Source organism: Oryza sativa, chromosome 8 (assembly GCF_034140825.1).
Source record: "Oryza sativa Japonica Group chromosome 8, ASM3414082v1".
Lineage (NCBI taxonomy): Eukaryota > Viridiplantae > Streptophyta > Magnoliopsida > Poales > Poaceae > Oryza > Oryza sativa.
In genome coordinates, this window is record NC_089042.1 from 2368673 (window position 1) to 2507571 (window position 138899).

The 138899-nt window shown below is 42.1% G+C and overlaps 8 protein-coding genes and 1 long non-coding RNA gene across 9 annotated transcripts; 4 read left to right on the forward strand and 5 right to left on the reverse strand.

The window, feature by feature from the left end:
- Window positions 1–9140: 9140 nt before the first annotated feature.
- LOC4344643 (uncharacterized) lies at window positions 9141–9848 on the reverse strand. Its single transcript, XM_015794098.3, has one exon. The coding sequence runs from the start codon at window positions 9802–9804 to the stop codon at window positions 9232–9234; it is 573 nt and encodes a 190-aa protein (XP_015649584.1). The 5' UTR covers window positions 9805–9848; the 3' UTR covers window positions 9141–9231.
- A 7563-nt stretch (window positions 9849–17411) lies between these two features.
- On the reverse strand, window positions 17412–18277 carry LOC107276952 (uncharacterized). Its single transcript, XM_015794114.3, has one exon. The coding sequence runs from the start codon at window positions 18184–18186 to the stop codon at window positions 17551–17553; it is 636 nt and encodes a 211-aa protein (XP_015649600.1). The 5' UTR covers window positions 18187–18277; the 3' UTR covers window positions 17412–17550.
- A 7530-nt stretch (window positions 18278–25807) lies between these two features.
- LOC9269113 (4-coumarate--CoA ligase-like 3) lies at window positions 25808–29154 on the forward strand. Its single transcript, XM_015794712.3, has 6 exons — window positions 25808–27033; window positions 27457–27646; window positions 27880–28019; window positions 28199–28266; window positions 28387–28489; window positions 28766–29154. Exons 1-6 carry the CDS (start codon window positions 25909–25911, stop codon window positions 28913–28915), a joined length of 1776 nt encoding a protein of 591 aa, XP_015650198.1. The 5' UTR covers window positions 25808–25908; the 3' UTR covers window positions 28916–29154.
- Window positions 29155–29159: 5 nt separating this feature from the next.
- Window positions 29160–33034, reverse strand: LOC4344644 (lysine-specific histone demethylase 1 homolog 2-like). Its single transcript, NM_001422907.1, has 2 exons — window positions 31444–33034; window positions 29160–30422 (listed from the first exon to the last, which is right to left on the reverse strand). The coding sequence occupies exons 1-2, from the start codon at window positions 32978–32980 to the stop codon at window positions 29668–29670; spliced, it is 2292 nt and encodes a 763-aa protein (NP_001409836.1). The 5' UTR covers window positions 32981–33034; the 3' UTR covers window positions 29160–29667.
- A 448-nt stretch (window positions 33035–33482) lies between these two features.
- On the forward strand, window positions 33483–36733 carry LOC4344645 (beta-glucuronosyltransferase GlcAT14B). Its single transcript, NM_001422908.1, has 4 exons — window positions 33483–34318; window positions 34852–34927; window positions 35040–35155; window positions 36055–36733. Exons 1-4 carry the CDS (start codon window positions 33676–33678, stop codon window positions 36618–36620), a joined length of 1401 nt encoding a protein of 466 aa, NP_001409837.1. The 5' UTR covers window positions 33483–33675; the 3' UTR covers window positions 36621–36733.
- Window positions 36734–49769: 13036 nt separating this feature from the next.
- Window positions 49770–51508, forward strand: LOC4344646 (phospholipase A1-Ibeta2, chloroplastic). The gene has a single exon (XM_015793555.3). It carries the CDS (start codon window positions 49829–49831, stop codon window positions 51272–51274), a length of 1446 nt encoding a protein of 481 aa, XP_015649041.1. The 5' UTR covers window positions 49770–49828; the 3' UTR covers window positions 51275–51508.
- Window positions 51509–56060: 4552 nt separating this feature from the next.
- Window positions 56061–62426, reverse strand: LOC4344647 (lipid droplet phospholipase 1). Its single transcript, XM_015792962.3, has 10 exons — window positions 62125–62426; window positions 60650–60717; window positions 60503–60573; window positions 60125–60340; window positions 59341–59504; window positions 59146–59201; window positions 58988–59040; window positions 58750–58867; window positions 56542–56639; window positions 56061–56420 (listed from the first exon to the last, which is right to left on the reverse strand). Exons 1-10 carry the CDS (start codon window positions 62262–62264, stop codon window positions 56352–56354), a joined length of 1053 nt encoding a protein of 350 aa, XP_015648448.1. The 5' UTR covers window positions 62265–62426; the 3' UTR covers window positions 56061–56351.
- Window positions 62427–71238: 8812 nt separating this feature from the next.
- On the reverse strand, window positions 71239–74913 carry LOC9271022 (uncharacterized). The gene is made up of 5 exons (XR_010734652.1): window positions 74740–74913; window positions 74523–74680; window positions 73358–73425; window positions 72154–72330; window positions 71239–71555 (listed from the first exon to the last, which is right to left on the reverse strand). It is a non-coding gene; the product is annotated as an uncharacterized lncRNA (long non-coding RNA).
- Window positions 74914–77540: 2627 nt separating this feature from the next.
- Window positions 77541–80498, forward strand: LOC4344650 (transcription factor MYBS3-like). Its single transcript, XM_015795549.3, has 3 exons — window positions 77541–77925; window positions 79164–79372; window positions 79610–80498. Exons 1-3 carry the CDS (start codon window positions 77622–77624, stop codon window positions 80246–80248), a joined length of 1152 nt encoding a protein of 383 aa, XP_015651035.1. The 5' UTR covers window positions 77541–77621; the 3' UTR covers window positions 80249–80498.
- Window positions 80499–138899: the final 58401 nt, after the last annotated feature.

Consider the following 138899-nt stretch of genomic DNA (forward strand, 5'->3'; position numbering starts at 1 on the left):
CCGTACTTCTCGAATGGGTATAGACCTAGCGGATTAGATAGCCGAGCGGAGGCAGTATCCCTGCATAGATGGTTCACCCCTGAGTGAGGCAGGTGCGCTACGATGGGACAGCCGTTGAGGTAGGGCCGAGAGGCGTGCCCTACATCGGTGTCGCCATTGGTAGGACTGCCATGAGTGTGTGAGAGAGAGAACTTAACTTGAACCATAATTTAATATGTGTGTGAGACTTCTCTTTCCCGGGAGCGCCAGAACTCCTCTCACTGCTAGAAACATGGACGCCTAGAGTGCATGAGGATTTAAGTTCATGGAGCGGGTACTGCCAATGCGAGGTTATCGAAAAGCTTTGCCGTGACGCGTCTCATGTGTTGGGATGAGGCTCATGTGTTGGGCAGTCGCGGAGTGCGGGTAAAGTGTACATCCACTGCAGTGTGAGTAAACCAAATCTATTCGAATAGCCGTGCTCGCGGTTATTGAGCACCGGGACATGTATTACACTTGGCTAGACTCTAAATCCTTTAACTTGTGTGGGATGGGATATTGCATGATGAATTTTATGCTGTTGGAGCCACTTCCTGAGAGGCGGGAAGGTGGACGTCCTCAGAAAACCATGACGAATCAATGGCGGGAAGCTATCCTTGGGATCACAATGGATGGTGGACAGAACCGTCGTTGTTTAAATACAAACTCTGGTACTAAAATTTGATCAGTCAATGCTAGGACTTAGGCTTGTGAAAAGAATTACAAAACTTGCTTTGCGCAAAAGAACTATGGCCATCCTTTGAACTCCCCCTGTCATATGCATTGTTGCTGTGGTGGCTTGCTGAGTACGGTTGTTACTCATCCTTGCAAATATAAAATTTATCAGAAGCGGGAGATGAAGCCTCGGAGGATCCCTATGCCTACTATCAGGAGGGAGATGAAGACGATGGCGTCCAGTAGGTCTTAGTACGGTCGTTGCCTGTGGCAATGGCATGCCGCTGCCTGGATTCCGCTGCCTTACCTATTTCTGCTTTTGGATGTATTCCGGACCTCTCGGTCCGATGATTTAAGACTATGCCTGCGGGCCTATGATGTAATAATTTGTATTAGACACTCGTGTATGTGCACTTGATATTCCAGCTATGAATTCGTGTGTACCAAACTACTTGATCCAGGGAAATGGTACTGTTTACACGATTGATTCCTGTTATAAAAACGGGGGTCCACATACAGCTTCAACCTTGCTGGGATCTACTTCGACACCGTTGGAGGAGATCACGTGTCCAAGAAATGCTACTCGGTCTAACCAGAATTCGCATTTCGAGAATTTAGCGAATAGTTGATGATCTCTGAGCTTTTCCATTATCAGCCTTAGGTGTTCAGCATGTTCTTCCTCGTTCTTAGAGTATATCAGGATGTCATCGATGAACACCACGACAAACTGGTCCAGGTATTCCATGAAGATTTTATTCATTAAGTTCATGAAGAATGCTGGAGCATTGGTGAGTCCGAAGGACATAACTGTGAACTCATATAGACCATAACGCGTTGAGAAAGCGGTCTTCGGGATATCTTCAGATCTGATTTTCAGTTGGTGGTAACCTGACCTCAAGTCAATTTTTGAGAAAACTCTTGCTCCTTTAAGTTGATCGAATAAATCGTCAATCCGGGGCAACGGGTACTTGTTCTTTATAGTTACTTCATTTAGGGCTCTATAGTCGATTACCATTCTCTCAGAGCCATCCTTTTTCTTAACCAGAAGCACTGGGGCTCCCCAAGGGGATGAGCTAGGTCGCACATAACCTTTACTTTCCAGTTCTTCGATTTGTCTTTTAACTTCTGCTAACTCATTAGCTGCCATTCGGTAGGGTCTTTTTGCAATTGGAGCTGTGCCTGGTGCCAGTTCTATGGCGAACTCGATCTCTCGGTCTGGTGGCATTCTTGTTAATTCTTCCGGAAATACGTCGGGATATTCACAGACTATGGGCACCGACTCCAAGGAGGTGACTTGTAAACAGGTTAGGATAGACCGACTTGCGGTAGGGGTGTTAGGGGTAAAGCGGACTTGTTTTCCTCCAGGTCCTTGCAAGGTGATGGACTTTTCGGCACAATCTATCTGTCCTTTGTGCTTAGCCAACCAATCCATCCCTAGAATGATGTCCAAGCTTTGCGAGTCTAGGACTATCGGTTTGGCTAGGAAGTCAACTTCCTCAATTCTAAGGTTAACTTCCGGGCATATTTGAGTTGCCCTTATATTCCTTCCAGGGGAATGTACTATCATCGGTACATGCAAATTTTGGGTTTTCCAACCATTTCTTTTCACAAAAGCTTGCGATATGAAAGAATGAGAAGCTCCTGAATCAAACAGAACTATTGCGGGTATGGAGTTGACAGAGAACATACCCATCACAACGTCTGGAGCATCCTGAGCGGTTTCAGCTTGAATGTGATTCACACGTCCTCGACCAAAGTGGTTGGACGCACGAGAACCTTGTCCACTTGCCTGAGAGCTAGGACGAGACTGAGCTGCCGCTGGAGCAGGAGTTCTGGCAGTGCTGCCATTAGCATACCCTGAGTTGGTGTTGGTAGGATTCTGAGGACACTGTCTGGCATAGTGTCCCATCTAGTTGCACCGGAAACACTGAACTGCTGACGGTCCCTGTGGTGACTTGAAAGAGGTAACACTGTTTGGCGCGGTATTGCCACTAGGGGCACGCTGCTGTGGCTGAGGTGCCGGACGGTTCATCTGAGGACGAGGGGCGTAGCCTGGCTGGTGGTTAGCCTGAGTTACCGACTGGTGATATTGCATGGGTTGACCATAGCGTGGGCGAGGTGCGCCTCGGGAAGAATTTCCCTGATGGTTAGACTTGTGTTTCTTGTATTCTTCGGTAGCCTCTTTTCTGGCATCCTCAAGTAGAAGAGCCTTGTTGATCATATGTTGAAAAGTGGGGAAGTCATGAGCAAGCAACTGGAGTCTCATTCCAACTGCAATCCCTTTCAAGAATTTCCTGATCTTCTTCTTATCTGTGTCCACTTCTTCAGGGGCGTACCGAGCTAACTTGTTGAACTGACTTAGGTACTCATTGACACTGCTGTTGCCTTGCTTAAGTCTGTTGAATTCTTCTTTCTTCATGTCAATAGTGCTTTCAGGCACATGAGCTGCACGGAAAGCCGTAGCAAACTCATCCCAAGCAATGTTAGTGGGTTCAGGGTGTGCATTGCAGTAATTCTCCCACCAATCTGCGGCAGGTCCTCTTAGCTGGTGAGAGGCGTAGAGCGTCTTCTCAACAGGAGTACACTGCACTAAGTTGAGTTTTCTATCAACATCTTTCAACCAATCGTCAGCCTCGACGGGCTCGACGGTCTGAGAGAACTCTGGTGGACGTGACCTCAGGAAGTCTGTCAGCTTGGATCTATTGTTGCCCACGTGAGGGTGGCCATTTCCATGCGCGTTATGCTGAAAGTTGGCTATGGCTGTGGTTAGACCTTGCAAGATTTGTGTCTGAACTGCCATTATGTGTTGCATGTTGTTTTCCACATGAGGTGGGGAAGGGAGGCGTTCTTCTCTAGAATTGTGACTGGCAGTGCGGTGAGGGCGGTGAGACTGCTCCAACTCTGCTTCACGGGAAACTGTGCGATGCGAGCGGCTGCTGCGGCGAGGTTGCTCAACCTCTGCGTTGCGGGAAACAGTACGGTGCGAACGGTTGCTGTGGTGAGAATGCTCATTAGCTGGTTCGTGATTTGCTTCTGCTTCAACTCTACCATCCTCAAAACCAAAGCGGGCTGGTGCACGAGCTGCACGGCGGGGGCGGCTAGCCATCTAAACTCCCAGAAAAGGGCGGGGTAAGAGTCAGATAAGCACTTAGGAGGGCGAGGAGCAAAGCAAATAGCAACTCAGATAGCACACACTAGGCATAAACTGGATTTTTCAAATCATAAAGACACCTGATACAACGGGTGTGGACAAGTCACAGAGCTACGCCGAGCTTGACTGTGCGCACACCACCTAGGAGAACCAGACTACCAAACAACACCCACAACAAACACACGCACGCACTACCTCGCCACGACTCCAAAAGAGTTGGCGGCGGAACAAAAGGGCCTATCACACGGACGGCTGCTGAAGACTGCCTCCTCTACTCCTCGTCGGCCTGGCTGCCTCCTGTAGTCGGCTCCTCAGTCGAAGAAACGTCGATCGGCTGGCGCGAAGGGACCGGCGGGACCTGTCGAGGGCCGGCAGCAGCACGGGCCGCTGGCGGTGGGGGAGCTGGGTGGCGGAAACGGAACACGGTGGAAGAACCAACAACACGCTTCCGCGCGGTGCGGATAAAGCGTGGGCCACGGCGGGAGGAAGCGACTGGAGTGTGTCCGGGGGTGTAGGAAGGGCTAACTGGGTGTGGGTAGGGGGAGTACATTGGTGAGTACGGCGCACGCGAGCTGGGGGAGCGTGGGCCACTGGGAGTGCGGGCAGAGCCGCGGGAGCTATAGGAGGACAGGTGGCTGGCGTGGCAGAGGCAGCCTGAGTCCCAAGAGATAGTGTCAACTGAGGTGACACCCTCCTCGGCCAGACGGGCCTCCAAAGCGGCGTAGCGGCGGGCAAGGGAGCGGTAAGCCTCAAGGAGTAGGTCGTGCTGAGTGGCCTGAGCCTCCGAAAGCTCAACCATGCGAGTCAGCACTGGCTGAGACTCGCTGTACGGACAAGGGTACTTGGCGTCTGAGTGGCCAGAGGGAAGGCGTGGAAGCTGCCGGAAGGCGGAACCTCCGAGACGGTGGCTGTAGTCGTGGGCCAGGCGACGAAGTGCAGTCCAGGAGAGGTCCTGGTACGCGATCTGGAGAGTGGGCCTGGCCACAGTGAAGTGGTGGGGGCGAAGGCCAGCTCCGTGTATACCTCCACGGGGGTAAAGGTACACCGAGAGCTCACAGTGAGGGGGAACACGGTCCACGGAGTACCCCGTGTACTCGGGACACGAGAAGCCAAGGAAACGGGAGAGGTCACGAAGCTGAGCGACGTGGTGACCCTCACCAAAACCGTGGGAACTGAAGCTGGCGTTCACTGCCATCTACAATTTTGAAAGAGGGAGAAAGATCAGTAACCGTTTTAGAAACAAACTATTGAAAATAAAGTAAACAAAAGAAACCTTAGCTTTTCGCAAGTAGTTTTGAACTTAGTATCCTTAGGGTCGTCCTAAGTGTCAGGTTTCGCCCTAGGGCCAAGCCTGTGCTCTGATACCATCTCTTGTCACGCCCCGAACTAGTCCCGACCGGAACTAGCCCGTGACGCTCCAAATTAACCTGTTAATCGATACCAGTCCCAGGAAACAGTGCTGGTATCACAGGGAGACAGAGTATCACAGCAACAGAGGTCTCTTTATTATAGAGTAGAAGTACAGTCATGTTGGGCTGCGGACAGATCCCGAGCTCACAACTGCATTACAAAAGGAAAGCGGAAGCCAGGACTTGGACCAATCATCACAGGCGCGACTTGGGAACTAGGCCGAAACCCTAAAACTCATCGTAGCCGACTTGCTCCTGGAAGAACTCCTCGTCAGCAGGATCCACTTCATCTTCTTCAGCAACTCGGGGGGGATTATTTATATAGACCAAGGGTGAGTACGGGAGTACTCAGCAAGCAAGGGGAAATAAGTGTTTAATGCAGGCTTCAGGGAAAGGCTGTTGTTTCCGTAATTGATTTTGTTTGAACTCTTTTCTAAAAAGTCTAAGTGAGTGCTTCTCAAACGACACGGATGGGACAGTGCGTCTCGTCCGGTCGGAGTATGTGCAATGTATCAGTCTTTAGATCTTGAAACAGGGTTGGTACCCGGCCAACAGCTTTTCAAACGGCCACCCGGGCCAACAACTTTTCAAACGGCCACCCGGGCCTAGCTGATCCCGTCAGCTGCTGATTTTTCAAACATCGAACCCAGTTTCACAACAGCAATTTCACAAGCAGTAGTCAAACAAAACTACGCTAGGAATCACCTCGCATCCGCCCTTGACCGTGGGCACGGCTGTTCGAACAGTTCAATGACCTCTGCAGAGGGGGTACACTTTACCCACACGACATTACTAACCCGGGTCACCCAGCCCGTGGGGATCAGCCACGTCGGGAGACCTCCAAGCTTTCATGACAAGGCATTTCGAAAGCCGATACAGGTTTACCATATGCCGACGAGAGGGGTCCCAGACCAACAACAGGTTAGGTCCCAGACCATACTGTGCCAGGAAGCCCAGGGGTCCTCCCCGACACCACCCCGGCGAATCCACATGTCTCTCGGCATCAAGGCTCCCCTGATAAGCTAGTTACTCAGCCAGGGGTGTCCCATTCCACCCATGTGGTCGTACTTGTCTTATGTTTGGATGAAATTCCAAGGAATCGGTCCTTAAGTGCGAGAGCGGGAAACCGTACACCCAGTACGTTCCCCGGTCCGCGGTTTTGGAAATTCATTTAGTTCGCAAGCACCGACCCAGGTGTCGGGTTTTTCCAAGTCTTTTGTAAAACACCAGTTTTACCCAAGTTGTTACTCAGATTTTAAATTTGAAGGCGACCGTCGATACTCGCACAGAGTGCACGAATATCGAGGTGCAACTGGGTGGTTACAAGGGGACATGGTATAACAATTAACAAAGGAAGGATCAAATGCAACGAATTAGGTAGGTCTGCCAATCTGCCTTGCAGGCGGGGCAACAGATTAAGTGTGATCCTATCAATGCATAACATTTCGCAAGCAACATAATTAAATTTCAAATATAGGCTCAAGATGTTCAAAGGTGGCTTGCCTTGCTCGAGATCCGGAGCTTGATCCTCGAAATCCTCGCACTGCGGGTCTTCGGGCTCCGAAACTACACGCGAAACGGGACAACTCAACAAACGGCGAGAATAAAGCCCTATTAATGACCTCTAAGCGTGCCATTAGATAGATCTCGAGATTTGAGGAATTTTGGAAGTTGAAAGGAGTCAATCGGATTTACGGTTGGGAAGATATTGAATTTCTGAGATTATTGAATTTCTAAGATTATTTAATTAAATCCTTTTTGGAAAAGAGAAAGAAAAGGAAGGAGGGAGGAAATATAGACTTTTCTCGGACGGCTAGGGCGCGGCCCAAGAGAAATGGAGCTGTCCGGCCGAGCTAAGTGGGCCGGCCGGCCCAAACTCGCGCGCGCGCGGGAGGGAGGAGAGAGAGAGCCGGTGGACCGGGCTCACCACGCGCAGTCCCGGGTGGGACCCGCTTGTCAGCGGCTCGGCTCACCGTGCGGAGGGAGCATGCGACGCACGCGCGCGGGCGGGGTCGGGACGCGGTGCATGCGCGCGGTCCGCGGCGGACGCAGATGCGACGGGCCCACGCGCAGCCTCACGGCTTGCGGTGGAACGCGCGCACGGGGAGGGACCGACCGGGGTCGGCTCGACCCGGTCTAAGCTGAGCTGGCGCCGACGTGGCGCCTACGTGGCTGCCACGCAGGACGGCGGGAGGTAGACGACGACCCGGCCGCGATTGGACGGCGGGCGGCGGCGGCGAGCGGCGGAGCGAACCACGGAGATACGGGCAAAAGCGAGCACACCGGGCGGTTGTTCGTGACAGGGGGAGGCGAGCCAACGGCTCGGATTCGCCGGAGGTCGCTCGACGGCGGCGGATTGCGGCGGCGGCAACCGGCGGCGGAAGAAAAGGGAAACAGCGACGAGGCCACGAGGGGTCGATTCCCGGCGGTGAGAGCATCTACGCGGCTTCGGGAATTCGACGCTAGCGTCGGATTGGGCGGAACTACGCCGAGCGAGGCCGGCGACGAGCGGGTGCTACGGAGCTCGGGCGGCGACGGCGGCGAGCACATGGCGAGCGAGGGCAACGGTTGGGGCGGCGCCGGCTAGCTACGGGGGGGTCTACTCGAGCTACTACCGAAAGCTAGGGGGAGGAGACGGAGCGAGGAGGGGGAACGGAGAGAGACATCACTGAGAAGAGGAGGGGCGCTGTGACGAGAGGCCGACGGCGCGGGAGTAATCTCTCCGGCCTCGGGCCGGGGAAGGGGAAGGAGAGGGCGCGGCCGAAGTCCCCTTCCGCGTCCTCGAATGCACCGGCTCTCCCGGCGCTCGGCGAAGGACGGCGGAGGTGAGACAGAGCACGGGGCGGCGGCTATGGCGCGGAGACGAATGGAAGAGGAGGGGTAAGGGGAGGCCGGGGGTTTAAAGGGGACGGCAATGTCGGTTTGAGAACCGACTTGCGCGGTCAAGGCGCGAGCTGGTGCTCCGGCTAGCGGCCAAATTGGCGACAGGGAGGATGACGCCGGCAGGGAGGAAAAGGGGAAAAGGAAGGGGGAAAAGGGGCTTGCCCCTTTGCCGATTTGGGAAAGAGGAGGAGGGGAGCGGGGGCGACGCGGCAGAGGGAGGGGGCGCTGCCTCCGTCCCTTGGCGGCTTGCGCGCGGAGTGGCGGGGGCCGGGCGATGACGGCGGGCGGTTTGGAGCGGAGCGGCGACACTGGCGGCAGGCGCGGGCAGGCGCTGACGACGGCGGCGACCGGGCGGTCGGCCACTCGGCACGCGCGCGCGGGAAAACAACGGGAGGCGCGGTGGTTTGAACGGCGCGGCTCGGGCGACAGGCGCGGGCTGGCGGGACCGGGCGGCATCCACGCAGGCGCGCACGAGCAACTGCACGCGGGGAGCGGCAGCGAGGGATGGGGAGACGGAGAGCGAGGGGGCGCTCGGCGCGGCGGCACACGCGCTCACGCGCGCGCGGTGCGCGGGCGGGGCGGAGCGGAGCGGAGGGAGAGAGGCGCTCGGGGCGACTCTCGCACGCGCGAGCAGCGCGCGGGCGAGGCTGAGCGGGGGGGGGGGGGAAGGAGCGCGCCGGGGGGGAGAGAGAGAGAGAGAAAGAGAGCCCAGGAGAGAGAGAGATGGGCCGAGCGGAATTCGGCCCATCGAACCCCGGGGGAGGCAAACTAAACTTTGCGGAGGGAACGATTTGGAAGGATTTGGATTCGGATTTGATTTCGACGATAGATCGGGGATTGAGATCTTGAGATGGCACGGACACTAGACAACAATCAAAGAAACAAATTTCGCAGATAGGGTTTTTAAGAGATAATTTTCCCGCTAGGCGCCACGACGGAACGGGCGCTACAAGAGAGTTATTGGTCTTTTTGGTCTTGGTGCAGCCATGTAATAAGTTGATCAATTGAGAACGGAGGGAGTATTAGCTAACCATTCGGTTAACTACATGCTTATTATAATTATTTATTAGTTACCACATAGTAGTATTAATCAAGTCATATGCCCAACAATTTACCGAGGAACAACGCTAGCCCCACCTTGTTGCGGTCAACGAGAACCATGGCGTACAACGGCGACGCCGGCAGCTTGATCACGCGGTCCCTGCAGCTCTCGACGGCGAGGAGGCCGCTCATGTAGTCGTCGGCGAGGCCGCCGCCGAAGCTGCAGGCGCCGAGCTTGTTCAGGACGGCGCCCATGGCGTGCTCGGCCGCCGCGTACGCCTCCACGCACCCCTCGTACGCGCCCTTCTCCTCGCCGGAGAGCGACCCGTTGTACGTGACCCGCTCGTTGGCGGCCACCACGGTGGCGTCCGCCGACGCCATCGCGCCGCGCGCCGCGGCGAGCGCGTAGACGGTGGCGTCGTGGTCGCTCATCGGGTTCGGGACGCCGGCGAGCGCGCCCTTGCACGCGTCGTACATCGCCTGCGTGTGGCTCACGTTGCGGCACGCCGACTCCACCGTCATCGACGGCGCGCCGGGGCACGTCGTCGTCTCGTCTCCGGCACCGGCGCCGGCGACGATCAGGGAGACGGCGACGAGGAGTGGGCTGAGAAAAGGAATGGTGTTCATGGCGATCTCAGATACTACTTGGATTTTTCTCGCTCTATTTAAGGTATCCAAGGTGTCCACAACACTACACTAGAGAACAAGAATACATAAATACTACTCCATTTATGGAATCTGTGTAGAAGAGAATAAATCTTGCAATCAATTAATATCAAATCGAATCATACATAAGGTCATGTACAAGTATAACAATAATTAATAGGGGCTCTTCATATATAAAGTTGTTAGCAAGATAAGTTTGCTAACATGTATGATAAATAGGAAAGAAGAGACAAAAATCATTTGTTAAGCTTAATTAACAAGGGTTAACATGGATTAAAAGGAAAAAAAATATAATAGAAAATTATTTTGGTGCATTATTAATTGTGATACTTTGTCGTCTCAACTTAAGATAGTCTATACCGGGCTCTGTCTTTGAGCATGCTCTAATGGTTAGAAAAGAGGCCAGTTGTCGACGTTTGATGTCGCAATTCTGGTATTTGCATAGTATGGGGATCGTCGGTGCTAGAATATATGCGAGACTGAGGTAAAAGAGATGGAGACAGTGATTTTTATACAGGTTCGGGCCCCTGAATTGTCAGGTAATAACCCTACATCCTGTTGGCCGAAGCCGGTATTGCTCTTTATTCACCTGTCACACCCCAATCCGGCACCGCCGTACAACGGCACCTGATAGGAGCGTGTCATAGGAAAAACAGCGCGAGTCGCTTCTTACGAAACCGCGATCTCAGTACCAGTCCCAGGATGTAGCGCTGGTAACCACGGTGACAAATATGAATCATTGCAATCCTTAAAATAAATAGATGACTTATTTACCTTAACTTAGGTTGCAGCTCAGACAGCCCGAGAATGCAACCGACGACACGGACGAGGCAAACACCAACAACAGCGGCAGCAGCGGAACCAACGGTTTAACACCCAACACCACAGGCAGCAGCAGGGAACTAGGACGAAACCCTAATCTTTACTTCACTTCAACTTCATCTCCAGAGCTAGCAGAACTATATTTATATAGAGCAAGGGTGAGTACTTACGTACTCAGCAAGCCAGGGGAACTTAGGTGGTTAATGCAAGCTTCAAGGGAAGGCTGGTTAATTTAGCAATCAATTTTGTTTTCAAGATTTTTAACAATCTAAGTGTGTGCTTTCCACAACCAGAGCGAGACAAGTTTCAGCTCGGTCGGGGTGAGAAGTAACAAATTTATTTATCAAGATCTTTCAAATCTAGTTTTTCCCAAACCAAACCGATTTTTTCCAAACTTCCCAATAATAGTGGTCCCCAAACGACCAATCACTTCCAGGGACTCCCGGTCCTGCTGTCTACCGGACAGCTAATTGCTTCCCAAGCATTAGGTTTCCCAAACCTTAACACCTTTTCATAAAACAGGGTAAAACAAAAACTACGCTAAGGAATCACCTCACATCCGCCCATGACCGTGGGCACGGCTGTTCGAACAGTTTGTTAACCTCTGCAGAGGGGGTACACTTTACCCGCACGACATTACTAACCCGAATCACCCAGCCCGTGCAGAACGGCCACGTCTGGTGACCTAAGGGCTTTCATTACAAGGCATTTCGAGAGCAGACACAGGGTTGCCATATGCCGACGAGAGGGGTTCCAGACCAACAACAGGTTAGGTCCCAGACCATACTGTGCCAGGAAGCCCGGGGGTACTCCCCGACACCACCCCATTGAATCCACATGTCTCTCGGCATCAAGGCTCCCCCGATTAGCAATTTACTCAGCCAGGAGTGTCCCATTTCACCCGTGTGGTCGCACTATTGTATGCTCGGATGTAATTCCGAAGGAATCGGTCCTTAAATGCGACCACACAAGCATTACGCCCAGGAATGGCCTTGTGTCGCGAGTTTTATTTTTAAAACTCATTTTCTTTCACAAGGCACCGACTCAGGCGTCGGGTTTTCCAATCCTTTTGTAAACCAAGTTTTACCCAAGAAGTTACTCAAATTTTAAGTTTGAAGGCGACCGTCGATACTCGCACAGAGTGCACGAATATCGAGGCGCAACTAGATGGTTACAAGGGAACATGATATAACAATTACAATGGAAGGATCAAATGCAACAAGTTAGGTAGGCCCGCCAATCTGCCTTGCAGACGGGGCAAGCAGATTAAGTGCAATTCTATCAATGCATAATATTTTTCAAGCAATATAATTAAGTTCAAATATAGGCTCAAGATGTTCAAAGGTGGCTTGCGTTGCTCAGGGTCTTCACGGAGCTTCGCGAATCTTCGAGATATCCACGATTGACGGAAAATCCGGTAATCGCAACTATACGCAAACAATCAAAAACCTAAACAAAAGACCAAGAAAAATATCCTATTTAGACTAAATAATAGTGCCATTAAATAGATCTCAATTTTACGGAATTATTGGAAGTGGAACGGGGTCAATCGGAGTTACGGATCGGGAGATATGGATTTTGGAAGTATAATTGGAATTTCTGGGCAAAGGATATGATTTATTGGAATTTATAGAAATAATATTCTCAAGAATATTATTGACAATCACTGGTGTGCGAGACCAAGGAAAATGATTCATGGGATTTTGGAATAGAGAATTGATTTATGGAGGCAAAGGAAAAAGGATTTAATAATTTATTAACCCTTTTTGGAAAGAAAAAGATGGAGGGAGGGAAATCAGACTTTTCCCGTGCGTCTTGGCACGGCCCGAGAGGAAATGCGCGGCTCGGCCAAGTTTAATGGGCTGGCCGGCCTGGCGAGGCGGCCCAAAGGTGCGCGGGAGAGAGAGGGGGAGGGGAGCCGGGTGGACTGGGCTCACCTCGCGGGGACCTGAGCGGGCCCACATGTCGGTGGCATGGCTCACCGTGGGAGCGGTGCATGCGGCGCGTGCTAGGGTTCGGTGAGGAGGGGCGGTCCACGAGTGGCGCGTGGGTGGACGCGGTTAGCGGTGGGCCCACGCGTAGCCTCACGGCTCACAATGGACCGTGCGCGCGCGCGAGCGGGGAGCGAAGGGAGGCGGCTGACCGGCTCGGCTCGGTCAAAGCCGAGGTGGCGCCGACGTGGCGCCTTCGTGGCAGCCACGCGGGCCGGCGGGAGGAGGAAGAAGGGGAGGCCAAGATGGACGGCGGACGGCGGCCGTGTTCACCGGAGCAAGCACGACGGATTTGGTCTTCGAGGAGCACACCAGAGTGAAGAGGGCATCGAGAAGGAGCGAGCCAACGGCTCGGATTCGTCGTACGGAGTTCGACGGCGGTGGAATTCGATGGCGGCAACCGGCGGCGAGAGAAAGGGGAAATCGCCGAGGGGCGACGAGGACTCAATTAAAGGCGGCGGGAGCATCTCCGGTGTTCAAGGAACTCATTTCCGGGGTCGGATGGGGCTGAGCGGCGCCGTGGAGGTCCGGCGACGAGATGCGGCCTCCGGGGGTGGGCGGCAATGGCGGCGGGGCCATGCCGGGTGGCGGCGGTCCTTAGGGCGGCGTCTACGCGCGTTCGGCAGGGCTACCAAGCTACCACGCAATCTAGAGGGGGCGAGGGTGAGCGGGGAAGGGGAACGGGAGGGAGGCACTACCGAGCCAGGACGGCGCGGTGACGAGCAGCCAACGGCGCGGGAGCGAGCTCTCCGACGTAGGGCCGGGGAAGGGAAGAAGATGGGCGCCCAGAGTCCCGCGTCACGCGTCCACGCACGCACCGGCTCCCCCGGTGCTCGGCGACGGACGGCGACGGCGTGAGCAGGGCGGAGGCGACAATGGCGCAGTGGCGACGAGAGCGAAAACGAGAGAGATTGGGAGATAGGGCGGAGGCGACAATGGCATGGTGGCGACGAGAGCGAAAACGAGAGAGATTGGGAGATGGGGCGGCTCAGATTTTATAGAGGTGGGGGATGTCGGTTTTGGGAGGGAGGAAACCGACCTCGTGGGCGGTCAAGGAGAGGCGATCAAGGGGGAGCTGGCGGCAGGGCGTGGTCACGGGCGGCAGAGGGGGGGAGGGGTCGATGGTGCCGGTCGGGGAAAAAGCAAAAGGGGAGGGAGGAAAAGGGGGCTCTGCCCATGCCATTCTGGGAGAAAGGAGGAGGGAGAGAGGGCTCTGCCTCCGGGAGTTGGACGCACGCGGCTTGGAGCGGCCGGGCACGCGTCGCAGGGGGTGCGGGGCCGAGCGGCGCAGGCGCGGCAGGACTGACAGCGGCGGCGACTGGCCGGTCGGCCACGCGCGAGCGCGCGCGAAGGCGGTGGCGGTTCGAATTGGCGAGGAACTGGCGCGGCGAGGAGCGAGAGCGAGCGAGCGAGAGAGAGAGAGAGAGAGAGAGAGAGAAAGAACGAGATAGCGATCTCTCGGCTCGGCTCGGCGCGTGCGACGCACGTGCGAGGCTGAGGGAGGAGATAGGCAGGGGGAAATGGACCGAGAAGAAACGGCCCACAAGCCAGAGGGAGGCAAACTAGACTTTTTTAGATGGATTGAATGTGGAGACAATTTGAATTGGAGGGAATTTGAGAAGGATTTTGGAATTTAACCTTGATACTTGGACTCTAGGAACATAAGGAAGAGTCGAAGAAGGATTCAAAACGGGAATTGAATATTTTTGTAGTCGAAGCGAATATTCGGTAAGGATTCAAAGGAAGGGATCGACTTTCTGGATTTGAATTCAATTTGGATATTTGAGCTCAACAAAGTTTGGAGAAGCCAAGGAGGGGATTCAAAGAGCGAATTTGATACTTTCGAGAATGGGAAGGAATTTCGATGAGGCATGATTCTCGATGTCGATGGGAAGTTGGAGTTCAAAGCGAGAATTGATATTTTAGGGATATATTTGTATTTGGTGGCTCAAGGATTATTGGGAGGGGGGGTTTCAAAGAAATCTTGTACCTTGGGACAAATATTTGGGAAGGAGTTCAAGGATAGATAGATAGACAGAGAGAAAGGTTGATAGGTAGAGGAATGGATAGACAAATGGATAGATAAACATATAGATAGGTATAGTAGATAGATAGATGGATCGATAGATAGATAGATCGTTAGGTAGATCGATGTATAGATAGATTGATAGGTAGATAGGTTGATAGGTCGAGACTCAGAGAGAGACGGGATGGAAGAGAAGGAAGAGGTGGACCGGAAAAAGGAAGAAGGAATCCAACCTATGGGGGAGGTTAAATAGACTTTCACAGAGAGATTTAATTGGGAGGTTTTAGGGTTGGAGTCTGGATTCGAATTTCGAGGTTGATACTCGGTCTCGGGAGAATAGGAAGGAGTCAAGGAAGGGAACAATATTCGGAGACGAGTCAAAGGGAGATGGATAATTTAGAGAGAAAGAGAGTGTAACTTGGGAGCTTGAGTTTGACTACTCAACGAGATATGTGGGTAAGGATTTTGGAGAGAAGTCTAAATAGAAGGGTTCGGACTTCGAGATTATTTCGGAACGGAAATCATTTTGGGGAGAACTCAAGGCGAAAGGGATTGAATCTTGGGGTTTAGAGTTCAAGGGTGGAAGTGATCTCGATTTGCATATTCAGACTTGGGTCAGAAGTTCGAGAAATAAAACAAGGGTAGATTGACGAACCGATAAAGAGAGAAAGATAGATGAATCAAAACCTGAGAGGTTGAATTCGAATTTGAGAATCGGTTTGAAGGAACCAAGGAGAGAGTTTATGACGCGAAGGTGAATCCCTGAACGGAGTTAGGGTTCGGGCATTCGACAAAGTTTACGGATGGGGTTCCAGGAGGGGATTCCGAATAGAAGGAATCGAGCTTCGGGACTATATTGGGATGAAAATTTTGAGGAGACGATCTTTGATAACAGGGTATCGAGACAAGGGAGGGATTTTTAATTGAGATCTATGGCACAACTTAGACTCAATCACTCAAGAACGAAATTTTCGCAATTAGGATTTTTGTAAATTAGCTTTTTAACGTCTCGCGAAAAGCGGGGCGTTACATCACCATAATCACACCAGTACAATATGTGGGGTAGCCTATCTAACTGTTGTCGACATGGCGGTCTGAAGGTCTGACTCGTAGTCGACAACAGGGTAGCCTTCCTCCTCGAGCTCGCGCCCTGACGGAATCAGAGACAATGCTAGATCCCTACGGCCAGCCTCTGAAGGTACCGGATAGGGTCGATCCAAGCGTATCTCTGATGTCGATATCCGGCGGCTTGTCTTGGCGTATGTTGGCTTGTATGTTGTGGCTTCTATGTCGATTGTGTTGGGTGTTGATTGTCTCTCCCCTCTCCTCCTAGGGGGCTTGTATTTATACCCATAGGTGTCCCCTTGTTCAAGTAGAACTAGGGAAATCAATATGGATACAATCCGAGTAGTACTTGTCGTTTCCATGTAGAACTCTAGTTGTCTTTCCTTATCCGGAACTCCCTCGAGGTCAGTTCGTATAAGACATGATATGTGGTGGATCCTGTCGAGATTTAGTCAACTACTATTAGGTATGTGGTATCCATAACCTTGACACCAATACAGATTTCTAGTTTTGAAATTATTCGAATGAAGAAAATAGTAAAATAGGGATTAATTCAAGGGGGGACATGTCATGGATAACCTGGCAATTACTATTTACTAGTTTCCAGTTTGAATTATTTAGATTAACACAATATTGAAGTTGAAACAGAAACAGAAGAACAAGTTTGGTATCTGTAATTTTTTAAAAAAATTAGCTCGAGAAACCAATATGCCCAAATACAAATATTTTTACTAGTTAAGCTATTGAATTATGTAATAAAAAACTGATTTCCTCTCGTATGAAATGGTCAAGTTCCCTAGTTGTCAGAGATTTGGTCACATTAGTTGGATAAACTATCGACAATAATATGTTTGGTAGATCGGGTCAAAACTAACAAACTTAAACCGTTTATTTTTATTAAATACGAAAATGGGAATAATTACTCTTATTTACTTAGAAAACTAGCACATCATTTTGTGGACGACTACTGGCAACATCTAATATTTGGGATAATCTATACTACACTAAAAGGAGAGTTTTATCGGTTCGTCCACACTTCCTGATCGCACGTGAATTTATTCTCCCTACCCACATAAAAAATTCATTAAGAAAAGTGGAAACGTGTAAAAACTATAAAAGGCTCACGTCCCTAGGTTCCGTTGCAATATAAAAGGTCAAAAACCAAAAGGCTTGTGTTTCCCAAGATTCCGTTGCAACACACGGACACCCTATTATTAAAGTTTAAAACTATATTTTAATACATCCGTTTTCGTTGCTTCTAACAAGAAATAAATGGTGAGCGATGACAATATTCACGTACATTTCCCGCTTCGGTTTGAGTGCTTCCCTGTGTTCTATTTAACTTATTGTTTACGACACAACTATGATCTCCAAATACATATATTTGATCTACGAATTTTTTTCAACATAGGCACAAAAAAGTTTGACAATGATCAAATTCAATCCTTTTGGTTGCCTCCCATGATTTCACGGCTTTATATCGTAAACGCTAACTGATCAGTTTTCAGTTGCAATATGTAATTTGCGTGTGCGTGTTGCTAATCTTGTCACATGTGCCGCAAACATCACCATCTTTTTATCTTTTTGTTTTTGAACGCATTGCTGCCACCAATTGATCATCTACGACGAATTTTGACAAGATTCATGCGAAATTTCGACGAACATTAGCAAGCCAAAGTGCAAAACATGTATAGATCCAGTAAATTTGACCGTGCATTAGATTCGATCGATGCAAGAGCCATCGCATTTTTAGACCAAGCAAACTGTGAGCAACAATGGCGTCGTCTAGGTCTCCGGCGACGGCTACGGCGACGGCGTCGGCGGCGGCGGCGGTGTCGGCATCGGCACGAGGTTCGAGAGCAAGCCGACGAGCATGGTCTTGTTTCGGTCGGCGAGGTTCCGGCCGTACAGCGGCGACGCCGGGTAGCCGAACAGCTTCCTCCTGCACGCGTCCATGCCGGCGAGGCTGCCGTCGCAGTCGTCCCTCAGGCGCGCCGCCGCCGTCTCGCAGCTCGCCAGGTCGCCGGCGACGCGGCCCATGAAGCGCACGGCGAGGTCGTACCCGGCCATGCACCGCTCGTGCGCCGTCCTCTCCTCGGCGGGCAGCGCGGCGCTGTACTGCATCCCCCGCTTCGCCGCCGCCGTGGCGGCGTACGCGTCGAGCGCGCCGCGCGCGGCCGCGCCGACGTAGCGCGTGACGGCGTCGTCCCGACGGCGCCGGTGCTCGCCGCCGCCGCGGCGCGCGCGCGGCTGGAGCGTGCGGAGGCAGAGCTTGAGCATGTGCGCCGTGCCGCACACCGCGTCGCACGCCTGCTCGACGGTCATCGACGGGACGGGAGCGCACCACCGGGCGTCGCCGCCGGTGCAGGAGACGAGGCACAGGGCGGCGAGGAGCGGGACGACGGCGGCGATGGCGAGAGAGCCGATGGGTTTGACCATGGTGTTCTTGATTGGGTTTGCTTTGCTCACGGCGAAGGCGAAGGCGAAGCGTCGAACACCTACGAGGAGTCCGCTGCTTTAAAGCGTCTCTTTGGGAAATCTGAAAGCAAAGTAATTCCTCAAATTATATAATTTCTCAAATTTATATATAACACGTGAAGAATGTGTGTTGCAAAATGGTATTGAAGGTGTCACTTGCATGTGGGGTCTGGGCCCACATGTAAGTGACACGTTGCAGTTTAAGCTTGTTTTTTTACTACTACTAAGTGTTAAGAGACATTTTCCTTAATATACTTATTTGGTATAGGTGTTTGTGTAGGAAAGGGTATTTAATTGCACATTTAAGGGCAGTACCACAATACCTAAATTATTACTCTGGGATAACTATATACTTTGACCGTAGTTTTTTTTTTCCCTTTAGGAATTGTACTCCCGTACGAGCACCGGAAAAAAAACCAAACCGGAGATGATAAGGATCAAATGTATTCTCTCCAGTTTATTTGAAAAATTGAAAGAACTAAAGTCCAAATTTAACAACAGGAAGTAAATAACCGCTCACGAATATAAACTACTATAAAATGTATAATAACAAACATGTGTTCGAAGAGTCGATGAAGAAGATGACGGTGCAAACGGGACATTATCACATTAGACTTTAAAGCGTGACCATCAGTTTTTTTTAAAAAAAAAAATGACACCCTTCACGTTGCTCAGAGAACATTGGCATGTAAATGGCAAATGACAAGCATGGTGCGCATGCCAATTGTCAGCAGCTTAAACAATAACCAGCCTTTCAACTAACAAAAAGAAATGGTAGAGGTCCAAATTTATATCTAGTTGAATCAGGCTGGGCTTTTAAACTGGGCCAGCATAAGCTGAATTCCAGCCTCAAAAGCAGCCCATCTTCCCACTTCTCCTTCAGACCAGAGACTAGAGGTCTCATCTTTTCGCATATACTTATAATTATCAGCCAAAATTTAAATTTTCAACCTAAAATTTGAAGATGGTTTTAGGAGGTTTTTTCATCGAAGTTTATTTTTCAATCTTTACTTTTAAATCGCTAAAAACACGTATATAAAAGTTTTATTCATAAATTACTTTCTGTTTGCAAATATACGGTTTGGCTTATCCCACGAATAAGCCAAACGATGGGGCCACAGAGCTTTTTACTTACTACTGATTTTCCACATTTTTGTGCAATAACAAGTCAGCAGAGAGCTCTCAGACTGCTGTAGGGCTTTATACTACTATTGTATTTTATTTGAAAACTGTTGCATTTTAACCATATACTCCATATATTCCATGGAGAATAATTGGTCTACCCTCTATTTTATGTGCACTACTGGAGAAACACTCTTCTCTCCTGGTTTGTAACCCCCTTTACTCCCGAGTAGCGACGTGTGTTTTCTATGGTGCCACTCACAATGTATAATGATATTTATAGACTACACTTCCAGAGATATGTCGTATATGTTTCGCAGACTTTTGAACCATATCTTTTTTTTTCTCAAAAATGCAGGAGAGCTTTGTCCTCTCAACTCGAGGTTGTAGCATACATGAAATTTACATATGTTTCTAGGCCCAAATGAAAGTCAAAAGACCTCTAGCTCATAGTTTGATTAAACATGTAGGTTATATTTGTACTGGTTTCTTATGTGGAACCATAGAAGGAATAATTCAACCACATTCGCTAGTGGGAGCACTTGAGGAAGACTAAAGCTTGAAAGGGGCTTCACTTCTGGCTATACATTCCATTTCATTAAGAAAAAACAAAGGTATATACAAGAAAAAAGGAGGAAAATAAACACCTCTCACAAAGAGGAAAGGCTTGACCCACCGCTAGACCTAATTAGGCGTCTAGTGTTAACGACTTACAAAAGAACTTGTGGAGTGCACGTACGAGAGGCTGCTACAAACTACTTTCCGTGGACATTGATGTCAAAACCACTACAAGAGAGGACTTTGGAACCATAGTACCAAGCATGATTAGACATAAAAAAATTTTGTAACTCTATAATGTAATAGTCTCTATGTGTGTGAGTCATTTGTCATAATCATATCGTATATGAGATTAATTTAACGTGGGTGAAGATTGTCTTTTTTTTTCTTGCTCATGGATGTGGTAGTAACATTAATGCATACTAGCACACCATCACATGCAAAGCCGCCACGGTCTGTAAGACTGACGACAGGGTCGACCCTGACTTTCCTGAACCTCCAATGCGATTAATTATGCATGCATCTATATATGTACACGTTATTTGCTTTTATGAAGTCATCAAATTCATAGGGTAGTCTTGGAGATGGAGGAGACTAATTAAAATTGTGTATTCAGGTTTTCTCAGAGAATATATCCAAACATAATTAAAGATGGAAACCATCGATATATACCCAATTACAAAGGAGTAGCATATAGTTGTTCATTTATATGATCGACAAATAATCGTCCAAGCACAGCATATTTCAGGTGTCATATATATTTGCAAGTTTCATGCCTCAGGCCCCAAGTTCAAATTAAGTTCCAGCTTTTAATTTTTGAGGTCTAGAAATTTCCAAGTAGGTTTGGGAAATAGGGTGTGTTTAGTTCACGCTAAAATTGAAAGTCTGGTTAAAATTGGAACGAGATGTGACGGAAAAGTTGGAAGTTTTATGTGTGTAGGAAAGTTTTGATGTGATAGAAAAGTTGCAAGTTTGAAGAAAAAGTTTGGAACTAAACAAGGGCATAGTTGTACTTTTTGAATCTTTTATTATTATTTACATAAACATTAATTTTAAGAGGCGAAAGGTTGCTAGCTTCATTCCTATCTTTTTCTGATATTATACAGGGTTTGAATTTTCAATATCTGCGCAAAAAAAAAGAATTTTCAATATGCATGGTCAGCCAAGCATGTTCAGAATTAAACTCTATATCCAAGTCGTGTTTTTAATATCGGACAGAGATAGAATGCATACGTGGTAGCGTTTGAGATAAATTAAGATGTCGATGAAGTCAGCGTGTGCAAAAAAAATAATCATTAGTGTATGATTAATTGAGTTTTATTATTATAATCTTCAAAAGTAAATTTATTTGATACTTTAAAGTAAAGTTTTCACTTATATACATCGTTTAGTAATTTAAAAAACATGCTAACGAAAACCGATCTAAAATATGTAAATTGGGAAGTTTACATCATGTGATGGTTCCATATTTAAAATTTGTCTCTATCAAATGTGAAATTATTATCATGATTAATATTTGTGATGAACAATTGGCTTTACAAATGATTTAATCAATGAATTGGTTTGAGAAAGTGTGTGGATGTTGATGTGAGTGCGTGTGATTAATGTGGATCATGTTGTGATATATGTGTTAGAATTGAAACAGTTGTTTTTTCTGATTATGTGCAGGTGACTTGAGGTCAGCCTTGATCAATGGTAAGGATCGTGACTATACTCATGGAGGAGCAGAAGTCTAGTGCGATCAGGATACCATATGAGAAGTTACTAGAGTTATGATTCTTGGAGGTCACCTTCGGTCAACGGTGGGGGTGGGGATTAGACTAAAGGAGGAGTTGAAGTCCAAACGATTAAAGATAACGGGTGACGAAGTTGGATACGAGATGACACACGGTAGATAGACACCGTGTAGGAGAAATCTTCGTAACAGGCTTTACGAGGTGTGCGTGCAAGCGTCAATGTTCGCGAATGAAAACTGGAAGAAAAATGGAGCGGAGTTGCTACAATAATACTCGCGGTACTGTAACATGGCATGCATATGTCTGTACTGTGTCGTGCAGTATGCATGTGTGATGGATATATACATGCATGTGTGGCATGTGGTGACTGGTGACTTTGGCTTTGCGTGGTCAAGCAGCAGCAGCAGCAGCGATGGATGATGATCGGGAGGCATGAATGTTGACTATGCATGGTCGGACCGGCGGCGGCACTGTCGTTAGATCGGAGTTGATGGTCAGACCGACTGCGTCAATTTCTCCATCGATTTTAGATAACTTTTATTTCCATAAAAGTTTTTGGGTTTGTGGTTTTTCCGTCCATTTATCTCTCTCAGGTAGGTTTCTTTGGTTTTGTTCTATTCTACATCAAATTCACACGTCCTTTATTTGCTTGTGATTATATGTGGACATTAATTGGGTTAAATTTTAGGGATAAATAAGGATATGCCCCATTGTTTCGCATATGCTTATATTTATAAGCTAAAAATTAAAAATTAAAACATAAATTTAAAGACTTTGTGGTTTTTTCATCATAATTTATTTTACAACATCTGCTGTTGAATAGCTAAGAACATTTATATTATATAAAATTTTTATCTTTAAGTTATGTTAACGTTTTAATTATTAATTAGTACGGATAAGCCTATGTATAAGTGAAATGGGCCATTTATATATCTCAAAGGTATAAACCTCTCGGTTGACTTTCATTCAGAAGTAGTACGTGCTAGATCAACAGTGAGTGTACTATTCACGATTGATCCTTTCCTTGTTAGGATGAGATCTCCAGAGAATACTGCAAAAGTCAATAAACCTATCTCATAATTCAAAATTATGCACAGAAGATGCAAGAGAGTACATCTTGCTACTACAGTGATAGTGTGGTACTATATGGCATAGAGTAGAACATTTTTTGTGGTAATTCAGCTATCTATGTGCACAGTCAGGATCCTTATATTTGTGGACTGAGGTAGTACCATGTAGGTTGTAAATCGGAAATTAGTGATCCTCATTTATCAATTTTTTGAGTCGTGGCAAGAATGAATTAATAAATAAACAGTATTTGTTATTGATTAATGTGGTTACAGTTACTGCTAGAAATATTTGAGACAATTAAAGGTGCTAAGTAGGAATAAAAGCATCGTGGGAGAAAATTATTCGCACAACATTATACTACACATGCAGCTGATTGCGGAAAACATATTCGCTCTATTTCAATTTACTTATCGTTCTAGCAAATCTTATATTAAATTTGAAGGTAGTTGCCACTCTAATTAATTAATTACATCATAATTATTTCTTACGATGCATATACAACTTTTTTTCGAAGAAATACTATAATTACCCTTGTAATTTCTTAATTACTATAAAAAAAGAATATATCATCCCCGTTGTAAAAAAAGAATGAAGATACCATGTTGACGGTGTGTTCTACTTCTACACCTTCCGTTTGAAAATAATAATATGAGGATTTGAGGGCGACGATGTGTGAAAAATCTAATACGTGTGTATGTGCTATAGAAGCGGAGTGTTGCATGCATCAATGAACGTGCCCGTATGTGTGGGTTGTTTACTGCCGTGAAAATCGGAATTATAACTATTTTTGTGATTTTTGACGATTCACGTAATTAGTCGTATGGTTAGCACATTGCAGTTTTTATGGATGGTTTTTTTTTTGCTTTGTGACATTTAGAACTTGCAATTTTAATTTAAAAACTCATGTCAAAATTTCAAAACTTTTTAACTCAATTTTCAAAATTCAAAACTTTCCACTCAAATTAAAAAAAAAACTTTCAACTCCAAATTGAATTACTTCTCAAATTTCAAAATTTTCATATCAAAATGTAAAACATTCAACTCAAATTTAAAAACTTTCAACTTAAATTTTAAAACTTTTAACTCAAGTTTTAAAAACTTTTCAAGTCAAATCAAGATTTGAAACTTTTAACTTACATTTGAAAACTTTCAATCAAGATATATTCAATTTTGAATTTTGTAGTTGAAAGTTTTAAAATTTAAGTTTTGAGTTTTGAGTCTTGAGATGAAAATTTTGAAATTTGAGTCCAAATTCGAGTTGAAAGTTTTTAACATAATATTTTAAAATTTGAGGTGAAAAATTCAAATTCTAAATACATTAAAAATAAAAAAAATCACAAAAAAAGGCACGCAAGAAAAATAGTTGCAAAAAACACAAAAAAAACGTGAAGAAAAGCGCATGTGTGGATAGACGCGTCTGTGTCAATTAGCAACACTCGACGACATGTTCTATTTCCGCACCTTCCATTTCAAATGGTTATGTGTGGTTGCTAGTTTGCTACTGTTCTCATAGAAGAATCCACACCTTCGACTTTTCTAAAGTTTTATCATCATTAGTATATTTAAGACTATATTGGCTATAACTTTGTGAAGTTTACAGGCCTCCTTTGGGAAAAGAATTCGTGAACGAATTATGTGGGATTTTAGGGAATTTTTCTTCTAGGCCATTAGAACTAAGAATTGGAGCAATCAAAATTCTATGAAATTCCTTTATAATGTTTCAATGTATCAAGATTTCAGAGAAAAGCTAACACGATGTCCAACCTCTTATAAAGTTATATTTAAATCAAAATTTCCAATCTAACGCGGATATTTCTGATTAACATATTACAACCCTAGTATATGTATATATAGATAGATATGGAAGCAATCACGTAATAGAAAAAAAAATACTAACTAGTACGTTAGATACTAATAGTTAGTATTTATTTAATTATTCGCTAACAATATGTCACGTTTTTCATACCACAATTATAGCTCATGCCCCAACATCATGATTGAACGCTGCCTTAAAAAATTGAACCATATGCTTCTGTACTTCCTGAACGATCGTTCTGTTATATGCTTGCTTGGTGCGGCATCTCCTGGCGATGTCGACGATATCGTACCGTATTGAACAGACTTGTTCGGCTTCATAAACGATTTCGAAATCTATTATTAACTGAGATTTGGTGTACTCTTATATAGGATTTATTGATTTGGAAATCGTTTCTCAGCTATGCTACACCAAATCTCTCAGTTAATGAGGTTACTCTTATATAGGATTTATAGATTTGGAAATCGTTTCTGAACCATTAGATGACAGAGTAAATGCGATATGAACCGCTCGATGAAATTTGAGCATTGAATGCTTTTATATGATTTCTGGCCTAAGTTTATTATCCCAATTAAAATGATATAATATAGATAGAGAGATATGGATCAACATCACCTAATAGAAAAAAAATACTAATATAAGATAAATACTACAATAAATACCAATAACTATATAGAGCTGTATAGGATAGGATTACTACATATAGGATGAATATGGTAAGGAGTATATATTTACCACTATTAATTTTGTAAAAATAAAAAAAATCAGTAGTCCTTTTCAAAACTGGAACCGTTGTTGCATCATCTCACCCACCTGCGTGCTCTTGCATTGCTCCACTCACCAAGACTGAAATTCTAGTGTCCACCAATACGACGCATATGTAAGTGGATTTTTAACCGGGATATTACCAATATGCAATGAGATCAGGAATGTACCATTGGTTTCCATCTCTTAGAGCATCTATTAGAGGACACATTCGTGTGGATGTGACTGTGGTGTTGCGTATGTAGTGATGTATGTCTGCCATGTAATTGAAAAAAAGAAAAGATAAAATCTTTAGATCTTTCTTTTTTAAAATCTTATTTATAAAATAAACTAATTCATATCAAATCTCTGTAATTAATATTTGTATGTTAAAAGTTAATCTACTTTGAAATAGAGGTAGTGGGTGATATATATTTGGTAGGGAATACTAAAATATTACCATTATTAACTTTTTTTTTATGAAAAAGGAAAAAGAAAAACAAAATCCGAAGTCCTCTTTAAAAACCGTAACCGCGCGCCCTCTTCTTCCTCCCGCCGCCGCCGCCGCCGCACTCCGCTTCCCGCTCACACGCCCCCACCACCGCCCTCGCCCTCGCCTCACTCTCCTCTCCGGCAATGCAGCGCGACGCGATCGCCGCCGCCCGGAACGCCGGCTGCTCGAGCGGCCGCATCTCGCAGCCGCCGCCGCCGCCGTTCTACTCCGCCGCCACCGGAATCTACAGCAGCATCCACCCTCCCGTGGCGCTCCCCACCGACCCCTCCCTCACCCTCGTCGCCCACCTCTTCGCCCGCCTCCCCCTCGCCGACCCGGGCGCCCCCACCCTCGTCGACGCCGCCACCGCGTCCGCGGTGTCCCGCGCCGACCTCCGCCGCCTCGTCGCCTCCCTCGCCGCGGGGCTCCGCCGCCGCCATGGCGTTCGGAAGGGGTCCGTTGTGCTGCTGCTCCTCCCGAACTCCGTCGCGTTCCCCGTCTCGTTCCTCGCCGTGCTCGCCGCCGGCGCCGTCGCCACCACCATGAACCCCTCCAGCTCCCCCGCCGAGATTGCCGCCCAGGCGCGGGCCACCGGCGCATGCCTCGTCCTCGCCTCGCGCGACGGCGCCGCGAGGCTCCCGCCTCTCGCTGCCCCCGTCGTCCTCGTGCCCGAAATCCTGGACCATTCCGCCGCGGCCGACGACGGCGACGACGACCAACGCGTGTTCGCCGCGTTCCGCGCCATGCTCGACGGCGGCGGCGGCGACGGCACCGAGACGGCGGTCCCGGTGGTGGGCCAGGACGACGCGGTGGCCATCCTCTACTCGTCGGGGACGTCGGGGAGGAGCAAGGGGGTGGTGCTGACGCACCGCAACCTGATCGCCATGACGGAGCTGTTCGTCCGGTTCGAGGCGTCGCAGTACCACGCGCGAGGTGCTCGCGAAAATGTCTACATGGCGGCGCTGCCCATGTCCCACGTGTACGGCCTCTCCCTCTTCGCCGTCGGCCTCCTCTCGATCGGTGCCACGGTGGTGGTGATGAGGAGATTCGACGCCGGCGACGCCGTCGCCGCCATCGGGAGGTACAAGGTGACGCACATGCCGCTCGTGCCGCCCATCATGGCGGCCATGGTCAGGGCCGCCGCGGCCGGCGGCGTGCCGCCGTCGCAGGTGGCCTCGCTGGTGCAGGTCTCGTGCGGCGCGGCTCCGATCACCGCCGCGCTCATCCACGAATTCCTTCAGGCTTTCCCCCACGTCGACTTCATTCAGGTCATGAGCTCACTATTTCATTTTGATTTTGTTAGTTTTGCTAGTAATCAGTTCGTCTGAAATTTGTGTTCAACTATTTTTCTCTTCAGATTTTCTTGAATAATTTGATTCCAGCTATTTTCCTTTTATGCTATTTAAGTAAAATTTATTTTGTGGCTGGAATAGGTTTATGTAGAGGCCGGATTTATTTTCATTATTATTGAATATTACCCACATTCCCAAAAAGACTTCACTTTTGCCTATAAACCTAGACAGGCCTTCGTCCAGATTCATAATGTTTCTTTTTACGTAGGTGGTATGTAGGATTTATTTCGATTATTTAAAAGTAGAATTTATTTCCATTCATGATTGATAGATAAGATAGAATCAATCACCTGATGAATAGAATCAACACACTAACTAATTTTGAAATGTACACTGCAGGGTTATGGCATGACAGAATCTACTGCCGTAGGAACTCGCGGATTTAACACTAGCAAGCACAAAAAGTATACCTCGGTAGGCCTTTTGGCCCCCAACATGCACGCCAAGATTGTTCATCTTGAGAGTAGTTCATGTTTGCCTCCAGGCTTCTCAGGGGAGCTATGGCTCCATGGCCCAGGAATCATGAAAGGTAGTATTGCACTACCATTTCATGGATGCATGGCTTTCAGATTTACATAATCCTTCAGCTCTTTTTACCTGTCATTGTTAATTTGGTTGTCCTGTGGTTTAGCTTAATTTCGTTTCTTTTGACCTTGCTGTAGTGTTGTTGCTTTGTGAGTACTTCATGTTGTTAATGCCATACTTTTCTTCTATGTTCATTTGTATATATATTTGAGTCAACAAAAATTTGCTTCTTGACAGGTTACTTGAGTGATGATGATGATGCCTGCACGAGAAAGGATGGCTGGTTGCGTACCGGAGACATTGCCTACTTTGATCTGGATGGCTACCTATACATTGTAGGCCGCTTGAAGGACACAATCAAGTACAAAGGATTTCAGGTATGGCCTCCTGTTGCCACCTTTGAAATTTAGCCGACTTATTTACCGCTGGTCCGGCGAAAAAAAATGAGAAGAAAAACCCAGTTGTTGTTCTTGTTCTTTGTGTTAATTTTGAAGAAGAGAGTTCGTATATAATGTAAGAAAGTCTTGATCTGGTCGTTTTCCTTGGTTATCACCAGATAGCTCCGGGGGACTTGGAAGAAGTTTTGATCCACCACCCTGAAATTCTTGATGTTGCTGTGACATCGTAAGTGTTTTTTTTCTTTTTTTGGTTCCTTTCTGAAAGACTGAAACAGTATGGTCTATAATATTTGTCACCATGTTCTTCAGCTTGCTTCTTTTAATTCTCCTGTTTTGTTATACATAGTGCTGAGGATGAAGAAGCTGGAGAGATACCAGTAGCTTTTGTGGTGAGGAGATCTGGAAGCAACCTTTCTTGTAAGCAAGTGATGGAGTATGTGGCCAAGCAGGTATGAACAATCTACTACACATCAAAGAAGCAGTGTTTTTGTTTTCTTTCTTCCAAATGTTTTAAACCTCAACAAGTCTTTAGTTACATATACTTCTATATTGCAAACTCATTAACAATATTGAGCATTTGCGCTTCCATTATACAATTTCATTCCTCATCTGTTTGAACAATTATATTCCTCAAACCCAAGTGTCCTCAGATGTAAACCTTATGATCTTACATGTATGAAGGTTGCTAAGATGAAGTAAGTGAAATGTAACATGTTGTGATGCAGGTTGCTCCATATAAGAGAGTGAGGAAGGTGGTATTTGTGGAGGCAATTCCCAAGTCACCTGCTGGAAAAGTTTTGAGGAGGCTTCTCAGGAACTCGCATGACACTGCTGCTGCTGCTACCTCTTCTTGCAGTATCAGCTCCAAGCTCTGACCGTCACTTCACTTCAAAAAAAATTCTCAGAGGTTTATAGTCTTACACTCCCTCCATCCCAAAACGTAGCGTCCAGATTTATAGCCGGAAATAGCTACATTTTGGGACGGAGGGAGGAGTTGATAATATGAAGCTGTACTTCAAACTCCCCGGGTTGTGTTGCATATCTCTGAAAATATTTAATGTCTGTAATGCTTATTGCAAATACAGGTGCAAACATCCCAAAAAAAAAAAGAATCTCAAGTGAGAAGCAATGCGTTTATATTACGAAACGCCAACCAGCTTAACTGTGGTATCTAACAAAGGAAATAGGATGGTTCCAGGGAGAAAACAAAGAATAATGGGGGCAAAAGGCAACCAAACTCAATTTAATGAAGCCAAACAAACTGGTCCAGAAGTGAGCTTATCCACCATTTCAGCAACACATAAACTGCCAGATACCAATATAGGAACAACATCTAGAAAAAAAAGGGGGAAGATGAAAACAATAGTAGCCTCCCTAAAAGAATCCAATAGTACCTGCAACCAAACTATTCATTGAAATTTATCAGTGCATCTAAGTTCTAATCTACTGAGGGAGGCCAGATGACTGATGACTGCCATGTTACAAATGGCAGGGAGGATCTTGGTTTTCCTGCCCCACGTCTAAAGTTTGCACACTAGAGAACAATCTATGAGCCAGTTTTTGGCCCAAACCAAAAGAGAAAATATGGGGTTCTTTTCTACAAACAAGAATAAAGTAGCGGTACAGATCAAAGTCCGGTTTTCAAGCTCTTCGGTCCCTGCAACCTTTTCCTGGCTTTCTGAGCTCTCGAGATGCTAGAAATCAGATGACTACATACATCGTATGTACTGTCGTAACCCATTAGTTTAACACCAAGATCTTTGCATAGAACTGCTATCCTACTTTTATCATTGTCGCATTCCAATAGTTCAGTTGCTTGCTCTTGCGAGACGGTGGCGTATAAATAAAACACCTCTTGGTCTATCTTCTCAGCCACAGGGTCCTGATCCTTCTGATTACCCTTTACTTTGCGTTTCTTGGAAGGCAGAAGCAAAGGCTTCTCAAGTGTAATCCTAGCCAATCCCGGAGCCTGTTCCTCCTCAGGTGTAATATAGGAGAACACGAACGAGAATCTTCCACATTCTAGATCTGGCTCCATGAAAAGGTCGTCCAGTACATTATTTATAAGTCTGATGCTTTTCTGCAGGGCATACTTCTTATAATCAGAATTCAATCTACTTTCCGAAGCATGGAGAATCTTGGAAGCTTCCCTTAGTCCACTCAATAAAGCTCCATGCATTGTTGCAGGGTATGCACGATTTGTTGCTTCTCCAGCAAAGAATAACCGGTCATTGACGCTCTCAGCGAGAATATCATAGTCAGTGCCAGAAGACCCAACTCTGATGTGAGAGTATGAACCTGAGCAAAGAGGATCACTACCCCATCTTGTGCAACATGATTGAATGGGATCAGGCACTGTAACACCTTTGGGGCCATAGATACCTGGAAAAAGTCACAAAAGTGAGTTCATTGGTTATTGAAATAGAAAACCAAAAAAAAAAATTATATAATGAGATATTGGAAACTAAGCACATTTCTCCTAGTTGTTTTTTTACCCTTTCCATTACAAACCACAAATTCATATTACAAGATAATAATGGAAATAATTCACATTCTCCAAATCATGTTTCACTCTGTCTGATGTTTCATTATTTGCAAACCATTCCATATTCATCACACAGTTTATTTGCCCCCACTATGCCAATAGACTTCCAATATGCACATTGGTGCACACTGCACATCAAACTAGTATGATATAGTGCAAAAGAATAGCATATTCTTTATTTATTTAAACTCTAAAGTAAATGAAAAAATGTACTAGTCATCGCATTTGTAACAGAATCTTTAAAATATCTCATTATATAATTTCCTTCCCTTCCATTCCTTCTTTCCATCTGTATACTCTTAATCTAAAAGGAGCACTTCAGTGTTCAAACACCATCCAAGTTCCAATCCATATTAATAACTCTATAATAAAATTTACTGGTTAGTTGAGGATTGTAGATGGTAAGACAGTACACAGATAGTGTACACAATCCAGAGTTAATTTTTACAGAGCTGTTGACTTGTATTATTAGTATAAACACTTCAAGTTAAATCAACACAACATGGCACTCCAATAAATTATGGAATTGGCATGACTCTACTAGGTTCCAAATATACCCTTGATGGTTCTAATGCAACCATCCAATGCATATGGCAGGGACTACTTGAATTAATACAACAAATCCGATTGTCATAGCAAAATTTAAATCTAATCTTAAATCAACACATGACACATTGTTCTTTTTCTTTAATTTATGTGACACCTTGTTATGCCATTCCATAATTCATTCCCCCATTTTCTAATATGCAAGGAGTTCATACTTCATACTTAAAGCTTATCCATACTCCATCCTTGTTAGAAGACTTCAAAAAAATATGGTCTTATGGAGATACATTGGAATGTAAGTTCAGTGATTACCTTTAAGAATACCAAGGACCCTATGAAGTGCTACAGCAGGATCAACCTTTTCAAACTCCAAAGCAGCTTCTCCCGCAACAAGTGCGATAAGTACCGCACCACCAGAGACAGTGTGGTAGCTGTAGAAGAGAAAGAACTCGCCACGCTTGCTCCTCTCCTTATTCAAACACCCAAATGTGTCAATCTCCTCATCCCAAAATACATGGGGAAACACCATGGCGACTTTGTTCAACAACCCAAACCCCAACCTCTGGATTGCTTCAAGCTTCCTCTCTGGCAACTCCGGTTCAAAAATGATGCTCCTGCTCTTGAGCACTCCAAGTGGAGCAGTGCAGAGTGCCATGTCAGCCTTGAAAACCTGGCCTCCTTCCACGGTGATGCTCACCCCATCCTCCCCATGCTCAATCCGCTTCACCGTCTTCTCATACAACACCGGCACACCATCGCACAATGCGTGTACCAGCCTCGCATTCCCTCCGGCTAGGAAGCAATGGTCTCCCCCCATCTCATACTGGTCATCCTGGTCCCAGTGCGCGAGCGAGAGCTCCGATAGGCAGCCGGCATTGGAGAATTCCAGGTTAGCCAAATGCCAGTCCAGAACCTCCCTCTCCTCGACGCTTTTCGCCACCTTGTAAAAGCGTCTCAGCCTCTCTATACCTTCCCCTAGCGAGATCCCCTCGGCTGCCTTCTTGAGATACTCTCGCAGCCGGGTGGCGTGTTCTAGAAGCGTGTTGAACACCAGATCCATGCTCCTGTCCAGCTTCATGTCCACGGTGCGGCCGTCGTGGTGGTAGAGCGGGCAACTGTCTCGCACCTTGTGGAGTGGAATCCCGAGCTGCCTGGCGAGCACGCCGAGCGGGTTGGTGTGGATGCCGGTGATGACGCTGCCGCCGAGCTCAACGGCGGCCTGGTCCCCGCCGAGATGAGTGGTGTAGACGCGGCCGCCGGGGCGGGCGCGGCCCTCGAGGACGAGCACGCGGAGGCCGAATCGGAGCAGCTGGCGCGCGGCGGCGAGGCCGGCGAGACCGGCGCCGACGACGAGCACGGATGCGGCGAGGCGCTGCGGCGCATCGGGTGGTGGGGAGGCGGGGAACGCGGCGGAGACGCCGAAGTTGATGTGGCCCTCCCGGGCGAGGAACCCGTGCGCCACGGCGACAAGGTTGTCGTAGCTGGCGGCGACGGTCTCCTGCACGCGCGAGCGCGGGAGCGGCACCCGCGGGTCGGCGCGCCACGAGGCGAGGATGTGGTTGCGGACGACGATGTAGTCGTTGGGGGCGGCGGCGACGGGGGCCGGCAGGAGGGGCCGCTCGGCGGGGAGCAGCTCGTCAATGGGGAAGCCCAGCGAGAGCGCTATTAGCGCCTCCGTCTCCGTCTCCCGCTGCCGCTCGTCGGCGGAGAGGCGGCGCAGCCGGCTGATCCGCCGCGACCTGGCGTTCCCGAGGTAGGACTCCAGCTCGGCGTCCACCAGCGACTCGTCGTACGACGACCTCGCCGTCAACGCCGCCCTCCTCGCCGGCCGCCGCGACGACGACGACATCGCCGCCGACGAGGTTGGGGTTTCTCTCGCTTCGCGGAGGCGAGGGGAGAAGAGAAGAGGTGGGTGAGGTGGGGTTTCGACTTTAATGGGGGGGAGGCTGACTGGTGGGCCCGCAGTCGTCAGCTCTGGACTGTGGTTTGTACCCATCTCGTGGGTCCCACTTGTCAGTGTGAGGGTAAGACGAGTCGGCGGTGCTAAGCGGTGTTGACTTCTTACAAGGACGTGTTCCCATGTCTCAATGGCAGGTGGGCTCCATCAAGCGTGGGCCCACATGTCTGCCACCTGGGTGTGGATGAGATCGTCATGAGAAAAATGGCAGTCAGGTTTTCCAGCCAAGCGGCACGCGTGCGGATCCTGCCACGTAGCCATGGGGCCCACTCGTCATAGGCAGATTTTTGGGCCGTTCTTTATTGGGCCTAGTAGGCCGACTCATTTACTGGAGAGGAGTTCCACTTCTTCCTCCTCGGGAGAAGTTGAGGGAGGCATTATGGACTTCTCTCTCCTCCTAGCTTCACTCTCTCCGCTGCTGCTGCTGCGTTCGGTAGCTAAGCTTAGCTTAGCTTGCGAGCTGCGTCGCCTAGCTCCGATTGGATCTCGCTCTCGAGCTCGAGCTCGAGCTCGGATTCCATGGCGAATTGGTGACTCGGTGGCAAGGTCCCGTCTCCTGGTGTCTGGAATTGGGCGGCGGCGGCGGGATGAGGAAGAGCTGGGGGCTCGGGCGGCCGTCGGGTGACCGGCGGTGGCTGCTCCCCTTCGCCGCGAGCCTCCTCGTCTCGGCGACCCTCTTCCTCGCCGCGGCATGCGGCCTCTTCTCCCCGCCCTCTCTCGCCGACGGCGACGACGACTCCATCCTCATCGACGTCGCCACCTGGGACACCGCCTCCGCCGCAGAATCCGAGATCAAGAACCGCCTCCTCGACTCCAACTCCGACTCCGACGACGGCGACAACCCGGACGACGCGGCGGTGAACTCGGACGCCTCCTCCGCGGATCCCCCGCGGATCGCCTACCTCCTGGAGGGAACCAAGGGGGACGGGGCGCGGATGAGGCGGGCGCTGCAGGCGATCTACCACCCGCGGAACCAGTACATCCTCCACCTCGATCTGGAGGCGCCGCCGCGGGAGCGGATCGACCTGGCCATGTACGTCAAGGGGGACGCCATGTTCAGCGAGGTCGGGAACGTGAGGGTCATCGCCAAGGGCAACCTGGTCACCTACAAGGGGCCAACCATGGTGGCCTGCACGCTGCACGCCGTCTCCATCCTCCTCAAGGAGGGTCTGGAGTGGGACTGGTTCATCAACCTCAGCGCCTCCGATTACCCCCTCGTCACGCAGGATGGTCAGTGCTCTGATTACTCTGCTGAATGAATTTTAGCTTACTTTGTGTGTTGTGCTTGTTCTAGAATGTAGAGATGTTTTGTTAATTAGCTATGAAATGCCACCGAATTTGCCTCTAGGATTGTCTACTTGATGACAAAGGATGGTCAGTGTTCTTCAGGTCAGCTGAATTTCAATTACATATTGTTGTGTTTGTTCTAGGATGTGGAGATATTTTCTTAGCTATGGAGTGCCACTGAAAAGATTGGAATTTAGGATTTGCCTCTAGGATAGCATTGTTGAGGGCAGCAATTAGCATCTGTGTAACTGTAATGGTTAAATTCGTTGTGTAAGCTATAGCCTATCTGATAGCTCAACTAGATTTCTTTGCATTGGCATCAGTTATGTAGAGCTTGCTAGCTACTATTAGCAAGCTTCAGATTCAGGAAAATGAAAGTGTGCTGTAATGAAAGCTTTAATCCTCATTGAGGATATTGCAACATTCAGTGGCATTGTATAAGTATTTGCATGGCTAAACGTTATTTTTCTCTGCAGATATACTTCATGTGTTCTCTTCCTTGCCGAGAAATCTTAATTTTATAGAACACATGCAACTATCTGGTTGGAAAGTGTAAGTTTCCTTCTAGTCTTCAGTATTTTCAATTTTTTTCACGTTATCTAGTTCTCTCTACTTTTGATTATCCAGATTACTTGTTCTGATGCTTTATGTGGTTTTCTCACAGGATTTCAAGAGCAAAACCTATTGTTGTGGACCCAGGGCTCTATCTATCAAAAAAGTTCGATCTTACCATGACTACTGAGCGGCGAGAATTGCCAACATCTTTCAAGTTATATACTGGTGAGCATGTTTCTGATTTCTATATGTCTTACTTGGCATATTAGAAAGCTATTATGATTCTGCCCACAAGTTAACGATGCATTCATGCAGCGATTGGCATGGGTATGGAATCTAAATATTTATGATACTATTATTCCAAACTGACCTTTGAATAGTGCTGGTTTGTAAGTAATTACTTCATGGTAGCAGACAGTAGCGTTGAATACTTGATTGACCAATATTGATTGCAATAGACCATTTCTTATTGTTAGCATTAGTGTGTGTCCTCTTGCTTTTCACTATGTCCACATGCCCTCTTATGTTTGCGAAAATAAATAAGTAGACATTATTTGCAAAAATAAATAAGTAGAGGGAGAGAGAGAGAACAGAGGATTTTTGTTGTTGTTGTTTTGAGTTAAAACAGAGGATGTTGGATTGAAGTATCAATCTTGACATCGGAGTTATCAATAATTTTCAAAGCAAGCCCTTACAGTTTAGAATGCACCAAGATGTTTTGAAATGAGCTACTTTTCCTGTTGACCACAATATGGCTTCATTTCCTGCTTGCTTCCTTCCTGTCATCATTTTTTGTTTGACTAGATCTGGTATTCCGATGAAATGGCAGATCAAATCTTCCATTAGCACTGACAAAATAAGAAGTTTGATCTCTCTGTTCAAAACGCCTAGGAGTGATGCAGAATAAACAAATGCTCTATGTGAAGTGTAAGGGCGTTATGCAGTTTTTAGCAAACATATTTCTATTTCGGTTGTGAAATCAAAATATTGTTTTTATTAATTACCTGTTTATACGAGAGGCACATCAGCATCATTCTATCTTGTACGCGTTACATGTTTCCTGATACAAAACACACAAGACTCTTAAATGTATCTTAACATCAGAGTCGTCTTTTTATCGACAGGTTCTGCTTGGATAATGCTCACAAAAACCTTCCTCGAGTACTGCATATGGGGATGGGACAATCTCCCACGGACACTCCTTATGTACTATGTTAACTTCATCTCCTCTCCAGAAGGTTATTTCCACACCGTCATCTGCAACTCGGACGAGTTTCGGGGCACTGCGGTTGGCCATGACCTGCACTACATTGCTTGGGACTACCCTCCAAAGCAACATCCAAATATGCTCTCCATGAAGGACTTCAACAAGATGGTCAAGAGCGGCGCGCCGTTTGCACGGAAGTTTCCCAAGGATGACAAGGTCCTGGACAAAATCGACCGTGAGCTGCTGCACCGCTCCGAAGGCCAGTTCACCCCCGGAGCATGGTGCGACGGGAGCTCTGAAGGAGGAGCTGATCCATGTTCCTCAAGGGGTGAAGATTCGGTATTCGAGCCTAGTCCCGGTGCCGAGAGGTTGCGAGGCCTCATGAAGAAGGTGCTTTCATGGGATTACCGCAATGGCAGCTGCTCGTCGCTCGGTTACGATCAGACAAAACGAGATTGGTATGTTCCAAAAGGTAGAGGATAATTCATGTTGTCCTGGTACCTTTTCTTGTAAATTCAGATAGCTGAACTTGACCCCTTCCATTGAAATGAACAAAGCTGATGAATCCAACATTCTGACCAAGAAAAAAGATGTTGAAATTGCAATGTCCGTACATATCTGGAGTACCATTTAAAAAAAAACGGTCATATTACGATAACTAAAAACGATGGACTGACTTTTAATGTTCTATCTTCATCCAAACTATTTGGTGCTGAAATTCTGAGAGAGTTTGGTCAGCTTCATTCATGGACTTGACTTTGTACGGCTGTTGCTGCGTACACACAAATTTCCGTCAAATTTCTGTCGGCGACCTTAATTTGATCTGCAAAATCTGCCACTCGCTCACTTTCCCAAACAAAATCTCTCCAGTTCACCAAGACCTAACACTGACGACCTGAAAAACAAAACACAAGTAATTAAATTTGCAGCTAAATTTATTTAAAATTTTCTCATTGGCTTTGACATCATTCAGTACAGCCGCTCCTTTTCAGCTTGATCACACTTTGGCTGTAGCAGCAGTGCAGCACGAGGCCAACATGTGAAAAATGAACAAAATTGAGAGCTGCGCTGCGTACGCGGCGCGTCGATATGGACATGGATTGGTTGTTAAATTCAGACGCGAGGATCATGCGTAATAAGCTGGCTGGAGGTAGCTTTCAGAGTTTCAGAGAGTACGTGTTCTTCACAGTGGAGGTGTCAAAGGTCAGTTTTTGGGGATCTCGACAGTCACTGTTGGCTCGGCTCTTAGATTGGCCTACCTATTTGACTTGTGATTTATCAACCTCCATGCAAGCTCAAGAGGATCTCTCGATTCACCGATAGACACAGGCATACGTTTGGTTTGGGGACAACTATGACCGGCTCTATATTTTCGAGGGCCTGAAGATATAATCGTTATTATGGTTTCTCTCGGTTGAATATTGTTTTAATTTACTTTTAAAGTATACAACTCCTTCCGTCCCATAATATATCAACTTAGAACCAAATGTGATACTTTATGGTACAACGAATCTGGACAGTAAACATGTCCAGATTTGTCGTACTATGAAGTGTCTCGTCCAGTACTAGGTTACTATATTATAGAATGGAGGAAGTACTTTATAAACCATTCATTCTCCAAAATGACATAAATAAACACCACTAACATAATTAATACGTTAAGTAGGAACTCTTAAGAGTTAACTTGTAAATAATATTACACTACAGTTGAAAAACTAAAATGCAGAACATGAAAAACCAAACTACTGCTAACTAATAGATTACCATCATCCATAATATAAAATGAGTGACAACGTAATTTTTGGACAGTTGATACAAAATCAACACTTATGAACAGTTGAACACAAGCATATAGGTGGACCTCCTTCCAGCTCGGGCCTTAGGTGGTCACATCTTTCACCTAACCCTCATCCAAATATAAGATGGGATGATCCTTCTTCTTCTATTTGGATGGGGGATAAGACCATCATTGCTTATTACTAACTCCGTCCCAAAATAAGTACAGCCATGAGTTTTCGCAATCAATTTTGATCGTCCATCTTATTTGATTTTTTTTATAATTAGCATTTTTGTTGTTATAAGATGATAAAACATGAATAGTACTTTACTCGTGACTTATGTTTTTAATTTTTTTTAAAAAATTTTTAAATAAGATGAATGGTTAAAGTTGAGCGCGGAAAACCATGGTTGTACTTATTTTGAGACGGAGAGAGTAGATAGTACAAGATACATGGATGATAAAATAAGGCACCTATAAGTGGGACCCACATGTCTGTCTTGGGAATAGGAGTGACGAGTTAAGTCAATTTGTAGAGACCAACTCAATTAGAGATATTCCTATCAGAAAATAATTCCATCCCAGACGTTTCTAAACCAAAGATTCTAGAAAACAAGTTTACTCTCGACCCATCTCATAGTATCCCAAAAACCAAACACACCCTACGAGATAATTGATCATGAGTATTTTATGTATACTCATTTATAAACACATACTATATATATAATGAATATACATATACGTTAATATAACATGTACGAGCTTCTAACTTTCGCATACCTTAATTAAGACGAGCTTTGAAAGGTGGATGTTAGATGAGCTTTTTATTCCTTTAACCTTTTTTGTCGGGTACTCAGTTGTAACTTCACAAGCTGTTGTGTACATCCATGATCCGGAGGATCCATAATTCAGGCATGTAACCATCCTCTTGTCTTAAACAAAATTATCTACAAAAAATTGATGTTGGCTTTAATCCGTCTGAATAGTCCACTTACTGGCAAAGTAATTAACTTAATTTAATTTTAAGATTCTAAAACCGGTGGAGATCAAACAACAGACCGACGGCCTTGACTACAAGCTAATTCGTTTCCATTGACAAATCTACCGCACGAGCAGAGCTTGATCTGTGTCGCTTTTATTTAATTTGTCAGCAACTTTTCTGTACTTGCAACGAAAAATCAACACCTACCTCTCTAACTTTAGCGTTTTAAGCAAAAACGAAATTCAGCATTAGCAAAGTGTAATTCTTTTTGTCTGCTCATCTGTTGTAATTAAGCTTTTGAAAAGGTAAACCCTCTGCTTTTTTTCCAAGGTGATCTGACTGTCAAACTGTGGCTTAGGTACTGATAAGTGACGTGTCAAACAGAGCACTGCTTCAAGGAATTCATAGCACCGTTCGGTTGAAAATGAGTTTTTCTGAGATTTGTATCAATGATTTTCTGTTTCTTGATTCTGAATTAATTTGTTAAGATCATGGTTTGACTACAAGATTTTCTGTGAGAAAAAAACATAGTATATATATAGGAGTGAAAGAGAAAGGTAGGTGGATAATGGTTTATATTGTGGAGCAAATCTCTTTTTTTTTGCAGAAAGTAAACGATAGTAAATCCCAATGCTCAATCTTGGAGGAATTAAATCACAGTGCTCGGAAATTTCTCTTGCCCACTCAAATTCTGATTATGTTTTGCTTCACTTGAAGTTAGTACTGTTTACTTTTTATTGTGCCGTACTATACTTTCGCTAGGACTTGGGCAACTTGTATCAAATAAATATTTAAATAAAGTTTTTTAGGTGAAATTTGTATAGCCTTTTGTGGAAAAGTTTTAGAAAAACTCAGAAATATGGCATAATATAGGTGTTATATTATACACATTTTCCTATGAAAAATAAAATGTACCTAATTCAAACTGTGGTAAATTGTAGCTATTAACTCGGCAGCCATATATATATACGGCCGAAACAATATTGCACACAAATTTGTCAACTTTCACAAAATTTACAAGTAGGAGTTGCACGCAGCAAACCCAAATCCAAACATTGTGACATACGGTAGCATCAATCCAAACAGGCCAAAATTTGTCAAATTTCACATAATTTACAAGTAACAGTTGCACGTAGCAAACCCAAATCCACCTCATGTTGACCTTGGAAATTAAAAATGTGTTCCTTTTTTTGGTTTAGGTAGAAAAGAGTTCAGCTGTGTTGGCAGATCGTGTGCACGTTGCCTTTTAGGCAGCATTTCGATTTTCATTAGCCATCAAAATCTCAACTTTTTTTGTGAGTTGATCTAAACTTTCGAGTCAAAGCTCAAAACTATCTTAAAAAGATTCCATTTTCACTTTAATTTGCGGAAAGGTACAAAGATACGTGCGCATGCATCCAGTGAGACTTTCGTGTCCAGTTTGGTTCCTAACCACGGAATTTAATTGAACCATAATTCAAAGCTTGTCTTTTCTTTTTTTGCACTCAAGGAGAAAAATGGTAAATAATTTCACATTTTCAACCGGCATCCTGTTTGCCTTTGATATTTTTTAAAAACTTTTCGAAGAAAAATTCGCAGTGTTTTGCTTTTGGATTTCTCTTCTCCAAAAATTAAGGGGGAAATTTCTCTCTCTAAAGATTCTCCAAAAAATAAGGGGACATTTTTTTTCTCTCTAAAGAAAATTTTGTATAGGAAATTTCTTACAACCTTCAGTTCGAACTACCAAGTTGACTCACTAGCCGACCTGCTAAGCTTGTCCACGTCAGCACTTTATACCTTACAACTGAGCAGATTAATGCCTCTGACTTCTTTTACTACTAACTATCTCAATTAATTAAATCTCCTCTTTACCTATTTCTGTTCAACTCCGTGTCTCAATTTTGGATTCAACCATGACAGAGCACTCTGTACAGCTAACAATTGAAAACAAAGGTAGCCGGTAGTACATTTGAAATCAAAGCAAATAAAGAAAAGATGAAAAAATCAAAATTATCACCGCACTACTACGAAAACCATTTTCAGAGACGGATGAAACACATTTCCAAAGGGAGGTCGACCATCTGTCTCTAACAGGTTAAAACGACGTGGAAATGGGACCATCTACAAATGCAGGTAAAATGTTGTCTGCGAAAATCATTTCCCTTAATTTAACCACATTTTTATATTCTGCTAGCTAATTAGTACAAAACAAAACATTTCGGTTTTTTATCATTTCTGTTGATATATTGGTAATTTATTGAAGAATTAGTTTCCATTGCCTGCCATTATGTGGAGGTGCCGATCCGTTGTTGACATAATGCCGGGAAGAAATTAAGACAAAGTTTTGATAATAAGGCTCAGATTTGTTGGAGTAAGCTGCCATGCACCTTCCTTTGATATGAAAAGTTTGGAAACGTCTGTTTCTGCCTCCTATAATGTTGAAGAGTAAATATTTTTATCTCAGTGTTTAGTTAGGCATGTATAGTCTATTCTCAATTGGAACTTTCTTCCTAGTGATATACAGCAAATCGCCAAGTCATTGTGCTTTATATAAGGGAGGGATTCTGTAATAATTCCCATGTTTTTATAGTCCGATTTTGTTGTTTTTAATTGTTCTATATTCGTGTGGATCAATTTGACTTTACGGAGAGACATTGAGATGATACCATATGTTTTTGGGAAAAAAAAGAAATTAACTATTTTTTTTAGGAAATTAACTATTTAAAACAACATACAAGAATGAGAGCACATATTCTCGATGGCTTCAAATAGATAATATAGCAAACAATCCATCACCACCAACACTTGTGTTAGTGGCATAATTTGATTTGTAGTTAGTTTTATATGGTAGATCGACCAAATTATCTGAAATAGCTGCTTTTATGTCATAAAAGAGATTAAATTAAGAGACATAACCAAGTCCGACTATATATATAGCTTAAACATCATTCAATATTGATAGATTAGGTATTCCAAGGGTTTGGGTTCCCCAACTAACCCCGCAAAACCAACTAAATTAGAACCAAAGGTTGGTAGTACTACTGCTTCCTCAGTTTTAAATAATTACTTGTTGGTCCAGATTTGTTTTAAGTCAAATATTTTAGTCTTTAATCATCAATTTCTACAAACTCATATAGTTTAGCATCATAAGATTTATATTTTCTTTTTTTATACCGATTAGCACCAGACAGATGATTCATTGAATAGAGAAGGAAAAAATTATAAGGCTTGTGCCCTGGAAAGCTGTAGCCAGGAAAGAAAGAAAAAAAAATCCACCATTACGCAACGATAGCACATACAGGTAGCCAAGGAGAAGGCTTAGTACTAGATCGACCGCCACTAAGCGTGACTGGTCGCTATTAGGCCAACAAGGAAGCTACAGCTGGACCACCCAAAACCAATCCCTAACAAGATTTATATTTTCATATTCACCATAAGAAATACTTTCATAATATATAATTAACATGTTGTTAAGACTTCAAAAAAATTAATGGTCAAAAGAAATATATGTTTGATTTAGAACAACAAGAAACTTTTGAAAGTGAGTTATGCGCTGTTTAAATCCCACCCCAAAATTTTTCACCCTGTCGCATCAAACGTTTGAACACTTGCATGAAGTATTAAATATAGGCTAAAAAAAACTAATTGCACAGATTGTGACTAATTTGCGAGATGAATCTTTTAAGCCTAATTGCTCCATGATTTGATAATGTGGTGCTACAGTAAACATTTACTAATGACGGATTAATTAGGCTTAATAAATTCGTCTCGTGTTTTACAAGCGGATTCTGTAATTTGTTTTGTTATTAGACTACGTTTAATACTTCAAATGTATGTCCGTATATCCGATATGACACGCCAAAACTTTACACCCCTAGATCTAAACATCCCCCTTAGAGCAGGTACAATAACATGCTATAAGCTATCTATAAACATATTTTAAAGAGATAAACAAAGAGAAAGAAGAGCAGCGGGTTATACAGTTTAGTAGCTTCTTGGAGGTGCTTGGATTTTAAGCATGTGACATTTTCTATTTTTCTAATTTCCCCTTTAACGCATGCAAAGGACTACTCACAGACTCACAGTAGCACGCTTTCCGAGGCAATTTGGTCTGCAGGTATACAAAATTATTCTCAACTAACCAGTTTCTGATTCGCGGACAGGTGCTGTTCTCTTCCAGAAGCCCTAGCTAATACTACTACTAGCATATTTGCAAATTCCAAATGGCAGATTATACAATTAATATGCTCGAGTTTGGCAAATCTTTCCAAAACATTGTTTTCTTTAAGGGAATTGATCCCCCCAAACTTTAAGACTGTAAGACTATACATTGACTTGGGAGAGCAAGATGAGCAAAATTAATATTGACAACGCTATATGACTGTACAATGAGCAAGATGGGCGAAATTAATATTGACTAGAGCAAGATGACTGTACAATGTGTCACAAATAAATACTGACACCAGCATTATACAACTTTTAAGTTTTGAAGTAAAAGGACACAGCAACAAAATTGTCTCATTTGTTTAAGAAAAAACTCAAGATAAATTAACATTAGAGCAGGCAACATGCATATATAAATATGAGCACTCAATCTTTTGTTAGAGAATACTAAATAACTATGATTTGTCTGTACATAAATCTATCCATACAACATGAAAAGGATCTTTTGTACTAGATATTATAAATAATTTAGACATGTGTTCCATCCATAAAACGTGAATGTTTCATAAAGGGAAGATGTATAACATGAGAAGGATTGCAGAAGGACACAACTATACTACCCTCTTACATGAAAGACAAGCGCGTGCACTGCTATATCCACAAGATTTACGGAATTCCTAATATATATAAAGCATATATTGCGTGTGAAATATAATTCTTTGGGCACCAGGTTTTGAACCATGTAATTATGCACCAACATCTGCACACAACTGCACTGCACTAGTAAAAAAATTATTTTTCCAGACAGTTGGTAACCCATTTATAGAACCGCCTCAACTAAGGGCACATAGAAATTGAGGTTTTGTACACGCAGATTCAACATCCACAAATTAAAATCAACTAGGGCTTGTGACGAATGTTTAGGCTTCTAAAAGATCTCTAATGAAAAACAATTTCAACTAGAAAAGTTGTAGATCTCATCAAGAGCTATAACTTTTCATATAAAGTTTGTCATCATTTGACTTCATAAGAAGGATGTACGGTTTTTCGTATTTTAAGAGTGGTTTTACTTAATAATACCGCTCGAAAAAAAAATCAATTTTGACATACAATCACAATATTTTTATAGTCAGTTTTCTTAATTAAGAAACCTTCAATAAAAATTATGATTTTCGTGGATGGTTCCTTAGAGGATTTTTTTTCGTAAAAATAGACATAATTCCCACATGAGGTTTTCTTAAGGACCCTTCGTAAAAATAGGTTCTAGCAGGCAGTTTATGAACCTAAGATAACCTCAACCATTTTCACATACGCTTTTACTTTTGGGGCACCTATGAAAAGAAAAGGCTGATGTCTGTACAAATGATATTTTAGTAGTGCTGTTTTCAAATGTAATTCGATCAGTGTATATATAGGCTTTCAAATTTGTTAATAGACCACGCAAGACGTACACTAGCTAGAAATTAAGACTCTTGAGTCTTGACTAAGCTCGGATCCCACCGAATTGTGAAGCCAGTTACACTTAGGCTGTCAAAATTTAATCTGCTAATAGTCTGTCAAACTTGCCCACAGATAATAACAAGCCATTTACCTGTCAAACTTTGCTAATAGGCTGTCAAAATTTAATCACCGACCAACACTGACACAAAGCATCCCTAATAACGCAACAATTTACGGCATTATTTAGTAAACCTGTGGATATCCATGACAGCATGCATGACGAAAAGCCAAGGTACATACGTAACTAGGGTCTGATAAGTTTGAGATCAAACTTTTATAACTTTGACCATCAATAACTTTAAAAATATTTAGTTTAAAAAAACTAGAACAACATATATAAATTTGTCTTTCAAAACACTATAATAAAAGTAAACATGCATTTATTTATTGTATGTATTATAATAGAAAAATAAGGTCAAAGATATATATTGTAGACAGTGTCATTATGCAAAACGTCAATTAAAATGAAACTAGAGGGAGTACATGCTGGTAGAATTAATTGACCTAGAATTTTGTCTTTCTTTTTTAATTGAACAAATTTAAATTTACTTATCAAATTCGTCTCTTAAAATCATAGCCGGCATGCATGCACTTGGACATTAATTCCTAATAAATACGTATAACTCTATGATTAAACGATGGCGGCTATGTTTGGTTGATCTTGAACCGGAGATGCAAAAATGAATATGCATGGTAGGTGTTTGATTGCTGAAGACTTTATGTTTGCATAATAGTCACAATTAAGCCCTTGATTTGTTAATCACTTGACCAGGCCATTCGTTGCTTAAGTGGACTGGTTTACATACTTTATTACTAGTCAAGTTATAAGATTAGTATTTTTGTTTCGTTTTGATCGATCGGTGGGTTGACATTGACAAGATCAAGTAATATTATATCAGTTTTGTGTAGGACCAAATGACCAAATCCATATGAACAGTCCTTTAGACCAGTGTGAAACCCCACAAATTCTATAAAAAGATTATGTGAAGTTGACAAAGGCTAGCTTCTACCGACCAACATCATGATTAATTAAGGACTTAATTAAGGAGACAAGTTCTTAATTACCAAAAGTTTGTCGTAATTGGCTCGGTGATCAAAAGCTGTAATAATGCTAGCTTACGGTGAATCTGTGATACATATCCATCGAATCACGCCAATCTCTCTGCTGGTTTACACTCAATTGAAAATGACATTGCTTTCGGTGTTAATTATTAACTTTGCAATGCAAAACCAGGGAAAATTTTCTTATGTCTAAACTTTCTGCGAGGAACATATATATTAGAGGATTGAATAATTGATATAATTAAATGTTGTTTAGATATTCGTTAGAACATGTTTACTTTCGGTGATGATTCTCGTTAGAATTGAAACATTGTTGTTTAGCGAGAATATGCTGTAAATAATAATTCCAATATATAGAAACAATAAAAAATTTAAAACGTCTGTGGAGATTATATATATCAGTATTACTCTATCTGTTTCATATTTTAAGACGTTTTAACTTTTTTTTCATAGTCAAACTTTCATAACTAATTTAACCAAGTTTGAAAACACGTATAGTAGCAACATAGTTAACAAATATAGTACCAAAATATATTCAATGTAAGATTTAATAAAACTAATTTGGTGTTGTACATATTGCTATGTTTTTCTATAAATATGGTTAAACATGAAAATAGTAACTTAGAAAAAAAAATATCAGAACGTCTTACTGTATGAAACAGGGAGTAGCAATAATTTGAGTAATTAAAGCTCTCCTCTTGTACTTTGATCTAGCTAGAAAAGTAAAACCAAGCAAGATCATGCATATATGTCGTCTCAGATTAGCTGGAAAGGCAAATGTTGCCATGGACGTGTAAGCAAAAAATTCTTGGAGACAAGGACTGATGAAAAATAATAGTACTATGTGACGAAATCATGTAAGAACAGGGATACTTGCAATCCAAGTTGTTCTACACTTACCTCGGCACGATCGGTCGTTTGAAAAGTATAGGTGAATGGCACAATTTGACCACAGAATGAATCTCTGTCTCCTGTCAATAGCTCAAGTTAACATCGCATAATAAAGTAATTAGCTGTCACCAAGTAAATGTTCCTTTTTGTTCAGTAATTTAGTACTCTCTCCGTTTCAAAATGTTTGACACCGTTGACTTTTTAGTACGGGTTTGACCATTCGTCTTATTCAAAAAATTTAAGTAATTATTTATTCTTTTTATATCATTTGATTCGTTGTTAAATATACTTTCATGTGCACATATAGTTTTACATATTTCACAAATTTTTTTAAATAAGACGAACGGTCAAATATGTGCTAAAAAATCAACGGTGTCAAATATTTTGAAACGGAGGGAGTAGTCCAGAAGGAACAACTACTGCTGTTTACCGAATCTACGATTCTAACGTAAGATCAGTAAAGTTGCTGTTCAAGATTCAACATGAACAATTGTAACTTATTCGATCTCTCTTCTCACGAAAAATAGAATTTTGTGACACTTGAAGAGGTATAGAAGGCAGGGGACAGAACCAAAAATAATCATAAGCCTATGACTCAACTAATATGCTATTGGTTTTATCTAAAAATTACATGGTGGTTTAAGCATGGTTGTATAGACAAGCCTAGGACAACTTAAGGAGGTATCAAAAGGTGTCAAACATACTAAAATTTTATATATGGGTATATCAAAATTTATATGATAAATTATATGGTGCTTTTCAGTACTTAAAAACCGTACAATCACTTATATTTGTATGTTATTTGAGATTAGGTTCAACGCTAAGAAATTTGAACATCAGTATCTTTAAATACACATATTAAAACAAAAGCATGCGTAATTTTGCTTTAAATATTTTGTAATGGTAATGAGCGGTGATATTTTTAATTGGCAACGTGACAAACGTCAATGTGCAAAGCCATATATTTATCAGATATGGATTATAAAACCTATTTTATCTGTTTAGCAACAGAAAATCGGGCAGATGATCATATCCAAAAATTTAATGCATATGCACTAATCATATCCTAGCAGCCTCAGAAGTTATTGTTGAGGCCTTGTTTAGGTGGGAAAAATTTTTGAGTTTAGTTGTCACATCGGATATACGGACATACATTTGAAGTATTTAATGCCCCATGCCTTGTTTAGATCTAAAAAATTTTTGGCCAAAAACGTCACATCAAATGTTTGAACACATGTATGGGGTATTAAATATAGAAAAAAAACCAATTGTACAGTTTGCATGTAAAAGTTGCGAAACGAATCTTGTGAGCCTAATTACGCCATTATTTGACAATGTAATGCTACAGTAAACATTTGTTAATGATGGATTAATTAGGCTTAATAAATTCGTCTCGCAGTTTACAGGCGGAATCTGTAATTTGTTTTGTTATTAGTCTATATTTAATACTTCAAAGTGTGCATCCGTATACTTCAAAAATTTTACACGCAAAGAACTAAACACACCCCTAATTTAACATGAATAATTAAGACCAAATTTCAAAGTGTGAACCATCCAATCAAATCAATTAATGTAGCTGAGCTCTACGGTGGTTTGTAGTTGGAAAACTGAGTCCCAACAAAATGACCAACAATCCACGGTTAAAATCTGAAATTAATATACTAGCTCCTATGGCCGAGTGTAACCAAATATTTAGAAAAACAGCCGTATATATGTTTCAAATAATACCTTGCGACCTGGGTGGGAACCATCTCTTTTCGTTGGATAATTTGCAATTTTGCAGAAAACACCTTTCATTTGATGGTGAAGTCGTAGATAGGGTTGAAAAAAATTGCTAGTGTTCGGAATTACGTATGCACGAAACTACACTTTCACTATAAATTTAATTTTTTGAACGACTCACTATAAATTTAATGTCACAAAGTCACCTCTTGTCTTTGTCTTTGTCTTTAAGCTTATACTCCTTCCTTTCCAAATTAATCATCATACAGTGAAATTCAAAATTTCTCAAATTAATTATCATATAACTGTATGGATACGGATTTATCATAATATAATTAATGCAGCATGGAAGAATGTGTGCATACTAAGGTGTAATTGGCATGGTGTTTTAATCGATATATGCATTGTGGGAGAATCTGTGCATGGTGTTTAGATTTATGTGATTAAAATTTTTCTTAGTCTATAAACATATATGATAATAAATTTGAGAAGGAGGAAGTATTAAAGGTACTAGTTCAATGCCCATGACTTGATATGGAAGTAGAAAAGCAAACAATAACGTTTAATCTCGATCTAAAACAATAACACTGTGATAATTTTTATATCCGTCTAGGGAACCAAATTTTCATGTGTATATATGTATACGATCATAAGTAAAAAAAAACAAACACATTTTTCAATAAATAGTAAGTCGATAACCATGAAAAATAAAGCAAAGAAACAAAAATATCAATATTTTCCTTAATAAGTATTTCTCTCGTCCCAAAACAAACAAATTTAGTACTGGATGTGATACATTATAGTACTATAAAATTTGGATAGACCAATATATATTTGTCACATCCAGTACTAGATTTATTTATTTTGAAATGAAGAGCGAGTACTATCTCAGGAAATGGACAAAGTTCACATGCTTACTATTCATTCTCCTACGTATATATAACCATGGTGGTGGTTGGTGGTAGACTCACCGCCACTACCAATAGAGCCTTTTTACCATACTATAATATATATACATATAATAAATATTATAAATGTAAATCTAATTGTTATAGAGCCTTTATTTTCACACAAGCTGCGAGTTGTGAATAGCAATGTGTGCGTGTGCATTCGTGTGTGCGTCTTGTATGAACCCTAACTCTTTTTCTCTTCTTTTTGCAAAATTGAATACTCCCTCTGTTAAAAAAAAAGATAAACCCTTGGTTTCCGTGTCATGTTTGACCATTCGTCTTATTTGAAAAAATTAAAAAGATAAGTCACGTATAAAGTATTAATCATGTTTTATCATCTAATAATAATGAAAATACTAATTATAAAAAAATTTAATATAAGACGAATAGTCAAACATTGGACATAGAAACCAGGGTTTGTTTTTTTTTATAGGAGGGAGTACTTTTTCATAGTACTTGAGTCCATGACATCACCCTAGTCAACTCAACTGCCATGAAGCCCAACCGAAACTTCCCCGCGTACGATGACGCCAATACACATACATATCATACGCTCTTCCCGCCGCCTATAAAAACCCAACCCTCGCCTCCTCCTCCTCATCTTAACAACCCCAATTCCCTTCTCCCATCGGTTGCATGCCGCCGCCCACCGCCGCTGCCTTGCATGTCCGCCGCCGCCGCCGCGCCGCCGGCAACCTCACTGCTCCGCCCAGCCGCGGCGTCGCTGACCACTGCCAGCAACAGCAGCAACAGGGTCCATCTCAAGAACCTCGAGCATCTCTTCCGTAACCGCGGCGCCGCCGTCGCCGTCGAGAGCGCGACACCGGCGCAGCAGCAGCAGCCGGTGCTGAAGGCGCCGCTGCTGCGGCTGCCGTCGTTTCTTGCGCGGGGGAGAGGGGAGGTGGCGATGAAGGAGGAGGCGCACGGCGTGTCGCCGCGGCGGCTCGAGCGGGTGCTCCTCCCGGCGGCGCCCGACGGGCCGTCGCCGCGCGGGAACATCGCGGCGACGTGGAGGCGGCTCCACGGCGAGCACGACTGGAGGGGGCTGCTCGACCCGCTCCACCCGGACCTCCGCCGCGAGATCGTCCGCTACGGCGAGTTCGTCGGCGCCGCGTACGGCGCGTTCCTGTCCCGCCCCGACGCCGCGCCGGGGGACCGCGCCCGCGCCGCCCCGCCGCTCCAGGACGGCGGCGCGTACCGCGTCACGGCGCCGCTCTTCGCGACCTCCTCCGTCGGCCTCCCCGCCTGGCTCGCCTCCGCCGCGCCGTGCGCCGCCCAGCGCACCAGCCTCGTCGGCTACGTCGCCGTCTGCGACAGCCCCGCCGAGGTCCGCCGCATGGGCCGCCGCGACATCGTCATCGCGCTCCGCGGCACCTGCACCGTGCTCGAGTGGGCCGAGAACGTCCGCGCCGGCCTCGTCCCGGCCACCGACGCCGCATCCGCCGCCGACTCGCCGGACGCGCCCACCCCGAAGGTGGAATGCGGGTTCTGGAACCTCTACAAGACGGCCGCCGCCGGCGGCTCGCCGAGCTTGTCGGAGATGGTCGTCTCCGAGGTACGGAGGCTACTGACAAAGTACGAGGGGGAGGAGGTGAGCATCACGGTGACCGGGCACAGCCTGGGCGCGGCGCTGGCGGTGCTGATCGCCGACGAGCTCGCCGGCCTCGGCGCGCCGGCGCCCGTGGCCGTGTTCTCCTTCGGTGGCCCACGCGTGGGCGACCGCGCGTTCGCGTCGCGCGTCGAGGCGCGCGGCGCGCGCGTGCTCCGGGTGGTGAACGCGCACGACGTCGTGCCGCGGTTCCCGCCGCCGTCGCGCTACGCCGACGTGGGGCGGGAGCTCCGGCTGGACAGCCGCGCGTCGCCGTACCTCCGGCCGGACGCCGACGCGGCGTGCTGCCACGACCTGGAGGCGTACATCCACCTCGTCGACGGCTTCCTCGGCTCGCATTGCCCGTTCCGGGACAACGCCAAGCGGAGCATCCTCCGCCTCCTCGAGAACCAGGGCGGCAACGTCAAGCAGCTCTACATCAGCAAGGCCATGGACATGCGCGTCCGCCTCGACGCCGCCGTCGCCGACATGCCCGCCGAGGTCTTGGAGTGCGTGCACTGACGGCGACATGCGCGCCATGGAAAAGCTTGTTAATTTGTTTCCTCCTGATGGTCAAGAAATATTTGGAGTTTGACTTTGGAAGATTTTTATTTTGATTTTTTAGTGTAATTTTAATTCACCCCTCTTATACCAAGTAGTACAAAATTGAGAGGATGTGTTTGTCTGTGTAGGTTGGTAGAAATACCTAACGTGAAGAAATTTCTATCGTATATAGACGAATATTAATTATTTATTGATTCATTGGCACAAGAAAAGAAAGCTTGCTATATTGTCTGTTAAATTTTGTCATTTGATTAAAAAGTGATCGATGTGTTTATAAGATCATGGGTAAGTTCATATTACAGTCCTCAACAACCATTTGTCAAACGCACCTTTATAATTATCAAATTGGACATTTTATGATCCTTAACAAAGAAAACCAAACAAATCACCTTTAAGGATGATACTCCCTCCATCCTAAAAACTTTATATTTTACTTTTCTTTTAGAAACATTACATTTAGAGGGAAGCATTTGTCTCACAAATGCCTTATTCAAAGGTATGGGATCCACTAGCTCTCTTTATTATCCTCATTTTTTTTCTCCATTGTTTAGGGACCACTACCTCACCCCCAATTATCAGATGCAAACATCGTTAATTAGAGGTTGGCCATGGTAAAATTAAGTCTAGCCGAGCATATAAGCCAGGGAAAAGCATACATATGAGGTTGTTTGGTTCACTCCCAAAAGTTTACCAAAGGTTGCCACACCTTAGAGCAACTTCAACAGACCCTTTATTTGGCTAGTCGGAGGAGCAATTTAGCTATCCGGATGGCTAAATTGCTCCTCCGGCTGGCCAAATGTAGCCAGCCTCCTCCACTGGCCAAAGGTGGGTCCCACCACCACTCCCATCCCCATCCATCCTCTCTCTCTCTGCCGGCAACGAACCGAGGGCACGCCGGCCACGAGTGCCCCGCCAATGTCGTCGTCTGGGCCACCGTCCGCCGTGGCAGTCATCGTCGTCGCCGTCGCGCCACTGTCACGCACGAGCCGTCGCCACCGCGGGGAGCCGTCACCATCTGCATCGCCACTGCCGCGCGGGGAGCCACCGCCGCCGCCGCCTCGCGCACGCGGGGCGCCGTCGCCGCCGCCTCACCTCCACCGTTGTCGCCGCCGCCTCGCGCCTCGCGCACATGGGGAGTCGCCGCCTCCGCTGGATCAATGGGCCGATGCGGCCATGCGGGAGAAAAGAAAGGGGAAGAGAAAGAGAAAGAGGAGGAAGAAGAAGGGAATGGAGATGGGAGGATGACATGCGGGTCCCTTTGTGATTTTGGAGTTGTAAATAGAGAGACCGTTGGAGTGCACACCTAGTTTGACTACCCAAATCAGTTAGCGAGTTGGCTAAATGGGTATTTAGAGAGTCTAATTTGGAGATGTTGGAGATGCTCTTATCTTAGGTAAATTTGACCAAGTTGTCTCTTCTTTGGTCCATAGCTATACTTGTGGCAAAATTCTTTCTCATCTCTTATGGTTCCACATGCCATTACCTCAAAAAAGTGTGGCATAATTCTCTTCTATTTTGCTAGCTAAGGTGTAACTTACTTTTTGTTTGCCACAAGTGTGACACAAAAGTCTGCTAAATGATGACAACTTTCGTATACCATTCAAACAACCCCTAATCTTAATGGAAAAAGTCAAAGCAACAATTATTATAGGACGAAGGTAGTATTTGGCTTTTTCACATATGTACAACTATCAAAAATAATTATAAGATCTTTTAGTTAGGGATGGGAGGATACTACCCAACCTCAATGATGACTTTATGATCTTGACATCCAATCCAAATATTTTGTTTACTTGTATAACAGCTAGTTAGCAGATCTAAAAACTAGTTAAACACCTAGTTAGTAGATATAAAAACTAGTAGTTAACTGTGAGTAAAAGCACATATATGTAAATGTGTGTTTTATAATATTAACATTAGTAGAGTAAATTTATAATTCATATCAATCGATTCAACAAAAACTTCGTTCAATTAACTCAAGAACTTAACTCGATGAGAATTAACATTAATCCTTGTATGATTCACACTCACACTTCAATACTGTGTCCTAACTAATTTAGTGGACATGAACAGAGTTTCATGGATTCATATCAACCAGAGAAGCTTTTGTCGCTTTCATAACAGTCATTTTGCATCAAAACATAGTGTTCTACAGTGAATCCTACCCATCATGAATACGACTCCACTTTAAATACCTAAAGATGTCATAATAGTTGAGCCGTTATCAATTTCATTCTTGATTAACCTTCGACCAATTCAGAGCCCGAACTACATGTCCTCACATGGAAATGATCTCCGTATAAACGATTAAGTAAAAACTAGAGGTCCTCACGTGAGCACGATCTCTGTCGATGCGGTTAAAGTGAATTACGATAAATATAGGGAACCCTCCCCCAATCGGAGCACAAAGAATGATTCACCAAAGCAGTGAAGTGCGTTGTGAAGAGATGAAAGGTTTCCTCCCAATCGGAGAATGAAGAATGATTCTCCATATACAGGGATTGGTGACTTCTGAGAGGCCAATTGAGGCCAAGATTGCTGCAGAGGTTGACTGCAACATTAGGTTTTGCATTGATTTGATGTTTCAAAAAGATGGCATTGATTTTGGTTTTTACCGGATCAACGTACATCCCTGTAGGAGTGCGTCCGTCGCAGGGAATTTAACCTAATTAAGCGCAGTGTTGTCCACTAAAGACTGAGCTTAATTGCCGGTCAAGCTGGTCACCGACCGGCTGTGAATAGGTTAAACCTGACTACAACATGTACAAATTAAAGTCCTAGTATGATGCAGATCAATTACGCCTATTCTGAACTAGCTTAGAACATGGTGCAAAAGGACTGTGCTTTATCTCTTTCAGCCATCTTTAGGTTTGTAAATTTCACAAAAACAGTTTTATTTTTTTTGGAAAAGTAGGAAAATTAACATTATATTTTTTGCAGAGAAAAAAAAGGATATAGTGTGTTTCAAAGGAGATAAAAAAAATAGATATTGTGCGTCATGGTGTTTTTGAAGAAAAGGCATTAGTCCAGATTTACTGAAGAAAACATGATCATGAAGAGCGCTATGGTGTTTCATGTACAAATAAATGGTGCGCCCACGTTTTTTATTTATGTTTTCAATAAATTAAGTCAATTTTTTTAAAAAAAGTTGACTTAGAAAATGTATTGTAATATTATAAAATGGAGGGAGTTGTTAATTGAATTAATGTCGAGTTAGTAGACATTAGGAACGACAAATATTTATGATCGGAGCGATGAACCCTTACCATATGCCCTGCATCATGGATGGCAAGCTGTCTGTCATCAGCATGGTGACCCAGCAACAAGTGGATCGATTTCAGTACTCCTTTCGTCCACTAATATAAGGGATTTTTATATTTTAGTTACACTATTTTACCACTCATCTTATTTAAAAAATTATACAAATATAAAAAAATTGTGCTTAAAGTACTTTAAATAATAAAGTAAGTCACAAATAAAATAAATAATAATTCTATTTTTTTAATAAGATAAATGATCAAATAGTAAAACAAAATATTAAAAATTCTTATAACGGAGGGAGGGCGTACTATACACCGGTGTCGTCAACGCCGTTGAAACAGAGGCAAGGCTAGTTTTCAGGCAAACAAACTATTCGTACGGTCACCGCTTTTGCAGTTTATTATAGCTTGACTTGACCGACCCAACACATTCACGTACGCGTCAAACATGCTACTACATGCATGTAATGATGCCAAATTGCATGCCATGGCCATTGTCAACTCCCTATCATCTCACCAATTAATAAATTATTACTACTAACTTGCTCAACTAAACTTTTTTTCCAATGTAGACTTTCAGCTCAGTATTAAACTACTCCCTCTGTATAAAATAGATTAATCTAATACGTGATGTGACATCAGTATTCTGTTTTCTCTAAAAAACAATAAAAACGCGTGATGTGACGTCAGTATTCTGTTTTTCTCCCTAAGAGACAATAAAAACACGTAAAGTCGGAGGTGTTAGGAAACCCAAGAAATTAAGGAGGGCTTGATTTCTATTTGGGGTTTGTAAACATTGTGATATGCATGGTAGTTAGGCTGGATTAGTCATGGTCGTTATTGGTTGACATGTAGCCAGCCTCCCCACTCTCTGCTTCTTCTTCAGCTTGCCGACTAGAAGATTTTCGTATTTTTCGTTGAATGGCTGGGATGATTTTGTATTTTGTTTGTATTCGTCTTGTTGACGCGGAAACGTGTTACGGTCAGAGCACACTGACGTCGAGCCTTCCCGTCAGCCTATGATCCCAGCGACTTCTGGCCAAATTCAGAATTTCGTCCATAAAATCCAGTTTTTCAAATATTCGAATTCTCCATCATCGCAAAATATGTTCGGTTTGAAATACGGAATGTTCCGGTTCCAATGTGACACGAAACTTTACCCAAACTGCCAAATTTTGGTGTACAAACAGGTAGTACCAGTTTTTCAAAAAATTCAAATTCTCTCGCAAAATAATTCCCAAACCAAATGTTCGGTTTCAAAACACCGAACGTCCCAATTTAACATATCTGTACTCTGCACCAGCACAGAAGGACAATAGCAGCAGCCTTCTACACTCCGTACTGTTCCACAAAGGCTGCTAGTGCTGAACGCTGGTCATTCTGAACCAATACATTGTTCTGGTGTTTAAACAAGAGGAGCACGCGACTGCACGTTTCTTGCATGCAATGAATGCTAGCTACATTTCACATATAAAGACAGTACATTTCACACAGCAATGGTGTTACGTTTTCAAAGGGTGCCTGACGTATATCTCATGCAATGTTGTTACATTCCACATGAGAAGTTCTCTGGGGGAAATGAACATTGTCAGGTCAACAGTGGCCATTCTCTGAAAGAGTCTTATAAGATTTTTGTTTTTTTCTATGATATTCCTCTTATGTACAGCTCTGGGAGATTTTGGTGTACAACAAAGCAAATCTGGATTCTAATTTTCTGTAAGTAGAGTGGAAAACCATCTGCAGCTCTGCTCCATGTTTCCAAGAGTGAGGAACTATCAGACTTGGAAGTGGTCTATTATGTGCTGTATGACATCCGCGCCTTCGTTCATAAACTGGTACTTGACCTGGAGCAAACAGCAAATTAAGATTTTAAACCTTTTGTTAGAGGAAGAGTTTGCTCCCCATTTGAATGTCCATGAGTGAAGAAGGCGTGTTTTAGCAACAGGAAGCAGGTAGATAATAAACCTGGATTATGCTGTGTGCAGCAAATCTCTGCATGCTGGTATGGAAGCTAACATCTACTTTTTCCCATGATACTCGTCGAAGTCCTGTCACCATTTTTTCTGCATAACAGAACCACCAGAAAACAGAAACATTTTCAGTCGAGAATTTCCATGCACTTTCAGTATATGACATCAAGGACTTTCAAACAAATTAGTTGTGGGTTTCAGACATCAACTCCTTGGATATTTCCCATGCCTCATTACAAGCATGGTAGTGAGGCTGGAGTTTGCCGTATAGTTTGCTAATCTTAACATGCAATTCTTATCTTGTTACCATTTCATGTCATAGAACAGTGATGTCTCATCTATTACTAGGCCATAGCTTTCACGAAATTTATAAGCACATTGAATTAATCTATATGAAAAAATAAGCACAAAACTTCAATCCATTTCATCATAGAAGAATTTATTCCTTAGATTTTCCATATTGGAAGAATGGAATCAATGATTAGAGATGATACTGTGTCTAGTTTTCAGGTCCTAAGTATTAGGAGTACAAACCCACAAGGCCACAACAGCACTGTAGGCATGAAGAGTAGCACGATAAGAAACATAAGACAAAAGATCAAACCAATGCATCACCAGGATTGTAGTCAACTAGTCATCAGTTGATTATTGAATATCCGGAACATGGACCTCCATGTTTTAAACATATCAACAGACTCGATGACTCAAATACTCAATTAGTCAGCAAAGCAGATGAAAAAAAAAATAACGCAATGGAATACAGTGAATACCCTGTCTAAGCTATTGTTACATATATGAATCTTGAAACAAATGGTGTCTCTTCTAAATGTCCTCTATAAATGTATTCATACCCATAGTGCAGCTAGATGGAGATACAGAGAAATGGTGTCCAAACTTGAAAAAAAAAAGAGATTCCATGCACGTATAGGCAATAAAAAAGGATGGGAAATATCCAAATATTACAGGTATTTGAATATCAATATGCATACTACTTTAAAAAAATACCATGCCCCTGAATATCCCTCAGAAATGATCAAAAGTAACTCTAGGTGGTGTAGGGGCATTACATGAATGAGTCAACTCAGAACAGGTACTAAGAAAAATTTCCTTGAGGGAACAAATTCCGACTTTACCGTTCAGAAATAGTACAAAAACAATACAAAAAACTAGCTATCATATTGACCACATTTACCCATCAAAATACAAGCAATATATGTCAAGGTGGTTGTGGTTTGTAGGTGCTAACCAACAGATACCTATACGGCAACATTTTAGTCTATAAGCAATCCTCAAGATGTTTCTTGTGGAATTTACTGTGTACAATGTTCACAGATGAAAAAAGGATTCATCCCCTAATTGTCAAATTATGGTAGGTACTCCTTCAGTCTGAAACTTCAAAGATAGACCAACTGGCCCTGGAATTCTTAGCAATCACCTAGGCCTACCATAAAATGTGAATTTTGAGTATAAAATTGCACAGTTTTGTAATAAATCAGTTGAATATGCTATTGAGCACACCTTCTGGAATATCTCGGTTCAAATGACAGGGATTCGATTCAGCATTACTCAATTACATTGTCCACATAATTTTTCTACCCAAAAAGATTATTAAATAAGAGAAATTTTAAGTTTTGCCATCGACAATCGCATGATTCCAAGTTTTGCCATCAACGAACACCAATTCTAAGAAATTAGATTGTACAAGTGCTTGTCGATGGCAAACATAGAATCTCTCATAAAAATGCTTGGTTGTTAAATCAAAATAGTACATTACAAAAATCTCAGTAACATGGCATTTATTGTTTAGATAGTAAACAGGTGTAGTTGATTTTAGCAGTGTTATGTTGATTTACTCAATTTGTAAAGACTAAACAAACAATATCATCGTTTGCATATAGTTTGGTTGTTTGCTGCACTTTGCCATGTTTATATAGTCATATGCCACAGTTTCTTAGATATGTGTTTGTTTGGCTGCCGCAATTGTATCATGCCACACTTTCTTAGCCTTGGGACCCAAATGTCACACTCTTAAATGTGGAGCTAACCATGCCACATTTGTGGCCGACAATTTCTTAGCCACACTTGCGCAACCATGCCACAACTTGCCTAACCTTAGTTATGTCAAGGTTAGGCATCAACCAAACATCCCGATAATATGGATACAACATCATAAAACAATTCTGCTGCTACTATCTAAACTGACCTTCCAATATGTCTGAATCACAAACTGTTGCCGAATTTTGACATGTTTCATCACCGAGTTCTTCTGAGTATTCCTCATGTACAATGTGGGGGTACTTTTCAGATATCGATTCCTCCCACTGCACATCATGAACAGACAAGATGGACGTTTTATCAGAAGAATGTTGCTCTTGCTACACGTAAATCTTCCTCTTCTTCTTGGGCAATTGCCCAAGAACAATCAGAACCAATAAAAATACCTTAGGCAGCTCAGTCTTTCTTCTGATAGACGATGTTCTCCAGCCAACAATGTCTGAATGCCATGAATTAAAGAATTGACAAGTAGAAGGTCTAAATTAAGATGGAACATTTTTTAACATTACATCAAAAACCAAGATATTTCAAATAACAAGGATACGATCGCAGTCGGCATTTGCATAAGCCACTCGTCGTCTAAATGCATGCAAAGCAGATCTGAAAAAAGTGTTAGCTAAAGCCCAAGTTATGGCAGTTATTACAGAGACAACGTATGCCATAATAAACGAATAATTTAAAGTAGAAATATATAGCAAAGGAAAATAATCGAAAAGAAACAAAGGCATCATAACCTTACATGAAATAAAGATCACCATAATCTTCAGCCATGCGCTGCAATAATGGTGGTTCTCCCTCATCATCATCAGTGAGAAAAAGATGTTTCCCAGTTCTCCTAAATATCCAATGGACCACACGAGAAGCAAAATTTTCCATTGCAATGGACCCAAAGAGAAGGGGAACCTAATTCATAACAGTAAGGACACAGAACAGTTATAGGGGTGGATGCAACGCCAAAATGCTCGTCGAATATGGCATATAGAATGCAGAAGGGAAAAAGGACTTTGAATATCCAGAAAAATCTGAAAACTTTGCTACAAATATAAGCATGCAGCTAAGTAAAATGGCTCAACTGCACAAGTTACAAAAAACGTATCTGAAGTCTTTCGTACATGAGTTCTCAGAACTTGGAGGAGCAACGGACAAGAAGCACAAGCCCTTTTTGTGTGTTTATTATAAGAAAACAATGGACATCTAGTACTTAAAAAATTATATATGGGGCATCGAATGCTCTGTTGCCAGAAAAAAACACTGAGCAATGGCATATCTGGCACTTAAAAAAACTATGACCCCAATAGACTGTAAATCCATGATGCGTGAAAGAAGTATAATACCTGATACAAACAGAAAAATGGATAGATAAAATAAATGAGAAAATTTTGGGGCATTGATTTGAGGACATTTTATCATACATAGACATGATATATAACACCTTCCATCCCCCTGATGGTACGTAAAAATTCAGAACTCAAATGGCTGTCGAAGTGAAAAGGGAATACATAAAAACAAGTCATCAACAATACCTGATTGTTCCCTCGAGACCCAAGGTGAGGTGTTGCTACGGTTATAAAGTTCATTGCTTCCAACCCGCCGATGGTTCCTTTCGTTTCACTCTTGGATGTGTCACTTGGATGTCTATAAAGCTTTGCAATTGCATATCTTGCTGCTAATCCTCCAACAGAGTGTGCAAGAAAGGAAATCTTAGTGAGTTCTGGCTTTCGAATGATTACATCGATCACCTGAATAATGGGAGAATAGAAGTGAGACTCCAATACATATGCTTTGTGATGAGCACAGAGTATTATTCACAACATCATTTCAATGAAAAATCGCTGACAGAGCAGCTAACCTCCAGATAATAGCCTCTCAAAGTTCAAAACATATGCTGACGTGGTACTTACCTCATCTGCTAAACGTTCCCCCATAACATCTACACCTTCTAGAGTCAAGGTATTAATGTTTTTCTCACTGCCTGTAAATTGAAAAAAAAAGTCACTGAAACTAGCAACTGTAGTCAGTAATGGAAAGAATAAAATGTAGCAACTTACAGTGCACGATTACATCATCAGGAAGTTGCTTTACAAATTCGTTAGCCGCATATTGCCAGTCAGCATTACTGCTCAATGAAAAAAAAGACAATAAATTGACCATAAGAGTATTAAAAACAAGGTTATAAGTTAAGCAACACAACTGTATGGTAACTTCTTTTGATGAAAGGAAAAAAAAAACAATTGTCAACTTTACTGAAGAATGAGAGTGCATCACCAAACAGAACACAGAGTTGCATGTATGGCAACCTATACTAGTTTTGCATGCCTAGTCCAAGGGTGAAATAATTATTTCCCTAGTTTTATCCTTCTTGTAGAACCCTCATCCTCACTAGCATCGCTACAAAAAAAATGTATTTGAAACATAGAAGGGAGAAATAATAGGGAATATGTGAGCATAGAAAGAAGTTAATCTAGAATTTCACTCTCAAATCATCTATTGCCATGGAAGAATGCTCAATTATGTTGGAAGTTGGGACTTTTAAAATTAAAAAATTAAATGCAACTGGAATTACACATATAAGGTGATGCCTGTTTTCAGCTAGGTGTGCATAGCACTTCTCCAGAAAGTGCAGACATAAACCATATAGGCCACAGCCAACATCCAAATGACCCAATGCAAACAAATTACCACATTGGTCCCTAAGAGTGGCATGGTGGAGGCCTAATTTAAGGGACAGATGATGGGCGATTGTTTCAAATCAAAGGATGGGGAAAACTTGTGCAGTAACATTTTGTAAAAACATTATATCATTGTTCAAGTATTTAATTGTCCCCGCTGTTGTAATCCGTTTGCAAGCTGCAAGTTTTTGAATCCGCCATGAAGATAAGCCTAAGCTAACAACACAATCCTTAGCTTAATTAGATAAAAAAAAAGTATATAACTGGCATTGGCATATTATCAAGAATAGGCTACAGCCAGAGGTAGCATTGACACTGATCCTTCTCCTTTCACTACATCCCTAGTGCTGTCCATTCGCGTAACAAAAGCAGCAGTGGCATGCTCTTCGATCAGACGGGAGCAATGTCGCTCCGCACGAGATGAAAAAACACTAGCAAGAGGCAATCGCGCCTGGCGAAATTCACACACTAATGCAGGCAAAGAAAAAAAAATAATTCTACATTAAATCCAGAATTTGACACACACTGGGCAGCAATGTAATTATATCATTTCAACGTAATAAAGCACACCCCTATTTTAGGACCCCCAATTGGGGAAACACCAGCATCAAAGCTACTACAATCTCAAGGCAGCCACAACCGCATCCTCTACTCCTCGAAATCACACATTCTAAGACCAGGGTAGCATAAGCAGCAATGGCACGGAGAGGATTCCACTACATCCACATCCGATCTGTGAAACATTTCAGCCGCCGCTCGCCACCCCCACCTCATCAACCAACCGATCAACCAGACAGGATTCAATCCCTGAAGCAGCCATAGAGCGGAAGGGGGAGGATAGTAGGGGGGGGGACCTGCCGAGGATGCCGTGGACCATGACGAGGAGGTGGTCGGGGTCGTGGGAGGAGACGGCGTCGCTCCACACGTCGACGCCCCCCGACGCCGACTCCTCCGCCCGCAGCACCGCCGCCTCGTCGCCGCCGATGCTGCCCATGGGCTGGTTGCGGCGTAAGCTGCTGGTGCGGTGGGGTTCCTGGCTTCCTGCTCCCGGTGGCCGGTGGGATGGCAGCCGTCGCCGGCGGGGAGGGGAGGCGCGGCGGTGGCGGTGGCGGTGGCGGAGTGGAAGCCTCGCGTCGCGTCGGGTGGTTTTGCACTCGGCCCCCTCAACTTTGGCGCAATATGGTTGATGACACGGTTACTACCTCCGTCCAAAAATATAATAATTTCTAGTGACAAGAATTTTATTTAAACTGTAGTTAAAACATTCTACTAAAGTATTTTAAAACGAAGAGAGTATTATTAAAAATGCGGAATACACGGAAGGCATCATATAATACAATAAGTAGATAAAAAAGATGGTATCATGGTAATTATTAGTAAAGTAAATTTTAGTTTGGATCATATTTTGTTTTCAATGTTTTACTTTAGACCACCCTTTAGTTAATGTTTTCGTTTTAGACTAAGTAATCTTACCTTTATTTTATTTTAGACTATCACGACTCTCTTATCAAGCATATGGATGATCTTGAGTAAGTCAACTTTCATTATCAAGCATATGGATGATCTTGAGTACGTCAACTTTCACTCGACAATTTAGCTCTCTCAACTATATGTAAAACCATTTCTTTAAAATAAAATAAGTTAGAAACCATTTAAATTTGTAATAACAATACTCAATTAATTATTCTCTAATAATCATCTCTTTTACGTACCATCTAACAACCTCTCAGCCTAAGAGCCTAAGGGCCGTTCCAAATAAAGTTTGAAGATTATTGGTTAGTTACATGCAAAACAAGAAACACAATTATGATTATTTGAGAATAAATTATTAAAATTTTGAGAAAAAATAATTTCTAAATTAACTTCTATGTAAAATCTTTTTGCACAAAGCATATCATTTAACTGTTTAAAATATATGCTAACGAATATCGAGAAAAGTATCTAAACTGAACTTAAACGAATTTTAACCACTAATATGTATTTATTTTAAGACGTAGAGATAGTATGGTGCCGAATTCAAATAAGCTATGGTAGCTGAATGGACAGACTGGATAAAGTAAAGGATTATTTAGGCGGTATGTAGACAGGTTAGCATCTGGATGCTTCTTCAAAGTGGTTTTTTATAAGAAAAAGAATTCTAAAAGTGGTTGCTCACTTGCTTGGCGTGCTCATTTTTCCTTTCATAATACACACGCCGTCGCGCAGGTCGGCAGGAAGACCTGCGTTTGAGACAGCCACGTCCCACCATCTAGTGAAGTCGCAGTACTCCCTCTAACAAAAACAAATAAATATAGGACACGATATAATATATATTAAAATATATCATATCTAATATTAGCTCAGTTTTTTATGGGATGAAGTGAGTAGGTTATACAAATAGTGAAGTCATAATATAGCTTCCGGTTAATAATAATATTGGTCGGTTTCGATGAGGATACGGTTTTAAAAATCAATTTTAATCTCTATTAATTAAATATATAAGTTTATTAAAGTATAGTTTAAGACTAATCTATATATTCTCCGTATTTTTAACATAAATATTAATATTATTTTAGATATTATTTATAGTCCAAACTATTATTAATATCGAGGAAGTATTTAAGTACTTTCTCCTCCGTTTTCATATTATAAAATGTTTTAATATTTTGGTAAACTTCTTTTAAATTTGATCAAATTTATAAAAAATGTAGTAGCATTTAGAACATCAAGTTAGTTTCATTAAATATAGCATGAAATATATTATGATAGTAATTTGTCTTGCATTGCAAATGTTACTATGTTTTTTTAAACTTGGATTAAAGAACTTTAACTTACAAAAAAATTAAAGCGTAAATGTAGAGAGTAAAATTAATTATCTGTTGAAATGTATCCTATTTTGATATGTGTAGGGATGAAAACGGTCGGAAACGATCGGAAAACAGCCTCAATCATTTCCGTAACCATATTTTTCTCGGAAATGAAATCGGAAATGGTAAATTCGGAAATGAAAACGATATCGGAAATATCGGAAAACCGGAAACGGAACAATACAGACGGAAACATGTCGGTACAGATCGAAAACAGGTAACAAATACGGATACATTAAACTATAAAAACATATATTTAACTTTACATAAGTATGTTATATGTATACATAAATTCAAGCTTATACTATATAAATTATAAATTAACTTCATTTTAGCCATGTACAAAAGTTAGAGATTTGATTGAAGAGTCAGTCAATATGTAAGCTGCGGGTCAAGTATAGACATGCTCTATAAATATCGACATATTTAGAATATGGTAATTACCATATTATAAGAAACGGTAATTTCCACAAGAATACGGTAAATACGGAAACGATCGGTATAACAGTAAAACCATTTCTGTTTTCATTTCCATATTTTTTACCATTTCCATTTTTGTTTCGGTCGATTATCATTTCCATATGGCTCGGCCGGTAGAAAGTCGAAAACGAACGCCGGTCGGCCGGTAATTACCGTTACCGTTTTCACCCCTAGATATGTGCTAGGGCTATACCCGTCCTCTGCAACGAAATTGGGAGGGATACGGATGAACGATTTTACTAGGTTATGCCTAGTTCTATTTCTCAACTTCAAACTTCAATTTCCTTGTTTTCCGTTAGCACGCTTTCAAACTGTTAAATGTTGTGTTTTTTTAAAAAAAAGTTTCCATATAAAAGTTGTTTTAAAAAAGCAAATAAATCTATTTTTTAAAATTGTAATAGTTAATACTTAATTAGTTATGTGCTAATGAGATTTCTCGTTTTACGTGAAAAAAAATCCATCTCCAACACGGGAGATCAAACGGGCCTTAGTTTTGAACTTTCAATATTTCTAGCGGATTGATTTTCTCTTAAAATCATTTTTTTTTGGGATGGGTTTTAGTTGGGGAAGTTTTTTTACTTGGTGGAGACTGGATGGTGGGGGAGAAAGGTGACAACTCCACTTGTATTGTATACTAGAGGATACCCCGTGCGTTGCTGCGGGACATACTTAAAATTGAGTTGATGGGTAATATATGTGCATTCTCATGCTACAAAGAGAGAGAGAGAGAGAGAGAGAAACAGATGGATTGTTTGGATTTTTTTTTTGGTGAATAGAGAAACCCAAAAATTCCAAATTTAATTTAGGTAACAGTAATTAGCTAAATCTTCAGAAGGATGCAGCTCATGGGTTAACATACAATGTAGTGTATTGTTCACTCAAATGCTGTTACCATGTAGCTTACACTGTTGAAGGTTTCAAATTGCAATATAATATATGGAGCGAAGAACATTTTATATTATTCAGTGAACGTTAGCCAATTAAAACACATTTTTTTGTGTCAAGATTTAGGAACACCTCAAAAGTCTTGCAGTCTTTCACTGATCCAAAGTCCAAACCACCAATTCTTTGTGTTTGATGCAGACCTGAAAGCGAGGATTGCATAGAGATAAGCGACCGTTGTAAGAACAAACTAAATGATACCACTCCTAATAAATATGGATTCAGAAATTTCAGAATACTGTTACCATCAGAAAGAAGAAAAGGTGCATTTTGTGCACAGAATATTAACATGTAAAGAAAGAACCGAAGCATGGCTAGGTGGACACGAAGCAGATCATTCTGATATTTGCATCAGTTGCTGGAACGCCTGAACACAGATCGCTTATAGTCTCATGTGAAGGCATATAAATCCATCCAATGAACCGTGGAGGTGGTGATGGTGTCCAGATCCATGAACTGGGATATACATTGATCTTAACGGAGGCCTACAAAGCAAAAAGGAATTGGAGAAAAAAATCAATCGGCTGTTGCAAAATCAATTGCTGCAAACAGTGAAAACAAACTAACGACCTGAAAGAAACTTCGAAGTTATCAAACAAAAGCATCCTTCATAAAAGATAAAACTAAACTGATCGACTAATAGAGAGAGTCAGGATCGAACAAACGCAACGCTCAATGCATTAGGAGATCTAGACTCACGAATGAAGTTAGGCCACTGAGCGACGCTCCATCAGTTCCTCTCGTCGGTTTGTGTGTGCGGATGGCCACCGTCACTATTTAATATTTTATAGATCGGTGTTGCTCGAGTTAATCTGGTAGCCGACGGTTTCAGGAAAGGGAAACGTAGAGGCGGGAGAAGTGAAGAGGCAGGAAGGCTGTGATGGAGAATAGGATGCAGAACGATGGAGACATACTGGGCTGGATTGATGAGAGAATGGGCTGGGGGAGAAGAGAACATGGGCTGCGCTTGGACAGATTGATCTGGGACATCCAAGGTGTTGGCTGGATGGCTCATTGCCTCACGATTTAGATCCAACGCTCAAGAAAAATCAAGGTGACGTGGAAGCATGAGAAGGCTGGAAAATCACATTAACTACACTAAGTGGGGATAAGTGGGGATCAATTGTATAGATTATATAGATACGTTTATGGTGTGATAAACATGTCTTTTCTTAAAAAAGAAATATTGCACGTGGTCGGTCGGTACCCAAGGGCATGCTTAGAGAGCATTTTAGACCGTGGCTTATAAACCAAATGCATATACGATCAATACAATTAAAAATAATGTTAAGGTAAAACTTTTACACTATATTCTTATTAGTAATAATTATTATTAAATTTAAATCAAATTCGTCTATCCTCGCCTCCATACTGCCATGGAATTTGTTTTCATTTTTATTTTTTTAATATTTACAGAAATATTATACCGGTGAAAATATTTACAGAAATAGACCCTACAACTCTCCTGGGGGCAGTAGGGTGACGTGTGTGAGCAGACGCTGGAGGCCGCTAAGCGGGCATGTGAATTTTGCATGTGGTGAAAATTGCATTTCACCTGGCAAAGGACCTCAGCGCAAAATGCGTCCATGGCGCCGTGTGCCATGTCACCTTGCCACCCTTCACTTGAGCAGCAGAGTCTATTTCTTTAAATATTTTTACCGGTATAATATTTCTGTAAATATTATAATAAAAAAGTTAAAAATGAAAAACGCCACGTGGGCCGCATGGCTGAAACGTTTTCTTGGGCCAGCCCAAATGCAATAATGCATGGATGTGGTCCGCATCGGATTTTCTGAATTTTTTAGATGTAAGCACATGCAATCCAGTAATTACAAAAATAAGCACGCAACAACCACATTTAGATGTATAGGCAAGATGCTCACATGAAGCACGGTGCTTCCATTGAACCACTTGACCAACAGACTAATGGGCCGCTGAATTAAGAACGTTAGCGCAAGAACCCACATCACCAATTGGTTAAATGCATCATTACGGGAGCATGCATGGTTTAATTGTGTGGTTTTCATTTTACAACTCATTGTAGCATATGTATTTCTTACATTATATTTTTTAAAAAAAACATGTATTTATACATGTTTTTTTAAAAAAATATAATGTAAGAAATACATATGTTACAATGTGAGCTATGAGACCAAAACTATTGCTATTAGCTGAAGAAAAAGAAGAGGATTAATACTATTGGGCTGCTCGCAAGTTAGTGCTAGAATCAAGACCGCAAACCCCCCATATACTTCGTTAGGTCCTCTTGGTCAACCCGATATTGACAGTGGTCAAGTACTTGTGCGAAGGTTGGTTAGAATTAGAATTCCAAACAATGCGTGCTCACATATGTAATTATTGGGCTGCGTGTGTTTAGATATAAAAAAAATCGATTGGATTTTGGTTGTAGCCTATACATCTACGCTAGAAATCATATTTTCTGAGTAAGGGGCTGTTTGGTATAGCTCCAACTTCTAAATATTACTTCAGGAGTTGAGTTTGGAGTGGAGTTGTGGAGCTGCCTAAACCCAGCTTCACAACTCTAGTACATTTTGTGAGAGAGCTCCACCCAACCTCACTCCCAGTCAGGGGCAGATCTACAGTACTAGGACCGGTGTCAGGCGACACCGACGATTTTCGGCAAACATATAGCAAAACTGTTTATCCATATGTTATAACACCATGATCTAAGCATAATTACCATACTATGACACCGATAAACACGTTATGACACCAACGAATCGATTTTCTGGATCCGCCACTGCTCCCAGTTTTGGTGGAGCTGAAACTGTTTGACTGAGCTTCAGCTCCATCCTGGAGCTGGAGCTAGAGCTGGAGCTGTGCCAAACAGACCCTAAAGAAAAAGAAAATCAAAGTATCTGAAATTCTTCTTTTAAATAGAAATAATAGCGATGGAGTGTGATGTGCGTCGTGGCACATACGTCATACGTGGTCTTTTTGTACGCGTGCTTTGTTTCTAAAAGATATTTTTCTTTCAAAAAATATAATCCGCAGATGCCAAATATTACTTATGGTTTTTTTCATCTAGTTTGTCATATATTTTATGTTCTTATATATTACAACACCACTAAAGTTTACAGTGTTCAATCTATATTATCTTTGCTATCACTTTTTCAACGTGCAGGAGGGATGCACATCATATAATATAAGAAAGAAGAGTATAAGAAGACTCACACAAATCCGTAAACATAATACTCCAAGCGACCTAAATATGCTCTATGCCAAAATGTGAAATTTGTTTAATTTTATACATTTTTATGTTTTAATTTTATTAATAGTCCATTCTAAAAAATATTTTGAAATTTAAACCTTTTGGCCACGTCAGCCCGCCTGGCGTGGCAGTGCTGACCTGTCACGCCACCATGGCTGGCGTGGCCAAAAGATTCCATTCGTGAAAATATTTTTTAGAATGGTCTATTAATAAAATTAAAACATAAAAAGTCTAAAAAAATAAAAAACATTCCCCAAATGCTACTAAGGCCTCTAGCCATGTCATACATCACAATTTTGTATCCTGATGTTCTACATAAGGCTGTGTTCGATACTTTGGGTGGGGGGAGGACCATCTCCTCCGCACGGAAACGGAGCAGTCCATTAGCGCGTCATTGATTAAGTATTAGCTTTTTTTCAAAAATAAATTAATTTGATTTTTAAGCAACTTTCGAATAGAAACTTTTTGCAAAAAATACACTGTTTAACTTAAACGGTTTGAAAAGCATACGCGCGGAAAACGAGAAAGAAGGGTTGGGAAGAGGTTGAAACGAACGCAACCTAAAAGTAAAAACACATACATTTCTATGTTTCCAAAACCACTCTACAAGCTCCTCGAAAATTTTTTGAAAATATGCCGTTTATTTTTTTTCTTTCAGAAATATTCGGGTTGTAATTTTATTTGCACAAATATACCGTTGATTTTACAATCTCGCACAATAAAAACGCGAGACCGCTCGGTGTCGCGCGGCAAATTCACGAGAGCGAGCGGTCTCGCATACTCAATAAAAACGTGAGACCGCTCGGTGTCGCACGGCAAATTCACGAGAGCGAGCGGTCTCGCATACTCAACCAGCGAGAGCCAGCGGTCTCGCAGGGTCAAGTAGCGATACCGACCCTTTGCCGCTAATCAATGATTAATTAGTGATTAATTATCTTAATTTGCGATTAATTAATTATTAATTAATCGTTAATCCATATAATTAATCACTAATTATTATTAATTAATCGTTAATCATTTAATTTTCAAAACGCTCTCACACACTCACCATGCGAGACCGCTCTGTCTCGCGTCTTCCGCGCACCTCTGCCGCGCGACATTACGCGGTCTCGCATCCTCTTCGTGTTAGACCGCCCGTGTCGTCAGCCCACGTCAGTTTTGCGTAATGGTTTAGCGATATCGGTAGTATATTTGTGCAAAAAAGTTTATATCAAGACTATTTCTAAAAAAAAATATGAACGGTATATTTTCAAATTTAAGTCCCAACTCCTCTCCCTCGTTTTTAATAAAAAGTTTTTATACGAAAGTTATTTTAAAAAATTATATTAATTATTTTTTCAAACAAAAATTAGTAAATACTTAATTAATCATAAGAAAATGTGTCACACCGTTTTTCGTGTGGAGCGAATGAGTTTCCAACTCTGAAAACCCTTGCGACTTGGTTATCAATTTCTTACAATGCTTGGCAACCTGGGCGTTTGTCACTGCAGCACGACCAAAGACAAGTACATGTATTTCTTTTCCTTTCTCCTTTGTTGCAGAAATATTGTCTACATAGTTCTTTTGGGTAAAAAGGTTTTCTATATAATATGGAAGTATATACAACATTCGATAATAAGAATTCGACAATAATAAAAGGGGTAGCGCATGAAACCTAAAAGTGGATGGATGCGGAGACAAGGATTTAGACATGTTCAAACCCTCTCAGTGAGAGGTAATACCCTACTCCTGTTTAGGGATTTAAATTCGTTGTGTGTAGTATTGATCTGACGATCAGGTGTGTCATGCCCTCTAGAGGGCCTCCTGCCCACCTTATATAGGATGGGGGGCAGGATTACAAGATATAAACCTTAACCAATACGGTATCGGTTTCCTAAATCTACTTTACAATATTATCAAACCAGGACTTTAGACCGTTCCATAATATACTAGGAAACATAATACCTAAGTCATGATATGTTACATATTTCATAGATATAAGTTATCCCCTATAATCAATCGGATAACCATGCCGTGTGGGTATGGGGTACCCATAATCTCCACAAGTGTAACTACAATGTAATTATGGTGTAGTTATATTATAACTAATGATGCGGACATCACTACCTCGGGTACACACAATAATTCTCCAACGGTCATTCAAGGACTGATAACAAGAGCTCGTGCGCGACAATTTAATTTAGAGGTGAGCTCGTTCCTATGTTCTTCTTTGTATGAATTCGGGAATATATTGCTACCTAATGATTATATTGTAATTAGAAACAATGGAGAGACAAGTAGACACTTGGAGGAGGATGCGACTTCCCTGTCCCTAATTCCTATTCCCATCCCTGTTCGTTGCCAGATGTCAATCGCTTATTGGTTTCGTATTTTCTAGTGGGCCTCCACACCTTTGCGCCTCCGTCACACGCACGGCATTACGTCTCCGTTTAATAGTTAGAAACAACACCATTAATTTTACTAACAGATTTTAGGCGCCAAATAGATAGAATTGCTGGCGGGAAAAAGAATTATGGCGCCATTTGTCTCAGTTCTCCCGTTAAATCCTCCAGCATCCAAACAACTCATATCTAAACATGCATTAGCATCCTGATAAATTAATCTCTCTTATCAAGCACCGGCATCGACGCCAGATCTTGGTGCTATGCCAAACAACAGCATGATTCCTCCATCAGAGGCATCACAACTGCATGATGCAGGAGCAAGTCCCATGTTCTTGGACAATACATCTGCTACAACGACGTCATTCACAAATCTTGTTGAGCCTGATGATTCATCCGCTGGCCTGGGAATGAAGCAAATAGAAACGGTAAGATCAATATGTTCTGCTCTACATTTTGTTAAATTAGTTGAATCTGAGTTGAATTTTCTCATAAACCAATTTGATGTGAAATATTATAATAAATAAAATCAGGATCAGGGAGCAAATGAAGATTCTCAAACCAGAAAAGCTTCAGAAAAAATGACGCCAAAGGTCGGAATGAAATTTAACTCTGAACAAGAAGCTTATGACTTTTACAATGCATATGCTTCTGAGATTGGTTTCAGCATTAGAAGAAGCAGCTACCATTATATGGGAAATACAAAAATTATAAAGAATAGGACATTCTGTTGTTCTCGTGAAGGTATTTTCTTCATGTCATTTTACTGTGACATTAAATTTTTATAGTATATTAGATTTTAAATAAGTTCATTGTATAACAGGAACTAGAGGCGTTGATAAAAGAACAGAAGCTTTAGGCTATGGTAATAGTTTTAACAGACCAGAAACTCGGTGCAAGTGTCAAGCATGTATGAAGATAAGTCTTATAGATGGATTCTATCAGGTCTACCACTTTGTGCCTGAACATAGCCATATTCTTGCCACTAAAAGTCAAGCTCACCAGTTAAGATCACAAAGGAAGGTAAATGAAGCTCAGGTTGCAAGTGTTGAAGTTGCAAAATCTGTAGGCATTTCAACTAAAGCGGTTGTTGACTTGTTGGCAAAACAATCATGTGGATATGAGAATCTTGGCTTCACTCGTGTTGACATGAAGAATAAGTTATACTCAAAAAGGTCGCTGCAGACAAAACAAGGTGACACCGGAGGAGTGTTAGAATATATGGAGAAGAAATCATCAGAATATATCAAGTTTTTCTATTCTATTCAGGTCGATGAGGATGATTTAATAACAAATATTTTTTGGGCTGACTCTAAAATGATTGCTGATTATGAAGACTTTGGGGATGTTGTTTGCTTTGACACAACATACAGGAAATTGAATGATGGACGCCCTTTTGGTTTGCTTGTAGGAGTGAATAATCATAAGAAGACTACAGTTTTTGGTGCTGCACTTTTATATGATGAGAGTGCTGATAGTTTTGTTTGGTTATTTAATACTTTTCTAAATGTTATGTCAGGAAAGAAGCCAAAAACAATTTTGACAGATGAAGACGCAGCCATGGCTAAAGCAATCAAATTAGTTTTTAAAGGAACTCATCATCAGATATGTGTATGGTAGATGAATCAAAATGCCTGCAAGCACCTTGCTGGGTGTGTTAAGGATTATAAGAAATTTAATAGTGACTTTCAGAATTGCATATATGATCAAGAGGAGGAGGAAGAATTTATAAAAGCATGGCATCAATTGCTTGACAAATATGAGCTACAACAGAATAAATGGTTGCAGCGGATTTTTGACAAACGACATCAATGGGCACTAGTATATGACCGAAACACATTCTCTGCTGATATGAGTACCACCCAAAGAAATGAAAGTTTTAACAATGAATTAAAGGGTTATATTAGTGTGAAATATGATATGCTTACTTTTTTTGAGCACTTCGACAGGTTGTTGGGAGATAAAAGATATGAAGAGGTAAAGTGTGATTTTAGAGCAACACAAAGTACACCAAGGCCAAAAGCAGAGTTGAGAATATTACGAGATGTAGTAGAGGTTTATACTCCAGCAGTATATAAGATTTTTGAGGAAGAAGTAATGCAGACTTTAAATTGTGATATATTCTACTGTGGTGATGTTGATGAACAAAAGGTGTATAAAATAAAGTCTCATGGTAAGCATCATGAACATGTTGTTAAATTCTCACCATTGGAATCTAGTGTCAAATGCAGCTGCAAGAAGTTTGAATTTGCTGGTATCCTGTGCTCTCATGCCCTGAAAGTACTTGACATCAATAACATCAAATCAGTTCCTCAAATGTATATACTAAAATGATGGACAATTGATGCAAAAGTACTACATATAAGTGGCAGTGGTAACACACACGAAGATCCTAGAATAAAGTTATCAGATCGATACTTCTCATTGTGCAGAATGTTCGTTAGAATTGCTTCCCGAGCTGCAGAGTCTGAAGAAACATATTCCATATCTACTAATTGTGCTCAAAAATTGGCAGAAGACATAGAGAAATGCTTGAAAATCAGATGCAATCCAGATTTAGAGACCTCGTCATCTCCACAAGGTTCGTTTAACAGTTCTATAAAGTAATTATTAGTCCTATGATTGGATCACAGCTTTTTTTTAAATATGCATGTCGTAATTTGTCTTTGCAGGTGTGAAAGAAAATTAGAAGCCTAGGAAGCCATTAGGCATTAAGCTCAAGAAAAAGGAAATTCGTGGATCAGCAAGACCTATTGGCGGCTTAGATAAAGCTTCATCAAGGAGGAAAAGAAAGAAAATCAATGATGTCCTAGCCCAATCACCGCATCCTCAACCTGTAGAGATGCAAGCACAACCACAAGCAGTACATACTACAGTAATGGTATACTCAGCACATAATTGTTTTTCTTAAAAGAAACTGCTTGCGTTGATTATTGTCGTTGATCTTTTTCCATTACTTTTTCTTGTGCTAGGATCATCTAGAGGTTCCCAGTAACCACAATTTTTTACACGTGTCAGAGTATAGCGCTGCTCTGGATGCATACACACATACTTCAGTTCACACTCCTATGTTAATGACTCAACAAAGTCAAGGGTTGCATCAAGGGAGACCGATTCAGCAATATGACACTTATTTTCACTACATGTTCAATTAATTTATTTAATGTATTTAGTACAGAAACAATTTACACTTGCAAGTTACTAAACTATACATTCTAGGGGGTCTGAGATTGCAAAAATTATCTTCACTTCTTCAGGCTACAAAATATTTTTGAAATGTTGTTATGCTACAAAATATCATTGTCATATTGTACCAAAAGAACAGATTTAAAGCAAAACCACAAAAGAAGATTAGGATCAAAGACAAGTACCTGCGCGCTAGTTCCAAGAGCTCAGGCTAGAACTCGGAAGCAAGGCAATCGATTGGGTGGCCCGCACTTGAGATTGATGTTGTGTCGCCTAATGCACTGCGTGGTGCTCGAGCTCGCCGGTGAGGTCGCCGATCTGCTCGCGCGTCGCTTGTGCTCAGCTGCAAGGGACCAAATCAGCCGCCGCCGGCAACCCCATGAAGCTAGCTTACCTCCGTACCATAGCTGATGGCTTAGAAGCAAGGCGCTGGTGCTTGAGCTCGACGGCGAGGTTGCCGATCTGCTCGTGTCGCTTGTGCTCGGCAGCAGAGGGATTGAATCCGTCGTCGCCGCCGCCGCCGCCACCACCATCAAGAAGCTTTAGGACCATGGCTGATGGGATGAGGGAAGCATCAAAGAATTGTTTTTTTTTATTTCTAGTGTTACTCATACGGGAAAAGGAAACGGAGACGTAACGCCATGCGTGTGACGGAGGCGCAGGGGTGTGGAGGCCCACTAGAAAATACGAAACCAATAAACGATTGACATCTGGCAAGGAACAGGGATGGGAACAGGAATTAGGGACAGGGAAGCCACGTCCCTTAGAGAAGGACTTAGAGCCATGGAGGATCATTGAGGACGTCCAAGTTAAGGTGGAGGCCCAAACCAATTCGACCTCGGGTGCAATTCGGAGTCCAGGACCAGTCTGCACTAAAACGGGCGCCAGGTTACATACGTGCTCGGATTGGGGTGTTCTTTATATGGATGGAAAGCTAAGAAGATAACCTTTCCAATGGTTTTGGTCCCACATCCAAATTCTTTCCGAGTCAATAGGAATCGACCGAATAAGTTGACGTCCAGAATCTGTCCCGGTGCTGTGTCACTGTATTTGGGCCTTTGGGCCGTGTATCGTGTTGGAACCCATTAGGGTTGCGTCGAGAGGGGGTTGCACGACCCTACACTGTATATATCAGTACCGCCGCTATCTTTAGGTTTTTGGGTTTTGCTTAGATTATTCTGTCGAGAACAGTTTCACCGCTAGATCGGTTTGTAAGACCCCAACTCGTGAGCTTAATCATTCATCTACAATTTTGATTGTTTTCTATCTCGTTCTTGTTTGTGTTCTTCGATTGGCAAACAGGGATTAGTCTTCTTGGCGAGGTCATCCGTGTTTCGACACGGGTGATAACCAGAGGAGACGTGGTGCTACGATTGCGGGGCTCAAGAGCGTGTGCGTTCAAGAAGCCAGATCGATTTGTGTCGCGACTCCGCCCAAATCATTGTTTATCAGAACCTTTCGAAAGATCGGGAACCCTAATGCACATCAACTAACATGACGATGTAACTGATATGTCACTTGCCAAAATCTTCAAAACGCCTGGCGGTCCACATGGCTAGCACGGGAGGGTGTATGAGCGGGTGGTCATAGGTTCAATCCCTCCTAGCACATCTGACGGTTCAAAATCCGAAAGTTTCATGGGGAAAATTTCTTGTCAAACCTTTTTACCAATCCCAGTATAATGTTACCTCATACGAAACCCCAAGATAATATTTCCTAGAAAAATTCAATGCTCAAGCTATATGACACATATGTGCCTTTTCTGTCCGCACTTGCTATTCCACAACCAGTCCATGCTCTGCAAGCTGCTCATGATTGAACCAAAATCCCCATGGCTTTCCAGCCACATGCTCCATTCTCTTCGCCAATCCTTTTCTCCAACACTCCTCTTTCAATCTGACACGTTTGTCAATTAGTCCGTATAAATTACTTTTAGTGGTGTGCAACAGAACACCTGGCCAGGGTGTCTGGTGGATCACAATTCATCATATAGCCAAACGACAACACACAAACACAAAACTGTACAAGACAAGAAGATCCCTATCCTTTCAACACCTCCATCCATCCATCCATCCATCTGAACTTTTCCCAAAACAAAAAGGAAGAAGGAAAGGAGGAAGTAAAGGAGAGGTTGGTTTTGTGGGTGATGGTGCCATCATCCACTCATCATGTCCCCAATCATGTATGAGACTATGAGTACATTGGTTCCTCAATTAATTCCTTGCATCATGTATGTTATGGTTTGTCAAAGATATATGTGGATATGGAATCTTTTAAATGTGGACAACTGGCCACACTTTCATCCACGGAGAACCCTATTGTATCAGATTATACGAGGTCATAATTATTCTTAGGGGAATAAGTCATTATCGAATTCATTGAAACTCCTAATTAATTACACAAGAAAAGTTTTTCTACAGCCTTCGGAAAAAAACAGCAAACTATTTTTAAAAGGATAAGCCAAACTATGAAAATTTTCAACATATCAAAATCGTACATGTGGACTTTTGAATGCATGAAAATTATGTGCACATCACCCATCAGAAATACTTTCATAATACATAATTTTAATGGGTATTTTGAGAATATTACAATGAAAATCATTGGGTTTTGGCAACAAGAAATGAAAATAATTGGGTAAATTTCTGATAATCTGAACTTGTATTGAGATAAAAAAAAATTGTTTTCATGACCTAAGAGCAGTAGCAACAAGAGCAAATTCTCTCTTGGATTCTCACCCTAGAATCAACAGAATTCAAGTAGGTTTGCCGTAAGAGACTGGGATTCAAAATCGCACAGATTACAAAACAGATAATCCACCGTTTATCTTGCCCATACCTCTCAAAATATGGACCGTCCAAACTCCAAAGCGTGACCGTGATAGATAATGAAAAGATGCTCCAAATAAACAATTAATCCAGAAAATTCCTTCTTTCTTTTTTTTTTTTAAAAAAGATACTACCGTCTACGATATCCTTTTGCTTTTCTCCTACCTTGACGGCCACGGTAAATACATTTATCCCCACCAAAAAAAACACTCCATATCCCAAAATATGAAAATATCTTGGCCACTAGAAATTACGGATAAAATAATAAACTAAAAAAACAAATCCCGAAATTCCAGCTCACCTCTCGCCGTCACGTGCACTCCTACGCTTTTCGCCCACGCGAATAAATACGGAGCTCCACCACTCAAAAAAAAAGAGAAAAAATTGGATAAAAAAATATCAAAAAAAAAGGGAGAAAAAGAGGGAGAAATCGCCTAACCCTAGCGGTGGTGCGCCATGACGCGTGACGGCGCGCTGCCGGCGAGCGGCGGCGGCGGGGCGGCGGAGGGGCCGAGGCGGTGCTCGCAGTGCGGGCACCACGGGCACAACGCGCGGACGTGCACGGCGAGGGGCCCCGTGAAGCTGTTCGGCGTGCGGATCGGCGACAAGCCGCCGACCGCGGCCGCGGGCGGAGGAGGAGGGATGAGGAAGAGCGCCAGTATGGGGAGCCTCGCGCAGCTGGCGGAGGGGGGCGGCGGCGGCGGCGGGAGGGAGGAGGGGTACGGCTCCGATGGGAACGACGACAAACGGCGGAAGCGAGGTGAGGAATTCTTTCTCTTTTTTTCTTCCCTCCTTTGAATCCTGATTTTCTGTCTTGTTGATTCTTGGCTTGGTGTGGTTCCTGCGTGTCATGGTATTCATTGCAATGTAACAGAGAAGATACCTTGATGAGAAAGATGCTACTAGATTAGATTGTGATTAAATTGCCTGTTGATACGGCAAGTTTTACCTGTGTGCGGATGAACTGTTTTGATGTGGAGGTGTAATTTCGGTGTTTACTGCAAGATGGTTGAATTCAATTGCAGAAATAGCTGATTAGATGTGTGACAACTAAGGGAATTTTATGAGAATTAGCTGGAATAGTGTGACTACGTTTTAGATTGTTGTTGGATTTATGAACTGGGAAGTCTGGCGTGGTTTACTGTTGGGTGTTTAGTGGGTCGTTCCATAATACAGACATGGTCTGGTGTGGTGTTTCTGCAGTTTTTTTTTTTGACACCAGTCTGCAGAAATTTCAGTGATAAACAGCAAGGATTTATTAGCGTGAGATGTAATGATTTTTCAGAGTGCTTCGTCGGTTATAGGATTTTTGATGTAATAAAACAATGGATTATATTATCAATAAGTAAATGTAGTCTTATGAGCACAATTAAGAGATGTCATCATTGTAGCTTGGATGTTTAAGATGGTTGTGTCTCCACGGCGCTGTTTGGCTGCCCTTGCTGCAGCTGCAAGCCGGGCAACAGTGTTTCCTTGCCTGCACTGGCTGCAGCGCAGGCCAGCAACGCCAACCGAACAGGCCCATGTCTTGTTTAATGATCCATTGTTATAGACTTGTATATATACCTTTAGAGTGTAGACTGGTGAATCATTTCTTGTATTACTATATGTTCTGATTAAGTATCTAGGGTGCTAATTGGAGATTCTTAAACATTTCTATTTTCCTTCATCTCTCATTGCTATTGAGGCTTGTCATCTGTCACTCTATTTGCACTTAATTGCTCAAATTGTTGTGTTACATCCCACAATTAAATTTTTTATTATTGTCCTCTGTTTTGTCTAGTTGGACCATCATGTGCATCCATGTTTTATATGTCCATGAATTCAAAGTGCCTTTTCATAATTTTGTGGTATTGTCATCTTTGGTATCTTTCTTTGTTCAACTGTGTGATTGGTATAGCACATATTTCTGTTGTCTTTATGAAATTATGCTTGATTTAGCATTTGTTCGAGTATTTACATTTTGCATCAAACAATTTCATTTTGTTCTGCTGATAGGTGAGGCATGGTCAGAAGAGGAGCACAAAAAGTTTCTACTTGGGCTTAGTAAGTTAGGAAAAGGTGATTGGCGCGGCATATCACGCAATTATGTTGGTTCAAGGACGCCTACTCAAGTTGCTAGCCATGCTCAAAAGTACTTCATTCGCCAAACAAATGTGCACAGGAGAAAAAGAAGATCAAGCCTTTTCGATATGGTTATAGATGATGTGAGTATCTCTCCGTCTACTTCCTAGTGTGTTGCCTGCATGCACCATCTTGCAACTCCACTCACGTCAATATAACATGTTTGCTTACTCTTTCATATTTTTTTTCTTAATATTAAGCTGTGGTGTATCTGTAAATGTCACCAAATCATGACATGGCAATTTTTTTTCGAATAAAACCTTGGCAACATTTTTTGACTGAAGTATTTGCTTGTGTTCGTTTTTGTGCTTTTCAACCAGTCTGATGACCAACCACTGTCCCGTACATCTTCACAAGAAGTAGAAGTAGAAGAGAATCTAGAAGATGGACATCCTGTTACTGCACCAGTGATCCCACCTGCTCCTGTGCCTATGCTATCATCCTCTTTGGTTCCGCCACCAGTACCAGCAATGGCACCAGTTGCTCCAGGTCCTGTGTTAACATCTGCTTCGGCCACACTACCAGTGTCAGCAGTGGCACCCCAAACCGATGAAAAGGAACAAGTTGCCTCAGGTTCAAATACAACAGAGACAGGGGCTGCAATTCCAGAAGTCATGCCCCCATATGGTTATCCAATGATGCTTCCTCCATACTACCCACCGGCATTTGTTCCAATGCCCTACTATGGTTATGTGCCTGTTTTCTATGCACCACCAGGAGCAGTGCAAGCACAACATGAGGTTGTCAAGCCTGTGGCCGTGCACTCAAAACCTCCAGTGCACATCGATGAACTCTACAGCATGTCCGAACTCAGCCTGAAGGGCGAGGCTGGTGTGAAAAACGGCACTCCTAATTCTCTGTTGCCTCCAAGACCAATTGGTAGACCAGACAGGCAATCTGCTTTTCATGGAAAAGGACCTTCTGATGGCTCTTCAAATGGACTGATTCCTGCAAAGTGATTCTGCAGTAAAACATCCATTCATGTGTATCTAATGCTTAGAAGATAGTAAATCATAAACCCCATGCTGCTGAAATGGTGCTGTTGTACATGCAAAATGCTTTTACTGGTCATTTTAGTTTCATGTTTGGAGGAAGCCATGTATGTCCTGCGAGTAAATTGACTTTTAGTTTGACAAAAATGTAGCATTTCTTTGTCGTTGTTTCTCAGGCTTCCTCAAATTGATTTGAAAATCTGAAGGTTTTTCTACATTTTCCTTGTTATCTGCACAAAAGTTTAGCAGTCTTGCTACACCTACACCTTGTGAGGTAGCTTGTCATGTTACTAGCTGGTAGCTGCAGAGGTAGCTTTTCAAGTTCATCATGCTTCAATACTCTGAACACGTTATGAATTTGGTGAACTTTAAAACTTCAAAATTAACAAGAATCCAACAAAGCAAGCATGCACTTTGGAGGAGAGCAAGATCATCCCCCTGGTTCTCTTTATGCATAATGGCATTTTTTTTTCAATTTCTTTTGTTTTCTCCTGTAATTTCTGTAATGGTGAATGGCTGGAGAGATGACATGAGCACATGTCTAGATACCTGCTTCTCCAAAATCTTGGAAACCTATAAATACATCTCCCATGTCCAGATGCTTGCTTCTCCTAAGTACATCTCCAAGGGCAAAGCTCAACTATTATATTCTTCTTTTTCAGAAATCTCCTAGAAAGACTAGGAGAGACATGGATTTCGTGAAAATGTGCTTGGTATGGATTTCGTGAAAGTGTGCTTGGTTCTTTTTAAGGTTCTACCAGGAATGAGAGGTCTTAGGAATTTCAAACGGAGAAGTTGTCCACATAGAAGAAGCAACAGGTTAGTTTCATGTGGAAAAACAAAGGGTCAGGATAGCTTATGCTTGATCCTTGGCAACTGGGTATACTCTATACTATAGCTGTGTTCTTTGTCTATTGGTTGCCAGTTTGCCACGATTTACTTGTCGCATGATCGATTCGATGATCCAATGGTCATCCTAGCATCCATTACATTTCTGCTGCTATGTTGAATTTGGATGATCCAATGCTCATCCAAGCATCTAATGTGAGTCACTGAAGACTGGCTTGAGTCCACAAGTTACAGACCATTGTTTTGAACAAGTCTCAGGGTTAATTTCTGGAGTTTTGTAGAGAGGACACCGTAGGTTGTTCTATGTGATAAAAATATATAAAAAAGAATTAATTGTTTCTGTCAGGTGCTAATTTCCCATCCAAATAGCTTGAGTTTCTTTTTACTGTCAATCAATCCCACCTATTAGTTCTTAAAAAAAATCCCCCCCTATTCTTTCCACCAACCTAGCATCAATAGAATTAGAATACATTAATTTAAATTTTACTGTACTGTAGAAAATGAATATCTCAAGTCCCAACAGAACTGAAAAATTCTCGCATCCTGTACAATCCCAAGTGAATTTTTGGATGAGATCATGAAGCATCGGTGGGACAGTAGGAGCCTTAACACACAAAACAATTGAAGTAGATAGCTGACTAGAATCTGTAACATTCTCAAACACCCAACATCCTTGTATGTGGTGCACATACTGTGTTTCTACACACACGGCCAATATAAAGCTGGTGTTAAATATGCCTCTAAAGTTTTACATGGACATATGGTTGGTGAACCCCAATTATACATGCTTCTGCATGGTGTCAAGCTAGAAAGGCTTATTTTTAGAGGTCCACTATAGAAAGGCTTAAACCTTGGAAAGCAGCAGTAGCGGGGCTAGAAAGTTTTCAAAGCCCAAACAAATATAACTATAACAAGTATTTGCTATGAAAATTTTACAGCGTGTTCGCTGCGATGAGCCCAGGCCACTGCCTGGGGTCGCCGGGCGTTGGCTCTGCCACCGGAAACAGACACTGGAAAGAAGAAGATAGAGATGTGAACATGGTGTGTGAAAGTGCGATTAGCTTATTGGAAGATCCTGCTAGGAATGGGAGGCATTAGGGGTGGAAAATGGAGTGAAGGTTGATCTGTAGTGACGACCTTATACGATCCCGTTAAAGGAGGGAAAAAAAATCCAATCCTGAACATTGTTGACTGCTACTAGCAGGTCAGGTTTCACTTCAGAACTAAATAAACTTCAGGTTTCATCTCCCTCAACTTCAGTGTACTCAACTACTCACTCACAAAGGGAACATAGATATCTACTCAAGAATCAATCATTGTTACCTCAGGAATCAAGTGACTGACTTAGGAAAAAATAACTGACTGAACCACATTAGTTTGGTCACTGGGTGGAAAAAATGCTCGAACATTTCTACTCCTAGCTATCAAGCTATGCTTGCTGGAAGATCCTGTTGAGAATGGGAGGCATCAAGGATTGTATACGGAGATCTCATGAACAACAAAGTTTGCAAGTAGTGGTAACTACAGAATTTTGGTAATCTTGAGCTTCATGATTATGCCTTTTTCTGTGGATTTAGAGATTACTCCTTTGTGAGATGTGAAGTTTAATCACTTGCTTGCCGTCAGTGACAGAAACAGCTTATCCTGTTTCTCAGGATTACGAGGGATACTTGTACATTATTCTTATAATTGATAACCTTTGAAAATGGTGTTAAAAGTACAAAGGATACATGCGCATAAAAGAGAGCATAACCATGCCCTTTGTATGTGTCCGTGCTCTGTTAATTTCAGTACTGGAAGGTTTAATTACTTGGAATGTGAGGCATTAGGAATTTCAAATAGAACAGTATATCCAAAACATTGTTGCAGTTAGCAGCCAGCAGGTTTCACTTTGAATTTGTAAAATTCAGGATACATGTAGCTGTAATTGAGGATGATATATACAAGAAGTTGTGAAAGAAGACAGGAACAGAGGAATTCTCCGTAGAAGTCAAAGTCATGGATTGATAAGCTGGCACAAAAAAATGCTTCATATTCTTCAAACAATGCAATGTGCGTACAGGGTTTGATACTTCAGCCCGATATTAATCTCCGATTTACCCTTAGAAGTGTCTTTAGTGTAAAATTTTGAAATTTGTTAGAATACAACAAAATAAAAGTTGAAATTTGAAAATACATCTGAACAATCTGTTCAAAGTTCTTAGTTTCAGTCATCCAAGAGTCCGAGATACCATTACAATTATTATTTTTTAAATCTTTCTACATACAAGTTACAGTTGCACACCACTTGTTTTGCTCTTCACGAGTTTGTGGATTTTCTGTCTCTTGTATCAAATTTCGCTCATCCTTCAGTTAGGATCCCCCGTAACACCATTTCCATGATGATTTTTACTAGTAAAACTAAAGAAGCTCATGACATCTGCTGATCACACATCATCTTCCTCCACTTCAGTATACTCACCAAAGGCAACATACAAACCCACTCATTCAAAAACAAAATCATGTACTTAAAAAAATATATAAAAATACTACGTAACAGAATGAACCCATTAGTTTTTTCTAGGCTTCAGGGTGGCAAACAGCTTAAACATTGCTAGTTGCCAAGTGTGCCATGCATTACCAACTACAATCAAGTTTGTGAGGTTTGGATGGTATCATCGGTCTAGCACCATGGCCGGTGGAGGTATGGCTCTGAAGACCATCCGAACTTGGGATGACAGCCTCCAGGAACTGACCATGATTGGCATCCATTACCATATCTTAAGCTCTTGGACCTTTTGCTTGTGTTCTCTGTTTCTGCTGTTACAACATACATGAGTGAACGTGCTATGCAAGTGAGACTATGATAAGGTTACATGTCCCCTCAAGCATGTTTCTCTTTGGTTCAGTTTGGATTCCTAGTGCTTCACATTCCGAGAATTATTACTACTACTCTTGATCTGCTTATCTAGGGGTGTGTTTAGTTCCAAAGTTTTTTTTCCAGACTTCCAACTTTTCAGTCACATCGTCTCCAATTTCAACCAAATTCCAAACTTTGGTTGGAAATAAACACAGGCTAGGTATAGCTTATAGCTGGCTTGTAACTATAGTCTATAGAGTAAACTCGCTATCACTGCTCTCCTCTTTTTACCACTGCTCTCATCTTATTTTTCGGTCTTTGATTCTGACCAAACATTTTTTTATGAGCTTCGATGTATCCTGGCTTCGCAACTTAATTATAGGAAAAAACAATGGACCGATGAAGCCTGTAGCTATCAATGTTGGGATGACCGTTTAGCCAAGATTGATGAATTTGCGTTAAGGGTCTCACTACTGGTCACTACAAGGGTTTGCAAAACCTTGCCGTTATCGCGCAGTTGCCGCACTTATCATGTACGGTAAACTTTTCAGTTTTTGGAACTACAGTAATCCTCGCGGTAACCATACGGTTTTCATGGTAACCGCCTTACCGTGGGGTGGCTGTAACCCCACCCAAAACGTTTGGTGAGCCATGGTCACAACCATACCACAAGTATAGAAAATGTAGAGCATTATCCAGAACAAAGCTTAGGGTTAAGGTTTCTGTGGTTTGTAAAGAGGACACTATAGGCCATTCTTTGTGGCAAAATAATACTTAAAAAAGAGTATCTGTGAGGTGCTAATTTGCCATCCAAATAGCTCGAGTTATTTTTGACTCTCAATTGATCCTTCTCGGTTCTTTCCAACACCATAACATCACTAGAATTAGAATATATTAATTTCATTTTTTTACTGGAATTTATTTACAAAATGACTATCTTAAGTCTCACCAAAACTGAAAAATTCTCGCATCCTATAAGGGCCCAAGTGAATTATGGGACGAGATCATGAAGTATCGGTGGGATAGTAGGAATTTTAACACACTGAACAATTGAAGTAGCGTTGACGTCTTGATGAGAATTTGCAACATTCTGAAACACCCAATATCCTTATATGTGGTGCACATGCTGTGTTTCTGCACACAATGGCAATAGAATTAAAGCCGGGGTTAAATATGCCTCAAAGTTTGACATGGACAGATGGTTGGTAAACCACAATTAATTATGCATGCTTCCCTATGGCCTCCACTATAAGTACCCCATTCTCCACACGGTGGTGCAACCAAGAACAAAACTCATCTTATTTTTAGAGGTCCAGTAGAAAGGCTAAAATATTGATTGGAAGGAAGAAGGTAGTGATGTGAACAAGCATTGGAAGGAAGAAGGTAGTTTGTGAAAATAGCTTGTTAGAGACTGATGGGAATGGGAGGCATCGGGGGTGGTAAATTGAGTTAGTATTGATATAAGAGTTAATTTTACAGTTCTTGAGGAGATACAGGGAGATAGTACATTTTCTAGTATAAAATTTGGTACCTCTCGATACTATAATACCAAATTTACACTAAAATTTTGATATCTTTTGGCATCTCTCAGTCCTAATTGTAGCCTGTATCTAGGAGAAACAAACAAAAGAAGGTGAAAACGTCAAGACACTCATGCTATCGAACATCTAGACTGTGTCAGTGTCCCGACATGTGCAGACGGATTTGAATGTGGTTTGCTTCCTTTCAGCACAAAATGGCAGCAACCGGGGTTAAAGATACTTTCCCATGGGTGTACCGTGAACCATATACCTGCTTCTGTAAGACCAATTGGAATTGGAGGCACTTGGGATTTTGATCATTCAAAGAAGTACATTAATTATTGGAATTGGAGGCACTTGGGATTTTGATCATTCAAAGAAGTACATTAATTGTTGCAGCAGCAAGCAGGTTTCACTTCAGAATTCAATGTACTTCAGGTTTCATCTTCCTCCACTTCAGCCTACTAGAGGCAACACAAAAACCCACTCAAGAATGAAAGCATATTTACTTAAAAAATTAGGTGCCTAACAAATAGGGGAAACAAAATCAGGCAACTGATTTGTTATAGAATCAACCCCAAAATCATCATCAATGGCTAAACATAAAAGAAACGCTATAGAAGATAACCGATGAAGATAACGAGGCATCACATTTGATAATGGAGTTCAGCTGAAGCCAACATCTCCACGGCAGTGATTACAGGTGCTCCTTGCCGATCCACAATATTACAGTGCATCAGAGTTACAACGACCATTGGCAGAACACAGCTGGCAGCTGGTACCTCTCGTCTATGCTTAGTCGCCACGCGGTTACAGCGGTTACGACAGGTGTGCCTCTCTATTTAAGGGAGAGAGAGAGAGAGCTTATGACATAGTCCAATTCTAGCTCTATTCCTAGTACAACTCCAAGTACTAAACTGTAACCGTTTTTGTACACATATTCGACACAAATTCTAGCATGATTCAGTCAAGAATTCAGACATGTTTACTTGCTAACCGCTAGCTGTAGAAAGGACATATCCTGTGGCTTAGGATTATTCTAGTCTAGTAAATTGTAATCGATTAGAGCAAGTTTAATAGTACAACCAACTATTAGTTCCAAATCATCTATAGTCAATTTAATAGCCAATTCATACAATAGTTACCTATAAACATATACTACACTATTAATACTTGGTCCCACCTGTCATACACACATTGCATCTTATAGTTCGTGCTGCAGCTGGCTACAAATTTGTAGTCCACTGCTCTTTTCTCTTTTTTCTAATCTCCTTAAAATATGTTTAAAGCTGGTTTATAGTATGCTATTATACCTGCTCTTAAGTTTGAAAGTAGAACTGAAAAAAAACATATATGCCTAGAGAAGAAAGCCCTCCGTATGTGTTCTTGCTCAGTTTGGATCCCCGTTAACTCCAAATCCAATACTTGTAAAATTGAAGAAGATCACGGCGTCTGCTAATCACATTGTCTTCCTCCACCTCAGTATACTGAGCCAATGCAACACACAAACCCACACACTCAATGATCAAAGCATGCATGCATATGTTCCCTAAGAAAACCCACACCCAATGATAGTCTGATGCCCGAACATTTCCTGGCCGCCAAGCGTGCCATGCATGGTTCTCAGCGCAATCAAATTTGAGAGTTCTGGACGCTGATGGAAAACCATGATCGATCAGTGGCAAACACAGAACCAAAAATTTGTGGTGTGTGCCCATGGAACATAACTAGCACAAAACTATTTACAAGTTGATTATTTGTATACGAGTTTTTGGAATCATGATCTCGATCATTTCACATGGAGATTGAAATCCACCTTAACCTTTATTTATTAAATCTTTTTCTCGTCTTTTTAGTGCATAGAGATCAAGTACACCACTTAATTATATCATTAAAAATAGAGAAATTTTATAGTCTCTCAGAAAGTATCTGGAGGTATCAAATTTTACACTAGTAAATGTGATACCTTCTAAAGGATAGTAAAATTACCCTTAAATGTGGTAAGCATTGTTTCGTTCATTATTTGTAACAAATCAATGACATATGAATCATAAATATGACAGTTATCAATAGATCATTCTAACCTACTACACGCTCCAGGATGCGCTTCTCGCATCTCAGCTCAGCCATCCATTTTCAGTACCTCAACCACATGAACGACAGAATGGAGGTGGCTTCAATTTGCGCCATGGTATGAGCACGCAAAACGCCGCATCATCGGTCCAGCACCACAACCATTAGAGGTATGGCTCCGTGTCACAACAACCTTACGAACCAAGCCAATTAATCAAAGCGGGGTGAATGGTTGGAGTATCCCCAAACCTACACTTTTGCGGAATTTAAAGTTACCCTCGAACTCGATGGCAATCTATCTAACAGAAGTAGATGCGAGGATCTGACCGCCTGTTGACCTCCGCTCTGACCGGTGTAGTCGCTCTGGTCGGACAGTCACGGGTGGAGAAACCCTTTGTAGTCCCGGTTCGTAACCCCCCTTTAGTCCCGGTTTCCAAACCGGGAGTACCAATCCGGGACTAAAGATCGCTATCTTTAGTCCCGGATGAAATAACCGGGAGTAAAGATCGATCTTTAGTCCCGGTTGGTAACACCAACCGGGACTAAAGATGGCTCAGCCACGTGGCCGGCTGAGCCATCTTTAGTCCCGGTTGGTGTTACCAACCGGGACTAAAGATCGAGCTGACCTTTTTTTTTTTTTGCATGGCCCTGTTGCTATATATATATATATATATATATATATATATATATATATATATATATATATATATAAACCATGCATATATATGTTTCAATACATATATATGCATACATATATATATGTATATATATATATTATATTATATTATATGTATATACATGCATAATATATATGTATTTATACATATATATGTTATGCAAATGCATATATGTATATAGATATATATATGACCAAAATATATTTACATTATAGAAAATGTGTACACATGCATATAGAAACATATGTAGTCATGTATTAATTACAATCCATTATATGTCCTAGCTAGCTACGATTTCGATGTAGTAGTAGTCGCTGATAGCTCAGAAGCTAAGGACCGGTGAATTGTGTTTCCGTCGTAGTAGAATTCACCCTTGGGATCAAGGATTTCTTCGTTGATGAATCCCATGAGTTGTTCTTGAACCGCTGCGATAAATTCCTTGTGTGTGGTCAGGTTATCCCTCATGCGAATAAACTATATGAATGTATGAAATTGATTAGTAATTAAACAAGAAATCGTTACGTAATGAAATTTTGAATTTATTTGTACGTACATCGAGCTCTCTTGTGGTGATGATTTGGTCTGCAAGGCAGTGGCAATACTCACACACGTAGTAGCCGCACAAGTTAGTTCCCTGCTTTTGCTTTGCGCACTACAAATAAATGACAAATTAACGGCGTGAGATCTAATTAATATACAGTTGTATGTATTAATTTGAATCGGAGAAATATAAAAATAGAGCATGTGTACTCACAGGAAATTTGAACTTCCGCCTAAGTCTTTCTCTCCATTTGCCGCGGACCAAATGACGGAACCGATACCAAGCCCTACATGGAGTTTAAAGCTATGATTCGTAGTAGCAATTAACATAACAAGATTTTCTTAATTAACAGAGGAACTTATGACGGTACCTGTCTATAAGTTCGAAAACCTTGTCAAACGTAGACTCTTTTTTATCCATTGAGTCATATACGTTGACGGTGCAGGCCGACAGGTCGAAGAGTAAAAGCACCCAGTGGAATCTGCAATGTGCGTGGGATGCATTACATATGAAACACTTAGCAAGTTCGTACGGGAATGAAATTTGGTATGTAGGAAGACAGTAAAATTGAACTAACTCTGTGTTGTACGGCAACAGTATGAACGTCTTGTAATGCTGCGCCTTCAGGAGATGGACGAGATTGTCCTCTGTTTCTTGTGGATATTGGTCGAGCATTGCGACGTTTACTCTCCGAGGGTCGATGAATCCAGTATCGAAAACCTTCCGCCGTCGGGCCCTTTGAATCTCCATTCTACAACGATAAAAGGGAGTATTTTATTTTATATAGTCTACTTATATACAAGGACCTAATTAATTAAAGGAGACGTATAGTAAGAAATCTAACTGAACGATATACTTACAAAATCCAGCAACTCATAATAGAGACGTCGAGGGCGTCCAGCTGGTATAGTTCGTAAATTCCCCTGAAATTGATCCAGAGAATGTCATCTCCTTGCAAGAAGTCCGTGTCCCTGATCCTCGCTCCGATCATCTCTCTACCGGTGGCGCTCATCTCCATGTACAGCTGATGGAACTTGTACATTTGTGTGGGTAGGGACTGCAGCAGCTCAGGTTTGACAAGCGGTTTACCGAGTTCGTACATGTATTTCACTTCCGCCTTTTCGATTGGTGCGACTCCTAGCAATTGATCCGTAGTTAGACCGGTGTCAGTAATAAATTGTTCTATCGTCATTTCTTTACCGGTCACCAATAGCTCGATCTCCTGGTTTGGTTGCTCTCCAAGCTGAGGGACTGGTTTGGACTTTCCAGAAGATGCTTTCTTCAGCGTTCGCTCATAGTCCGATAGCTTGATGGCCTCCTTGACAGATGCAGACATACCCCTGAAGAAGTTCCTGACACTGGGGTCTATAGAAATCTTCTTTTCTGGACTTCGAGGCTTGAATTGTCTCTTGACTTCTGATGCAACGTAAGCGTCAAGCTCCTCTTGCATGCAATCGTACCCCGGGTCCTTGTTCTTGGCGGCGTCAACTTTCGCCTTCTTCGTTGCCCTTGTGTGGGCAGGCGATGGAGCTGGGGGGGGCCCTTGACTTTGAAGGTGCCAGAAGAGGAGCTTGCGGAGGAGTAGGTGTAGGAGCCCGAGGAGGAGTCGGTGCAGGATCCTGAGGAGGAGTCGGTGCTGGAGCCTGAGGTGGAGACGGTGCTGGCGGAGCATGAGGAGGAGACGGTGCAGGATTCTGAGGAGGAGATGGCGGAGCCGGAGGAGATGGTGCACGAGACGCCGCTTGTCGCCCAGGGAGGATGATGTACCGCCTGCGCCATAGAATAATGGCATGGCTTGTGTCTCGTAGATGCGTCTCACCGTCTCCTCCAGGGTAATCCAGCTCGAGGTCCTCGTACGCGCCTTCGACCAACTCAACTTCGACCTTCGAGTATCCTGCTGGAATCGGCCTGCAGTGGTAAGTACCTGAAGGGTCCGTTGGGATGGCCATGCCCGACGCCACCTTCATGTTGTGAGAGATTATTTATTAGTAATCAACATATATAAGCAGCAACTAGCGGAATGGCTAAATCTTACCTTTATTGATAAGTTCTTGAAAGGAATATGCAGCTCACATGGTGTCCGCTGAGTGATGTCATCAACGGGACAGGTCGATTCGTCCTGTGTTTGCATGGCGTCCATGCTTTGTGATCCTACCTGCCCCGTTGAGGCGCAGCTGCTACGGTTTCCTGACGGGCTCACCATTGCAGGAGGAATGGTCGGCTGGGGATCATGGGACCGATGTGCGGCCATGCGTTCATCAACCTTCCTTGCCACCTCCTCTTGCATGTTGAGTTCGTAGCTCGATACCCGGAACTCTAGGTCTGCAATCTTCGCCTCGGTATCTCTCTTGCTCCTCATCCGACTCCTGTACGTGTGGATGTCCTCCTTGAAACCAATCTTCCAAGGAATCACCCCTTTCCCTCGTGTTCGTCCTGGATGCTCTGGAGTCTGCAGGGCGAGTGTCAACTCGTCCCTATCTCTGTCTGGTCGGAACGTGCCCTGAGAGGAGGCTTCCACTGCATCTGTTAGTCGTCGCGCAGCCTCTCGTATCTGATCGCCGAAGACCAGTGAGCCATCAGCTGGGTTGAGCGTTCCACCGTGAGCATAGTACCAGAACTTCGATCGTTCCGGCCAATTGGCTGTTGCCGGTTCGATACCCCTCTCAATCAAGCTAGCCTCCATCTCCTCCCACTTCGGCATCGCGACGCTATAGCCTCCTGACCCCAAGTGGTGATGGTACTTCTTCTTGGCGGCATTTTCTTTGTTTCTTTCCATCATCGCCTGCCCTTGTTCACCTGTCTTATATGCAACGAACTCGTCCCAGTGATCCCTTAGCTTTGGGAATGTGTCGAAGTTCGGTGTCTGCCCCTTCAGTATATACTTCTGGTACAGATCTCCCTTGAAGCTCTGAAACTGTTCTGCCATTTTCTTCAGAGTCCACCTTTTCACTTTGTCCTCTGTACCCGCAGGAAGGGTGAATGTCTCGAGCATTGTGGTCCACAGCATCTCTTTCTCCGAATCTGGGACAAAGCTCTCATGATCTCCGCGTGCCCTTGTTCTTCGCCAGTACACCGTACTGACAGGCACGTTATCCCGCACAACCCAACCGCTGTGACGTACATAGTTCTTGGCGGCTTCGGCCGGGGCACTAGGACGTCCATCTTCTTCCACTTCCGTTATGATGTGCCGACCCTCAAGCTTCTTCGCTGCACCTCGTTGCCCGCGTGCCCTCTTCTGTCCAACGGAGGGTTGACTACCACTAGCCTCCTCCTCCTGGTTCCCCTCCACATCCTTTTCCACGTGCCCCTGCTGGTTCCCCTCCGCATCCCTCTCCACGTTCCCTTCCTCGTTCAAGTACTGGTTTGGATCCTCATTCCCCTCTTCTTTATTCCAGTACTGGCTGCTTCCCTCCGCGATTGTATCGTACAATATCTGTTCCTCATCGCGGTCAGCCATCTGTTGATACAAGAAACATCTGCTAAGTCACGAGACATTTATGTTTTAACAATCTAAGTCATGTATGCTAAGTGTAAATGTCGTACAGTAGAACCCTACACAACCTTACGTGCTAAGTCTAATTACAAATCGTGATATAAGCTAAGTCTAGGTGACGTATATTATACAACCCTAGCTAGTAAATAATTATATACTAAGTCTAATTACAAATAAAATAATCTTATATTAAAACTCAAATAATATGACATGCTAAGACTAAAATAGTCATGTATGCTAAGTGTTTCGTGCGTATGTGCTAAGTCTAATTAAGACTACAATAGTCAATTGCTACTTGTCGCACCACTTCCGTAGTCAATAATTACATACTAAGTCTAATTACAAATAAAGTAATCTTATATTAAAACTCAAATAATATTACATGCTAAGACTAAAATAGTCATGTATGCTAAGTGTTTCGTGCGTATATGCTAAGTCTAATTAAGACTACAATAGTCAATTGCTACTTGTCGCACCACTTCCGTAGTCAATAATTACATACTAAGTCTAATTACAAATAAAGTAATCTTATATTAAAACTCAAATAATATTACATGCTAAGACTAAAATAGTCATGTATGCTAAGTGTTTCGTGCGTATATGCTAAGTCTAATTAAGACTACAATAGTCAATTGCTAGGAGTCGCACCAATTCCGTAGTCAATAATGTCATACTAAGTCTAATTTGCAATAAAATAATCTTATATTAAAACTCAAATAATATTAGAACACTACACAATCTTATATGATAAGTCTAATTACAGGTCTAATAATCTTAATTAATTGCATTACAAATATAACAATCATTTATATTATTACGTCACTTGCCTGCTCCAATTCCTTCTAGGGCTAGCTCTTCCACTCAGGCTTGACGGACGACTCCGACAACACGTCTTTTCTGCAAGATACAAAAAGATGTATTAGGATAAATGCGAAGTAACATATATATATATATATATATATATATATATATATATATATATATATATATATATATATATATATATATATATATATATATATATATATATATATATATATATATATATATATTGCATTTCACGTTAACGTTCGTCCTCGTTCGTTCGCTCGTTCACGTTCCCTAGCTCGTTCACGTTCGTTCGCTCGTTCTCGTTCACGTTCGTTCGCTTGTTCTCATTCACGTTCGTTCCCTCGTTCTCGCTTGTCTTCGTTCGATCGTTCTCGTTCTCGCTCTCGTTCGTTCGATCGTTCTCGTTCTCGCGGCAACGTACGTTGACGTGTTCGTTCTCGCTCTCGTTCGTTCGATCGTTCTCGTTCTCGTTCACGTTCTCGCGGCAACGTACGTTGACGTGTTCGTTCTCGCTCTCGTTCGTTCGATCGTTCTCGTTCTCGTTCGTTAACGGCGGTGTGGCGGCATCGGGGCGGCGGTTGGCGCGGCGGCGTGGCGGCGGCGGCGGCGGCGGCGTGGCATGGCGGCGGCGGCATTGCGCGCGCGGCGGCGAAGGCGGCGGCGGCGTGGCGACGGCGGCGGCGGCGTGGCGTTGGCATGCGGCGGCGGCGTTGCGCGGCGGCGAAGGCGGCGGCGTGGCGTGCCGGCGGCGGCATTGCGCGCGCGGCGGCGAAGACGGCGGCGTGGCGTGCCGGCGGTGGCTTGGCGCGGCGTCGGTGTGGCGCGTCGTCGTCGTGGCGCGGCGTCTCGTGGCGGGCGGCGCGACGGAGAGAGATCGAGATCGGAGAGATCGAGATGAAGGGAGATCTGGCGGCGGCGGCTCTCACCCCAGAGATGCGGCGGCAGCGGAGGAGGCGGAGGCGGCGGTGAGGACGACGAGCTCGAGACGACGGCGAGATACGGCGGCGTCGGCGCGGGGATTTGCCCTAGGCAGTGGCGGCGAAGGAGAGAGGCCGAGAGAGATCGATCGGCCGAAAACGTCTAAGTGTTGGTGAAGAAGACGAGGGCGCACCGGAAATATATATACCCCTGGATCTTTACTCCCGGTTGTTCTCAACAGCCGGGACTAAAGATATCTTTAGTCCCGGTTGTTGAGAACAACCGGGAGTAAAGAAAAGATCTTTACTCCCGGTTGTTGAGAACAACCGGGACTATCTTTAGTCCCGGTTGTTCTCAACAACCGGGAGTAAATATCTTTTCCCGCTATTTCGAAATTCTTTTTAAACCCGGTTAGGGTTAAGAACCGGGACTAAAGATTATAGCACTGCATATGATTTTCGCTTACATATGTGTTTATAAAATAGAAGTTAATGCATTAACATTATTTAAAGTACAAAGATTAATGACAATTACTTCGAAAAATTATTTTTGTCTGTAATAAATTAAGTGGATAAATCGTAATAAGCAAATATATGACTTATAATTAATAAAAATTCCAATATATATATATACTTAGCATATATATGAATGATATTATTATATTGGTAAAAACTCTAATTAAGATATGTATGTACATACTGCATGATTTAAAATTAATAAAAATTGTAATCATCATATATACTTAGCGTAGGAATTATATTAAATTAAATGCTAAAAACTCTAATTAACATATGTAAATGCCACATGCATGATTTAAACCTTTTAAAAATTCGAATAGTCATATATAAGTAGCATATGAAAGATAGTAAATTAAATTGTGAAAAACTCTAATATATGAATGATAGTTTTAAAAATATATTAAATTTAATACTTTTAAAAATTCTCCAGTCAATTATAATTAGCATATGAATGATAGTAAATTAAATGTTAAAAACTCTAATTAACATATGAAATTGCCACTTGCGTGATTTAAAACTTTTAAAAATCCTCTAGTCAATTATAATTAGCATATGAATGCTAGTAAATTAAATGTTAAAAACTCTAATTAACATACATATGAAATTGCCCCCTGTGTGATTTAAAACTTTTAAAAATTGTAAGTATCACATATAACTAGCATATACATGATTTAAACTTGTTGAAACCTCTAATAATCGTGCGTAATTAACATATGCCATACATCAATTGATTTATATGGATAATCAATACATCCAAAATAGTTTACATCGTGTACACAATAATTATGGCATTACATCGGCGGTGACGGTTGACCGCACGTACTTTCTCCTCACTATTGTTCCCTCCTTGTGATCGCTGCGTGAGTAAGGGGTGTCTTCATTTCATAGGAGGATGCTAGGGTCAATCGTCACCGTGAAAGGGGGTTGCCCATCCAACTGATCGTAATCCTCGTCAGTCTTGTCCTCAACTCCGACGATTTTTCTTTTGCCTGGGAGAACCACTTGACGCTTAGGCTCATCAGGCCCTCTGCCCTTCTTTCCTTTGCTAGACATGTCCTTCACGAAAAAGACTTGCGTTACATCATTGGCAAGGACAAAAGGTTCGTCCGAGTATCCAACCTTGTTAAGGTCAACAGTTGTCATCCCACTGTCATCAATCATTACGCCTCCACCAGTCAACCTAACCCATTGGCACCGGAACAGAGGAACCTTGAGAGGACCATAGTCAAGTTCCCATATGTCCTCGATGGCACCGTAATACGTGGCAGTTGTTCCATCGTGTCCCATGGCATCGACACGAACAGCGCTGTTTTGGTTCGTGCTCTTCATGTCTTGGGCTCTCGTGTAGAATGTGTACCCATTGATCTCATATCCCTGGAATGTCGCGATCGACCCAGATGGTCCCCTCGCCAGGAAGGCAAGTTGTTGGTTGATCGACTCGTTACCCATGAGATGTTGTCGTAGCCACGCGGGGAAAGTATCAATGTGATGCCGTGTAATCCATGCATCGGACTTACCGATGTTCCTGGCGCGAACTAGAGCCAAATGCTCCTCGATGTAAGGAGCTACCAATGAAGAGTGTTGCAGAACAGTGAAATGGGCTTTACGGAATAAATTGTTGTCTACCGTCATTATTGCTTTCCTTCCGAGAGTTCCCTTTCCCCGTAGTCTCCCTTCATGGCGTGATTCAGGTACCCCGATTGGGCGAAGGTCTTCGATAAATTCTACGCAAAATTCGATGACCTCCTCTGTTCCATAACCCTTGGCGATGCTTGCCTCTGGACGAGCACGGTTACGAACATACTTCTTCAGAACGCCCATGTACCTCTCGAAAGGAAACATGTTGTGTAGGTACATAGGCCCGAGAATACGGATCTCTTTCACAAGGTGACAAAGCAGATGCGTCATTATATTGAAAAATGAAGGTGGAAATATCAACTCAAAACTGACGAGACATTGCACCACTTCATTCTGAAGGGCTTCTAATCTATCCGGATCGATGACCTTCTGCGAAATTGCGTTCATGAATGCACATAGCTTTGTTATTGTTGCCCGGACATTGTCTGGAAGGATACCCCTTATTACAACTGGTAGCAGTTGTGTCATCAACACGTGACAGTCATGAGACTTTAGGTTTGTGAACTTCTTCTCCTTCGTGCTTATTATTCGCTTGATATTCGTGGAGTATCCAGACGGTACCTTTATGCTCTCCAAGCATTCAAACATACTTTCCTTCTCTGCCTTGCTAAGAGTGTAGCTGGCTGGACTCAAGTAATGGCTTCCTTTCTCCTTTGGTTCCGGGTGAAGGTCGCCGCGTTGTTCCATATGCTTCAGATCATTACGTGCTTCCAGTGTATCTTTCGACTTTCCGTATACACCTAGGAAGCCAAGAAGGTTTACGCAAAGGTTCTTAGTGAGGTGCATCACGTCGATTACGTGGCGTACGTCCAAGAATTCCCAATATGGTAACTCCCAAAATATAGAGTTCTTTTTCCACATCGCCGCGTGACCATCTTCGCTCTCTATATGCTGGCTTCCAGGCCCCTTTCCGAACACTACTTTAAGATCTTTAACCATAGCAAACACTGTTTTCCCGCTGCGATGTTTAGGCTTCGTACGGTGGTCGGCCTTATGTTCGAAGTGCTTGCCTTTCTTCCGTACCGGGTGGTTTGCTGCAAGGAATTGACGATGACCCATGTATACAACCTTCCTACAGTGCTTAAGATACGTACTTTCTGTTTCATCCATACAGTGAGTGCAAGCCTTGTACCCCTTGTTGGACTGTCCGGATAGGTTGCTAAGTGCAGGCCAATCGTTGATGGTTACGAACAGCAGCGCTTGTAGGTTAAACTCTTCCTGTTTATCCTCGTCCCACACGGGGACACCTTCCTTCTTCCACAACTGTTTAAGATCTTCGACCAGTGGTCTTAGGTACACGTCGATGTCGTTACCAGGTTGCTTGGGGCCTTGAATAATAATCGGCATCATTATGTACTTCCTCTTCATGCATAGCCAGGGGGGGAGGTTGTAGATACACATCGTAACGGGCCAAGTGCTATGGCCGCTGCTCATCTCTCCAAAAGGATTCATGCCATCCGTACTCAAACCAAACCGTATGTTTCGTGCGTCCTTTCCAAATTCTTTAAATTTTCTGTCGATGTTTCGCCACTGCGAACCATCGGCGGGGTGTCTCAGCATCCCGTCCTGTTGACGCTCTTCAGCGTGCCATCGCAACATTCTAGCATTCCCCTTGTTCCTGAACAAACGCCTTAGCCGTGGTATTATAGGGAAATACCACATCACCTTAGCAGGAATCTCATCTTTGTTAGCTGCCCGTCAACTTCTCCTGGATCGTCCCGTCTAATCTTGTATCGTAGTGCTTTGCAAACAGGGCATGCTTCTAGGTTCTCATACTCCTCACCGCGATATAGGATACAATCATTCGGACATGCGTGAATCTTATGAACTTCCAGTCCTAACGGGCAGACTATCTTCTTAGCCTCGTACGTTGTCTCGGGCAATTTGTTTCCCCCCGGAAGAATGTTCTTGACGAGTTTCAATAAATCGCCAAATGCCTTGTTACTAACCCCATTTTTTACCTTCCATTGCAACAACTCCAGAGTGGTATCCAACTTTTTATGCCCCTGCTCGCAACCTGGGTACAACGAAGTTCTGTGGTCCTCCAACATCTTGTCCAATTTATGGGCCTCCTTTTCACTTTCGCAGTCCTCCCTGGCGTCCTGCAACATCTGACCAAGATCATCCGCAACATCGTTACCATCAGCAGCTATTTCCTCCTCGCCCGTTTGATTTCCTTCAAATCCAACATACTGAGCAAAGTCCGGAATATTGTCGTCTTCCACTTCATCTTCTTCCATTTCAACACCTTGCTCTCCGTGGGATGTCCAACAATTATAGCTTGGCATGAACCCCGACTCAAACAAGTGGAAATGAATAGTCCTGGATGCAGAATACTCCTTCTGATTCTTACACTTATTGCATAGACAACAAATAAAACCCCTTTGCCTGTTAGCTTCGGCCACTCTCAAAAAATAGTGCACGCCGTCAATAAACTCTTTGGACCGCCGGTCAGCGTACATCCATTGCCGATCCATCTACATGAGTCAAAAAAACTGTACACAAATAATTATTCTTACAATAATAACAGTCATACAATAATTATAAGATATCTTTATTCATACAAAAATCATAAAATATTACACCAAATAATTCTTAAAAACTATTTGTAAAGTTTTAAACTAATTTTAATGTGTTTTACTTCTTTTAATTTTCATTTTAGTTTGTTTTCTATTATTTAAGATTAACTTTCACTAGAGTTTTCCTTCTCAACTATTTTATAAAACCTTGTTTAGCAAATGAACTAAATTTCTATATATTCTTTCTTCCCCACACACATTTTCTCTCTCATCAACTTACAACTAAATTTTGGAGACAAAAAAAGTGTGCAAAACATAGGTGCAAATGTAGTATGACAAAAAAAAACATTGGAGGATGAAGTTGCAAACCTTTTAGGCACCTCCGATTTGTATGTAATCACCAAAATAAATTCAATAGAAATTTTGGCATGACCTCCCCTCTTTTTTGAAGAAATTTTGAAGCTTGCTCGGGCAGCTGGAGGAGGAAGAAGACATATATATAGGGGTGGGACTTTAGTCCCGGATGGTAGCACCAACCGGGGCTAAAGATCACCGGGATCTTTAGTCCCAGTTGGTATTACCAACCGGGACTAAAGTTACGACTTTAGTCCCGGTTGGTAATACCAACCGGGACTAAAGATCCCGGGGGGGCCTGACATGACCTGACAGCATTCGAACCGGGACTAAAGATGATCTTTAGTCCCGGTTGGTAACACAAACCGGGACTAAAGATCAAATACACCCGTTACCCTTTTGAACCGGGACTAAAGATCATCTTTAGCCCCGGTTTTTATTGCATCCGGGACTATTGTGGAAATCGGCCGACCGACGAAAGATGGTTTCTTCACCAGTGAGTGTGTTTGATTTTGCATGACCCTGATTGTCTTCCCTTAGCATAACTAAAGATTCTAAGCCTTTAGTCTGCTGTGCACTGGAGCTAACGTATCTAGTGTTAGTGCCTACAACGATGGCACTTTTTCCCTCAATCACTACGCTTCGAGGTTCAGTTTGGGTTCCTAGTGCTTCCCGTTCCTAGGGTTACTACTTACTACTACTCCTTATAAGTGCTTATCTATGTTTGTAGCTTTATGGCTGGCATGTATAGAGAACCACTAGGTAGTAGCACACTAGCAGTGCTATTTCCAGGGCTCTTCTTGATTCAGACCAAACATTTGCTTCAACTTTGATGAGCTTTAATTTTGATATGTCCTTGTTTCGCAGCTTAATTAATTACAACAAGAGATCGACATGGATCAATAAAGTCTTTGGCTATCCATGGAGTATCCGTGTATATAATCTACCCGTCCTAAAATATATGATGTCGTCATTGATTTTTCGTATAATGTTTGATTATCCAGCTTATTAAAAGAATGAATATCAATTATTTTGTTGTGACTTGTGTTATCATAAAAGAAAATGCAATCTTAACTTATTCTTTTACATGTTTATACTAAAATTTTGAATAATACGAATGGTCCAACGTTATAAAAAAGTCAACGACGTCATATATTTTGGGACGGAGGGAGTACATTATTATGCAGCTAACTATTAATTGGTTTGGTTGTAACATATATAATGGAAGCATGGGTAAGGTCCCCTACTCCCCTTTGGTTCTAAGAAAAGGAAATTTTTCCTGACATTGTCTACCTCATAACCAAGAATAAAATATGCATATGGTATACCTCCCCAATACCTTTCAAGAATACTTTTTAACAGAATCTCAAAAAGAGATTAAAACCAACTATTGTGGCTCAGATGTGCATACATGATACACCAATTTTGAAGCACAGGAGCACACCGCTGTAGCATTGTGTAAACCATCTAGACTTTTGGACAAATGTTTGACCAATCGTTTTATTCAAAAATTCCATGCAAACATGGAAAAAAAAGTCATCCTTAAAACACCTTCAATGATAAAATAAATCACAACAAAATAAATTATATAATGTTTTGCCAGAAATCAACGGAGTCATATTAAAAACCGAACCGGAGGGAGTAGATAACTTTAACGGCATACTATCTTATAGTGGAATTTATGTAGACCCCAATTGCAGAGAAACACATTCTATATGCATGCCATCGATCATTTTGATTTGGCAGGGCTCACACATGTTTCTGATCTCATGGTTACATCCTTTCTGTGTATCTTCTCGTGGCTATTAACACCAACGGTTGACCGATCTTCAAGTGAAGGAAATGACAAGTCCTAATAAGAGTAGGATAACTAAAAGTTATCTTTTTGTAACCAAGTATTTTGTCTCTCTGTCTTTAATTTTGGTCCCTGATACCTCCTGTTCCAATTTAATCTTCTTTTCAAACTATTTAGATCATAATAATTGCTCATCACATCATATGGGTATCCAATGATACATACTACAAGCACCACATGAAGTTGTCAAGCCTGTGGCTGTGCACTGTAAACCACTGGTACATATAGGAGAACTCTACAGTATGTCTGATCTCAGCCTGAAGGATGTTATACCAGTGTGACCGGCCAGGCAAGTGCTTGGTGGTTTTTTAAGGTTCTACCAGGAATTGGAGGCCTTAGGAATTTGAAACAGAGAAGTTAACAAGAAAATGGTGGTAAGTTTCACCTGAAAAAAAATGATCAGGATATCCTGTGCATCAAACTTGGCAGCTGGGTACATTTAATACTAGGTGAGGGGTAATAATTCAAATAAGTATATGCTTTTTGCACATAAAAACGTAACTCGTCATATTTTAGACGTATAGTTGAAAGGCTTGAAACCTTGGAAGAAGGTAGAGATATTAACACGGAAAATGCGCTTAGCTTATTGTAAGATCCTGATTAGAATGGGAGGCATCAATGTGTGCAAATAATTGGAGCTGGGAACCTGCCCCTAGGGGAGACAAGTAAAGAGGACGGTGAAAATATAGAACATACGCTCAAACAGTTGAAGCCTCATGATTTGAGGAAGTGTTGTGGTATTTAGATGTTTCTGGTTTAAGCTTCAAGCTGTGGGGACAGTTGTTGCTAGTTTTGGTACTTAATCTCAGAGTTCCAATCTTAAATCTGTGGAAGACTAGAATCTTGGGGATTGAACCTCCAGTCTTCTTTTCATTTTCCTAGTAATTAAGCTAGAAATCCCAGCAATGGTTTTCAAAGATAAAAATGATGTTTAAACATCCATTCATGTGTATCTAATGCTTTAAGGTAGTAAAACTATATAGCTGCTAAAATGGTGCTGTTGTACGTGCACCATGTTTTTACTGTTATTTTTGGTTTCATGTTTGGAGGAATTCATATATGTCCCGTGAGAAAATTTATTTTTAATTCGACAAAGATGTATCATTTTTTTCTCAGGCTTACTCAAATTGATTTTTTATAAAAAAAGGCAACCGAATGGACCTCATCAGTTTTCAATAGGTAGCTGAATGGCAAGCTGATAAACTAATATACCATTGCTATCTGCGCGAAATAACTCCAAAATTCCAATCAAAATTTGCGAGTTCCGGACATGGATCGAAAGTGGCGGCTCCAGAAAATTTTGTTGGGTCCTACTCCATGCCCCAAAATTTCAAAACGCCAAAAACTCAAATGTACATATGTAAAATTTGCTCAAATACTCCACTAAAACCAGCATTTTAGTTTAAAAATTACAAAAAAAAGATATAAATAGTCTATGAGTCATGCCTATAGAATGGATTTGGATCGAATTTGTGAAGAGGGGTCATTTTTGACCAAAATTAAGGGTGGTCCAGGAAACAACTGACCAACCCATAGAACCGCCAATGGATCGAACATCGTGTTATACTCACTCTACTCGCGCGGTAGTTATTCGTACCATAAACAACTCTCTTCATACAATTCTTCCATCCAGTGTCAGCAGAATAATCAAACTCAGCCACACGGCTGATTGGATGAAGCGAGGTGGCTTTGTGCCGCGAAAGGGCAAAGTAAAGCATACCTTTGTAGGTATAACACCACAGCCAGTGGATATATGTCTCCAATGACTAACCGGACTGCAACGGTTGCTATGGCTAACCATGATTGGCATCAACTAACTTACCTGGAGATCCTATAGACCTTTGTTCTGCATTTCCTACTACCCATGGAGCTGACATGTAGGGCCGTAGTGGCTACAATGAGCTTAGCCGCCATACACTCAATTCCCTGGATCAGTTTGAGTTCCTATTGCCTCCCAATCCGAGAATTACTGCTTATTGCTTCATTGCTTGTAATAAACAAGCAATGTTCTCATCTTGTTCTTTTCCCTCTTGACTCTGACCAAACATTTGCCTAAGTTTGATGAATGATGGGATGACTTCGCAACTTACTTATATGAGAGGAAGAGATTGACAGTGGATCTATGAAGCCTGCGGCTATCGATGGGGTATGCAATGAAGTATGTAGTTCAATATACATGGCATGCAACTGACTTTTAATTGGTTTTTTTGGTTGTGACATATACAATGGAAGTTAGGGTAGTCTCCCCTTTGGTTCTGATAAAATAATTTGGACTAGAATATGTATATTTATACATTGTGAAACGGATGAAGTACCTCCCAAATACCTTTGATTTAAAGGGTTTTATCAACAAAATCTCAAAAGTAGTTTGAGAAACAAGTGTGTGGTTCACGCGTGTGTGGCTCATGGACAAACGGTGCTTTTGTACATGAAAAATGTTTTTGGTCATTTTAGCTTTCAAGTAATTTGGAGGAAGTCATGTATATTCTGCAAGTAAATATACAATTATGTTTAGTAACCTTACTTTTGTTGTTGTTGTTTCTCATAATTCTCAATTTTCTTTTAAAAAAAATCTCACATATAGGAAATGAATCATAGTGCTTTATAAAATTCTAAGGCCCTCTTTGTTTAGGCTTAGGCTTATTGGCCTAGACTTTTAAGTCAGCTTATTGGCTTATATGATTTATAAGCCAGTGGATTTAATGTCCTAAGTTTAGTGGTGGAGTCATACATCTATCTCATATAAGCCAAAAAAGCTTCTCCAACCTAGCTTTTGGCTTAATAGTGTTAGAGTGGCTTATGGCTTCAAAAAAGCCAAATAAAAAAGCTGCTTGTTTGTTTTGGCTTAGACTTTTCGACTTATAAGTTGGCTTATAAGCCTAAACAAAGAGGGCCTAATTAATCAAATGTGCATCCAAAATAGAGCATGATATACCCCTTCGTTCGAGATGTGTATGCTCTCTTTCTTTTGTTTCCTTTTTTTTTTTACAATTTATATGTAAGAAGCACACATCTAATGACTATATCTGGGATTGGAGCTCTATTTACATGCGCCTGGTTGGTGAATCAAAATACCCCTGCTTCTTCAAGATCTTGACTATTGATTGCAGGTAAATCTAAATCTCCCTAGACTGAGGTAAATATATATCGACTGTAAAAGGCTAGGAATTGAAGAAAGCTCTGTTATTATTTTTGTAGAAATGGACTGGACAGATTGAGAGTGGATATGAGTTGTGCACAAATGTGTTTCGTATCATAAGGTTGGACATGGGAGTGGAACGCATTAGGAACCGGGAAAGGAGAATTTGATTATGTTAGGGGAATCGGCATACTAATTCATAAAGTCTGTAAGGGCTTGTTCGGCGTTAATGTCCATAAAGAAAGGATTGAAGGGGGATTGAGCGGGATTAATTTCATACCTTAATAGGTGTGTAATTAATCTCCTCCAAATCTAGTTTGATCACCATGACTAAGGGATTAACTGAACAAGCCCGAAGTGCTATTTTGGATGAATATCAACCTAGAGCTACAATCTCAGCGCATTATCTGCTTAGGGGGCATCTGCAGATTCTGAGAAGTGTCTGCTTAGAGTTTTGACTTTGTAGTTTACTGGTATAGAGGATAATCGCGAGACTATGGCTGTTTATATATATATATGTAAAAAAGCTAGCTGTGCAATGTGTGGTAAAGCTATTACTGACTCTAGAATGAATCCTTCCCCATTCTTTTCAACACCAGAGCATCATAGACCACATCATCTTTTTCAAAAAAAAAAGAGCATAACAATTTCACTGGAATTTTGAAAATATCTTTCAAATTGTACCAAAACTAAAAAAATTCCCTGCATTCCACATAAGTCGAATTGAAGTAAAGTAGAACTGATGAGAACTTGCAAATTGCAATATTCTGAAACACCTGACATATTTGTATGCCATATGTGTACATGTTATGTTTCTGCACACAATGGCAATACATAGCTTGGTTAAATATAAGGAGTACAACATATGAACCTGATTTGTGATGCATGCTTCTCTAAGACGTCCACTATAAATACAAAGCATTTACATGGTGCAGCCAAGAATAAAGCTCAGCTTCTATTTTAAAAACCTAGTGGAAATACTGGAAAATTGGAAGATGGTAGAGATGAACACTGCGTGCGAAAATGCTCTTATCTTATTGTAAGATCTTGCTGAGAATGGGAGGCATAATGGGTTGTAGATTCAAGTAAGATGGTAGAGATGAACACTCTATATAGAGTGTTGTCTTTTCTTTAAGCTTTCAACTGTCAGGTAGTGTCGTAAGTGGTTAATGTGAGACTTTGTTCCGCACAATACTGAGGTTTCATAGAAAGTCATGACTTACCATTTTTCGGCTTTCAATAAAAGCTGCAGTAACTCTGTTCCAATTAAAGAAAAAAGTGGTAGTGATAACGCGGAAACACAGCAGGTGTTAACTACTGAATTTTAGCAGTCTTGAGCATTACAGAATCATAGTAGTGTTCAATATTTTTCACCTTGCTTTTTGCACAGAAATTTGACCGTCTTGCTCATTGTGGTGATTACATATTCTGGTGCACCAGTCAACACTGTTTCAGGGTTAAATTAATCACTTGTTGACCATCAGCCTCATAAGTATAGCTGATCATGTTGCTTCTTGATTTCAGTCTTCTGGTGGAATGTCAAAAAATGTTGTGTAAAGAAGACACGGGATCAAAGGAATTCTCCGTAAAAGTCAATGTCATAGATTTACAAGTTGATATAAAAAAAATGGTTACATGTAAAATGCTTCATATTCCTCAGACAATGCAATATACATACATGGGTTGAAATTTCAGTCCGAAATTAAATTCTGATTTACCAGTGAGAGTTAGGAGCAAGATCCTAGTATGAAATTTTGGAATATGCCTAAATGCAGCAAAAAAAAATTCTAATTTTAAAAATACATTTGAAATTTCTGAATTTCGGTCCCTGGGAGGCCAAGATATCATTCAGAAATGTAAAATACTTTATACAAGCCATTACTAGATTTTATTTAGGAAAAGCCACCATTACTAGATTTGAGTTGGACAAGAAGCCATCAGAGAAATACATATTTCCGTCAATTTTTTTATGTCGGTAGACCAGCAGGGAATAGAAAAGATTACTTACTTTATTTAGTCATTGGCCAGCTTTTTTGATAATGGAAAAGATCACATTTCCGCCCTCTGCACCAGGCACATGCGCGGCCTAGCTATTGTGTATATTATCTTTCAACATTTAGTTTGGACCCTTGGGAATGGGAAGTCCAAATCCAAGATGATTTTACTAGTAAAAAGAGATGGAGTCTTCTTATCAATCATTTTCATCCACCTCAATACGTACTATCACCAAGGCAACATACAAACCCACTCAAGAATCAAGAATCCAAGATGATTTTACTAGTAAAAAAGATGAGTCAAAGGCTCAAAGCATGTCTCGAGTAATTTTATAGTCCTTGAGGAGGTTGGATCGAGGTGGCTTTGCACTACAGCGAGATGAAGCAAAGCATGGCGTCGTTGATTTTTCATCACTGGTCCATGGGCTGAGGGGATTGTGATCCGATGACCTACTGGAATTCAGAAGATGGCTTTGGCTGACCAATTGGCATCCATTACCATATCTGAAGCTCTTGGACAGTTTCCTAGACCTCTTGAAGTCCTCTCTTACAGATTACTGGAGCAAACAACTGACCAATGAATGACTACGATAACGCCAATTGTGACTTCCGTCATGTTGCTTCATGGTTCAGTTTGGGTTCCTAGATCCTCCCATTCCAAGTATTACTCCAGCTAGGTAGGTTATATATAGCTGGCATGTAGAGTAGCACACTAGCACTGTGTTTTTATCTTCTTGATTCTGACCAAACATTTTTTGCTTCAAGTTTGAGGAGCTTTGAAATATCCTGGCTTTGCAAATTTACAGGAAGAGATCAACAATGGATCGATGATGCCTGCAGCTATTGATCGAGTATGCAGTGAAGTATGTGGTTCATTTACACGTTGTGCAACTGACTTTTAATAACTGCTTTGGTTGTACCATAACTATATATTGGAAGCAGGGGTGGCCTCCCCTTTGGTTCTGTGAAAACAATTTTTTTTCCTAACCTTGTCTACCTCGTAACTAGATAAATTTTATAACCAAACCAGTTAATATTTGTCTGGCACCTCTCAATTACCATAAAATTTCTCTGTCGAAGAACTCTAGAGTTGTCTGAACTCAGCTTGAAGGTCAAGATTAGTGTAAGCAAAGCAATGGCATGGCTAATTATCCGTTGCTCCCACAATTGATAGCTCTCAAATGGACTGATTCCTGCAAATTTATTATGCAGTTAAACATCCATTCATGTGTATCTAATGCTGCTAAAAATGGTGACGCTGTACATCCAAAATGTTTTTACTGGTCATTTTAGCTTTCATGTGTGTTCTGCCTTCTGCGAGGAAATTTAATTTTGGTTTGCAAGAAATGTAGCATTCCCTTTTTTTATAATGGAAAAGATCACATTTCCGCCCTCTGCACCAGGCACATGCGGGCCGCGGCCTAGCTATTGTGTATATTGTCTCTCAACAATTAGTTTGAATCTTTGGGAATGGCAAGTCCAAATCCAAGATGATTTTACTAGTAAAAAAGTTGGAGTCAAGGCATTTCTCTTACTTCATGAATCAAGGGCCTGGCAAATAGAAAAGAAAATCAGGCAATTGATTGAACCTCGTTAGATTTCTATAGGCTGTGATGGATGGCAAACTGCTCGAACATTGCAAACGGTAAAGCGTGCGCATTTGAGTTCATAAGTTCTGGAGAGGCAGATGGACATTAAACCATGGTGTACTCGCTTTGTGTTTCTCAAGAACAACTGCTCCCGCTCAGCCTCGCCATCCATTTTAAGCAGAATGACCATCTCTGTCATGAATGATAGAATGGAGTTGGCTTTGCACCGCAGCAGGAGGAATCAAAGCACGGCATCGTTGGTCTAGCACCATGGCCGGAGTGGATGTAGCTCCTCTTTGCAAGACAGACGCTCCGACGACGTACTGGACCTCGGAGGATGGCTTTGGTTGACCATGATTGGCATCCATTACCATATCTGAAGCTGTAGCACTGTTTGCCTCCACTCTATGTATCTCCTCTTGTGGATTACTGGAGCAAACAATTATGGCATGAATGACTACAATACAGCCATCCACTCCTTCAGTCCCGATGCTTCCTGCTTCTGTAAGAGTTCCTCATGCCTCCCGTTCCGAATATGACTACTACTCTTGTTGCTTATTTGGGTAGGTTATAGCTGGCATTTAGAGTATCAGACAAGCACTATTCTTATGTTCTTGATTTTTCTGACTAAACATTTGCTTCAAGTTTTATGAGCTTTGATCGATATATCTTGGCTCAACAAGTTATTTACTGGAAAAGATCAACAATGGATCGATGAAGGTTGTGGCTATTGAGAGGGAATGCAGTGAAGTATGGTTCATGTACACATTATGCACCTGTCTTTTAACTCGTATGGTTCACTCATAAATATATATGGGTAGCCGGGGTGTCCTCCACCTTGTTTACGTGAAATAATGTTTTTCCTGACATTGTCACTAAACCAGTTAATATTTACTCGGTACTCAAGTACTGTTGGAAGAAAACCCAACAAGCATGGCAAGGGCTCTCCCTCCAAAACCTAAGCTTAGACACACGAGGGACAAGATAGTAGGAGTTTAGGAGGGGGTGAGGGCAAGGAGTCTGTTGACTATATATGCACAACGGACACACGAATCTATCCAAGTGAAAAGTAAATCTCAAAAAGCAACTATAATACGCCACGTCATGAGAAAAACATGAACCGTTAGATTAACAAAACGGCAAAATAAGGGGAAGCGACCGGAACCATCAGATCAAATGAAGAAAAAAGAACATTGGAACATTCCAGAAAATAACAGAGAGGAAGAAAGAGAAAAGGAATAAAAAAGATGGGGAAATGCTGCAGCCGGTCTGCTGCTTTCCATCCTCGCCACCAAAAACCGCCAGCATGAGTCCGCGACCACCTTCTACTTCTCCGTCGCTCCGCTATTAAGAATGCTGCTGCAGATCGGCACCACTGCTGCATTCCTCATCCCTCTCCCATGCCACTGCATCTCTTAGCTTTTTCACTAACCTCACCACTGCCGTCGCTGGTTCTATGGCAGCAAGAGTTCGCCATGAACAGCCACCAAGTCGAGTGGCCGGCCGGAGCTTCATGACAGCAGCAGTACATCTTTCCTTCCACCTCCCGCTTCCATTTTTCTCCCGGTTCTGCTGAGTTCTAGATTGGAGGAGAGGGCACAACTAGCGTCCTGAAGATCGGTTTCAAAGAAAAAAAAACAACTAGCGTCCTGAAGAGATAGGAGGAAGACGCCGCCCGCAAAAACATACTGCGGTATGCCGATGTCAGTTATCGAAGCTGCCATCAGTTATGCATTTGTGGATTCGGGTCCAGGTAATAGGACATGCCTAAGCGCCCACCCGAGATTGGACTCGAGTAGAAAGAGGAAAGGAGGAGATGGCAAGGCCACCAGCCCATGGCCCGTGACTTCTTAATTCCACATCCTGGCACCTTATCATTTTCATCCCTGCCAGTATTTCTAATGCTATGCTCCATTAATACATATATACACGAGAGTACCCCCACAATCTGCTGGTTAATTCAAGTATCTCATCTACTATTCATGTTTAAAACCTTGGAGTCTTGGGATTCAAAACTGGTCTGATGAATAGACACGTTCTTTGTTCATGTCTGCAACGAGCCATGTTCAAATTAAACTGGTTCTACAATGCCAGTGTATACAGCATGCTCGATCTCCGTTTTGGTTTGATACAGAAACAGGCATAAACATTCTGATGATGCAACACACCTTCCAAAACTTTAAAATGAATCTATAAATTGTATATTATTACACTTAAATAACTTATGCTTTTGCCACATTTGTATATAAATAACGTAAAGAACATTCGTAGATAAACTCTTAAAATTGGGATTTCATATGACATAGGTAAAAAATGCTATAATATATATGTGTGGTTAGATTCTTTTCCTAAGGTCAACATGCACATAATATAGGAAATTCGGTACGACGATATAGTAAAATTATGTAATTTTGGTTTCTATGGTAAATTTCACGAGTTTAGCATAATCATAATAAATTATTTGTTGTTATTTATTGTGATGATAATATTTATTTTTTATATATCAAGATAAATCCATTTGTGTTTTATGCATATTCAAGTATGTAAAAAAAAAATAAAACTTCTAAAACTAGGGGGTCATATAGCAACGAAGATGGTGCCAAGGCAGAGGCCTAAGCAAAAGCGAAAAGAGTGGTTATGGTTATGTATATAGGGAGGACGAAACAACGACAACGAAGATGAATATAAACCCTTATCCTAGCTGCTGAATTCATCGTCTTGTTAAGCCAATGAAATTTGCATTCCAGAATACGTACAAAGCCTATTTACAATAGGGTTACTACAAATAACACCATCAAGAAATTTATGGCAAATTATTTATTGTTACACTTAATTATAAATCAAGGTAAATCAGTAAATATTATAGCTACACTTTTTGCAAAGTATTTTCTACATGACCTTACAAATCCCTCTTTAATCTATTTATTATAAAGAGGAAGGTTATAATCGCGTGAACGCGTGACTTAAATAAGCTAGTTTTACGTAGAAAACCCTTGTGGGAAAAAAACTATGGGCGTCAACCGGCAATGATCACTACTGAGTAGTTGATTACATATGCAGGGGATATATTGGGTTGTCTCACCCTCACTGTGCGGCTTATAAGGGATATATATAGGAGAAATCTATGAGTCCTAGCGGGGAAAGACTTAAGAGTCATACTAGGAAACTAATCCTAATAGTCCAGTTCTATTAGGAACCTTATCCAAATATATTGCAGGCCAAAAATTCGGATCACATATCTAATAGGATGGAGTCCCCTCCTCCCTTGCCTCTTTTTTTTTTTAGAACTAGGGCATGAAGCCCCCATTTCTTTTACTAGAAATGAGATCAAGTCAGATTACAAGAGTACCAAACAGCAAAACGGAAAAAAACTAAAGCATCTTAGGGAGGACAACCGACCCTTATGCAAAAGGCCATAGCTAGATTATCTATTACAGAGCTATCTTTGCTCAATCCATCCACACAAAAAACTCAGTAAACATTCCCTCTCCTGAGTAATGACCCAATCCTTCTAACGCCTCCTCTCCAGCTGAGCTTCGAGTTGTAGACTTCATTTACCACTTGCTTTAGCAACCTGGCCCCCAATTGAAGATTTTTTCGACTTCCCTCCTGCTTCTGCAAAGTTGCCCACGATTCCACCAAAGAGCAAGCCATAAACATCAGATCAGTAGGATCAGCTGGGAGTTTTTTTTCAAAACAAGCTTTATTACGAAATTTCCAGATTGTCCATATTATTGCCGCAAGACCCACTACCACAAGTTTTTTTTTGTAAATTTATCAATCTTGTTCATCCAAGATCCAAACAGATCTTGTCTATTCAACACAGGATTTATATTGAGAGCACATTTCACAATATTCCATAACAGTCTAGCTAAAGGGCAATCAAAAAAGAGGTGTTGTAAAGTTTCTGTTTGATCACAGAATTGGCAATTAGCCTTCCCTTTTCTCCAGCCCCTTTTGAAAAGATTGTCCTTTGTGAGAATCTTGTTTTTTTAAATAGCCAAATAAAAATTTTGATTTTCAAAGGCACTTTGAAATCCCATAACTTTTTATGCGGGAAAATCACATGTTGCATCTTCAGAGCTTTGTAAAAGGAATTCACAGTGAATTTCCCATCTTTGGTCAAACTCCACCGGAGTGTATCTTTGGTTCCATCTTCCAGAACCAAATCACCCCAGAATTGTTTAATTTTCAGCCAATTCCTCAGTTTATTCCCCAGGACATCCCTTCTGAATTTAATAGAGTCAATCCTCCCTTTTTTCACATTTGCCACAGTAATCTTTTTTTGTCAAAGTAATATTATACAGATCAGGGAACTGTTCAGCCAAAGGTTTACCTCCTATCCAATTATCTTCCCAAAACAAAGTATTCCTTCCATTGCCAACTACTTTAGTACAAAATTTATAAAACATTTCTTTCACATCCATAATTCCTTGCCAGAAATGAGAGACTCTAGGTTTCACTTTCAAACCTGACAAAACTTTGTTGTGACAGTACTTTTTTGTGAGAATATCCTGCCACCAACCCCTCTCATTTTCCAACCTCCATATCCATTATCCCAACATAGCACAGTTCATGATCTCTAGATCCAAAATTCCCAAACCTCCCTGGTCCCTAGGTGAACAAACCAAAGGCCAATTAACCAGATGATATTTTCTTATTCCCTGATCCTCCTGCCATAAAAATCTTCTTCTGAAATAATCCAACCTTTCTTTGACTCCTTTTGGCAATTTGTAAAAAGAGATCATATACATAGGTGTATTGCTTAGGCTTGAGTTGATCAAAATCAACCTCCCTCCAATAGATTGGAGTTTGCCCTGCCAACATCCTAGTTTGTGTTCCATTTTGTTTTCTGTCCCCTTCCAATCTTTGTTCAGAAGTCTTCTCTGATCAATAGGAATTCCTAAATATTTCAGGGGTAAGTTGCCTATCTCACAAGTAAAAATACCACTATAAAGCTCCTGTTTGTCTTGGGCTTCTCCAAAACAAAAAATTTCACTTTTATTGAAATTTATCTTCAATCCAGAAAGTTGTTCAAACAAACAGAGAATGTACAACAGGAAATTACATTATTGCTCTTGTTGGGTGGCACTGCCCTAGGACGTTAATTTAGTCCTTTATTACATTAGTTAGCACAACACCCTAGGAGTAAGGTTTATAGGTATCATAAAATTTCTCTATTGAAGAACTCTATAGCTTGTCTGAACTCAGCTTGAAGGGTGGGACTAGTATGTTGAATGGCATGCCTAATTTTCAGTTGCCCCCAAAATTGATAACTCTCAAGAGGACCGATGCCTGCAAAGTTATTTTGCAGTTAAACATCCATTCTGAGCTCTCAAATGTTTATCTAACGCTTAGAAGATAGGGCTGCTAAAATGGTGCCGTTTATCACATTACCATCCGCTGCAGAGGTAGCTTATCAGCTTATCAACTTATCTTAGAAGATAGGGCTGCTAAAATGGTACCATAACGCCTTTTATTTTCCCACCCGTGTGAGCACGAATCTTTACGCAATCAAACGGTCCAAAAATCGAATGATATGTAACAAGAAAATTGTCGCAAGATTTATAGCAAAACCGTAGTACTACCTTGAAGTTTAGGTGGGGGAGAGCCTGTTCATAAGTCTTTGTGCTCTAACCATGACATCCTCATGTACCCTTACACGAAGGAATGACGAAAGTGCAAGCGGATCGGAGTATTATGCGAACATAGGCCCGCTTAACGTGAGAGCGAACTAATGCGGTTATTGGAGACAACGTGTTACAATAGATACATTTCCATACTTGAGATATAGATATGTGTGACAATTACAAAGAACTAGAGAAATATATACCTCACAACAACTAGAAAAGCTTTTATTGCCATAGTGGTAAACTTGTTTGCTAATCAGTTTAGCTGGTTGTTTTAATATTTTAAGTAGTGGGGAGTTATATATATACCTCTCCAAGAATAGGATACGCCTTAGAATTGTAATAGACAAACTGTAGAGAAACCAATTGTCTTCATCTGACATATAGGCCATATAAGATTAAATTGTTATCCTGAAGCGGTTTGATCTCTTGCGGATTATTAATTAATGTGCATTGTATGATAAGACACGCTAACAAAACAAAGAAATTTAATTACTTGGACTTTTTTTTTCTGTAAGAGCTTGAATTAGTTGTATTGATACGATTTCAAATATAAAAACAAATCCAGCATTGCTATGAACGAAGTTCTTTATGATATTGTTAAATTAATGTACAACTCTTGTCACTTGTCTTACTCTTCGAGTTCAAGTGGTTGCAGAGATCTCTTTGGTCATACTCCACTGGAAGTATATCTTGGATCGATCGTTTTGCATTGGCATTTGGTTTGGGAGGGCCTGACACGTTTCTCTTAGTGTTACACCATCTCTCTGTATCTCCTTGTGTCTATTCAACACCAATGGTCGACTGATCATTGTGTGAGTAGAGAAAATCAGGTCCTAATCAAAGTAGAATAACTAAAAGTTATCTTTTTGTGACTACGTATTTTTCCAAATTCACTTTAGTTTTGATCCCTGATGCCTCCCGTTCCAATTTTTGATTTGCTTGTCAAACTACATAGCTCGTAGTAACTGCTCATGACATCATGTACCTCTGCTTTTTTAGCACTCACAGAGGGAAAATATATACACACGGAGATCCATATCATATATATGGGGAGGAACTATTGTATTAATTTGCAGTAGTTAGGAGAAGTACGCCACAATTACTTGCGTGCATTATTTATTTATGAGTTTTTTTCTAACATCTTTGATGACCATAATATTGCAACTTTGTAATAGCTAAATTCTATTTATAGAGCATCAGATAGATACCAATCGGTGTGTTCATCAGATAGAGATGGCTTTGCCCCATGGATCTAACAGATGCAACTTGTTCAGTGATGTCTAAGCTCATCCAAGCTCATCCAATTTGTCTCCTCTACAGTATTGTACTCCTCCAGTTTTTGATTCCCAGTGCCTCACATTCTTAGTAATATATCTTACTTAGCAAAATCTGCTTGAAGTTTGTGTCACGTAGTACTTACAGCACTACTCTGATGTTCTTCCTTGACTTTCGAGGAAAAACAACCAAAGTTATCTGTAGATATATGGTAAGAGATCACCATATCTGAAGCTGTAGCACTGTTTGCCTCCACTCTTTGAATCTCCTCGATCTTTTGGATTACAGGAGCAAACAATTATGGCATGAATGACTACAGTAGAGCCATCGACTCCTTCAATCCTGGTACTTCATGCTTCAGTAAGGGTTCCTCATGCCTCCCGTTCCGAATATTACTATAACTCTTGTTGTTTATCTAGGTAGGTTATAGCCGGCATCAACGTAGAGTACCTAGCACTGCTCTTATGTTCTTGTATCTTACCACTTATTTGCTTCAAGTTTGATGAGCTTTTATATATCCTGCCCTGGTGACTTATTTACAGGAAGAGATCAACAATGGATCGATGAAGGCTGCAGCTATTGATGGGGTATGTACTGAAGTATATGGTTTGTGTACACATTATTCGACCGACTTTTAACTGGTATGGTTGGATCATAAATATATATGGGTAGCAGGGGTGGCCTCCCCTTTGTTTCTGTGAAATAATATTTTTCCTCACATTGTCTACCTCATAAGTCATAACTAAATAGATTTTAATCCAAACCAGTTAATATTTCCTCGGTACCTCTCCAGTACCATAAATTTTTTATATTGAAGAACTCTATAGCATGTCTGAACTCAGCTTGAAGGATGGGACTAGTCTGACGAATGGCGTGCCTAATTTTTAGTTGCCCCCAAAATTGATAACTCTCAACTGGACTGATTCCTGAAAAGTTATTTTGCAGTTTAACATCCATTATGGGCTCTTAAATGTGTATCTAATGTTTAGAAGGTTCCAAAATTCACACTTCTATCTATCATGTCTCGAGCTTTAGATTGGGAGAAATTTTACAAGGATTGAAAGACATCGGGATGTATCGATTTTCTTAGATCTCGTAGTATCCAAGGTATTGAAAGTTACAAAATTTTAAACTGAAAAATATAATACTATCTCTTCAAGACTATGAAACTACTGTTAGTTTGAGATATTTTTTACAATCCTCTAGGAGGCACCAGAAGGTACCAAATTTTCAATATAAATTCTTGTACCTCTCATTACTTGATAGCTCCACACCATAGAGTTGATAGAAGGATTGTTTGGAGAAGAACTAACCTAGGATGCACTTGGTTAAATTTGTGGACACCAAATTTGAATCCTAATGGGTAGAGTCATGTATCGACGGGTCTACCACACCAATGTACCACAAAAGAATTATGGTACCTTTTATAAAATCACTCTTTGCTTGGATCCCTGCAGTTAACACCATCTCCAAGATGATTTTAGTATTAGTAATACAAGAAGCTCATGAAATGTGCTGATCACGACATCTTCCTTTACTTCAGCATACTCACCAAACAGAATGTAAAAACTCACCCAAGAATTATAGGATGCTTAGTTCAAGAATAATCAGGTGCCTACTAAACAAACTGTAGAAAACAAACCATTCAAATCAGTGAACGCCGTTAGTTTTCCATAGCTGGGTGGCATGCAAACCATTCAAATCAGTCTCGTGCATGCAGACATGTTCATCTGGGCATTAGTAGAATTCAGAATTGAGACTTCATTTTTATAGGGTACGTGAATACCCAAAATGATCCTTGAACTTTCGCGTAAGAATCAATTTAGTCCCTGACATTTCATATTGTCCAAACAAGTACCTTAAGTTCATTGTGTGATTCAATATAGTCCTTAGACCCTCTAAACATGCCATGTGTATATGCCACATCATTTATGCATGCAAATTCAATATTTAAGGGCCCCTTTGAATCGCATGGTAGAAAAAACGGAGGAATAGGAAAAACACAGGATTTTGACAGGAATTGAAGTGTAAAACAGAGGATTGCAAAACACAGGAAAAACACAGGAATGATCGTTTGATTGGATCGCAGGAAAAACGCAGGAATCAGATGAGAGAGATAGACTCAAAGGAAATTTTCCAAGAGGTTGGAGCTCTTGCTAAATTTCCTCCAAAATCCACATGCAATGTGCCATTCCATAGGAATTTCATAGGATTTGGAAAGCTTCAATCCTTTGAATCAAAGGGCCAAATAGGAAAATTTCCTATAGGATTTGAATCCTATAAAATTCCTATATAAATCCATCCTTTGATTCAAATGGGCCCTAAATGTCCGGTTTTGACCATTGGCAAAAATATGTAGCATTGATAGCTAAAAAAAGTTGACATTTTTCTTTGTTTTATGATTGCTTCTTCTTGTTTTTCTTTTCTTTGTTTGATAGAAAATTGAAGGTTAAAATGGACATTTAAATATTATCTTACATGCATGAATGACATGGCATGTCCACGTGGCGTTTTAAGTGGGTCTAAGGACTATATTAAGCCACATGATAATCTTTAGGGTCTTGTTTGGACATTATAAAACATCAAGGACTAATTCAACCCTTGAGCAAGAGTTAAAGAACTGAACTGGCTATTCACCCTTTTTTATATATATATTTTTTCTTTTTTGCGGGGAAGAGTCCATACTTCAGTCTTTTCTCGCTGAAAAAAGAAATATACTCGTAGCACTAGTTCAGTCAGAATTCAATTCAGAAATCTTGGAGTACATGGAACTAACTTGATCTTGGAATACTCCTAGCACTACTACTCCTTCATTCAGAATTCAGATTGCGTTGTAAACCTGTGATTGAATTCAGAATTCAGAATTCAGCCCCTACCCCCGACGGCGAGCAGGGCGACGCCGCCAGTAGGGATAACTAGCGTCGGCGGCCGGGGAGCAAATTAAGGAGTTCAATTTCGTATGGAAACTCTATACTAGTTGTGCATATTAAGTTTTCAGAGTCAAACAAGTTTAATTTCTCTTCCAAGCTTGAGATCAGCCTTGCTAGTTGTATGTGTTTTGATTGACTAATAGACTAAACCACCTGTTAATGTTCTCCTCGTGCTTAATGTGTTTTCATTACTAGCTGCACCGACCAGCGGTAGAGAGCCAAAATTTTTTTGCACATAAGACTAAGCTAATGGGAGATTAAATATTTTTAAAAATTATATAGTATTTTTCAAAATTATAATAGAGATTATAGAGCTAGCTATGAGGCTTAAGCCTTAGCTGCCCCATACCTGTTTCCGCCCCTGGCGCTGAGCAAATCTGTCTGCTCATTGCGGTTTGTTCGGCCTTCAGTTATGGTCCCCGATGCCTCCGGTTCCGATTCGATTTAATTGCTTGTCAAACTGCTCATATCCCAGCATCATCTTGCTCTGCTAGCTCAAGTGCTCACAGAGACACAGAGGCATCATATATACACAGAAAGAACCATAACATATTGTATTGCATTAATTTGCTTTTGTGAGAAAGGAAAAGCTAAGAGTGGGTAATAAGAAAGCTTGGCCCCCCCATCATTACATCAAGTCATAATTTATTACTAACTTCAAGGTTCTGAACATTTTTGTGCATTCTAAACCACTTGAAGGACCATAAAAAACCTTTCGGTTGTGAGTGAGAAGTGGTTTGATCTCACATGGTTTCGTCAATTAGTTCTTATGATAAGACATCTTAACAAAAACAAAAACTAAATTAAATTGTTTGATTTTTCCACTCAAACTTTTTTTTATCATAGCACTTCAAGGTTTTTCATGATCAGGAGTAGCATAACTGTTAGACACAGTTAATTCCTGGCTTATTACTCGGACTAGTCTAACTAGGAATATTTATGGGTGTAAATATGAAGCATCTACCATCCACTAATCAAGTCAAACATGCATGAAGATGACTTTTCATGTCTTGTTTGCATTGGACAAAACAAGCATCTACTACTATTCCTGATCAGCAGGGCATGAACACAAGAAAAAAATCAGCACCAAACTAAACAAAACTGCACCAGAAGAAGTTCAGATTAGTATACGTTGTCTAGCTTGGATGCTAGAAATTAAGATGTCGACTGCATTTTGTCAACGGCATTTTTCTTTGGATGTTGTAGAGAACCACATGTTTTTGCCCCAGAATTAATCTAACAGGAACTACTTGTTCTATGAGGCAAAGCTATGCTCATCAATCCATTGTGTGTCCCCTTCCATATTTCAAGATCCTCTAGTTTTGATTCCCAATGCCTCTCATTCTCACTACTAGATCTCACTTTACAGTCTGCTAGAAGTTTGTATCTCATGTTTGTATCATATATGCCCTAGACCAGCATATATAGCAGAAGAGCCTGGAATATATAGGAAGAAATGTGCAAATAATTCACCATTTAGCACATTTACCACCTTATATATGTAGTTCAAGGAAAAAAGGCACGGGGGTTTACAGCCTAAAGCACACGCAATAATCAGTTTGCATATATATCGGATGAACCTGGAAATCTTGGGAAATAGACGGCCTGGCAGATGTGGACACACCCAGCGCCAAGTAGTAACCTTCACTTTCATTCACAATATATAGATCACATTGTTTTGTAAGGTTACAATTGCGAGAACACATAAAGATTGTCAGAAAAGATGAAAATTGGTATTAATTGTACATGTTTACTGTTGGTATTGCATTACAAGCTTTACTTCTGTCCAGCAGATTGTACCAGGTGTTGGAATCAGCCTAGGAACACAAGAACAGAGCTCTCTTTCTCTCACACACAAGAATGGCCGGAGGTTGAATATGAACAGTGGAGTTTCGGCGACGAACGCCGCGGAGCCTATCGCTCCTGTATCTTGGCTTTATTACTCACTGAAAGTTCACACGGCACTTCCTAAATACGAGCCTACATAGCCAGTTTTATACCCACGGCGACGCAGCGCCCACGCACCCACTTAGCGAGCTTCACGCGCACGTACGCATGGCAGCCTGGACGACCTGGTTTCACGCGTTCGTGAGCCACATACTCCTCCACATGAACGGGCCTCCATCCTTCTTGCATGGCGTGCTCCTGCATGCGCTCAACCGCCAGGACTTGGCCTCTGGACTCACATACATCGAACACACACACACAACGTGTACAGCACCACCACAATGCAGCACACACGCACGACTCCTGGACTCACGACGCCATGCGCCACTGCCGCGCCGCGGCAAAACGCAGGCACGGCCATGACAACGCGTTTATTCCTAACACCAGGGTACTAGTGCTGGATTGTACTGAAACAAATCCATCTGTCCATCACGAGGGGGTATGAACGGGAATCAGCGAAACCACAAAGAGAAGCGAAACCCCATCTCCGGAGTCACGCCGTCGCTTTCTCATCTGTTCACTCTTTTTTCCTCCCTCTACATTTGCGCCTCTGCAGCAGCGGAACCACCATACAATAGACAGAGGGGATTCAAGCGAGGGTTCGTTCCTCACCTAGACAAAACTCATACTCCCTGAACATCAATATAAATATAGAAAATGCTAGAATGATTTATATTGTGAAACGGAGGAAGTAGTATCTACGCGAAATACAAAATTACCCTTCCACCACTCTCAACATTGCTGGTACCACATCACAGGCAAACACGTTCAGCGAATAAAAAAAAGGCGCACACGGGCGCTGCTGTCGGCCTCCCCCTCCGACCGATGGCTCTCCTCCGTCTGCCGCCGCCCCCACACAGGCGTCGTCCTCGTCGCATCGGTGCCATCGTCTTCGCCGCAGTTGTCGTCGTCGTCGTCGTCGTCGCTTCGTCGCCGCAGTTGTCGTCATCGTCGTCGTCGTCGCGCGTCTCCTCCCCCTACCCACAGGCAGCGCCGTCGTCGTCGTTGTCGCGCATCACCGCGAGAGGGAGGAGCCGAGCCGAGAGTCGCCGTTGCCGAGAGAGGGCGGGCGAGCTGGTGGTGGAGGTGGAGCGGAGGCGGCAGGAGGGGAGCCAACTCGGCTAGGCGGCCGGCGGCTGAGGCGGTGAGGAGCTGAGCCGGCGGTGGGATTTGCTGGTGGTGGTGAACAAATGAGAGGGAGAGAGAGAGGACTGGGAGGAAAATGAGTGGGGGGAGTGGATAAGGATGAAATTTAGATTTTTTTTTTGGTGGTATGATTTTTGCTGGCGGACCACATAAGGTTCCGCTTGCAAAAATCATATTTTTCTAGGTCCGCCACCGAAAGTAAAGGTATTAATTTACTCTATGAGCTGACTGTGCTACAGAAGGATAAAATCGAAGATGAGCAGGCCAAAGAGGTTGGAGTGATTGACGCCGATTGGAGGGAACCGTTTATCAAGTTTTTAACTCAGCAAAAATTGCCTCAAGACAAGAATCAAGCTGAGCGTATTTCATGGCGCAGCAAGCTTTATGTTATGGTCAAAGCTGAGTTTTACAAGAAAAGCCCATCCGGGGTACTACAGTGTTGTGTTTCTCTTGACGAGGGCAGACAATTGTTGCAAGATATTCACTCGGGCATTTGTGGAAATCATGCCACTGCGCGCACACTAGTCGGCAAGGCATACCGACAAGGTTTCTTTTGGCCTACCGCGGTGACTGATGCTGAGAAGATCGTACTGTCGTGTGTAGGTTGTCAGTCTTTTTTTTGCTAGACAGACTCATCTGCCTGCCCAGGAATTGCGTACACCTTCTTGTGTTCCCAATGCCTCCCTTTCTCAGTTTTTCTCATCGACTATATGATAGCCATTTGCAGATTAATTTACTACTCCAATCAGCTCGAAAGACGCTGCGTACCGATATAATTCGTATGTAGAAATACTACAGAGAACATTCTGTATTTCTGTTGTATTTATATACGTCTGTGTGCAATAATATGTATGCATTGTGTAGAATCACACATGAATGTTTCTAGGATAATTTTATCACCCTTTTGAGAATGTACCTAAATGTACCATATTTTCTATTGTAAAATTTGTTACCTTTAGACATAAAATATCTCAAGTAAACATTTAGGCAAAATTGATTATATAGCATCAAAAGTTTATGTTTTTGGTTTTATAGCACCGAAAGATACTGGTTCATTTTAATAGCACCCAAAGTTCACCCCATTCTCATTTTTAACACTTCCATCAATTCTCAATTGTTTTTCGTCTGCCTTGATTGCTATTGACCCAGTCACGCACACGATATGATGCTTCTACCCCTCACAAGTACAAATAGAATGCATGACAATGAGGGGTAGAAACGTCATATCCTGTGTGTGGCTTGGTCAATAGCGGTTAAGATGGACGAAAAATAACCGAGAATTGATGGAAGTGTTTAAAAAGGGAACGGGGTGAACTTTGGGTGGTATTAAAGTGAACCGGTATATTTCAGTGCTACACATAAAACCAAAAACATGAACTTTCGATGCTATATAACCAATTTTGCCAAATATTTAGTATAAAATTTAGGTATCTCCACATATTTTCTTAAGTACTGTAAAATCCCTCTCGCTAGCTCAGGGATTTACCAATGTATCTTTTTTACAGGTGGCTGGAGTGACATATATAGTGAATCACTGTTGACTGCATGATCAGCTTGCATCTAACCACCTCAGCTCGAGTATAAATATTAGGCGTCCCTATGGGCCAAGCATGCACGAACATTGTCCTAACGTGTATGGAAGATATAGAAACCCTACAAATATTAGCTATCGATCCCTGTGGAGTATGTTCTACCATGTGGTGAGATTTATTTGGGAATAGGAGGTATCTGGGAATAGGTGCCTAAAAACAATATATCTGCACGATGAGAAGCCAATCACATTATACAGTGCCAGTCACCAATATATCTACAAGTTCCGAGAATGTTACGCACATATGTATGTGCAAAGTTGCAAAATACACATGTGCCTCCGGATAAAAGAAACAAAATTTACTCGTTTAAAGCAAAATGATATAGCTACATGAAATGCTTAAGCTCGCTATGGGATAAATTAAGGGCTCTGCAGACGGCATTTGCTATAGTATATAGAAGTAAAAAAAAAATGGTGCAATTCTTGAATTGTTTTGAAACTTTGTACAACCAGAAAGACAAAAAAAATGCAAAGAAAAAAAGGTTTAATTAGTACCCAACGATGCATCACGACAAAGATTTTCAGTAGAAAACTCTGCAACTTAATTCTATTTGATCAGCTTGCCAGCATACTCACAGTTATACTGCCATGAATATGCTACTCTATATTTTCAAATATAGGCTTAAAAAATTCTACCATTTTTAAGATAATGGAACCACTCTAGGCCTCGCAAGTCGAAATGCGCATAAATTTTGCATGATTTATGGTACATCTATCAGTCCACACCACTCACTGCGTATAGAAAGGTTTGTCACACACCTTTTTCTGCAATGATTTAATCAGAAAAAATATAATTAAAAACAAACAAGTCGAAGAAACCAGCTCCCAACCATATAGTCAAGAACTGGTCCTCGTCTCGCAGAGTTCCTGGTGTGTTAGCTTTTAATCCGGTGCCATCCAATATGGCAATATTTTCTGCTGCAGTACTTGCTGCTACATTGCGACTGAAACACAAGTGCTTCAGATATCTTAAGACAACATATTTTTCAGCTAGAAGGCAATAACAGAGAGGCTCAAAACGCACCGGACAAAGGGTGTGGTACAGCCAACCTTCAACTTATAAACAACTTCTAATTACAAAACCAGGAGAGAGGGGAACACACCACTCAACCCACCCCCCCCCCCCACAACGTGGTGCGTAAGCCTGCGGCCTTCCAAGCTTCCCATTCGTCCTCGATATATGGTCGCACACAAAGAAACTGGTGAGGAGGCACGACCCACGAAAACTCGAGCGTCACATTCCTTTCAGATCGATCAACCAGGGTAGCAGGATGATGCCCGCATCGAAGATTCGTTGTTGTGTCATTCTTGGCGATCACTTTCTAAGATTCACACCACCAGAAGGACAGACTCACTATTGGTCTCGAGCAAAGGAGGCCAATGCGACCTCATGCCAACTCCCAAACCTCTTTGAATGTAGACGCAAAATTGGAAGATATGTGCAAATGCTATGTCTTAGTGCCTTACATATGTACATGGGTTGGGGGAGATTGACAGACCCGTCAATCCGAAATGAACAAAAGCCTACTCCACCAATGGAAAGAACTCCGAGATGGTGGGGGTTGCTAGCACCCATTCACATCATATATAGTGGTCGAACATCCTCTTTGATCTGGACAATATTCATGTTGAAGTTGGCGAGGTTCTTGTCTTAATAGCTCCCATTCTAACTACCAGTATGACAAGTAATTTGAGTGGCCTCTTTAGAGTGTTCGATGGCGGCAGTGCATCACGACATTGACGTCATTGAACACCTGAAGAGGCTACTCAAATTACATCAGCGTTAGCCTCTTCAGAGTCATCATGACGCCAGCGCTGTCTTTGATCACTAGTCCTCAAGACAACAGGTCGCCTCGCAGCGCAGTACTACTACTATTTCATTCTGTTGTTATCTTATCCCACGTTGTTCAGTACAACAGCTTAATCTTGGGTTCCCAGGGCCTCCTACTCTCATAGGAGAACATATTTGTCCTAACTAGGCACACGACATACACTTCTCTGAATTTCTCTAACAGATATCAGACCATAGTTGAAAATTTGGTATTTCATTGATCTCTGATGAATCCCTCTGCTCTGAACTAGCAGTCTAAATACCATACTCTCGCTAGTTACAGATGTAATGCTTTACAGGAACAAAAAAAGTTTAATTTGAGTATATCATTTATCGCCACGCAAGTAGGACAACTGCTCTACAACTGAAGGAGGTCGATATCGGTGTGTGTGCGTCTCTCTCTATATATAGATATGTATGTACGTTTGTATGTGTCAGTATATAGGTTTATAAATCACGCATGAATGATACTCCCTCCATATTTTAATGTATGACGTCGTTGACTTTTTAAGATACGTTTCACCATTTGCCTTATTCAAAAAAATTATGTAATTATCATTTATTTTATTGACTTGATTTATCATCAAATGTTCTTTAAATATTACATAAATATTTTTATATTTGCAAAAAATAAAATTGGATAAGACAAATGGTCGAACATTGGTGTCAAAAAGTTGGAGGGAGTATTCACCAACTACATGCATGTGCATGCCCTTTTTTATTGTTCATAGTTCACTGTTCCTAGATGGTGGCCATCAGAATAATCAGTGAAAATAAATTAATACAACAAGGTCCTCTCTGAATCCTGGTTGTTTTAATTCAGAATAAAAATTGTCATGTACATGGATGAATGCACGATCAATATTCCACATTTCAATGCTCCATCTGTTTTCTCCCATATGCGTGCCTCCAAGCATTTAAACATGAAATGGGGGAAGGAAATGGGTGATATAAAATCTCAAACAGCCACCATATATACCGCACAATTACGTAATACCGTTTTTAAATCGTTTACGGAGAAACAAAAGGTAATCCGACCATCCTCACCATTGGCAGTTAACTTTACTACATTAAAAATGCAATGACGCAAGTATGCCATGAACTCCAATAGCTACCAAATAAGCATAGTGACAAACACCTCCTTCTTGTTGTTGATGGTAAACAAGCATATTGGTTCGAAAACAAGAATTTTGAAAGAAAGAAAGGAAAGACAAAAAAACAAGCATACTCTATGTAAACCTCATCTTGGCAGCACCTACAAGCAACACACATGGAGGGGATTCTCTAAAATCAAAGTGCATTTGATTAATATTTTTTGATGAACAATTGGATTGATAGATAATTGGTTTTGATATTTGAAAATTATTGGCAAGTGGTGCTCTCTGTATGGAGTGGTAGCGGCCACTGGTAAGACAGGAGTGTAAGCGTGCGGTCAAACTGGCCAGCCCGACGGTTTGACCGGCTGCCTTCTGATTGTAGTCGGTTTCAGGTTGTTTATTTGGATACTCGTGATTAATATATGTTTATGACTTTTAGATGATTTCTATACGTATGTAATACTGTTATGCGCTAATCAAGTTGGGAAATAACTTGTGCTCAGATATGGTTTCTTGTTTGATTCATGTGTAGGTGTGTCTTGATACCTCAAGAGAGTGTGGCCAGCGATGTATCCGGAGTCAACTTGGGAGAATATGATAGTCTAGACAATTAGGATATCATCATTACAACACAAGGCTTATCCACCTACTCCCATCTCTCCACACCACACGCCACCTTTATCCATCTCCTCATGCCCTCTCCTCGCGAACACCCTCTTCTCATCCAACTTTTGAAGCTCGCAGCAGAGCTCTAGCGCGAAGTGCGGGCGACAGAGTTCCTCCCACATTTGGTGTCAACGGAGTCAAGCCATGGGCGGCGGAGCTCGATGACTAGTGGTGCACGCAGTGGATCCAGCAGCAGAGCTCTGGGTGTGGTTGGCTGATCCACCGGCACATGCGGGAGATTTAGCGGTGGCTCGGGTGCAGACGACGGATCCGATGGTGACAAGATGTAAGGGAGGCAGATCTTATGGAGGAGTGACTCGCGAGCGGCGGACCTGATGTCGGCGATATGCGCGGGAGGTGGATCTAGTGGTTGCTCGGGCACGTGAACGAGGTGGGCGAGCAGCGGAGCTCGGTCACAAGAGGCAGGCGGTGAATCTAGCGACGGCTCAGAGTGTTGAGTTGTGATCCAAATTCATTTGCACATAATAAAGACCAGCTTACGGATCGTTATACTTTAGGGTTTCACTTTCATATATACCTCTTGTAAGCCACCATTCGGTGTTGTAACCTCACCCCGATATAGTGAAGATATTTTGCTGGCTGGCGCCCGTGGTTTTTTCTCTCCTGCTTTAGGAGGGTTTTCCACGTTAAATCTCATGTCTTCTGTAATTGATCTATTGTTATTTATCGTTTATTTGCCTATCGTATACTAAAATGGAGCACAAGTGGGATCCAGTGGAAGGCAAGTCATCTGTGACTACTACAAGACTGAAACTCTAGGACCCTAATTGGCTACAAATAAGAGGCATATTCCTAGCTATATATGGTGTGGCTAAGCATGAAAAAACTCTGCCTAGAAAGCTATGTTAGCTTCTAGGAGCCTAGGTTAATGTTCAAGTGAAGAGAAATTGTGTGGGAGGAGGAGGCATCTGGGATTAATCAATGCCTTCAGTGGGTATATGATCGAGAGTCAAGCTATGTAATGAAGTGGAATGACCGATATATGTGCAAAATGACTGTGATAGATGCATATTTCTAGGCAAAGTTGCACCCTACATTGCTGCACATAGTTCGGTGGAAAATAAGCTTGGTAGTGAATAGAAGAATCGAAGTACACGCTATGGTTCTGCCTCGCATGGCGTCTTTAGATATTGATCTTCAGAAAATGGATTGCCTCGTATAAGATTTCACACCAATCACTGGCGGAGAAACCCTTTGTAGTCCCGGTTCGTAACCCCCCTTTAGTCCCGGTTTCCAAACCGGGAGTACCAATCCGGGACTAAAGATCGCTATCTTTAGTCCCGGGTGAAATAACCGGGAATAAAGTTCGATCTTTAGTCCCGGTTGGTAACACCAACCGGGACTAAAGATGGCTCAGCCACGTGGCCGGCTGAGCCATCTTTAGTCCCGGTTGGTGTTACCAACCGGGACTAAAGATCGAGCTGACCTTTTTTTTTTTTTTTTGCATGGCCCTGTTGCTGCATGGTTTATATATATATATATATATATAAACCATGCATATATATGTTTCAATACATATATATGCATACATATATATATATGTATATATATATATATATTATATTATATTATATGTATATACATGCATAATATATATGTATTTATACATATATATGTTATGCAAATGCATATGTATATAGATATATATATGACCAAAATATATTTACATTATAGAAAATGTGTACACATGCATATAGAAACATATGTAGTCATGTATTAATTACAATCCATTATATGTCCTAGCTAGCTACGATTTCGACGTAGTAGTACTCGCTGCTAGCTCAGAAGCTAAGGACCGGTGAATTGTGTTTCCGTCGTAGTAGAATTCACCCTTGGGATCAAGGATTTCTTCGTTGATGAATCCCATGAGTTGTTCTTGAACCGCCGTGATAAATTCCTTGTGTGTGGTCAGGTTATCCCTCATGCGAATAAACTATATGAATGTATGAAATTGATTAGTAATTAAACAAGAAATCGCTACGTAATGAAATTTTGAATTTATTTGTACGTACATCGAGCTCTCTTGTGGTGATGATTTGGTTTGCAAGGCAGTGGTAATACTCGCACACGTAATAGCCGCACAAGTTAGTTCCCTGCTTTTGCTTTGCGCGCTACAAATAAATGACAAACAACGAGAGATCTAATTAATATACACTTGTATGTATTTGAATCGGAGAAATATAAATGTAGAGCATGTGTACTCACAGGAAATTTGAACTTCCGCCTAAGTCTTTCTCTCCATTTGCCGCGGACCAAATGACGGAACCGATACCAAGCCCTACATGGAGTTTAAAGCTATGATTCGTAGTAGCAATTAACATAACAAGATTTTCTTAATTAACAAAGGAACTTATGACGGTACCTGTCTATAAGTTCGAAAACCTTGTCAAATGTAGACTCTTTTTTATCCATTGAGTCATATACGTTGACGGTGCAGGCCTCCAGGTCGAAGAGTAAAAGCACCCAGTGGAATCTGCAATGTGCATGGGATGCATTACATATGAAACACTTAGCAAGTTCGTACGGGAATGAAATTTGGTATGTAGGAAGACAGTAAAATTAAACTAACTCTGTGTTGTATGGCAACAGTATGAACGTCTTGTAATGCTGCGCCTTTAGGAGATGGACGAGATTGTCCTCTGTTTCTTGTGGATATTGGTCGAGCATTGCGACGTTTACTTTCCGAGGGTCGATGAATCCAGTATCGAAAACCCTCCGCCGTTGGGCCCTTTGAATCTCCATTCTACAACGATAAAAGGGAGTATATTATTTTCTATAGTCTACTTATATACAAGGACCTAATTAATTAAAGGAGACGTATAGTAAGAAATCTAACTGAACGATATACTTACAAAATCCAGCAACTCATAATAGAGACGTCGAGGGCGTCCAGCTGGTATAGTTCGTAGATTCCCCTGAAATTGATCCAGAGAATGTCATCTCCTTGCAAGAAGTCCGTGTCCCTGATCCTCGCTCCGATCATCTCTCTACCGGTGGCGCTCATCTCCATGTACAGCTGATGGAACTTGTACATTTGTGTGGGTAGGGACTGCAGCAGCTCAGGCTTGACAAGCGGTTTACCGAGTTCGTACATGTATTTCACTTCCGCCTTTTCGATTGGTGCGACTCCTAGCAATTGATCCGTAGTTAGACCGGTGTCAGTAATAAATTGTTCTATCGTCATTTCTTTACCGGTCACCAACGGCTCGATCTCCTGGTTTGGTTGCTCTCCAAGCTGAGGGACTGGTTTGGACTTTCCAGAAGATGCTTTCTTCAGCGTTCGCTCATAGTCCGATAGCTTGATGGCCTCCTTGACAGATGCAGACATACCCCTGAAGAAGTTCCTGACACTGGGGTCTATAGGAATCTTCTTTTCTGGACTTCGAGGCTTGAATTGTCTCTTGACTTCTGATGCAACGTAAGCGTCAAGCTCCTCTTGCGTGCAATCGTACCCCGGGTCCTTGTTCTTGGCGGCGTCAACTTTCGCCTTCTTCGTTGCCCTTGTGTGGGCAGGCGGTGGAGCTGGGGGGGCCCTTGACTTTGAAGGTGCCGGAAGAGGAGCTTGCGGGGGAGTAGGTGTAGGAGCACGAGGAGGAGTCGGTGCAGGATCTTGAGGAGGAGTCGATGCTGGAGCCTGAGGTGGAGACGGTGCTGGCGGAGCATGAGGAGGAGACGGTGCAGGATCCTGAGGAGGAGATGGCGGAGCCGGAGGAGATGGTGCACGAGACGCCGCTTGTCGCCCAGGGAGGATGATGTACTGCCTGCGCCATAGAATAATGGCATGGCTTGTGTCTCGTAGATGCGTCTCACCGTCTCCTCCAGGGTAATCCAGCTCGAGGTCCTCGTACGCGCCTTCGACCAACTCAACTTCGACCTTCGAGTATCCTGCTGGAATCGGCCTGCAGTGGTAAGTACCTGAAGGGTCCGTTGGGATGGCCATGCCCGACGCCACCTTCATGTTGCGAGAGATTATTTATTAGTAATCAACATATATAAGCAGCAACTAGCGGAATGGCTAAATCTTACCTTTATTGATAAGTTCTTGAAAGGAATATGCAGCTCACATGGTGTCCGCTGAGTGATGTCATCAACGGGACAGGTCGATTCGTCCTATGTTTGCATGGCGTCCATGCTCTGTGATCCTACCTGCCCCGTTGAGGCGCAGCTGCTACGGTTTCCTGACGGGCTCACCATTGCAGGAGGAATGGTCGGCTGGGGATCATGGGACCGATGTGCGGCCATGCGTTCATCAACCTTCCTTGCCACCTCCTCTTGCATGTTGAGTTCGTAGCTCGATACCCGGAACTCTAAGTCTGCAATCTTCGCCTCGGTATCTCTCTTGCTCCTCATCCGACTCCTGTACGTGTGGATGTCCTCCTTGAAACCAATCTTCCAAGGAATCACACCTTTCCCTCGTGTTCGTCCTGGATGCTCTGGAGTCTGCAGGGTGAGTGTCAGCTCGTCCCTATCTCTGTCTGGTCGGAACGTGCCCTGAGAGGAGGCTTCCGCTGCATCTGTTAGTCGTCGCGCAGCCTCTCGTATCTGATCGCCGAAGACCAGTGAGCCATCAGCTGGGTTGAGCGTTCCACCGTGAGCATAGTACCAGAACTTCAATCGTTCCGGCCAATTGGATGTTGCCGGTTCGATACCCCTCTCAATCAAGGTAGCCTCCATCTGCTCCCACTTCGGCATCGCGACGCTATAGCCTCCTGACCCCAAGTGGTGATGGTACTTCTTCTTGGCGGCATTTTCTTTGTTTCTTTCCATCATCGCCTGCCCTTGTTCACCTGTCTTATATGCAACGAACTCGTCCCAGTGATCCCTTAGCTTTGGGAATGTGTCGAAGTTCGGTGTCTGCCCCTTCAGTATATACTTCTGGTACAGATCTCCCTTGAAGCTCTGAAACTGTTCTGCCATTTTCTTCAGAGTCTACCTTTTCACTTTGTCCTCTGTACCCGCAGGAAGGGTGAATGTCTCGAGCATTGTGGTCCACAGCATCTCTTTCTCCGAATCTGGGACAAAGCTCTCATGATCTCCGCGTGCCCTTGTTCTTCGCCAGTACACCGTACTGACAGGCACGTTATCCCGCACAACCCAACCGCTGTGACGTACATAGTTCTTGGCGGCTTCGACCGGGGCACTAGGACGTCCATCTTCTTGCACTTCCGTTATGATGTGCCGACCCTCAAGCTTCTTCGCTGCACCTCGTTGCCCGCGTGCCCTCTTCTGTCCAACGGAGGGTTGACTACCACTAGCCTCCTCCTCCTGGTTCCCCTCCACATCCCTTTCCACGTGCCCCTGCTGGTTCCCCTCCGCATCCCTCTCCACGTTCCCTTCCTCGTTCAAGTACTGGTTTGGATCCTCGTTCCCCTCTTCTTCATTCCAGTACTGGCTGCTTCCCTCCGCGATTGTTTCGTACAATATCTGTTCCTCATCGCGGTCAGCCATCTGTTGATACAAGAAACATCTGCTAAGTCACGAGACATTTATGTTTTAACAATCTAAGTCATGTATGCTAAGTGTAAATGTCGTACATTAGAACCCTACACAACCTTACGTGCTAAGTCTAATTACAAATCGTGATATAAGCTAAGTCTAGGTGACGTATATTATACAACCCTAGCTAGTAAATAATTATATACTAAGTCTAATTACAAATAAAATAATCTTATATTAAAACTCAAATAATATTACATGCTAAGACTAAAATAGTCATGTATATGCTAAGTGTTTCGTGCGTATATGCTAAGTCTAATTAAGACTACAATAGTCAATTGCTACTTGTCGCACCAATTCCGTAGTCAATAATTACATACTAAGTCTAATTACAAATAAAGTAATCTTATATTAAAACTCAAATAATATTACATGCTAAGACTAAAATAGTCATGTATATGCTAAGTGTTTCGTGCGTATATGCTAAGTCTAATTAAGACTACAATAGTCAATTGCTACTTGTCGCACCAATTCCGTAGTCAATAATTACATACTAAGTCTAATTACAAATAAAGTAATCTTATATTAAAACTCAAATAATATTAGAACACTATACAATCTTATATGATAAGTCCAATTACAGGTCTAATAATCTTAATTAATTGCATTACAAATATAACAATCATTTATATTATTACGTCACTTGCCTGCTCCAATTCCTTCTAGGGCTAGCTCTTCCACTCAGGCTTGACGGACGACTCCGACAACACGTCTTTTCTGCAAGATACAAAAAGATGTATTAGGATAAATGCGAAGTAACATATATATATATATATATATATATATATATATATATATATATATATATATATATATATATATATATATATATATATATATATATATTGCATTTCACGTTAACGTTCGTCCTCGTTCGTTCGCTCGTTCTCATTCACGTTCGTTCGCTTGTTCTCATTCACGTTCGTTCCCTCGTTCTCGCTTGTCTTCGATCGATCGTTCTCGTTCTCGCTCTCGTTCGTTCGATCGTTCTCGTTCTCGTTCACGTTCTCGCGGCAACGTACGTTGACGTGTTCGTTCTCGCTCTCGTTCGTTCGATCGTTCTCGTTCTCGTTCGTTAACGGCGGTGTGGCGGCATCGGGGCGGCGGTTGGCGCGGCGGCGTGGCGGCGGCGGCGGCGGCGTGGCGACGGCGGCGGCGGCGTGGCGTTGCGGGGCCGTGGCGGCGGCGGCGTGGCGTGGCGGCGGCGGCATTGCGCGCGCGGCGGCGAAGGCGGCGGCGGTGTGGCGACGGCGGCGGCGGCGTGGCGTTGGCAGGCGGCGGCGGCGAAGGCGGCGGCGTGGCGCGTCGTCGTCGTGGCGCGTCGTCGTCGTGGCGCGGCGTCTCGTGGCGGGCGGCGCGACGGAGAGAGATCGATATCGGAGACATCGAGATGCATGAAGGGAGATCTGGCGGCGGCGGCTCTCACCCCAGAGATGCGGCGGCAGCGGAGGAGGCGGCGAGGACGACGAGCTCGAGACGACGGCGAGATACGGCGGTGTCGGCGCGGGGATTTGCCCTAGGCAGTGGCGGCGAAGGAGAGAGGCCGAGAGAGATCGATCGGCCGAAAACGTCTAAGTGTTGGTGAAGAAGACGAGGGCGCACCGGGAATATATATAACCCCGGATCTTTACTCCCGGTTGTTGAGAACAACCGGGACTAAAGATATCTTTAGTCCCGGTTGTTGAGAACAACCGGGAGTAAAGAAAAGATCTTTACTCCCGGTTGTTCTCAACAACCGGGACTAACTAAATCTTTAGTCCCGGTTGTTGAGAACAACCGGGAGTAAAGAAAAGATATTTACTCCCGGTTGTTCATCTTTAGTCCCGGTTGGTATTACCAACCGGGAGTAAATATCTTTTCCCGCTATTTCGAAATTCTTTTTAAACCCGGTTAGGGTTAAGAACCGGGACTAAAGATTACAGCACTGCATATGATTTTCGCTTACATATGTGTTTATTTAAAGTACAAAGATTAATGACAATTACTTCGAAAAATTATTTTTGTCTGTAATAAATTAAGTGGATAAATCGTAATAAGCAAATATATGACTTGTAATTAATAAAAATTCCAATATATATATATATATATACTTAGCATATATATGAATGATATTATTATATTGGTAAAAACTCTAATTAAGATATGTATGTACATACTGCATGATTTAAAATTAATAAAAATTGTAATCATCATATGTACTTAGCGTAGGAATTATATTAAATTAAATGCTAAAAACTCTAATTAACATATGTAAATGCCACATGCATGATTTAAACCTTTTAAAAATTCGAATAGTCATATATAAGTAGCATATGAAAGATAGTAAATTAAATTGTGAAAAACTCTAATATATGAATGATAGTTTTAAAAATATATTAAATTTAATACTTTTAAAAATTCTCCAGTCAATTATAATTAGCATATGAATGATAGTAAATTAAATGTTAAAAACTCTAATTAACATATGAAATTGCCACTTGCGTGATTTAAAACTTTTAAAAATCCTCTAGTCAATTATAATTAGCATATGAATGCTAGTAAATTAAATGTTAAAAACTCTAATTAACATACATATGAAATTGCCACCTGTGTGATTTAAAACTTTTAAAAATTGTAAGTATCACATATAACTAGCATATACATGATTTAAACTTGTTGAAACCTCTAATAATCGTGCGTAATTAACATATGCCATACATCAATTGATTTATATGGATAATCAATACATCCAAAATAGTTTACATCGTGTACACAATAATTACGGCATTACATCGGCGGTGACGGTTGACCGCACGTACTTTCTCCTCACTATTGTTCCCTCCTTGTGATCGCTGCGTGAGTAAGGGGTGTCTTCATTTGATAGGAGGATGCTAGGGTCAATCGTCACCGTGAAAGGGGGTTGCCCATCCAACTGATCGTAATCCTCGTCAGTCTTGTCCTCAACTCCGACGATTTTTCTTTTGCCTGGGAGAACCACTTGACGCTTAGGCTCATCAGGCCCTCTGCCCTTCTTTCCTTTGCTAGACATGTCCTTCACGAAAAAGACTTGCGTTACATCATTGGCAAGGACAAAAGGTTCGTCCGAGTATCCAACCTTGTTAAGGTCAACAGTTGTCATCCCACTGTCATCAATCATTACGCCTCCACCAGTCAACCTAACCCATTGGCACCGGAACAGAGGAACCTTGAGAGGACCATAGTCAAGTTCCCATATGTCCTCGATGGCACCGTAATACGTGGCAGTTGTTCCATCGTGTCCCATGGCATCGACACGAACAGCGCTGTTTTGGTTCGTGCTCTTCATGTCTTGGGCTCTCGCGTAGAATGTGTACCCATTGATCTCATATCCCTGGAATGTCGTGATCGACCCAGACGGTCCCCTCGCCAGGAAGGCAAGTTGTTGGTTGATCGACTCGTTACCCATGAGATGTTGTCGTAGCCATGCGGGGAAAGTATCAATGTGATGCCGTGTAATCCATGCATCGGACTTACCGATGTTCCTGGCGCGAACTAGAGCCAAGTGCTCCTCGATGTAAGGAGCTACCAATGAAGAGTGTTGCAGAACAGTGAAATGGGCTTTACGGAATAAATTGTTGTCTACCGTCATTATTGCTTTCCTTCCGAGAGTTCCCTTTCCCCGTAGTCTCCCTTCATGGCGTGATTCAGGTACCCCGATTGGGCGAAGGTCTTCGATAAATTCTACACAAAATTCGATGACCTCCTCTGTTCCATAACCCTTGGCGATGCTTGCCTCTGGACGAGCACGGTTACGAACGTACTTCTTCAGAACGCCCATGTACCTCTCGAAAGGAAACATGTTGTGTAGGTACATAGGCCCGAGAATACGGATCTCTTTCACAAGGTGACAAAGCAGATGCGTCATTATATTGAAAAATGAAGGTGGAAATATCAACTCAAAACTGACGAGACATTGCACCACTTCATTCTGAAGGGCTTCTAATCTTTCCGGATCGATGACCTTCTGCGAAATTGAGTTCATGAATGCACATAGCTTTGTTATTGTTGCCCGGACATTGTCTGGAAGGATACCCCTTATTACAACTGGTAGCAGTTGTGTCATCAACACGTGACAGTCATGAGACTTTAGGTTTGTGAACTTCTTCTCCTTCGTGCTTATTATTCGCTTGATATTCGTGGAGTATCCAGACGGTACCTTTATGCTCTCCAAGCATTCAAACATACTTTCCTTCTCTGCCTTGCTAAGAGTGTAGCTGGCTGGACTCAAGTAATGGCTTCCTTTCTCCTTTGGTTCTGGGTGAAGGTCGCCGCGTTGTTCCATATGCTTCAGATCATTACGTGCTTCCAGTGTATCTTTCGACTTTCCGTATACACCTAGGAAGCCAAGAAGGTTTACGCAAAGGTTCTTAGTGAGGTGCATCACGTCGATTGCGTGGCGTACGTCCAAGAATTCCCAATATGGTAACTCCCAAAATATAGAGTTCTTTTTCCACATCGCCGCGTGACCATCTTCGCTCTCTATATGCTGGCTTCCAAGCCCCTTTCCGAACACTACTTTAAGATCTTTAACCATAGCAAACACTGTTTTCCCGCTGCGATGTTTAGGCTTCGTACGGTGGTCGGCCTTATGTTCGAAGTGCTTGCCTTTCTTCCGTACCGGGTGGTTTGCTGCAAGGAATCGACGATGACCCATGTACACAACCTTCCTACAGTGCTTAAGATACGTACTTTCTGTTTCATCCATACAGTGAGTGCAAGCCTTGTACCCCTTGTTGGACTGTCCGGATAAGTTGCTAAGTGCAGGCCAATCGTTGATGGTTACGAACAGCAGCGCTCGTAGGTTAAACTCCTCCTGTTTGTCCTCGTCCCACACGGGGACACCTTCCTTCTTCCACAACTGTTTAAGATCTTCGACCAGTGGTCTTAGGTACACGTCGATGTCGTTACCAGGTTGCTTGGGGCCTTGAATAATAATCGGCATCATTATGTACTTCCTCTTCATGCATAGCCAGGGGGGGAGGTTGTAGATACACATCGTAACGGGCCAAGTGCTATGGCCGCTGCTCATCTCTTCAAAAGGATTCATGCCATCCGTACTCAAACCAAACCGTATGTTTCGTGCGTCCTTTCCAAATTCTTTAAATTTTCTGTCGATGTTTCGCCACTGCGAACCATCGGCGGGGTGTCTCAGCATCCCGTCCTGTTGACGCTCTTCAGCGTGCCATCGCAACATTCTAGCATTCCCCTTGTTCCTGAACAAACGCCTTAGCCGTGGTATTATAGGGAAATACCATATCACCTTAGCAGGAATTCTCTTCTTTGTTAGCTGCCCGTCAACTTCTCCTGGATCGTCCCGTCTAATCTTGTATCGTAGTGCTTTGCAAACAGGGCATGCTTCTAGGTTCTCATACTCCTCACCGCGATATAGGATACAATCGTTCGGACATGCGTGAATCTTATGAACTTCCAGTCTTAACGGGCAGACTATCTTCTTAGCCTCGTACGTTGTCTCGGGCAATTTGTTTCCCCCCGGAAGAATGTTCTTGACGAGTTTCAATAAATCGCCAAATGCCTTGTCACTAACCCCATTTTTTGCCTTCCATTGCAACAACTCCAGAGTGGTATCCAACTTTTTGTGCCCCTGCTCGCAACCTGGGTACAACGAAGTTCTGTGGTCCTCCAACATCTTGTCCAATTTATGGGCCTCCTTTTCACTTTCGCAGTCCTCCCTGGCGTCCTGCAACATCTGACCAAGATCATCCGCAACGTCGTTACCATCAGCAGCTATCCTCCTCGCCCGTTTGATTTCCTTCAAATCCAACATACTGAGCAAAGTCCGGAATATTGTCGTCTTCCACTTCATCTTCTTCCATTTCAACACCTTGCTCTCCGTGGGATGTCCAACAATTATAGCTTGGCATGAACCCCGACTCAAACAAGTGGAAATGAATAGTCCTGGATGCAGAATACTCCTTCTGATTCTTACACTTATTGCATGGACAACAAATAAAACCCCTTTGCCTGTTAGCTTCGGCCACTCTCAAAAAATAGTGCACGCCGTCAATAAACTCTTTGGACCGCCGGTCAGCGTACATCCATTGCCGATCTATCTACATGAGTCAAAAAAACCGTACACAAATAATTATTCTTACAATAATGACAGTCATACAATAATTATAAGATATCTTTATTCATACAAAAATCATAAAATATTACACCAAATAATTCTTAAAAACTATTTGTAAAGTTTTAAACTAATTTTAATGTGTCTTACTTCTTTTAATTTTTATTTTAGTTTGTTTTCTATTATTTAAGATTAACTTTCACTAGAGTTTTCCTTCTCAACTATTTTATAAAACCTTGTTTAGCAAATGAACTAAATTTCTATATATTCTTTCTTCCCCACACACATTTTCTCTCTCATCAACTTACAACTAAATTTTGGAGACAAAAAAAGTGTGCAAAACATAGGTGCAAATGTAGTATGACAAAAAAAACATTGGAGGATGAAGTTGCAAACCTTTTAGGCACCTCCGATTTGTATGTAATCACCAAAATAAATTCAATAGAAATTTTGGCATGACCTCCCCTCTTTTTTGAAGAAATTTTGAAGCTTGCTCGGGCAGCTGGAGGAGGAAGAAGACATATATATAGGGGTGGGACTTTAGTTCCGGTTGGTAGCACCAACCGGGGCTAAAGATCACCGGGATCTTTAGTCACGGTTGGTAAGTTAAGATCTTTAGTTCCGGTTGGTGTTACCAACCGGGCTAAAGATCCCGGGGGGGCCTGACAGGTCCTGATAGCATTCGAACCGGGACTAAAGATGATCTTTAGTCCCGGTTGGTAACACAAACCGGGACTAAAGATCAAATATGCCCGTTACCCTTTTGAACCGGGACTAAAGATCATCTTTAACCCCGGTTTTTATTGCATCCGGGACTATTGTGAAAATCGGCCGACCGACGAAAGATGGTTTCTCCACCAGTAAATAGAATAATGTTTAAGAGAGGGATTTCGTACGTAGACAATCTGTATATGTTAAAAGGGATAAATAATTGAACTGCTTGAATTGTTTTTGTCCTTTGTTGGATTTTCCACAAGAACAGGAGAAGGCCAAAAAAAAAATTGTTCATGTAACATAAAGGAATTAAGGCATATACTAAGTATCACCACTACGAATCTCCGAAACTTAATACCATTTGATTAGTTTGTCTGAGAACTCCGCCCTGTCCATGATGCTCTACCTCCGTATTGCTAAATTTTAGCTTTATATTTGAAATATTTCCTCCGTGTCCATCCAGCATTCCATCGTGAAATTTTGAAAAATGGTATTGTGAATAGAATTGATTGTGCGAGAGAGATAATTGAACACAGGAATGAGCGGATATCTTTATTGAATATTGATCAATGCGGTACAATTTATAGATGGGGAAGGGGTGGCAACTAGAGACGCGACGGTTGGGCGTTACCAAGGAGCGCCTAGGAAAGAGGCGTGGTTGCTTTCGGTTGCGATCCATCCTTTTATATGGATGAGATCACCATGTTGTTTCATTACAAATGGTACATCAGTCCATCTTGCAAAAAAAAATATTGTATTATTAACGTACAGAAAAAAAATCAAATTTCGGGAACCTTGCAAAATTTATTCAAATTTCAAAG

Bases quoted from the DNA above. Each gene is read 5' to 3' on its own strand.
- LOC4344644 (NM_001422907.1), bottom strand. From the start codon at position 32,980: ATGTCGTCGTCGTCGCGGCGGCCGGCGAGGAGGGCGGCGTTGACGGCG. The intron at 30,423-31,443 runs GTAATCACTGAA...GACTTTTTCCAG, and splicing joins GGTCCTTGGTATTCTTAAAG to GTATCTATGGCCCCAAAGGT.
- LOC4344646 (XM_015793555.3), top strand. From the start codon at position 49,829: ATGTCCGCCGCCGCCGCCGCGCCGCCGGCAACCTCACTGCTCCGCCCA.
- LOC4344645 (NM_001422908.1), top strand. From the start codon at position 33,676: ATGAGGAAGAGCTGGGGGCTCGGGCGGCCGTCGGGTGACCGGCGGTGG. The intron at 34,928-35,039 runs GTAAGTTTCCTT...GTTTTCTCACAG, and splicing joins CAACTATCTGGTTGGAAAGT to GATTTCAAGAGCAAAACCTA. The intron at 35,156-36,054 runs GTGAGCATGTTT...TTTTATCGACAG, and splicing joins ATCTTTCAAGTTATATACTG to GTTCTGCTTGGATAATGCTC.
- LOC4344647 (XM_015792962.3), bottom strand. From the start codon at position 62,264: ATGGGCAGCATCGGCGGCGACGAGGCGGCGGTGCTGCGGGCGGAGGAG. The intron at 60,341-60,502 runs GTAAGTACCACG...CCCATTATTCAG, and splicing joins GGGAACGTTTAGCAGATGAG to GTGATCGATGTAATCATTCG. The intron at 59,041-59,145 runs GTATCCTTGTTA...CATGGCATTCAG, and splicing joins TGCAAATGCCGACTGCGATC to ACATTGTTGGCTGGAGAACA.
- LOC4344643 (XM_015794098.3), bottom strand. From the start codon at position 9,804: ATGAACACCATTCCTTTTCTCAGCCCACTCCTCGTCGCCGTCTCCCTG.
- LOC9269113 (XM_015794712.3), top strand. From the start codon at position 25,909: ATGCAGCGCGACGCGATCGCCGCCGCCCGGAACGCCGGCTGCTCGAGC. The intron at 27,034-27,456 runs GTCATGAGCTCA...TGTACACTGCAG, and splicing joins CCCACGTCGACTTCATTCAG to GGTTATGGCATGACAGAATC. The intron at 28,020-28,198 runs GTATGGCCTCCT...GGTTATCACCAG, and splicing joins TCAAGTACAAAGGATTTCAG to ATAGCTCCGGGGGACTTGGA.
- LOC107276952 (XM_015794114.3), bottom strand. From the start codon at position 18,186: ATGGTCAAACCCATCGGCTCTCTCGCCATCGCCGCCGTCGTCCCGCTC.
- LOC4344650 (XM_015795549.3), top strand. From the start codon at position 77,622: ATGACGCGTGACGGCGCGCTGCCGGCGAGCGGCGGCGGCGGGGCGGCG. The intron at 77,926-79,163 runs GTGAGGAATTCT...TTCTGCTGATAG, and splicing joins CGACAAACGGCGGAAGCGAG to GTGAGGCATGGTCAGAAGAG. The intron at 79,373-79,609 runs GTGAGTATCTCT...CTTTTCAACCAG, and splicing joins TCGATATGGTTATAGATGAT to TCTGATGACCAACCACTGTC.